Raw genomic sequence first — 127,902 nt, 5'->3', positions numbered from 1 at the left:
GGTTTTCTTCCCTCCATTCTTTCGTACCAGTGCCCACACCGAATGAAGGTGTAAATGTAAATCTATCTATTTTTTAAATTAATAAAATTCTTTGGCCTCGACATTTTATCGATAAAAAAAAAATATAAAATTATAAAATATATAAGTAATTAAAATATTAAAAGATATATAATTTCTGAAAATTCTCATAGATCTATAAAAGGGTATTTTAACATTTCAAAAAAAATATTATTTATAAGAGTGGGAGTTGTTAAAACATAGAGTTTTTTGTTTTTTTTTCAATTAGACCCAAAGGGGTATAAAATATACATTTAGTACACACTTCCAATTGGAAAGGTTGTGGTCCACATATAACTTAGCTATAATGAATCTATATAGACCGTATGTTTGACTAAAATTAATTAAATTCACTTGTGCTGATAAGTTAGCTTGAAACGTGACACAGTTTTGTGCTTTTACCCTTGGGTAGTTTATGTCCTCATTATTCCCTGGACCGCACCATTTGCACAACAAACTTCCTGCGTCACCCCCGTTTTGACATTCCTGCGCAAAGTGACCCCATTCATTGCACTTTCTACATTGAATCATGGATCGTCCCTTCGCACCGTATTGAATTCTGCTCCTTGGCGTGTTATTATTGGACTTGTTGTTACCTCGCCGATTGTTTCAGTATCCTCCAAGAGAGGCGTCAGAGTATGCTGCCGGCTTCAGAGGTGTCGCTGGTGGTGCGACTTGGTCGGGTTGGGCGTAGAGAACTTGTGTGCTCTATGTTTTCAAGTTGTACGGACATTCCTTAATGGAATGTCCCATTACTTGGCAGATGTCATAGAAGGCTTTGTGGGGACAACTCCCCTTAGTGCGTCCTTCCATCTTGCAGTTGGTGCACCATAGCTCCTTTCCTTCCCTACCACCTTCTTTGTCAGCCTTTAGTTCTTTCATCATTCTCATCATATCCCTTCAGAGTGCTTGCATGGTTTTGGACTCCCCACCACTGTCTTCATCTATACTATCACCATCGCTCACCCGACACTTCCCTCGAGATGTCTTATTTTCGCTTTCAATATCCATCGCATGGTTGTACACCTCATCATACGAGGGCGGGGGGACCACCTTCATCTTCTGTCCAAGGGATGGCACCAATCCTTCAACAAACCATCTCTTCTTGAGGCCATCAGCCAGCTGGTTCTCCATTTTATTGAGCAGTTCCCTCAGCTTTCTACTACATGCCCGCAAACTTTCACTTTTTCCCTACTTGGTATTATAAATCTCCGCCACAATTTCATTGCCGTCCCGTAGGAGTTTGGACTCCTCTTCGAAAGCCTTCTTCAGACTGTTCTAGGATGTTTTATATTGGGCATCCAGGTCTGTATACCAGTCAATGGCTATTCCTCGTAGAGTGGCTGGAAATGCCTTCAACCAGTAATCCTGGTCGTCCTGGCCATTTGCCTCCCAAATGGTCACGCATGTCTTACAATGTCATACGAGGTCCTCCGACCCGTCGCCCATGAATTTTGGAAGCTTTGTTTCTCCGGGGTGTGTGCCATTGTTCTTGCCTGGAGGGTTTTATTTAGTGCTTGGAAGTGACTATATGTCGGGAAGGTATTATGTGTCTGGGAGATACCGTACGCTCTTGGTCTGGTTGGGCCCCTGTCCGTAGGGCTTTGGTCACCCTCGCTCCTATAGTCCCTCCTTCCCGGGGTTTCTGGATCTGACCCTCCTATTTTGATGCCCTCTGACAAGGACAAATTTCTGATGCCAGATAATGTTGCTTCAAAAATAGTGGCGATCTCTTCATGCAGGTCCTGTACTGCCTCCTCTCTTTGTTCAGAATATTCCGACGGGTTGCTCTGTGACTCGGCTCCAAAGTCCTCTTCACTTGATGTCGAGTGTGGGGCCTGGTCGGTGAGATCTTCCTCCGCTATGTCTAGAAGTGACAGGTTCTTGGCGACCTCGACCAACTCCTTCCACATACATGACCTTTGCCTCTCCCGACTACGACTCCGACTCACACTCCGACTTCTGCTATGTTTCTCCGGGCTCTTTGAGTCAACAACCTCCCTTAGCCGCCGTCTCCTTTCGGCCTATTCTTTTATGCGGAGAGATCTTCGTACGGTTCCCTCATCTACTTCTTTGGTGGCAGTGGTACGTTTGTCTTTGTTTGGCCATAGGGGCATCGAGTGTTAGAGGTACGACATCAACTAGCCTCCCTCTCCTCTTCCTCCCTACAGCTCCGCTCCTTGTACCTTCAGAGTACTTGTTGCTGATGGAGATCTCGTGCAATTTCCTCCCTTCGGTCTTAAAGTGTAATCAAATTTCTGGCGAGTAACCTTGGAATACTTCCGAGCAGGTCAAAGATGGGAGTGCTGACGGTGAGTTCACCATGTACCGTACCTTCTGAGACGACTCTCTCCCGAGCCTCTCTCTACATGTACTACATGACCGACATGTCCCACAACTCTACCAAGTCTGTCGTCAACTGATCCTCTCATGCCTCTTCCACAGTACTCTCTTCATGCGTGTCGCTGCCCACGATAATTAATTGCTGGTTGAATGGCCGACCCATTAATTCCTTCCGCCTGCCACCATAGTTATCTCCAGGTTCGTTCAGGCAACAACGCCAAAATGTTTAGTCCTTAATGTAAGGTTGGTAAAACTGACAAATAGCACAATATTTTTCACACGTACCAATTATTCATGTACCAGTACATTCATATGTCACAACATAAGTAATGGTGATAAAAAACTTAGACCATAAGAGAGTTATATCTTTATTGATTGATCTAGAATATATCCATACATAATCTCCCCTGCCGAGGTTCCATCCAAACAATGCATAGACCTGACGGTTGGCCAAGTTGCCAACTGTCACCAACTCCCAACTACCCGACGGGAACCTCTTGGCGATGCAACATAACCATAAACACAATTATAATTATCATTCTTACTAACATCAGTTATTTACCCCTAACAGTTGGATTAGCCACACCTAATTTCAAAATATGCTATATGAGATGTAACTGGTTTATGCTCCATCGGAAAGATTCTGATTCTCAAATTTGTAAAGAATGAAGAGGTCACGAGGCTTACTGGGGTTTTATCTGACAAGAGGGCTCTTTAGATTAATAATATAATTGATCTTGGTGTGAGGTACATTGCTACGAGAATTCCATACAAAATGTACTTCAAAAATGGGGAGGGTTCTACCTCCTCTATAGTCTTGTACGTTTCCTATCAGATGGTGAAGGAGAACAATGACTATGATTTGTGTGAACTCTTGAGAATTAAACTAATGGAAAATCTACAAATGACAAAGGATGAGAAGTACCCCTTCTGGTATGGATCTCTTTTGTTTTTTTAGTGTTTTATTTCTTAAATGCCTTACTTGGAAAGAAAAATGTTGTATGGAGAAAAGATAAGATTGTTGACGTTCAGATTAAAGACTATTTGGATAATTTGAATGATTGAAGTGAAGCTTGTTGTAAGTTCTTTAAGGATCTTTGGAAGGAGATAATTGTCAGAATTAGAATTCCTCCAAAGGTAGTGTGTTTGTACAGGGAAGAGATTACTTTCATGGTAGATAAGGACAACTGTTTTTTGGGTCAACACTCTATATCTAGACTAGAAAGGAAGCCAACCTTCTCTAGAGATATAGTCTCCTTTGCAAGGTCTCACACCTTAAGATCATTTCTATTGTGTCATTGAAATGCTAGATTAGTTCCAACATGATGTAGTTTCATGTAACAACATATATGAAATGATGATTTGTTTCTCATGTGTATAGCCATCACAAATAAAAAATATATTTTATTTCATTTTTTTGTGAAATTATTGTTTAATTATCTTTAACAAAATTATTGCTTCATTAAAATAATGTTGTTTATATGTTGCAAGTCTAAATACTATAAATATATCTATCTTTAGAAAATCTACAATGGCAGCAAGGGTGGAGTGAAATGGTGTGGGCATGTTAATGTTATTAATGCGGGGGCATTCTACAATGACAACAAGGCGTGGAGTGAAATGGTGTGGGCGTGTTAATGTTAACTTTTATTTTTTAGCTTCATCAAAATTATAAGTTTTAGATAGATATTCTTTAAAAAAGATTTTTTTATAATTTTATTTTTAATCACTTTTTTGAACAATGATAAGAAGTTTAAAATTTAAATATAATAAACAAGATGTAAATAAAAATTGATATCTCCTCTTGGAATTTCTTTAGATAGATGTATTTAAGATATCTATACTAGCATTATAACAAATCTAAGGGTAAATGGAAAGCCCCTATGAAACGAAAAAAGAATTATCATTGAGGACAATTCTTTGTCTGAAGAATTTGAGGAAGAAAGCCCTTCCCTTGACACTGAAGGCAAAGGGAGGTCACGCAGGTTGGCGTCGAAAAGCTCCTCGAAGAAAAAGGCAAAATCTAAAGATGTCTTTGATCTCGATGAAGGCTTGATTGAGGACATGGCAGGGGGGGGGGGGGGGGGGACCTTAAAGATTTGGGTTGCTCTAGGCCCCTGAATGAGGCCGCTAATGCTAAGTCAGATATGGAACTTGCGGTGACTATCAACCTGGTGGACCCAGACAAAGTATGAAAATGGCGGAACCGAATGATTGGGGGCCCAGGGGACTAGAGCTCCTGTTGCTGATTTGGCTAAGACGGTTGAGATGGGAAAAGTGGACCCGACGGTGGAGACTGTGAACAAAGAGGGTGATGAGAACAAGAATGTGGCAAACCTGGAGGACTTGGGAGCCTAGGGGGTCAATGCTCTTGTTGTGGATTTGGCTAAGACGATGGAAATTGAAGAAGTTGAACTAGTGACAGAGACTGTCAACAGGGAGGGTGATGAGAAAAGGATTGATATCCCTTAGGGAATGCTGACTATGGAACAACTCGAAAATATCCGTTCTGATGTTTGGGATATTTTGCAGAGGATTGAAAACCTAGGGCCGTTGCTAGACATGAAGGTCATTCTTGAGGAGATCAAGGTTCTGAAACATAAGGTGGAGGCTAGGGACTCCTAGATTGCCTGTCTCAAAAATTTCTGCTTGCACGTCCTCCACAGTTCAGCCCTCATTCTCTCCCTCTCGAGAGAGCGCATTGCGGACAACGATGTTGACAAAGATGAAGCCAAGGAACTTTACAAGTTCTTGTTTGATGATTGGAAAAATGTCATTGCTAGGACTGGGGTTCGCAAGTTGATCCCTTAGATCTTGTGTTGTTTTTTTGTGTTTTGGGATGCTTTCCCTTGTTCCCCGTTGTTCTATTCTTTTTGTTGTTTCTGGTTCGGAAAGACTCTAGTTATGGATGTTTGCTATTATAGTGTTGTTTAAGTGCTGTTTATAGTTTAAACTATGTAAAGGGTCAGTACCCTAGTTTTCACTGCTTTTTCAATAAAAAACAAATATGTCAATTATGTTGCTTACATTTATAATAATAATTTTTTGTTATAATATTTAAATATATTTCATAATATAATATCAAATCATTATAATATTATGCATTATATTTTTTGATGTTCCTAATTACTATACTTATTAACAAAAATATAATTATAAATTAATATTAATATTAAAATTGAGTATGGAGTGAGAATATTAGAACTATCATTTTTAAATTTTTTTTGGGATAAGTAAATTGGGTGCACAAAGTGATTAAGAGTAATACTCAAATATATATTTCATTTTGGAAATGGAAAGTTATGACAAAATTATATGAATAGTCATAATAAATATTGTTCGATACCCAATGAAAATAACTCTTCTCAAACATCAAGATTTAGCAATATGAAATTTATGATCTTTAACACACAATTTAACTAAATAAACCAATTAACTTTTTATTTAATATACAAAGAATTTCTTTTCTCATAACATGATATCTTATTAATTAATATTTACTAATCTTCCCACTTAATACCTTAATATTTTAAGGTCACATATCTTAAGTTTTAAAACGATACATTGAATTTGACTAAACATTTAACACTCTGTGAGTATAGAGCTTATATCTATTTTTTTAGGGTTTTGAGTGTCAAACGATACATTGAATTTGACTAAACATTTAGCATTCTATGTGAATATAGAGCACTAAACATTTACCACTCTAAGTGAGAATAGAGCTTATATCTATTTTTAGGGTTTTGAGTGTCAACATCATAGACTCCCTAAATTTTAATTGAGTTGTTCAAAAAAATCTTAAAAAAGAAAGTATTTATTATCAATTATCTTACGTTTAATCATAAAAAAATATTTTAAATACAAACATGAAAACTTACTATACTTGAAATTACAAATAATAAATAGAAATACAATATAAAAAACACCATAACAATTATTTAAAAAAATCATGTATTTTTTTTTTCTTTTAATTATTATTAATTAAAACTATAATTTCAGACATGATAAATTTTTATATGATGATTTAATTTATTACAGTGTAATTTTTTTTATATTCTTTTCTTTTTATGTTGGTAAAATCAACGGCATTGACACTATGATGAGCAAAGATGTACGTCCCTCTAAAGCTAATTTCAACGGCAGAGGATATCATAGCTTGGCCAGGCTACCCGCGGATTCCCTAACACTCATTTAATTCTGACATAAAGGGATTTTCAGGTCCGCTTTAAGGTGAAAAATAAGAAAATCCTGTGGATTTCTACTCATCTGTGGGCAAAGCAATCTCAGCATGTGTTGGCTCAGATTTTTTATAGCTGCGAATCTTTAAACGGTAATAAATTTCTTATTGTTTGCAACTTATAATTACTCTGCTGTATTGTTTACGACACCATTTGGTTTTCTTGGTTTCACTCCATTTCAAAGCTGTGTTATACGGGAGTTTGGCTTACAAGTATTTCACAAATTGCTGTTCTTTTTTTTTTTTTTTCTTTTTTTCCAGATTTCTGCATAATTGAAAATTTTATTTCTTCAGACTGTTTATTCAATTTTTGAATTTATGAAGTAAAAATTCATTTTACGAAAGTGTTTTTTAAAGTATGTTTATAATGGGTTAAACAGTTGCACACTCAATCTGCTTTAGTGGGTGTCGTGCTCAGGATTAGCAGTAATACGTTACATTTCTTAAGGTGGATCGGGAGTGTTGTGTGGAGGAATAAGGTTAAATATTAATGTAATTTACAAGATTTGGAAATGCAAGAAAACAAAAAATTGTAGTTCAAATGGTTGCACTTAACAAATTATGGTTCTATACAACATATGAAATGTTTATCTTAAGCGCACCATTTGGGTCTGTTTGGAATTCCCTGAGGAGAGGGTAAGAAACTGGAGGAGAATTTCAGATTGGTTCAAGACAGAAATGTTAGCATGACCAGTACTGATTAAGCAATAGATTGAGAAACATGACTGTATTTCCTTTTGATTACTGCCTTTCTAACATAGATCTTTTAATGTGACAAAGTTATAAAAAATTAATCCTAGATGCTATAGGCCTTATACAATATGGGCAAGGCTAGGACAGGTTAACCGTTACATAGATACAACCTTTTTAACATGGATATTTTAGTGTGAAAGAGGTAGAAAAAATTAGGCCTTTTTAACCTGGATCTTTTAGTGTGAAAGAGGTAGAAAAAATTAGGCCTAGATACTATACAATACAGGTAAGAGTAGGACAGGTTAACCGGTTCATAGATACATCATTTTTGATATAGATCTCTTAATGTGAAAGAGGTAGAAAAAAGTTAGGCCTAGATACTATTGGCCTTATAGAATACAGGTAAGAGTAGGGCGGGTTAACCATTACATTGACTCAAGTTGATAATACCTTTCATGTCTAGTCGAAGGAGGTAATCCATTAAAATGTTAATGGAATACAATTATAGCTTATGATGGCCGTTCTAAGTCAATTCCAAAACACTTATGGCCACTTGGTAGAAATTTTGAGGAAAAAATTATTGCTGGGGTATTTTATTCCATTGGATAATTGGATCTTAGAGGATGCTATGTGGGAAGAAACAAATCCTACAATGTATAACTGGAGCACAGCAATTCAAGTAGTGGGCATTATTACAATAATCAAAAGATTATGATACATTTTCTTGCTTATAAGATCTGCTAATAATCATGCTTAACAACCAGGAAACGAATTAGGATCTCAGTTTTGTGTTAGAACTTAGGAGTAGCATATGATTTAGGAGTTAAAGGCTGTCCTACAGTCTTAGCGTAGGAGATTTTAGATATTTATTAAGGTAAATTTTTTTTGATGATTCAACATGTAAAACTGTTTATCTGACGTGCAGATGACAAACTGAAAATAGGAAAATAATGGCTTAAAGTAGGCATTTAAGCCTTAGAGATGGATATGCTTCTTGTAATGTTTATGTGTGCAATCCCTTAAAGACTAAATCCTCTGTTGAGTGCAGTATTCAGAAGTATGTCAGGCCTGGACAGCATTTGCATTGTTTCAACAAGGGTTTAAGTTTTTCGAATATCTATTTCTTATTCATTATTTGAAAATTTATATTATTTCTTGGCTAGAAACTCATCTTCTATTACAGCAAAAGCATGAGAGTCACATCAGCTGGGCTAGATCTATAAAATTGTCTTCTCGGGGCTTGCTTGAAAAGCTACTTTTTCATCTACTTGAAAGGGTGTTGTTTTGAGATTAGCATTCTTTGTCCTAGAAGTTCCAATTTCTGTTCAGCCAAATTTATAGCTTGGTTTCCAGAAATTCAGCTTTTAGATTCCAGAAATGAGAATGGACCTTGATTGTGCTAACCCCTGCTTAACCTGTGCCAAACTTAATGAAAGCAAATGGAAGGTTCAGGTATTTAGTTAGGTTGGTTGTTCTGTCCTCATCGAGAAGTGCTATTGGAATATAGTAGATGCTCTGTATTCAATGACAGTATAATATGATATATGTTGTGGTAGCATATTTAGTTTAGCATTGCTACAAACAAGATAATAATTAAGACTTTCAAAATGAGTGAATTGTTGAGCGCTTGCAAAGATACTAATCTGAAATTCTAAAATAATGTTTCTACTTGCCTATGATTATGCAATTATATAAATACTAGCGATGGCATTAATTTATAACTATATTTAAAACAAAATCCCACCTATAATATTTGGAAACAACTTTTAAAACAAATTTATCTCATTTCTAACTTCAGTTCAAGCGGTTCTTCTTTGGTAGCTATCAAACAAACTTTCAAACACCCATTTTGGAATGCTGCTGCTATTATGGATATCATGTGAATTTTGTAGTATGTGTTGCTCAACAAAAATGGTCATCTTGCATAACAGGTTAAATTTGGACAGCTCAACAGCTACCTTGCACAATAGATTTGTCTTAGGCAGCAATTGTTTGGCAAATTTGTCTTGCTTAGCAAAAGTGTGGACTTATGCAGCAAGGGTATTGCTTTGTACAACAAAGGCATTAGCTTCTGCAGTAAGGAAGACACCTTCCGTAGCAAAGAGACACTTTACACAACAAAGGAAACCCCTTGTGCCGCATAAAAATGACATTAATTAACTTTTCATGACTTACACAGCAGCTCCAAAACTTTGACAAACACATGCAAATCAACTGTGCAAAACATCTTGAACAAACTAGTATCAAATAATCAGTTTATTGATATTCTACCTTTTCCTACTAAAAAAACAAACACTATCTACAATAATCATAATATAAAACAAAAATCACTTTATAGGTGTAAATGCTAGAAATGAGTTTATCTAGAAGGTTTTTATAATAAAATACATGTTTCAGGGGTATAAAAAGGTTGCACACTAGTATACATTTTTGGGTCTGATGACTAGTTAGGAGTATGACCCCAAATATTTGATATTCTTTTTTTCCTGGGTTCAGATTTAAAGCTTTTCCAGAATGTTGGAAAGACAATTGGACTCCCTCCTGAATTCTGCACACCTGTAGATAGAGCCTTTTTTTAATTGTTTGTGGGCTGAAATGCTTATGGGTGATGGCATATATCAGCATTCTTATTCGGGTGACTTGTTTTGAATGGTGATAAAAAGGGCCATTTACATTGAAATAGTGAAGGAGTTTAGCAGCTTGGTTTGCATCCTGATTTATTAAATGAAATTCTGTTAATAGTAAACTCTCTTTACACTTTTGGTAGTCTAATAAATAACTAGTAATGGAAGCCTTATATAAACCTGTAAACATTAGCAGATTGGTCAACATCAACAATTTTCTTGTAAAATGTAATGCCCCCTACTAGGTTTAGGCCTGTTTTAACCATAATTAACCTATTCCAATGTACTTATAAACTAAATTGATTAGGAGACAATTCTATTTTAACATGAATCAAATCAGTGATATTCCATTAATTTATTAACAAGTAACTTGCTCATCTATCATACATCTATAATTCTTAATGCAAGTGTCAAACTCTGTTAGTACTTCAGTTTTAAGGAAGAAGAGGATGTGAATGTTACCCAAGCGCTTAGATACCAAATACAATAGGCTCCCTCAAAGTTTACAGATCCAAGCCCTTACCCTATCTTGGGACCCTGTCCCTCAAGGTTCTCGGGACGTTGATCCCTACCCTCTCTTGGGAATCACCCTATTGTCTGGATTTAGACTGCCCCTCTTGGAAACAACTCGATCCCATCTTCTTAAATACTGACAGTAATAGCATGATTTAGACTATAAGTATCCTAACTTCTCATGTATTATGAACATATATGAAATTAAGTATGACTGTCATACATATTGCAGTCCATATCCAGGTTGCCGGTTCGGGTTCGAGTTCGAAGAACCCGGTACGCCGGTATTGCAAAATTTTGAAAAGGGGTTTGGGTTCGTTAGTACAAAAACATGTAAATTTTATATATATATATATTTTGATATTTGTGAAGCCTATAAGCATGAATTAAAATTTGCATGTCACATAGCATCATATAAACAACAAAACAAACATAAACTTGTAATCATAGCATCATGATCATACCATAATAGCATCATATACATCAAGTTTAATATCAAAATGACAAAATATTCAAGTATCATTGTTTCAACTTTCAACAATATAAACTTAAAGTTTAATCATCAAATGGATCATCTAATTCATCCTCCTCCTCCTCCTCCTCCTCATTGACATTGACATTAGATGAGCCAATGCCACTTGCACTTGCACTATAAGTTGGCTCAATTTCCGAGTCATCAAGTGTCAATGCAAGAAGCTGAGAAGCAGGAGCATCCAAATCAGTATGCTCTGGCTCTATATCCCACATCTTTGTTTCCCCTTGTGTATAGTCATGTTGTTTGTGTGAAAGAAGACATAGGTTGGAATGCACATATACTAAATTCTCCGCTCTTTTTGATAGCAGCCTATTGCGCTTTATGGAGTGCATGAAAGAGTATGTGCTCCAATTTCTTTCTGAAGCAGATGCACTAGCAACCTATGAAGACAAAGTAAACAATTAAAGTTATACATTAATAAAAATAAAATTACTAGCAACCTATGAAGACAAAGTAAACTATAAATAAACTAAAACTTATAAATTTAAAATTTTAATTAATTAATCTTACTTGTGATAAAACTTTTATAGCGAGGGGTTGTAGGTGTTGGAAGCATGTGCCATGGAAGTACCACCAGCTATGAGCATCCTTCTTGGATCTATGGCGAAGTGCATCAACACTTAGACCATTCCCATTTGCGAATTCTATGAACTCATTTGTAACAACATCTCGCAAATCATCATCGGGATATAGTCTAAGAAATGCTGCCTTGTACCCATCAGATACTTCTAGATCTCTCCATGGTGGAATCCTTCCTGGTTTATCAAGAAACTGATTGCTATAGTACTTAGGTGTCAAGGCATAGGCAAGAAGGTGCAAAGGAGTGGTCATCTTATTCCACCTTTCTACAATAATTACTTCCAGTTCTTTGAAGAATTTCTCCTGAGGATCATTCTCTTTTTCATTTATAGTGACCTTTATTTTTTCAAGCATTGAGTCAATGCCATCATAAATCTCACCTATGCAAGGCCTATCCATTTCTGTATGGCGAATCATGCTCATGATGGGCTCAATGATACTTAGGAGATATGTAACAAGATCCCACCATTTCTCACTCAATATTCTATCCCTAATTTTTTCTGCCCTCAGTGCTACTTTGCTTCCATACAGTCCAATTGGTGCTGATCACCATATTGCATAGTGCCACTCTAACTTTCACAAGTCGTCTTAAGACAATTGTGTTTGATGCAAAATGCGTCTCAGCAACCTATAACACAAATTAATGCCAAATGATTAAAAAATAAAGCCAAACTTTAAAGAAGAATACACAATATAGCTTACACAATGATATTATGAACATTGAAAATTAAAAAAAATCAGAAAATGTAAAATTAAATTACTATTTCACTTACCTTCAATAGCTCCAAATTCGAATAGGTTCTAAAAATCCCTTGAGACATGTGGTGGTTTGTGATGAACATTTGGATGTCCTCAGCCTCTGCATACACATTTTGATCCATTTTATTTTTTGCCCAATCCTTTGTAGCATAAGATTGAGTGAATGTACCGCACAAGGTGTCCAAAAGATGTGATCATAGTGTTGCTCAACCAACAAACCAGCAGCTCTACAATTTTTTGCATTGTCCGTTATGACTTGGACAACATTGCGGGGTCCCACAGACTCAATGGCAGAGATGAAAATTTCTGCAATAAATTGGCCATCTTTTATTTGGCCCTCACAATCCACAACTCTCAAAAACATTGCCCCTTTAGGGGACACTGCTATGACATTGATCAAGGGACGGTTTTTAGCATCTTTCCACCCATCTGAAACAATTGTTACACCTGTCTCAACCCATGAATCTCTAATGGGTTTCAATGCATCTTCAACCCTCTTCACCTCTTTCTCCAATAATGTTCCACGTACCTTCTCATAACCGGGGCCCTTATACCCTCTTGGTGCCTCATTAACACTTTTTATCATTTGCTTCCAATATGGGAAGCGAACAACATTGAATGACAACCCATTTGCATAAATGCACCTTACTATATCTTGGTTAGCATTGTCTCTACTCTCATTTTGGAATGTGGTTTCTAATGGCCCCTTTGTTCTTTTACGTGTCAAGGGTGGTTCACTTTGAGGTTCATTTGTGGCAAAGAAGGGGTGGTCTTCTACTACAATACTGGGATTAGAAGGGCCTTGCATTCCCTTTGTTTTCTTTGATGCGGTTTGGTTCAATCGACGGGCTTCCTTCTCTTCTGCCGCCTCATGCTCCCTAATATATTTCATCACTGTCTCATCTGGTATAGGTTTACCATTTTTTCCAGGGCATTTTTTGATGCCTCTTCCTTTTATTCCACACAAATGGCCTACCACCCGATAATATGAACTATTACGTTCAATATCACATCCATGGCATTTCCAACGAAATCCCCCACCTCCCGAAAGTTGTTTTATAATGTCCACATATTTCCATAAGGGAGAATTTGGATCATTTCTTTGTTTTGCAATTATTTGTTCATTGTCAATGGAGGAAGATGTAGATGCCATTCTAGTTCCTATGGCAAGAAATAATATAAACATATTCAAAAACAAAAACTAAATAATGAAAAAAAATTCAAGTTTCATGTTTGACAATTTGTGAAACAAAAATAGTTGGAAAAAAATGTTTAAAAACCTACCTCTTGTAGCCAATGGAAGCTTGAAAATGTATGGAAATGATGCTGCAACACTTGTTGAAGCTCCAAAAATCAGTCTTCAACTCCTCCTCTTTGATCTTGGAAGCCAAATTTTGTTCACCCTTTCTTCAACCCGCTCTCATAAAACTTTTGTTTGCAACACAAATGAGGTGAAATGAGTCAATAAAATGTTTTAGAAGTCAATTTTAGGTTAAACTTTCACTTTTTACAAGGCGGAATTGAAAAAAAATAAAAATTTGCATTGTTTTTTGACTTTATGGGTCGCCCAGCCTCCCGGGTTTGACTGGGTCTGCTTGGGTTCGACCAGGGTTGAACCCACTCTGGGTTTTTCGAACCCAGTTCGAACCGGACCCGTACCATGGACCCGATCGAATCCGGACCCGTACCAGGGGGGCCCAGAGGCGAACCCGATAACCTAGATAATATATATCGGTCTTCTGTAGTTTTAAACTTATTATCTTTTGTGATGGATATCTCCCATAATCCTTAATGAGTATGCGATTCTTATTAAATATATATTCGAATGGTTGAATGGTTGCACCCTTTTGTTTGGTGATGGATGCAACCTTTCCTTGATCGCTCCTTTCCCTTTAGACAAATCGTGCCTCTTCATTAATGTGTTGACTAACAACTATTAGTTTCGACATTCACATTGCTGCATAAATTAGTGATCTATTTAATTGTTGCAAAGGCAGACAGATTGACATGCGTCAGATCTGGTCAGCCACTACTAATAGCTGTTTATTACTTTATGACAATTAATCCAATTTATCTTTCAAACGGTTGATTTAAAAGAAATGTTAAATACTACTGTTGTCATGTTTGCATATACATTATCACCTTAGGATGTGTATAGTTTTGTTTATTAATCTAATTTGTTAATACAAAATTGGGGCATGACTGTAAGAATAATATTTTATATTATTAGTGTTTATGGTCAATAATGCAACTAACTGTTAGAGATCTTAAATGTCTACAGTAACAGGTAGTTAGAAGTAGGTAACTTCTTTAATAGCTAAGATATTTTGTAACTCCTATAAATGTATCTCTTCCCTCAGTTAATAAACCAAGTTTTTACCAGTGAATCATCTCTGATTTTCACATGGTATCAGAGCAGGATTAAATTTTTTTGGAGCAATTTTATAATTCTAAAATTTTTAGTGAAGATTGCATCCAAATTTTTTTTGAATATTTTTCCTGCATCATGGGTCTGCCTTGGAAAATTTTTCCTACCCATGTCTGTTTTCGTCAAGGGTTTTTTTGAATTCGCGAGTTTGTTGGGCTGTTTTTTTCGGCAGGGTCACGTTTTTTCTGCCCTCATCCCGCACGATTTTTTCTGGAAAAATCGAGATTTATCCTGCGATTTTCGTGCCCTGTCTGTCGTTTTACCCATGCGATGGCATTCTACAATTTTTCTGAGCTTTAATGGCCGCCCAGGGTTTCTGAAAATTCGTCTAGGGTTTTAACCCTATGTTTCAACTCGATTTTTTTTTCCGATTATAGATTCTTGGTGGGTTTTTCGAGAGCTCAATTGGGTTGTCATCGGATTTTCCTGGGTGTATCGTTTTTCGTGCCTCATTTGTTGAGCCCGCGGATTTGACTCTTCATTTTTAGAAAAAATATTCTAATTGCAGATTCTTTTTGGGTTTTTCGCAAGGTTTTTTGGGTCTTCATTGGATTCTTCTAGGTCAGTCGAAAAGTTTACCTCGAAAACTGTGCTAGGGTTTTGAGATTATCTTCTTCGTTTCAAGTCAGGAAAAAATTTATTTGCAGAATCTTTGTGGGTTTTTCGAGATTTGAATTGGCTTGTCATCAGATTTTTCTGGGTCCCTCGAATTTTTTTGCCTCGAAATCGTCCTAGGGTTTCAATTTTTGCCTTAAAAATTTGACTTGCAGAATTTTTGGATAAAAACCCTCTGTTTTCATCTGCTAGTTTTCGTGCCTTCACCAGTTCAACCTCGGGGTACGTGATGGCATCTCTGACGAATATAATGCTTGAAAGCAGCCAGAAATTCACTAGTCGCAACTACAACACTTGGAAGTAGCGTATGCTGACCATTCTTGAGTACCAATGTCTTGATGCAGTTGTTTTGGGCACGTCTTAATGTCCAACCACTGTCGGAAAAGATTAGGACAAATGGGATGAGAGCAACCGAGAAGCTGTCATGCTCATTAAACTCTCTGTCACAGACGAGCAGCTACCTCAGGTATCGTCTGACAAAACAGCGAAGGAGATATGGGATCATTTGAAGAGTCTCCATTAAACCTCTGACAAGAGCAGAGCATTCTTTTTGAAGAATATGCTTTTTTCGATTATGATGGACGAGAGGACACTTCTGCAGGATCACTTGACCAAGATCAAGGACATCGGTGACCAACTTGAGGCGATTGGTCGCACAATGGAGGAAGAGGACATGGTCGTCATTACTTTGAAGAGTTTGCCCAAATCTTACGAGTATTTCATCGAAACGCTGAATATCACTTCCACTGACGTTGATTTGAAGTTTTCCGATCTTTGTAACAAGCTTTTACAGCAAGATTGGTGGCGCCAGTAGTTTGGAAGCAGTACTAGTTCCACCTCCACCGAGCAAGCGTTCTCTGCCAAATCTTCTCCTAAGAACAAAGGGAAGGCTCAATCTTCTCAGCCGAAAGGCTCTGGTACTTCTCAGGACAGCAAGAAGAATAAGAACGTTCAGTGCAATTATTGTCACAAGTTTGGTCACATGAAGGCCGAGTGTCGAATTTGATTGGCTTTTGAACAAAGAGGCAGGGAGGATCTCAACAGAAAGCAAATGTCATCGAACACTCTGAGCAGAAAGAATCTACTTTCTATCTTTTATGGCCAAGAGAATAGTAGATCCAGTCAAGCTTGAAAAACTCGGATTTTGCAATAACTCGACAAGGCCAAAATTTTTTAAAAACTCGGGACTCGCCAAAACTCGGCAAAACTCGGCAACTTTATCGAACATTTGAAAATACATTTTTTTTTTATATATAATTCAAAAACACACATTTACACCAAATTTGTATAACATATATGATTTCCGTGATATATAAATCAAATTTTTTTGGTAATACATAGCAACAAATGCAAGTATCATAGCATAAACCAAAAATCAAGTGCAACATATGAATAAGAGTTCAATACATATCAACGTATCATAGTGACAGTCTCATAGAGTTACAGAGTCATAGACCACAAAACAAGAACCTCTGAAATTCTGATTACATATCTGTTGACGTGTATTTTGTACACTATCAAACACAGAATAAAATACCTAAAGGTACCTTATCCTCTCTTGAGTAAAGCCTTTGATTGCTGAAGATATCGCGAAAAAGGATCAATCAGGATGACTTCAAGGTTCTTGTATGTAGGGTCTCTACGTGTGGATAAGCTCTTTGTGGTATGATGTGATTTGCTGGAATCACAAGGGGACTTACATTTGATGCCTGAACTTCTGATTTGCTTTGAATATTGCTGGACACAGGATTTTCACTAGCTTTGACTTGAAAAAAAGGAAAAAAGATGAGGGCGAAGAGAGGATCTAATCCTAATACTAAGAATGTAGGAGCAATGATTGATCTTTGATGAAACTCTAACTAGGTCTTGTTTTGACATCGCAGGACCATCTCCACAAGGCTAGTGCGATCTTCGAAGGAAAACTTTATGATGTTCAAATCATCACTGCAGGCATAGACACCATCAGGTTGATGCATATCAATGAAGAAGCGACAATTGAAGTTAGGCTTAAGCTGAATGATTCCAGTTGACTACGCAAGGCAAGTCTGCAATCAACAAACTGCTAGTAGTATGGATGTACGAATTCCACCATCAATCAAGCACATTTCTTCCACTCATCTAATAACATGAAATCAAATATGAGAAGTATAAAGACCATGCAAATTGTCGAATTGACCCATAAATTTCACCATTTCTTCAATGAAGTTACAAGTCTTTTACAACAACCTCTTGGCAACAATCTTTGCCTTCTCTCTCTACTCTACTCTAATTGCTATTCTAATCACCTTCTAACTACTTTCTATCTTCTAACTGCTTCAACTATTTACATACTATCTCTAACTATTGCTAATTCCCTTTACAAAATGAAATGCCAGGGCTTATATAGTGCCCTCAATACAATTCGATGGCTTAGATCAATTCGAGATCAATGGCCAAGATTTTACAATGAAAACCCTAATTAGGGTTTGTTACAACCATTACATAACATTTAATGCTTGACCAATGAAATAATTGTATTGCTTGGACACATGTCCTCTCTGGAAAAATTCCACCAATGAATAGCCGAGGTAGGTACATCGGAGTTTGTGCCACCTCCCATGAGTTAGGTACATCGAATCTGGACATGCTGAGGTGGATCAATCCGACTGGAGGAGTGATGACTGGGATGCCACCTCGTCTGACACTTGGTTGATGCTCAATTTGGTAACGTTGAGAAGTTAGCCTTAATTAATTCTTCTGGAACTATTTGCTTCTTCAACGAACCCTTTGCTTTGACTTCTTGTGTCCTTGATTTGCAGGATGATGATGTACCTCGCCTTGTAATACTGGATTGGAGAAGGTCGCCCTTGATGACGTTAGTCCAAAGAAGGCCGTCCTTGTCGATGCTAGGCTGGAGGAGGTCGCCCTTGTCCTTGCTTGACCGTCCTTGATTTGGCTTGATTTTCCTTGAGGAGAGTCTTCCGACTCGTAGATCTTTCGAGCTTGGAGTCGCCATCTTGATACCTACACAACATTTCAAAATTAGTAATATATCTTGAAATCTAAAAATTAAACTTTAAAAGGAATATTCAAGATTTTAATTAGGAAACTTCATGATAAATCTTGAGTTATCATTTCCTAAATTTACTAAGCCACTTGAGATTGAAAATTGAAAATTCAAAATTGAGACTAGGAGAATCTCGCCATACCTCCACTTGGGAATTAACTCTAAGAAAAGATGCAAAATTAAGCAAGTTTGCTAGGCAAAATGTGGATCAAAGTCTTCAAAATGTGCTTCTTCTATCAACTTCACCACTTCTAGCCTTCAACGTCTTGAGGAAAATTCGCTCCACCTCTAGCCTTCAACTCGCACTCCTTCTTGGACCAGATTTCGCACTCCTTTATTGCTCCTTCAAAATCGCACTTGGACAAATGATTGAAAGATGGATTAAAATGCTCAACACACCCCTCTTATATAGGCGCTCATCTTGATAATTGCCCCTAGGCGGACTTGGAAAATAGGCCCAAAAAACAAATAAAATTTAATAAAAGAGGGGGCCGACCTTGCAAAATAATACCCCAAGCGCTCCCTTTTTATTTTTAAAATAATAATAATTAATTTTAAATGCCTTTATAATTAAAAAATTCGATTTCTAGGCTCAAAATTAATTATTAAATGTTAGGCGCACTATTTTTAAATACCAATTTAATTAAATCTTTCACATTTTTATCGAATTTGGCATTTTAATGTAATTCGAAAATATTGGCGCCTAAGCATGGGAGAAATAAGGGACACTAACCATATCGCTCTGGTCCCTGGGAGAGGGACAGGAGCGCTCCTTCATTTTGGCCTTGTTTTTCTTGTTTTTCACGTTCAGAGTCATGTCTTAGACGTCCAAAATAGCATTTTAATTGGGAATCTTGAGCTTAATTCGTCCCTTTGGTGGAAGGAGTGCGCTTTAAAGTACTTTCGCCCTGGTCCCTTGGTGAGGGACAGGAGCGAACTTGCCTTTTTCCTTGGGTCTTTGTCTCTTTAATCACCAATTTATATCGCAAGGTAAGTAACAATGTTATCCATTCATTCCATGCATACTTTACTCGTCCTTTACAATGCAAATTTGATATTTGAGTGAATATCGCCCTGGTCCCTTGGTGAGGGACAGGAGCGAACCTTTGTTCCTTGTGCTCATCCTTGTTTATATCAACTTGCAACTGTCTTCACGGTGTAAAATGATGTTCCTTACTCCCTTTTGAACACTTGAAATGTGAGTGGCAACTTAAACTTGGACACACTTGAACATTTCGCTCTGGTCCCTGGCTGAGGGACAGGAGTGAACTTTCACTTGTAGGCTCAATCATGCTTTGCTAACTTTTAAAACCATCTTCAATGGATCCGCTATGCTTCCCTTCACTCATCCTTGACATGTAATTTGCTTCATCTTGGTGAGAGATTTGTCTAAGGAAGAAATCGCTTTGGTCCCTGGGAGAGGGACAGGAGCGCCTAGGACAATATGGGCTTCACTTGGCGTTTTTGCAATCTTCAAATTATCTTCAACGAACTCGTTACGCCTCCTTTGCTTGCCTCAAACTTAACACTTACTTGATCTTCGCCCAAAACCTGTCTTATAGGGAAAATCGCTCTGGTCCCTGAGAGAGGGACGAGAGCTATCACTTAAATTCGCCCTGGTCCCTGGCAGAGGGACAGGAGCGATTTTGCTTCTAGGGTCAATTTTCCTCATGATTGCGCTTTCAAGTTATATTCAACTGATAAAATGTATCTCCTTTGATCTACTTAATTCGCGAAATCGTTCAAATCTTTCAAGGACAAGGCAATTTTGGATTTCAAGCTCCGGTCCTTCAGTGAGGGACAGGAGCGAATTTTGCTCTCTAGGCCAAATCGTTACAATTTTCATCAAAAAAAGTCTTGGCTAAGGAAGATATCATCTTACTTCATGCTATGAATAAAAGTTAATGTCCAAAAAAGGTCTAAAATTGTGCATATAAAGAAAATCGCTCTGGTCCTTCAGTGAGGGACAGGAGCGAATTTGACCTTCTAGGCAAAAACTTCATCATTTCATCGTTTTTGATCAAGTCTGGATGCTCTATCACGTTCATTTTGTCCTCCATCATGCCTTTGATGTCTCAATTTGTCCAAACAAGGTCAGGAATGACTCCACTAAGCCTTTTCGCTTTGGACCCTGGGACAGGGACAGGAGCGATTCGCCTTGGACCCTTGGAGAGGGACAGGAGCGCTTTTCGCTCTGGACCCTTGGAGAAGGACAGGAGCGAAATTTGACTTTTTGAACTCTCTATCAGGATAATTTTTATGGAATATAACATTAAAGCATAAGTGACATTTCCTTCTATGTTTCTTCTTTCTTATACTTTAAGTTATATTCCATATATACTTTCAGGATGTTTGAGAGTGGTTTCAGACCTCCAAGAGTTATATTGCAAAATCTAGTTTTTTGAGGTTTTTCAGTTTCCAGACTCAGTCAAATTTCAGGATCAGGACATTCCAGACTTAGCCAAATTTCAGGATCAGGACATCACTCAAGCCGGACTTGCTATCCTATTGATCTTCCCGACAGCACTCAAAATGCAAAGGCTAACTAACAAAACCCTAAAAGACCTAGAAAACAAACCCTAAAAAGCAAAAAAAACATGGGTCCCCATTTGCAATGGGGCGATGTGTGAAAACATCACAACAATATCAAGTTCAAAGTTTGGTATCAATGAAAATAAGAAATCATAAATTGCATCTACGACTAAAGCTCAAAACAGATTGTGGCCGTTGGGTGGGTGGTGCTGAAGTAGTGGCAACATCCTCAACACTAACAGGTGCCTCTGCTGCATGATCAACCTCCTGCTCCTCCTCACGTGCTGCCACTTCCGCATCCCATTCCTCTCCTGCCCTCTCCAACTCACTCAGCTGCTCATTAGTAAGGAATGGATCCAAATCATTATCAACATCATCAGGAGAAGCAACCCATTCTGCTGCATATGGATCAATTTCATCCAAGTCAAGTGCTTCATGTGAATCTTGCCCTAGCACCTTCTTCTCATGTAATCGAATGTTGTACCGCACATAGACAAGATCATTCAAGCGTTGTTGAGTCAACCTATTGCGCTTTTTTGTGTGGATGTTCTCAAAAACACTCCAGTTGCGCTCACAACCAGAAGCACTACAAGGCTGTGATAATATGCGGATGGCAAGCTTTTGAAGATTAGGTATTGTGGCACCATAATCTTCCCACCACAAATCTACAAGGATACAAAATGTGATTTATAACTTGTAAAGATTTCAATAATCTTAAAGAGAGAAATAAATGGTAAAAATTAAACATATGTTTTTTTTTACCTGGTCGTAAGGTGGCTCTCCTACGTTTGCAATCAGGTGAAGAAAACAATTCCCCTAAGGCCTTCTTATAACTCTGCAACTCATCAAGTATCAGGTCTCGAAGGATCTCATCATCAACTAATCTCCGAATGCATGTGTCAAGGCCAATTCTAACCTCTGCATCTGCTCTGAAACTCGGAGAGTAAAAAAACTTGGGATTCAAGAAGTAGGCAGCAGCATGAATATGTTGGTGGAGTTGATGGTTCCACCTCCGATCAATTATGCGACATATGGGTTCATACTTGGTCTTGTTTGACCCATACAAGCGTTGAATCGCCTCTTTGGCCTTATCCATGGCCTCATATAGATACCCCATGGAGTTATGATCCCCATCCACTATTCGTAGCACCCCCACCAACAGTTCCGACACCTAGATATAAAAAATCTAACAAAATCAGCAGATTGAAATATTAGAAAATTAAATAATAAATCATCAATTAAAGTTTCAAAACTTACATTGATGATCTCCTCCACTATCTTGGCAAAATTAGTATCAAAAATGGCAATCACAACCTTCTCTGCTTCAGGCTTTGTAGCATAAGGACTCCCCAACCATCTTTCACTCACGAACATCCGCTTCAGGTTGGGCAATGTAGCAAGTATGCTCTGCAAGGTGAGGAAATTGGTAGCAAAGCGTGTGACCCCCGACCGCACAAGATCCTTACCTTCAGTGTGCTCTCTCATAAGATTCAGGACCCATGTGTGATTGTAGATGTATTTGGTGATATTCCTTCCATCTTCAACCACTTTCTTTACCCAACTTAGTTTCCCTATGTCCTCAAGGAGCAAGTCAAGACAATGGGGAGCACAAGGGCTCCAAAATAATGTCGGATGTCTAGCCATTAGAAGTTTGCCGGCTGCCACATATGCAGCTGCATTATTAGTCACAACTTGGATGACATTCTGCACTCTGTTGTGCGTTGCATACGCCCCCTGTCGCCGACAGGGTCCCCCTTTCCAGTTTTGAGTTTTTTGATCGTCATCCCGAGAATCGAATCAGAGTTTCTCGTGTCTCCTCGAGCGAGTTCGTGATCAGCCCGTAAGCTGATCAACGTTGGAGTAATGAACCAATGAGCCATTTTGACTGATCTGGCTTTCGGGCGTAAATACCGAGAGTTTGTTCCAAAATTTCAAAACTTAACATAATGCATCTCCTTTTCGGACCCCAGGTCCGAACTTGGCGAAAGTCAAGTTAAGGTAAAAAAACGTTATGCGCTCCTCTTTTTGGATTTAAGTGTCCGAAAGTGAAAATTCAAAATTTAAAAGCGTAAGGTGGAATACCATTTTCGGACCCCAGGTCCGAAATGTCCAAAATCAAGTTAAAACGTAATGCTGCGCGACCATTTCGGACCTTAGGTCCGAACTTCAACAAAGTGAAGTTTTAAAACATTGTGCAAACATCCATTTCGGACCTTAGGTCCGAACTCCAACAAAGTGAAGTTTTAAAACATTGTGCAAACATCGCATTTCGGACCCTAAATGACAAAGTTAAAGTTTTTTTTTTAAAAAAAAAAAGAAGCTGCATAAACACCGTTTTCGGACCCTAAGCCCCGAAAAGGCAAAGTGAAGTTTTAAAACATTGTTCAAAAAACCGCGTTTTCGGACCCCCGCGTCCGAATGAAAAGGGCGAAGTGTAAGTTTTAAAACACATCAAATAACATACTTCGGACCCTAAGCTCCGAAAAGGGCGAAGTAAGTTTTAAAAAACAAAACGCATACCATGCATACTTCGGACCCTAGGCTCCGAAAAGGGACAAAGTTAAAGTTTTTTTTTTAAAAACAACATAAGCAGCGTTTTCGGACCCCCGCGTCCGAATGAAAAGGGCGAAGTGTAAGTTTTAAAACACATCAAATAACATTCTTCGGACCCTAAGCTCCGAAAGGGAAAGTGTGGTGTTTCAAAAACAACATCGAGACGCACTTCGGACCCCCGCGTCCGAATGACCAAGGGCGAAGTAAGTTTTAAAGGCATTTCTCCAGCATCGAAATGCATACTTCGGGCCCTAAGCTCCGAATGAAAAGGGCGAACTGAGGTTTTAAAAATGCAGCGCATGGCACACTTCGAACCCCCGCGTCCGAACGAAAAAGGCGAAGTGTAAGTTTTAAAACATATCAAATAACATTCTTCGGACCCTAAGCTCCGAAAGGGAAAGTGTGGTGTTTCAAAAGCAACATCGAGACGCACTTCGGACCCCCGCGTTCGAGCTTCAACATCATCGGGCAAACAGCGTTTTCGGACCCTAAGCGTCCGAAATTCCAAGGTGAAAGTTTAAAAACGAAGTCCAAAAGCAAGCAAAACATTAAACGCAAAAGGCACAGTGTGTAACGCGGAGGTCAGGACGAGCAAACCCACGAAGGTTAGATTCGAACACCTCCAATTCAAAATTCGAAAGGAACTCTTAAATCCGAAAACAAGGAGGTAAGACACTGCATCATCCTCCCATCAACCATTTAAAATTCAGGTTGCTAGGCACAGAACCATGTGAAATTGATAAATCCTCTTTCATCCTCCAAACCGCGAAAATTTAAACAGGAAGGATAACCGTTGGGATTCAAATTTTGCAGGATCATCCGCTCGCCCCGCGCAACAAGGTCGGGCAATCACCCATCATTCGCTCCAATCAGGTAAGTACGCCTTATCGCGTACGGTCATTTAAAATGTGTGAATCAAATACGCAAATACGCAAAATTTGAAATGCTTAGAGTCTGCATCTCCATCATTCGAGCATCCAAAATTTAGGACTTATTCCCGGAGTTTGGCCGAAAACTGCATCTCTTTTCAAAATTCTCATGTTTTGCCTTTGTTAAAATTAATCCAAAAAATTCGAGAGTAAGAATGCTTAGTCATAAATCTTCAGGAATATGATGCTGTAGAAGTTAATCAGATTGTTAGCCCAGAGTGACATTTAAGCTAATCTCGGTCTGTTGAAACACTTCTGTTATTATCTAACCCGCATCGTCATTCTCGTGTCACCTTGTAATCCGTGTCTGGCTGTGCAGGATAAATGCCTAAATCAGCGGCAGAATCATCAAAAACACCCGCTGCAGCAGAAACCTCACGAGCATCCAAATCAGACATCCCACGGAAAGTTGAAAGAATGAAGTATCAGTATCAGAGGGGAGGGTTAAGAGAGTCAAAGGTCCAGAGTATCTGGGACAACATTGGTGACACCGACCTTGGCCACATTGATATTCAGGATTTCAGGGATCGGGTCTTCTCACCCAATGCATATGGCAGGCCTAGGCAAATGCTGGAAAGTGGCATCGCCCAAGCAGCAGGTTTTCCTCCAGCAATCCAGAACTATGAGTTAGTAGTGGAAGCTGCTCGGCATTACGAGCCAAAGTCCAGATTAGTGCTTCTGGAAGATATCACTATTGCCGACTTCTCCCCTGAGGCTATCGGCGATGCATTTGATATCCCCTTTCCAAATAATCCCATAGCTACAACAATGGACGAGGCACAGGGGGCGTATGATATGAACCCAGCTCGATGCAGGGCACTAATTAACGAAGAATGGTTCAAAGAAAAAAGGCCTTCAAGCACCAGGATTGTGAAAAAGACCCCCAGAAGTGACTTTCATAATGAACATGGTGATATGGTCACCTTACTTAGCCGAGTCATGGGACTCCCTAAGTCCAACTACTTTGAAGAATGGATGTTCTATTTTACAGAACAGGTCTTTGCCGGAAAGTCTAAGTTTGACTGGGCTCAGATCATAAGTGATAACATCCACGCTCAGCTGATTGATCTTGAGACAAAGAAGTATTTCACCATGACCTCCTATTTGGTCTATATGTTCGCAAAGAACCAGCCACTGCCAGGATTAATAATGAAAGGTGAGATCGGGAATGGGCCTGGTCAGGTAAAGGTTTATGATTGCTACCCGCAGCTGCACTACCAGGATATAGCTCAAAGGGAAAAGAGCAGCCCGGCTTACGCGGTTGGACAGTACGAACGTGTCAACGACGCCTTCACAATGCGCCTAGTCAGGCTAATGCAGGGAGGGTTACACATAAGGCTCTCGGAGCAAGCTACCATTTTAGTGCAGAGGTATGGGGCCTGGTTTATTCAGTTCCCAAGATTCTCCTACATCCGAATTGCTGGCTTCGAAGGTGCCCCCCTTCGACTTCCACGGTACCCAACCGATAAAGTAGTCCTCATGGAAGTGGCAAGGCAATCACGCCCTGCCGGCGTATTATTACGAGAAAGCAAGCAGGCTGGATTCGCATTTCCAATGATCATAGGCAACCATGATGTCCAATTGAGAACTCCCACCCTAGCAGAAGAGTCCCTTGCAGAGCTAGCCTCTTATGGCCTACAGGAACATTTCCCAAGAAAATGTTTCGATCATGACAATTTGGCAAAGAGAGCTTACGGTAGGCGCTACAGAGCAAAGGAGTCAATTGAAGATTACTGGAAAAATTGCTCCGATGACTACGAAGTCAGGCGACGGGAATATTCTAGATTGAGTGTGCAGCAAATGCGACTCTTTGAGTACCGTCGGGTCCCGGATCAGCTCACAGACTCGGGGAATTGTCTCCAAGTCCGGGAATTCGAAGCAGTGAGGCATCTCTTGCCAGGCGTTGATTGGTCTCAAGACCCAATCACGGATTTCGAAGCAGTCATGGCAGCCCCGGCAAGATACACAGATCAATGGTTACAGCACCAGATCGAGAGGCTAGTCCATGAAGGGGTCCAGTTTACTTACCATCTGATGGGCAATTTCGACTCTCAGTCTTCCGAAGATGAAAGGACATCAGCTGAAAAACCAGAGAAAAGGAAGAAAACTAAGGCTTGCAGAGGGACTCGGACGTCCAAGAGAACAAGGAGGGAGAAGATTCCCATAAGAAGGCCAGAGACCACTTCATCTTCAGACCCCAGTTCGCCCGATGGTGCCATAGATTTGGATTGCATACCTGCTCCGCCTTCCCAGAGCGACATAGAGGCATTCCAAGCCAATGATCCTCCTGCTCCAGATATGCCGGACACCGAGCAAAAGGGTCCCAATCCGACTAAGCCGGGTGCCCAGATAGAGGAAGGAGAAATCCCATCCACCTAGGGGATCGAAGTGCATGAACCTACCCAGCAGAGCCGCCATGAATTACTACTCCTCCATGCAGCCAAGGACGACTCAACTGTCGAAGGGGAACAAAGAACAGACGAGATCCATGAGCTCGAGGGAACCAAGGAGCCACCATCACAGGAAGATATCAGACAATTATTCAGTGAGATAGGGGAGAACTCAGATGCAAACAAAGAGCTTCCTCCTTCTTCCACCCCTCCGATGGCGGGACAGCTGTTAATTTGTGATCAGCCAGTTGAAAGTATGGGAGCACAAGGTGCTAACTTAACCCTATCCTCAACCCAGACAGTGCCTCAAGAGTGGCTGATCGCCAGAGCTCAGCGTAGGGCCGCCACCAAGGCGCCCATCGACCTTGAAGACATCTTCTCACGAATGGATCAAACAAAAGCAAAAGGGAAGAAGAAACCGAGAACATACTCTAAGATAACCAAGGATGGGCAAAGGAACCGCACTCTTCATATTGCTACCCCGCCCGTAAACAAGCTAGCAGATCAAATAACCCTGGCAGATTATAGCATTACGACTGTCCCCATCGGACGAGCTACAAAAGAGCAAGAAAAGGAGGAATTTAAGGACTCGGTGCAAAACATACTCAGACAGCTCGAGGAAATCACGGCTGAAAAGGACATGTATCGGGCCCGTGCTGAACAAGCCGAGGGATACATCGATAAGCTCCTACGGCCACTACACAACCCCTCTGAATCCCATATTCCCCCAATGACATTGGCGCAGAGGACCACAACTGAATTTGAAGGAATCCGGGATACCGCAAAGGCCGTTAAGGAATGGGTGCAAGACATCAAGAAAAAAGGAGAACAGATCCTCAAAGAAGTAAAGGAAATGGCTCTCCATCGAGAGCTCACTCTCGTCAGGTTGTTAGAAGTAAAGAGAGAATCCCTCCACATGCATGAAGTAGCGGCCTCTACCCTTCCCCTCCTAAGAGCTCTTTTCTGGACACATACACAAATTCCCACACTGCCTGACATCTTGAGTCCCCATAGCATCAGTGTTCTCAAGGAATGGTATTGGACCGTCACCATGAAGAACGATGCCCAGGAAATTATTGACAAAGAAAATGACGCGTGTGAGGCGATTCTGGGGAACATGCAAGAACTAGGCAAGACCATCCTCCGATCAATGGTTTCGGGGTGGATAAATGACCTGTCCGACAGTGTAATCCGGCCGGATTGGGAGGGAAGATTGGGAGCAGATAAGGCTTCTTATTCCATTGAAGACTTAAGTTTTGCTGGTCAGTTCCATTCAGACATATTATGCTTCGAGCGTAATCGCTCCGGCTGGAAGGACGGTTTAAGGCACGTGGACCAGTATCTCGAAGGCATGCAATACAAAATTCGCCACCCTCCCATGCCACCTTTTAATCCCCTCTTCCAATTATGCATCAAGTTTCAGGAATATGTCCGCGAGGAACGAGCAGCAGGTCGTGATTTATGGCGAGAATACCTGCATGGCGAAGACCAGTTTCTGCAAAAGGAATGTGAAACCAGAATAGAGAAAGCAGTTTCTCAAAAATGCTTTTTTCCCTCCAAGTCTTAAAAAGTGCACTTTTGTCCCAAAAGGGTGACCGTTGACTTTTGGTCAACATATTGTAAAGTTTTTTGTGCACCTCCCCTTTTTGGATTATTTCAAAGTTGTAATTATCCTTTGGTAGTTATTGCTCCTTTTGAGTAGTTGTAGATATTTATCTCCCTATTTATGAGCATGGGTCCCTCTTTTTGTAAGGATGAATCTGGGCCACTTGTTTAGATTAGATCTTGGCCATTCATCCATTTTTGGAAACCTATTTAAGGGGACTGGTTTTCCCTCATTTAGGAGGAAGTTCTTGAATTGTTGCGAAAGCTCTGAAGAAATTTTGCAGGAATTAATACAATGGATTGAAATTACCTTCAAATTTCCTTGTGAGTGCATGGTCTCCTTCTTCATTTAAATTAGAAAGCTTTTAATTATGTCTGTTCATTTTACACAGCAGTTCTTACCAAGCATCTGATAGAATCTCCACAGTCCATACCATTAGAGGATAGCTGATTGCTTTTTTTCCTTTCTGCATGGTTAATCTGGGCTATTTTATGATTCAGTTCGATTATCAAAAGTACATGTATCATGAATATAGAAGTTCTAATATTGTATTTGGTAATATGAAAATCTGGTTTCTCCTTTGAAGATTGCACTAAGTTTATGCAAACATTGTGTCTGAATGACTGATGATGCTTAACCTGGTTTCCTGGAGGTGTCTGTCTGCTTGGGTAAATCTGTTGTCCTAGTTAATATTTACTGTTCTCTCTCGCTACCCTTCCTTTCTTTCCTCCCAATTTTATCCTTTTTTAGAAATCCAGTCTTGCTAAATCAGCTTCAAATAAATCAACATCACCTGAAAGAAAACCAAAAGAGGTCCCTGGGAATTCGCATATGAAATTACTAATCAAACGTAAGCCCCCTTTGTGTTTCCAGCATAAACACATCAAGCCACTGAGAGATCCCGCAGTCAAGACCTGACAAAAGAAACCTTGAGGTAGTCTCCTTTGATCAAACTTAGAAAACAGCATTAGAGACTTCCTTATCTCAAGAGAGAGTAGGATAATCAGTCGGCTATTCTATTCTGCGTTGGCCGTATGGAGTTTGCAGCAATGCGATTTCAGACACGTCAACACACTCCCACATCCATCACCACCTCATCCAACATGTTGCATAAGGTCTCCGCATTCTTCACTTCATTGGAGGCATCAATTGATTTTAAAAATACTAACTGTCCTCCTGAAGCAACTAGAAAGTTGATGAGTGCCCTATTCCTACCATCTGTCCATCCATCAGAAAGAATGGTGTAGCCATTCTTTTCCCAAATAGTCCTTTGCTCTTCCACTAATGCATGAGTGTTTTGGACCTCATCCTGCAATAACGGTCCACTTACCTCGTAACGGCTTGGGGATTTGAACCCCTTACCTGCCACAGTCAACACGGTGACCAATTGGTCCCAAGATGGACTAGAAATAGCATTGAACGGAACATCGTTGTAGATAAAAAATCTAGCACACGCCACCTTGGCTTGTTGGTGAGCCTCTTTATTCCATGCAGTGCCAAGCAATCCAGGTTGTGCACCAGGAGTGTTACGTGGAATAAAGAAGTTTTCCATGTTGCTGTCCAAAGTTCCCTTTGCTCGTATCCGTGGCCCAAGGGAAGAACCAGATGTCGCCACATCTGTATGTGACCCTATGGAACTCAAATCTGCCCTTGGGGCTGCCATTGCCTCTGCTGTTCTCTTTTTTGTTGCCTTCCTTTGATCATATGCTTCAAGCGTTGCTATTGCATCTCTCGTAGCCTCTTCAGTACATTCCGTACAGCTTGTGGTATCTCGGCATTGAATTTTTGCAAGGTGATATTTGAACCTATTAATGCCACCTTTTACAATTTTTTTGCAATGGTTGCAAAAAACATCTCCTCGTTTTGGACCTGGTCTCCCATGTTTCCAACAAGGGTATCTCTTTTTGCCACCAACTTTAACTGTAGAAGCTGAATCCATTTTCTTTCAAAAAGATGTGGAAAAGAACCTAGCAAAAGAGAGACAACATTTAGAGATAAATAACATTGTTACCAAAAAAAATCACGAACATCCAAAAATTACAATGACTGTATAACTATATTTTATTTACAGTCATCTATTAATAGATGACTATCTAAAATTAAAATTTTTAATTGGTTGTGTATTTTTTTAAGTTTTTAACTTCAAATTTAAATTTAAATGAAATACTTTAATACACATTGACATTACACAGTTGACAGTCATTTCAAATGACTATGAGTATGTATTACACAATCATTTCACAATTGACTGTGTAATACACAGTCATTAATTACAATGTACATTAATGATTAATGTATTACACAGTCATCAGTCATTTGAAAATGACTATGTATTACACAGTCATTTCAAATGACCGTGTATTACACAGTCATCAGTCATTTGAAAATGACTGTGTATTACACAGTCATCAGTCATTTGAAAATTTGAAATGACTGTAATGATTGTGTATTACACAGTCATTTGAAAATGACTGTGTAATACACAGTCATTTCTCATTTGAAATGACTGTAATGACTGTGTATTACACAGTCATTTCAAATGACTGATGACTATGTAATACACAGTCATTTGAAAATGACTGTATATTACACAGTCATTTGAAATGACTGTGACTGTGTAATGATGATTGTGTAATACACAGTCATTTGAAATGACTGTGACTGTGTAATACACAGTCATTTGAAAATTTGAAATGACTATGTATTACACAGTCATTTGAAAATTGAAATGACTGTGACTGTGTAATGATGACTGTGTAATACACAGTCATTTGAAAATTTGAAATGACTGTGTATTACACAGTCATTTGAAAATTGAAATGACTGTGACTGTGTAATACACAGTCATTTGAAAATTGAAATGACTATGACTATGTAATACACAGTCATTTGAAAATTGAAATGACTGTGACTGTGTAGTACACAGTCATTTGAAAATTTGAAATGACTGTGTATTACACAGTCATTTCAAATGACTATGACTGTGTAATACACTGTCATTTTCAAATGACTGTGTATTACACAGTCATTTCAAATGACTGATGACTGTAATTACTAATGATTGTGTATTACACAGTCATTTGAAATGACTGTGATTGTGTAATACACAGTCATTTTCAAATGACTGTGACTGTGTAATGATGACTGTGTAATACACAGTCATTTGAAATGACTGTGTATTACACAGTCAAATGAAATGACTGTGTATTACACAGTCATTCGATTAAAATTTAAAATGACTGTGAATTCGAAATAAAACAATACAAAAAGATACCTGGTCGCGCGTGCAAATGCAAACAATACACAATCATTTTGACTGTGTAATACACAGTCATTTCAAATGACTGTGTATTACACAGTCATTCGATTAAAATTTAAAATGACTGTGAATTCGAAATAAAACAATACAAAAAGATCACGAATAAACAAGTAAAAACTTGGTCGCGCGTGCAAATGCAAACCCTACTGGAAATCGCGTGGCGTTTTTTGCCTTCCGGAGTCGCGCGAAATGGAATAAAGACTTAGGTTTTTTTTTTCCTGCGACTTAAGTCGCATTTTTCTCGCGTTTTGTGCCGCGTTTTCGGGCGGGTTTTGGCGATTAACGGCGAGTATTTGTCAAAAAAATCGCAGTGACTATGAAAAAATCGCGCCGAGTATTTCCGCGATTAACTCGCGTGCCATTATGGATCGCGATTACTCGCGAGTTTTTTAATGGCTCGCCGAGTTTTGCAAGCCTGGATCCAGTACACTCTTCTGCCTAGTATATTGATTCAGGAGCTTCGCGGCATTTTACTCATTGTCAGGATTGGTTCACGAAATTTGAACCATTTTCGGATTCAGTAATCTTCGGAGGAGGAGAAGAGTACACAGTTGCTGGTAAGGGCACTGTCCAGATTCACTTAGGAGGTAGAAATTTAATTTTTCTTGATGTCTACTATGTTCTAGGCATGGAACATGTTCTCCTCTCCGTCAGTCAGATCATGAGGCATTCTCCTCAATTAGATGTTGTCTTCAGTTCGTCCATCTGCATCATCGTTGATAGGGAGACTTGTACTACAATCACTATGGGACTTGAAGATCATGGTTTGTATAGACTTGCTGATTCCGATGATTCTCAAGAGCATGCTTTGGTTGCTAGGAGTACATCCATCAAAACACTTTGGCATCAGTGTTATGGGCACTTAAACGTGCACCATCTCTCTCAGTTATATTCGAAGGGTTTGGTTGCTGGTCTACCTGAGATCCAACCTCAAAATTATGGAGTTTGTGCAGCCTGTCTAGCTGGGAAGCAGTATCGGACACCATTCTTGGATGGTGATTCTTGGCGAGCCTTCAAGGTCCTTCAATTGGTTCACGCTGATGCATGTGGGTCAATGAACATGTCATGTCCCCTCCTTGATCGTTATTTACTTCTTAAATGAAATAATTATCATTTAATATAATATTTATCAAGAAATGACTATTTCAAATTTATTATTTAATTAATATTTATTAATATTCTTTATTAATAATATTCCTGAAATATTCTAATAAAAATAAATTAATATTATATTGAAAACATTCATATTAAATTGCAACTTGAATAATTCTGAACAATGACAACTAAGAAGAGTCCGAGCAAACTAATACTTATTGGAAGGGAGCTTGACATAGCATCCATATTCTAAAAACCGTCTTCACATCATCAAATTAATGTCTGATTGCTTATGACTAAGTATTGCGGCATATGAAGGCCGATAAGGAAGATATTTATCGAATATGCTCCAGATTGGTAGAGGTGGGACTATCATTAGATAACAATTGGTGTGAAGAACAATTGCATTGGAGATGCGATTTGAATTGTGATGCATAGGAGAAGACAATAATCAAGTATTTGGCTATCCATGATGACCTATTGATTTGACCAACCAATGACTTGTAACAACAGGATGGGCAGCAATTATCAGAATCTATAACGAAAACAACGATTGTGTTAAACAACTTGTGGAGCATTGTCGAACATGAGAAGGCACGCATCAGCCGTTAAGGAGATTGATCGATAATCATGAGATAACAACTGATTGGATGAAGTTAAGCATCAGACATCAATTATGTATAAGCCGATTTGATAGTGAGAAGGTTTATGAAGATAGCGATTAGCAATGAGGACTAATCGATAACAAACAGTTGTTGTGAAGGAGTTCAATCTAAAAGAGATGTGACGCATTACTCCAAAGGTTGCCTCCCTTTTAAGTTGGAGTTATAAGTGCTAGTGCAATCTCATTGAAGGGGAGGGGGGATAGATACGTAATATGATATTCAGATTTAGGAACGGAGACAAGCGAGAACAACACCAGTAACGAACAGAGAAATAGGGGAGATGGTGAAGGGAATCCGAAGGTTATAGCCGACCGATCAGATGAAAATCAGAACTGCTATCATATGACAGACAGTAAATACCCTGGTTATGTGCTCGGTATGACTGCTTAATATATGAAGCCTAGTAACGTTCTTATGCAAAATTTGATACTGATATTAATATAGTTAATAATAATAATATATTAATATATATAACAAATAATATTTATATATAATAATCTGAGAACAAATATCCGAGAACATATATATCTGAGAATAAGTATCAGAGAATAAAATATCTGAGAATAATAATCTGAGAATAAATATTTGAAAATAAAGTTAATCTGAGAATCTGCAGTAATATAATATCTGAGAATAAATAACGTAAATAAATATATGTATGTATGTATAAATAACGCATATGTATGTATACAATAAATGTTAGAATATAAATCAGAAAGAATCTTTAAGTTAATATCCCCGATTGGATTCACGTTAAGATAGTTTTGTCTCCTAATCAATCTAGTTTTGGTTAAGCCTGGCCAAATCCTAGTAGGGGACATTACAAAACACTCCATCTGTTACTGGTTGCAGGTACTTCTTGTTATTTGTTGACGATTTCAGTTGTAAAATGTGGGTGTATTTTCTGAAAAATAAATCAGATGTGTTCAGTACATTTCAGCAGTTTAAGGCCTTAGTTGAGAAAGAATCCAGTTCTCAGATTGTCACTCTAAGGTCAGATAGTGGGGGGGAGTTTTGTTCCAATGACTTCTCTACATTTTGTGCTACACATGGCATTAAACGCCAACTCACCACACCATACACCCCTCAGTAGAATGGTGTAGTTGAACGTAGAAATCGCACCACTACTGAAATGGCTCGTTCTATGATAGAACATAGAAATAGTCCTAAGAAATACTGGGCTGAAGTAGTTTACACTGCAGTCTATCTGCAAAATCGGTCACCTACACATGTTGTTAAGAAGATGACTCCTGAAGAAGCCTGGTTAGGATGCAAGCCTAAAGTGGGCCGTTTGAAAGTCTTCGGTTCTACGGCTCATGTATGGATTCCAGACGCTAAGCTTGCTAAGTTGGATTCAAAGAGCCAAACACTTATGTTTACTGGTTACAGCGACAACCACAAGGCCTACAGGTTGATTGATGTAGAGACAGATCGTCTCATTTTCAGTCGTGATTTTGTGGTTGATGAGACTACCGGTTCATTTATGCCTTCTACTACTCCTAGTCCTGCGACTCAGTCTGTGAAGACTCCTGATGTTGGTATTCGTCTTCCTCTTGGTTCCGATGATGGGAGGGCTTCAGAGCATTCTGACTCTGAAGATGAGGAATCTATTGATCCAGCACCACCTAATTTTCCACAAGATTTGCATCCAGATGACTTTGTTCCAGAAACTCTAGGGGATGTTGTTCCTCCAATGCTAGATGTTGGTACTTCTACCCTTAGGCCTAAGTGGTGGGCCAAGACTATCGGAGATCTTCATGATGATGAGCTTATTGAGGGCAGATCCGCTCGCAGAAAGAGAAAGCAACATATTACAGTCAACTTTACACTTATGGCCAACATTCACAGCATCCATGAGCCCCAGACATATTCCGAGGCTAAAGGCATTCTTGAGTGGGAAAAGGCTATGGAGATCGAATACCATAGTCTTCTGAAGAATCACACTTGGGTTCTTTCTGATTTGCCTCCTGGAAAGAAACCTATTAGCTGTAAATGGGTTTACAAAGTCAAGTATCATGCAGATGGTACTTTAGATAAGTACAAGGCCAAATTGGTTGCTCGGGGTTTTACACAGTGGGAGGGTATTGACTACGAGGAGACTTTTGCTCCTACTGCCAAGATGAGTACAATTCGTCGTCTTCTCACCATTGCACCTCAGTTTGGATGGAAACTTCACCAGATGGATGTTAACAGTGCATTCCTCAATGGTGAGTTGCAAGAAGAAGTTTATATGACTCAACCTCTTGGCTTCAAGGTTCTTGGTAAGGAACATCAGGTTTGTAGATTGGTAAAAGCCCTCTATGGCCTGAAGCTAGCCCCTCGGGCTTGGTACTTCAAGATTGATTAGTATTTGGTTGAACATGGTTTTCAGCGCAGTCCCTCTGACACTAATCTGTATGTCAAACTCTCCGGTGATGATATCCTTTTTCTTGTTGTCTACGTGGATGACCTGATCATTACTGGCAATTCAACACATTTGATTACAACCATCAAACATGACTTGTGCCAAGCTTTTGACATGACAGATTTGGGGCTTCTCCATTATTGCTTAGGTGTCAAAGTGTGGTAGACTAGTGACAGTATCTTTATTTCACAGTCCAAGTATGCCCACAATTTGCTTGACAAGTTTCGAATGCAAGATTATAAACCTGCTTCCGCACCTATGGAGAAAGGGCTGAAGTTATCAGCCAAGTTTGATTTACCTGTCGTATATGAGACCGAATTTAGGCAACTCGTAGGCAGCCTCATCTATTTCACTGCCACTAGACCTGACATCAGTTTTGTTGTCAGCTACATCTCTCGCTTCATGACAACCCCAAAAACTGATCATTGGATTGCAGCGAAGCGAGTGCTACGATATGTGAAGGGCACTTCCGACTATGGCATTCTGTATAGCAGGTGCAGCAATCCAAAGCTGATAGGTTATACTGACTCAGATTGGGCAGGATCAGTGGATGACAGAAAATCCACTTTTGGGTACTATTCAGTTTGGGTATTGGTGCCGTCACTTGGAGCAGCAAGAAGCAACAAGCCGTGGCTCTTTCCTCGACCGAAGCCGAATACTGGGGAACAGTCAAGGCCACATGTGAGGCAGTTTGGCTCCAAAGGATGCTTTCTGACATGTAGATGCCGCAAGCAGGTCCTTCTCCCTTGTATACTGATAATCAAGGGGTGTTCAAACTGGCCAAAAACCTAGTCTTCCATGAACGTACCAAGCATGTCGAACTTCATTGTCACTACATCCGCCAGCTGGTAGAAGACGGATCAGTTCAATTGCAGTATGTTCCAACAGTGGATCAGACTGCAGATATTCTCACTAAGTCTCTGAGCCCGGATAAGTTTGTAAAATTCAGGGGGCAACTTGGTGTTTTTGATAGATTGACCATTAAGGGAGGGTGTTAGAATAATATTTTATATTATTAGTGTTAATGGTCAATAATGCAACTGACTGTTAGACATCTTCAATGTCAACATTAACAAGTAGTTAGAAGTAGGTAACTTCTCTAATAGATAAGATATTTTGTAATTCCTAAAAATGTATCTCTTCCCTCAGTTAATAAACCAAGTTTTTACCAGTGAATCATCTCTGATTTTCACGATGACACCTTAAGTTGTTGGGTAGCAATCTAGTCATTTTGTTTATACCATTTAGTAGAACTGCAATTTAATCATTTTTTTAAAGATTCTTATTGACTGAAAAGGTTTATGAATATAATCTCTTATTTGTTGTGAAATGTCAGCAAAGACATCAATTTTCTTGCAGGAGGTTCTCTATCAGCATACCAACCTAACACTCATCATAAATAGTCACCTATTTATCTATATCTTGTCTGATACTCTTCCAGTGTAAATATTGGTTTTCCTTCCGTCACTGCAAGCTAGTCTTATAGTTTGAGAGGATGGATATTGGGTATATTTGCAATATTTTTAATACAGAATGTTCGCTAAGTGAAGTACAGGATCAATGATTTGTAAACCTGGAATTGCATGTGCTACAATATACTCTGCATGAGTTTATGAATATAATCTCTTATTTGTTGTGAAATGTCAGCAAAGACATCAATTTTCTTGCAGGAGGTTCTCTATCAGCATACCAACCTAACACTCATCATAAATAGTCACCTATTTATCTATATCTTGTCTGATACTCTTCCAGTGTAAATATTGGTTTTCCTTCCGTCACTGCAAGCTAGTCTTATAGTTTGAGAGGATGGATATTGGGTATATTTGCAATATTTTTAATACAGAATGTTCGCTAAGTGAAGTACAGGATCAATGATTTGTAAACCTGGAATTGCATGTGCTACAATATACTGTGCATGAGTGGAATATAAGTCTACTACATAATTATGCCATTTGACAAGGTTTGGTTGGTGGGTTTAGGTAAATTGCTGGTAAAATTCTAGACGAGAAGAAGAATGTGACCAAATGTGAAGTATCTCAGATGCTTGATAGGTTCCGTGTCAAGAGGACTCCTCCTTATCCTTTCTTCTGACCAAAGGGTTCGAGGTTAATGACATGGGGTTTGCTGATGTTTTAATTTTTTCCTGGTTGGTTGTGTTGTTGGAGTTTAAGGAATGATAAAACTGCTTAATTTGTGCTAGGTAAAGAATTCCTGCTGTATTTGCTTATAGCATGGCCTGCCCACCTTTCTTTTACTTTATTTGCTTTTGTACAAAATATTTTGATAGTTTTGCAAATTGAATAATGTTGAATTTTTTTAATCAACTTTACAATTCTAACTGAATGGGAACTGGAAAAGAAAAAATGGGATGCAATTCAAATTTCAGAGTATATCTGACAGTGAGAATATGTTTTCTATCGTTAAAATTTAAAACTACATAAAAATGAAGGCGAACGTTGTCATTTATTTACTACTAAGATAAATCACTTTAAATAGTGTTGCATAATAGAACATTGAATGCTTTAAATAGTGAACTAACCAGCTACATTACTCGAGCTTTGAGAGAGCTAGGTCACAGTCATCTCTTACACAATGCTAGAATCTAAGTTTCACTTCGTGAAATCAACTTTGAAGATGTTTGTTCATCAATTCCTCAATTTGTCTGTGTTTATAAGGCTTTTCTTAATTTTTTTGGTTATATGACTACATAATAAATTTGGTATTTGTTTGATCTCCCCTTGTTCTTTATGTAGTACAGTAAAGTAAATGCTCTGCTATATATAATTTATTTTCCTCTTGCCAATGTGTTTATTAATGTTAGTGAGTGATTTATTTTATTTTCTATTTTGTGAGTGATTTTTGATTTGAATGGGGAGAGTACAACTTATGTAGGTTTAATTTTCTGGTTGAAGGAGATGGAATGATAGTGCCGGCCACAAATGTCGAGGTCATGAAGTTGGAACATTTCTTGGAGGACCAGGATAAATATATTGCAAAAAATGCTGGGGGATGCTCTTCTTTGACTGACCAGACAAAGTTTTCAGCTATGGAAGATCTGCCAAGTAGTGACAGTGATCATGAAGAGGAAGATGTTACAGGTGATTTCATAAGTGGGATACCAATATTCTAGTTATAATTTGCATTCAACATGCTGGTGTTCTATTAAGTTGTATGTGCATGAATCCTAGTTAAAAAGACAAGATATGTTGAAATGTTATATAGAACTTTTAAAAGTTAGCCACTGTTGCATTTGACATACATGTGATTACTATGTAAATTTTATGATGGATATCATGGAAGTTCTCTACTTGTAACTATATTATTTGGATTGTTCTAAAGTTTCCAGTCCTTGCTTTATGTGTACTGAAACATGTCTATGAGATCTTTCTTTAGATGGTTAAATGGAATGGATTCCACCAGTTAAAGTAAAAGTCTTTCGTGTCGAATGGCACTCATTTTTTCTATGGAACATGGAAGTATTACTGTAATGGATTGTGTAATTGAAATATCAAGTATGGGATTTGACTTTATTATTGAACTACCTTGGAAGGTATGGATGAGGTGGAGTATGTGAGTGATTAATTTACTTATTCACAATGCTCAAGAGGCTTATGCAATGAAGTAGATCCTTCATTTTCTTCCTCGTAAGATAGAAGTTTAGATCACTTAACTCAAAATTGGGGGTTAGGCCTAGCCTACCTACCCTATAAAAGTCTACTTAGTAAGGGGAAAGACACAAGGAATAGTTAATCTGTGATGTTGCTTGAATTCTATCTACAATCATGATTTTTCTAGAGACTCGAAGGCAACATTTGGAAAAACTTAGGTATCGTCCTGGGGAAATCAGTGGAAGGTTTTGAGTGGTGACATCTTTCGCCTTGTCCCCTCTTTATAATTGGCATCTCTTGTAAAAAGGATAGATAAAAGAAAGCTTTTCATAGCTCCTTCCCACCACTAGTGATCTGTAAACTATGATGGGGATTCCACACAATTGTTCATCAACAAAAATCTTAGTGAAGAACATGAAAGATTGGGTTTCTCAAGTCCCACTGACCTACTTTTGGTCATATGTTGACATTAATATAATTGTTGGAAATGTTGTTATTTATGTAAAGGGTATAGAGTCTAGACGGACGAGATTATTAGATTGAGTGTCATCAATGTTAAAGGAAAATGAGGTATATCTCATTAAGGCCAAAGGCCACTAAATTGTGGAATAAGTCTACTTACCATCAGATGAAGCAATCAAGATAAGGCATATTGATGTCTACTTACCATGTTAAAGCAATTTGAAGTTTAGACTGATATTAAGGATAGATTGCTAATATGAGTTAATCTCCATGTTAAGGGACAGATTGCTAATATGAAGAAGACAATTAATAAAAGTGGTGATTAAAGGATACAAGGCAACAATTAATGATTATTAGAAGCAGCGGTTAAGAGTATGAAAGTAAAGAAATTATGATTGAATATAGAAGTGATTTAATACATGTTAAGGAGCAGAGTTAATTGTCATTAAGAAGCAGAAATTTATTCATGATAATATATTTAGTACATACTAGTTTACATTGTTAAGGACAGTGATTCTGTACAAGACTAAGACAAGGATTGAGATACATGTCTGTTGACGTGTATTTTGTACACAATCATACACAGAATAAAATACCCAAGGGTACCTTATCCTCTCTTGAATAAAGCCTCTGATTGCTGAAGATGTCGCAAAAAAAAGGATCAATCAGGGTGACTCCAATGTTCTTTTATGTAGGGTCTCTACGTGTGGATAAGCACCAGTGGTCGTTGTGAATGCTGTTTCATCAAGGGGCCTTACGTCCTCCGAGCTGTAGGAACAAGATTTCCCTAAACTAATAAGTTCTCAAAAGATCAAAAGGTAGGGTTTGCAAGGGGTAAATTCTAATCTAATCCTAAGAATGACCCAATGTAGGCTAGACTTGGTAAGATTCTACCAATTTCAATATTGCCATGAAATAACAACCCAACTGAAATTGATGCGATCTTCTAAGGTAACAAATGATTTTTCAATTCATCAAGGATCATAGACACTACCACAAAGGCACATATCCAAAGCTCAATGACGATTGAAGGTTTAAGTAATTCAAGTCTCTCCAGTTGACCACACAAGGCGTTCCTACAATCAGTAAGAAGCTAGTGGTTTGGAATGTGAATCTCACCAAAGATCAAGCTCAACACTTAGTCCTTCAAATTTAAACACTACTTCGACTGAGAATGATTCAAGAAAGTAAACAACCATGAAGATAACCACGAGAATTGCAATAAAACACCATAACTTCAATATTTTATTGATCTCAAAGTCAATATAGACAACAATTGCTTGAAATTCTTTCTTCAATGCTCAATCTTACTACAAAATAACTTTCTTCTTTCCAAAAGCTCTAATTCTACTATGCTATTCTCTATCTATCTCTATATTTCTAATCACAAAATGAAAATGAATGAGGGTATATATAGCATCCTCAATTACAATGAACGGCCCAGATCAAAAGAAGATCAACGGCTGAGATTCTGACACCTAAACCCTAATTAGGGTTTTATTACAAAAGTTCCCTTTTTATTGAACAATATTAAATGCATAGCCAAATATTTAATTTGGCACAAAAATCTAGGAAACATAGACCAATGACAATTAAGGTGCCATGTCATCTATAACAACCTCTCCTCTAGAACCTTATTCCCTTTCCAATGCTCCTTTTTAGCATATGCAATGAATCTGGACACGATTCCTTCAATCTCAGCAATAGGAATCTCGGGAAGATTCCTCATTCGTTCCTCTAAGTGAATAATCTGATCAAAGGCCTTGAGAAGAGCTGCGTCCCATTCAGGTTCGAGTTCCTTGATTTTCTCAATCAGGAGCATAGTAGCAAACATTTGATCTCTTTGCTCATCTGTAATAACATTCTCATCTTTGCAAAACATGACCTTGACCCTTTCTTCCAACTCTTGAAGATCCACATCTGTCTCAACTTCGATCCTTCTGCCAAGAATAGTACATAACACCCCAAACACCTTGTCCTGGATTGGATGGATGACCTCCTCCACTTGATTGCATTTGGCGCTGGTGTCCTCGAAAAGAACTTCCTTCATCTGGAGTAAAGTAGACCACTGGAGTAAATTATGAGCTCCTCCATCCATTATTTTTTCTTGTGCTAAGATCTTCCTTGGTGTTTGCCTGATTACTTGAAGAACAGGAATGATAACATCTTTAGTATGAGCAAAGGCGGCTACTGTTATCATTAGGTTGTGGATGATCTCAAGGACCTGGATAGCCGATGGATGGTCTACATCATTCTTGTTGCAAACTCAACGACAACTGTATGGGATTTGTCAATCCAAGAGCTCATAAGCTGGACCAAGCTCTTAACTCTCTCTGCCTCACCAACTGATTCTAGGGGAAGTGCTTGCACAGGAGATACTGCTGGATCCTGACGTCCCAAAGGCTGACTGAGGTGGCTAAAGTAGCCTCTCCAAGCACCGACCTCTCTTTCAAGTTTTCTATTCTTTTCCATTTCTTCCTTAAGTTTATCTTTAAGTGCTTCAAATGAATCAGTTGCCTCATCCATTGCCTGCTCGGTGGTGAGTGGACCAAGCTCAACAGTTTCTACATCATATTCTTCTGCAAGGATTTCACCTTCGTACTTGTCCACTGCTGGTGTAGCTATCTGTAACTTCTTGGACCCTGTCTCATCTCTGATCATCTTGGACATTTTGGTGGCCTTCTTCTTTTCTGTTACTCCCTGAGAATTTCCAACAAGGCTATCTAAATCAATCACATTATCTTCGTCTTCGATCACAATCACTCTTGTTAGTCTCTCCTTCAACCAATCTGGAATGGCGGACCTTGTCTCCCTAACTTGTATTTCTTTAGGTAATGGCTCTTCTTTCCGGAGAGGAGATGTCGCTTCATCATCATTCTTGTCTTCATGTAGCTCATTGACCTGGGGAGATTGACTTGATGAACGTTGAGATGCTTGTCCTTCTTCATGTTTATCATTCTGAACCATTGATTCCATAGATTCCTCTACTTCAAGTGTCCTTTTCTCTTGTCGAGAAGATGTGCCGGATGAGCAATCTCGATTGGCCTCTTGCTTCTTCTTGGAAGATTCTCTTTTCTCAGGTCTTTCTTTCCTCTTCGCACCTCTAGGATGAGGATTGCCTTCACTTACGCTTCTGGGGTGAGGATTGCCTTCGCTTGTGCTTCAAGGATGAGGATGGCCTTCACTTGCGCTTGCTCCTCCTTCTGCCGATCTTTCCTCCAAAGTAAAAGTCATAGGTATGCTCTGCTCTCTCAACTTTTGATGTTGCACATCAACCCATCTGCGAGTACAGGACAAAATTGGGGCCATCAAAGCTTTTAAGTCTACAACCTCAGGTTCATTCCAATCTATCTTTACTGCCTTGTCCTCTCTATCATAGGATGACTGGAGGTGCCTGCCACTGTCCTGAGCTTGATCGGCCACTCTGTAAACTTTGCATTTCCTGATAAAATCTAAAGGCAATCTGGAATGCATCTTTCTTTTCACTTCTAAATCATCTGAGAGATTCATCCAAAAGTCCTCTACCTGACATTCATGCTTGTACATTCTACCAACTGTCTCCTCTATATACCCATTAGGATCAAAATTCTCCCTCAATGAAAAGAATGAAAATGAATATAAGGCCAACTCTCTTTCTGCATCATCTAAAGCTGGAGCATTAGGACATACCTCTACTGAATTTCCTAGTATGATAGGTACAGGAATTCCATTTCCATGCCTATGTTTGAATGCCTTCGCATAAGCTGCCAACTGCCTAGTCACCTCAAGTAGTACTATCCGGTCTGTCGGATATCTTGGCAACATATATGGAGGTGAAGGACACCCATGAACTCTAATATATGTAAACTTTTGGAATTGGATAAACCAAGCACCATACCTCTTAACAAGCTCTTGTGCCTCTTGAGATAGCCGATTGTGAATCCCACCTTGCAATGTCCTGGTGATGTTCATCGTGAAGGTATCATTAACTAACTTGTAGTTACTTCCAGGTGGATGATGCAAATGAACATAAGATTCACAAACTCTGACTTCTCCAGGTCCTCTTCCAATCACTCCTCTGTGAGGTAGTCCTGCATATTCAAAACTCCTGATCAAGGCGTACATGATGTACGAGCTCATGTGGAAGGATTTAGTAGCCTTCAGTCTTCTCAACTGCACGTCCAAGCAATGGCTAATGATTCTAGCCCAATGAATTGTTCCTTTTCCTTGAACTATCACTTGGATGAAGAAGAACATCCACTTCTCGAAGTAGAAGGCCTGAGGAGCTCCTGTAACTCGATTGAGTAAGGTTATCAAATCTCTGTACTCCTCCTGGAAGTCGATCCTATGTGGTGTGTTGGGAATCTTGCTCAGGCGAGGACGACTTTTGAGTAACCAATTCTTGTTGATGATGCTCAAGCAAGTATCTGGATCATCTTCGTACATGGATCTAGCTCCTTCCAAGCTTTTGTAAATCATATCTTTATGTTCTGGTAGATGAAGAGCTTCACTGATAGCCTCCTTTGAAAGATAAGCCAAAGTGTTTCCTTCCTTGGACACGATCGATCTTGACTGTGGGTCATAATGGCGGGCACACTCGATCATCAGCTCATGGCACTGGACTGCTGGAGGGAAGCCGACCGCCTTGATAATGCCACTTTCAATTATTCTCCTTGCGACAGATGATGGCTTTCCAATATAAGGGACCTCTCGAAACTTCTTCACATTGAAGTTTCCCAAGTTGGTATCTCCAATGTTGCTCCACTTTGACACGATCTTGGTCTCCAATTCTTCATTCCTTTGATCTTCCTTCATGAGGGCTGGACGACTGGTGGATGCTCCTGCCTTTGGGGTCGCCATCTTGACACCTACACAACATTTCATAATGAGCAATATATTTTGCAATTTAAATATTTAGGAAACTTCATGATAAATCTTTGAATTATCATTTCCTAAATATAACTACGCCATTGGAAATTCAAAATTCAAAATTTCGACATTAACCAAGGAAGTCTCGCCATACCTCCACTTGAGAACTAAATCTAAGAAATAATGCAAAATGAAGCAAGTTCGCTAGGCAAAATGTGGATCGAAGTCTTCAAAATGTGCTTTCTTCAACAAAATGGTCTTCCTCTAGACTTCGCAAGCATTAACTTTCGCTCCACATCTAGCCTCCAACGAAATTCGCTCCTCTTAAATCAAACTTCGCACTCCTTCTTGGATGAGATTTCGCTCCTTTATCACTTCTTCAAAATCGCATTTGAACAAATGATTGAATGATGGATTAACATGCTTCAAAATACCTCTCTTATATAGGCGCTCATCCTTGCAATTCCCAATAGGCCGACTTGGAAAATAGGCCAAAAAATAAATAAAATTTAATAAAAGAGGAGGCCGATCTTGCAAAAAAAACATTAAAATAATACCCCAAGCGCTCTCTTCTTTATTTAATTTAATAATAATTAATTTAAATGCCTTTGCAATAAAAAAATTTGATTTTTTAAAGGCTTAAATTAATTATTAAATGCCCATGCCCATTTATTAAATGCCAATTTAATTAAAATATTTCAAAGTTTTAGCAAATTTAGCATTTAATGCAATTTGAAAAATATTGGCGCCTAAGTATGGGAAGAATAAGGGATATCAACAACATCGCTCTGGTCCCTTGGAGAGGGACAGGAGCGCTCATGCATTTTAGCCTTGTGTTTCTCGCTTTTCACGTCCAAAGCCTCTTCCTGGATGTCCAAAAATATCATTATTGGGAACCTTGAGTTTAATTTGTGCGACCTTTGGAAGGAGCTTGTTTTAAAACATTTTTCGCCCTGGTCCTCCAGTGAAGGACAGGAGCGATCTTAACTTTTTGTCCTTGGACTTCATTTTCCAAATTGCCAATTCATGTTGTGAGGTAGGCAATGATCATTTTTGTTCGTCCCACGTATGCCTAACTCGTTTTCTTCAAGGCAAAATTGACCCTCTTAAGATTTTCGCCCTGGTCCTCCAGTGAAGGACAGGAGCGATTTTTTGCTTTTGGGCTTAAAATTGTCGATTCTTGAGGTTAATTCCTTGTTCATCGTCCTTCGAAAAACATTTTTGACTTTGCATAACCTTGCCTTGACGTGGTTTTGGAAGGGAATGGTTGTTTTTATGAAAATCGCCTTGGTCCTTAAGTGAAGGACAAGAGCACCTTTTAGTTCTTGGTACAAACCCTTGATCGTGTCGTCTTTAAATCACTTACTAAACGTAGAATATCACTTCGCCTTCCATCTTGAGTCTTTGAATCGAAAGTGGTACTCCAAAATTAGGCATACTTGAAGATTTCGCTTTGGTCCCTTGGTGAGGGACAGGAGCGCCTTTAACCAATTTCATCAAGTTTTTGTGGTCTTTGCAACTTTGTTCTTCCTTGAAGCATTCCAAAAATCATCGCCATCTTGTGCCTTGGCCTGGATTCATCTAAACTTGGAGGGAAAGACTTGATGATATGTTTTTTGCCCTGGTCCCTGGGAGAGGGACAGGAGCGCCTAGGCAATTTTGAGCTCACTTACGTTTTGCTATCTTTCCGAAATTATCTTCAATGGATTGATCACGCCTTCCTTCATTCATGTCAAACTTGAAACGCGCTTTACCTTGGCCATAAACTTGTCTTGAGGGAAAATCGCTCTGGTCCCTTGGAGAGGGACAGGAGCTTCCTTTAAAAATCGCTCTAGTCCGTGGGTGAGGGACAGGAGTGCCTATTGCAACTTGGGTTGATTTTCTCCTTCGTAAGCCACTCAAGTTATATTCAACGAATAAAACATACTTCTCTTGACCTCCTCAAATCGCAAAATTACTTAAATTTTGTGAGGACAATGCAAATTAGGAACTCAAGCTCCGGTCCTTCAGTGAGGGACAGGAGTGCCCTTTGTAAATCCAAGCTTATCTGTCCTTTGTTAGGCTTCCGAACTATCTTCAACGGGCTAAAAATGCCTTCTTTCATTCGTTTCAATCACAAAACTTGCTTCGTCCTTGTAAGAAAATTGCACCTTTTAGAAAATCGCTTTGGACCTTCAGCAAGGGACAGGAGCGCCTTTTGTCCTCAAGGTCAAATCTTTACAATTTTCATCTCAAATTTCCTTTGCTGGGGAAGATACCATCATTTTGCAAGCTATGAACAAGAGCCCAAATCCAAAAAATGTCCAGGAAAGTGTGTTTGAAGAAAATCGCTCTGGTCCCTGGGTGAGGGACAGGAGCGATTTTGTCTTGCTAAGCCAAGAGTTCAACCTTTCATTGCTAACGACTAAGTCTGGATACTCCTTTATGCTCATTTCATCCTTCGTTGCGTCCTTGATGCTTCAGTTCGATCAAATGAGGCCCAAAACGATCTAAGTGAGCCATTTCGCCTTGGTCCTTCAGTGAAGGACAGGAGCGATTTGGTCTTAAACTTTAAAAACTTGTCATTTTCGAGTCTTCAAAATCTTCAAAATCTTCAATTTACGTCCAATTGCATCCCTTGGCGGCCCTGCACAAAACAATTAAAACAAGTCAATAACCAAGATGCACCAAATATCATTTTCGCCCTGGTCCCTGAGAGAGGGACAGGAGCGATTTTGCCCTTATAAGCCAAAATATAAAAAATTTAGGTCTTCAGATCACTCCATCATGCAGGGTTAGGTCGTCTTCAAGGCCAGGAATTGGTTACCTTGCTTCCAAAAATTTGGTTAAAGTTTGCCCAGACAAAATGTATAATTTAATCATTAAAATGCTAACACTTAGACCTAACTTGAATTTGCCCTCAAAATCCTGACTGGACCCATCCCGAGACATTCCTAACTTCCTGGCAGGCTCATCCTATTTCAAAATTGCGATCTTCGTGAGGATGCTTAATAATCTTTCAAAATTTGACTGGACTTCGGCTTGAAAGTATCAAAAGGAAACTCCTAAGGCTTAACCCTAGTCTAGACGACTCACTCACTTACTCAAAACCCTAAAAGCAGAGAGAAGAACAGGCAAAACAAAAGCAAAAAGAGGGGGGTCCCCATTTTAATGGGGCGATGTGTGAAGTGGTCACAACAATGTCATCATAATGCAGTGACTAATTTAAGCAATGAACTATTAAGTTAAGGCAGCAAACTTCTGTGTAGAAGGAAACAGCTGACTTCATCCTTGTTGATTGATTAGTAATGAGAAGTTTATCATATGTGATTCATTACAATGCAATATGAGGTGATGGACCAATTAGTAAAAAGTGGTAATCTGTTTAGCAATCAAAACAGCAATTAATTAATTATTAATAGCAGCAGTGACTTACGTTAATAAACGTTATTAATGAGCAGTGACTACATCTTGTAAAGATATAAATAAATAAAGTCAAAATATTTGTTAAGAGTAAGCAAAGTTTTATGCAACAAAAGCAGTGATCACAAGGATTTACATAATGAAGAGGTGCAATTACAAAGAATGATATTTATGTTAACAGCAATTCACATAATGAAGAAATAGCGAGAAGTACAATTCGTTTTTCACATAAAACAATAATTAAGCAGCAATTATAATAGAGAGGTGGGATTTGTTTACTTAAGAGTTATGATTATGAAAAGAGATGTCCCTAAGAAATGTCCTGGTAAAGGTATATAAAGAGATTTATGATGTGTGATTGAGGTGTGAGTGTGGAATAAAAGAAACAGATTAGATATACACCAGCAGTTCTATACGAGGAAAACATATAGATGATCAAAGCAGATTTATGATGATTTTGTGAAGCAAATTTGAAGTATTCATAAAGAATCAGGTTTGATGACAAAAAGTGTAGTATATTGTGGAAGACATATATCATGAAGAGCAAAGTTTAAAGAATATTATTTGCTGATGTGATTAAGACAGATTTGTTCGTAAAAGACATATAATAGCATCCTTTCATAAAGGTATTTGTAACATACCACTAAATCTATACTTAAAGAAAATAGATAACTATCTATTTTAAGATAAAAACTTTGAGCTATTCAAAATAAAACATAACTACTTCAGCTAAAAATGAAAACTACCTAACTAACTGCTCTTCAGCTTAATAAGAATCTAACTAATTCATCTAAAAGGAAGTTGATCTTTTAATGAACAATAACATGGAGCATATATCATTATGCTATTCAATATGAAAAAGAATTCATTATGATAACTTTCATTTTTAAAGGAAGAGATACAAGTTTAGAGATTACAATCATTAAGCTTTCCTACTGAATTCTTCTATAATAAGCCTTGGCATAGTCTGGAAGAGGGAGAGCATCATCAAGGGCTTTCCCTCCCAACCCCAGACCTGGCAGTCCCACGCACTCCTTCCAACTGGAAGTGGCTCTACCCTTCACAAGGGTGCAGACTAAGGACTGGATCTAGTTGCCATCTTGCCATCTAAGCCTGGTGCTTAGAATCTAAACACATCTTGTCAGTAACACTCTATAGCTACCCCTAACTAGTATGACCATTTGACTAGTAGGTGTATCTGGCTCATGTGAACTGATGGTTGCATGCATAGAGCAGTGCCACCTTGGCCAAGGTTTCAATTAAGCAAGTACGTTATATGCGCTGTCAGTATTCACCACCCTTACTTGACTTGTATAGACACAGGTTCAATGGAGTCTCTGGTTACAAACTACTAAGAGTTTTCAACTGTATGATGTCTACTGACATATAACGGCCATTAACGACCTTTGAGGGAATGTGGCAATACCAGAAACCAACTGTTTAATAACCTTCTGACACTAACAGCTTTATCCGGCCTCCTAGGCAATCTTCACGAATGGTTTCAGTTTTCTTATTTAGCTGAACAGAGATATTATTATGACTCAATAACCTTCACAGTTTCAGTTATTCATTCCTGTTTTATAAATGTATATATTCATGTCAATGTTTGCTTCTATTAATGCATTTAATAAAGAAAATATACTTTCTTTCAGATCTTGCTGTTATGAAAACAGTCTACACTCTGTTTTTATCCCTGATATGCATTGACTCAGATTTGAACCTTTTCTGGTCCGGCTTAGAGTAATTATTTATTTTGATAAGGCACATATGTCTGACTCGCATGCTTACTCTGCCACATCAGCTAACTTCTTTACAGATAAGTGGCTCATTCGTTTCTTTATTTATTTTCAGTATTTAAATACTTAATGCATGTAGATTCTTTATCTCTAGATTCCGTTATTTTTTATCTATGATTTGCAGCTCAACACAACAACTGTTATAAGACATCATTATGAAAGCCGAATTGAGACTTAGCAATGCTATTTCATGATTCGAAATCATAATCAATCTAAAAAGCTGACCGATACTCGATAGCTTGAAAGAAACAGAAAAGATTCTACTATAAATTCTTTAAAGATTAGAACAAGAACATGCCTATGATTGATGATGAGCAAGTAAGAATGTCACTTCCACTGAATAACCCTCTTGAACCCACTGGCGATCTTTCCAATATTTACAATGCAATGATTCTTTAACACCAATGATGTAATGCGATGATACTTATGATCGCTGTCTGAAGGCAATGAATGCTTATGTTCTCAGAATGCAAGAATCTCTTTATGAACTCAGACCGGAAGTATAATGCTATGGTCACAAAATGCAATGATCTCTTAATGATCACAGACAGAATGAATAATGATGATGATCACAGAATGCATATATCTCTAAATGATCACAAACAGAATGAATAATGCATATGATTGCAGATGCAATAATCTCTTATTGATCTTCAACATAATTTCCATTGTTATTGACAAGAGCTAATGTCTTCAATAATGCGGGTGGCCATATTTATAAAATGATGCTCGATAACTTAAGTCTTGTTCTTGAAAGTTACGAGAGGGTGGTGGGGAGTAATGCCCCCATCTTTCTCCAAGATATGCTCAATATGCATCAGCCGTAACATCCAAGAGGAATCCGATCTTGAAGTCATATTCCTTTCTTTAAAATACATATTTATATAAATTTATAAGTGTTCATAAGCTGTATATCATATATTTGTATATGTACACATATACACATGTATATATGCATACATCGTTCTGTAATTTTGAATGTATACATACATATATATTTGAAAGTTACTCTTAATTTAAGCCTTGCATAATTCTTGCTCAAGTGGCTTACTTAAAATAATAAGATGTTAGTGAACGTAAAATTAACAAGGGTGACAAAAGAAATAAGCTGACCACCTAACTGACCTGTTGATGGGTGTTTTGTGACCACACCAACACAGAATAAGGTTCCCAACGGTCACTCTATCCTCTCTTGATCAAAATCTCATGTATGCTAAGATTGCAGGAAGATTATACATTGATTCCAAGGTTCCAATTGTGTACTAGCGACTTTATGATGGATATAGACTTGTTTGGTTTGATGATGCTAGTAATCCAAGGGGACTTATGTACAGTGAAGAAGACTTAAACAAATTTTGAAACTTCAAGGAGACTTTTGCGAATGATTTGGCAGTAAATAACTCTTTTTTTGGGACTTTTCTTGATGAATAATGCAGAAATTAAAATAGGAAAAGGGTTTAGAAAGGCTAATCTAAATCTAGGAATTCAATAGATAGCAAAGACTTAGGTGAGATCAACCACACTTTGCTTCGCCACTTTCAGACATTTTCACATTTTTCAGGGCCCGATTTAGTGCGGGTTTCAAGATTGCAGAGGCATTTTCAGACCTGAGGATGTCATTTCTAGATTTGTGATGAGATGTTTAAGGCATGGGAAGGGAGTTAAGACTTCTTGGTTTATCACAAATCTCTCTTATTCTCAGTTTTATTGCATCTACGTATGGATTTCATTCATCAATATGAATCTTTTTTTGTTCTTTTTTCAGGTTTGAGACTAGCAATGAAGTGCATGGAGCAAAAGGATAAAGGAGAAACAACAAAGACATGTTCCACACATTCAAGCCAAGGAATTTTCTACATTCCAAGGCGAGTCAACATTATCACAACTTCAAGGAAGACAAATTCAAGACATTCAAGAAGGAGGATGCAAAAAGTTTCAAAGGATAACAAGAGGAATCTAAGCTCAAAACAAAGGTTTTCAGTTTTCACAACTACACCAAGGAATTCAAGTCCAAGACAAGCAATTTCAAGATCAAATAATAAAATATCATCAAGGAGAGAACAAGATGAATTCCCTAACATGAGGATGAGATACAAACCATCACAAAGGATTCCAAACATCACAAGGAATGTCCAAGGAAGGAATCAAGATGTCCAGGATCAATGCAAGATATCATAAGGAATTCCCAAAGTTTAGAAGTGAAATGCGAGTGTGATCGAGGAAAATTCATAAGTTAATCAAAGCTAGAAAGTTGATCAACGATGATACAAATTGGGAATATGATCTATCCCATCATCAAGCAATCGGAAATTGTGAATATCAAGAGATATTGCTGAATCTCAAACACTTTGTGATGATGTAGCTGATGGGGCGTCCTATTCATCACTCCACCAATCAAGAAGTTCTACATCAACATGTCCAGATGCAATGTACATGATTCATCCATGGAGGCACAAACTTTGAGATACCTACCCTCATATTTCATTGGTTCGCATTCAATATCGAACCTAAGTGTAATTTTCATATTGGTCAGAAGGAGTTTGGTTTGCATTCAATATCGAACCTAAGTGTAATTTTCATATTGGTCAGAAGGAGTTTGGTTCGCATTCAATATCGAACCTAAGTGTAATTTTCATATTGGTCAGAAGGAGTTTGTTGTAACAAACCCTAATTAGGGTTTTCATCTTGTAATCTTGGCCATTGATGTGGATTTGATCTTGGCCACTCATTGTAAAGAGAGCATTATATGAGGCTCACTCTCTTCATTTGTAAAGGTTAATAGTAGGTCAACAATAATAGAAGAATAGCAAATAGTTAGCAATTAAAATAGAAATTAGATTAGGAGAAGGCAAAGATTGTTGCCAAGACTTTGTTGTAAAGAGCATATGATTTCATTGAAGCTATGGTGAATTTGATTTGTTATTTCAACAAGTTGCATGGTCTCTATTTCTCAATTCAGTTTCATGATTGTTTAGAAGAATGAAAGAACTTTGTGCATGATCAATGGTGAAAGTCATATATTCATACCACTAGCAATTTGCTGATTGTAAGTTTGCCTTTTGCGGTCAACTGGAATCCTTAAATAAGCTTAACTTCAATTGCTATTCACACTTTGATATGCATTTCTTTGATGGTATCATTGTTGTTGATAGTGATTTGAACATCACGTGCCTACCTTAGGAGATCGCCCTAGCTTTGTAGAGTTGCTTGTTGATGGCGAAGCGAAGCTTAGTTGAATTTCACCTAATTGTTCATTGTCTCTTGCATTCTTAGAAGTAGCGTAGTCTTCCTAAACCCTTCTCTTTTGCCATTTTATTTTCCAAGCAAATAGTTAGAATCTAAGTTCCAGCAACATCCAAACGTTCAACATTCGAGTATTCAACGTGAGTCCCCTTGGATTACCAGCAATCACGTCAACCATTGAGCTTATCCACGAGTCAAAACTTGACAGTAGAAACCTTGAAGTTGTCTCATCTGATCGCAAAGCATAGCATTTGAGAGACTTTATTCAAGAGAGGATAAGATACCTTGGTATTTTATTCTGTGTTTGAAGTGCATAAAAAACACATCAACACACTTGAAGCCCGACTTGTATACAATGGATTGCTTATGGACATGTTGGTTATATTATTTACATCATACAAAGTTATATATTTATATGGATCCACCTAGATCATATATCTTATCATGTCAAGGATCTTAGGTTGCAGTATTTTTTTTGTTAGGGTGCTATTTTCAATTTTGTTATTTTTTGGGGGTATGTATCAATTTTGTTACTCGGTATTTTGATTCATTAATATCATATTATTATATTACTATATGGCATGCCTTGGCTTTAGTTGTAATTTTTAAACATAAGGTCTTTGTCTTTCAATAGATATATGATATATATAATATATATCCCCCATATATTGTATATTTATATATATTATAGCTCAATTCTTTAATTTGTTTGTTCAAGTTTTTTTTGAATCTTTTTGTGTACTGCATATAAGTTTGTCATTAGGGGAGTTGAACTTTAGCACGATGGCTTGAAGAAATTTATGCATTTGCATTTACTTAGATCTTTGTTATATGGTTGAACACTAATATTGTCTAGTAGAAATCTTATCCATAATTTGTTACTTGTGTAATTTTAAACATAAGGTCTCTCTCTCTCTCTCTCTTTCTATATATATAATTTATGTCCATATACGATTTAATCTATAGCTCAATTCTCTTTAATTCATTTGCTCAAGGTTTTTCTTGAATCTTATATCAAGGCAGCTTAATTTATGCATGTGCATTTACTTTGACCTTTGGTATTTGGTTGAACACTACAAATGTCTACTAGAAATCGTATTTATAATTTATTACTTTGTAGGAACGTCAGATTCAGAGGAACCAGAAGTTGAGAGACGAAAGTTGAATGCTAAGCTTGAGGTATGCTATGTTCTAGTTTTAGTAATTTGTTTTTCATGGTTTCTAGTTTTAGTCAACTTGATTTTGAGCTTTCTGCAGATATTGAACTTTGTTTTTATATGATATGATTAATTTTAAAGTTAGCATTTAATTCATCTGAGCTTGAGGCTTTGTCTTTTCTCATGTTGAAAACCACCATATTTAGTTCTGCCATTGTCACTATCTTGTAATACCCACTATTATGATCATGAGAGTTAAGATGAGGAATGTTCTCAAGGAGTTTGCTTAGCTTGTTTTCTTGGTCCTTGTTCTCTTTTGATAAGAGTCATCTGAAGTGAAAGAAAATATGTTCTTCAATATCTTTCACTTGTAAAGTTATATCAATTTCAATTAAAGAACAAGTTATGAACTATGTATGCTATAAATGGATATGAGGAATTATGTCAATGTCTGATAATTCTGATTTTATCTGCAGGTCTGAAGGAGAGAGATCATTTTATATTTTCTATGTCTACTCCAAATGAATTCAATTGGCATATATATCATTTAGGCAACCGGTCAATTGGTGTATTGACCGGTCATGCTTTTTAGGCATGACCGATCAATGCACCCATTGATTGGTGCCTTTGTAATTATACCATTAACACAATGCTGATTATCGATTCAAAACACCCGATAGCATATTGTAATATCATAATATAATGACTGATCAATGTAATGAATCGGTTCATATAAACACCGATGATTCAAAGTGCACGATGTATGTAATCCAACCGGTGCAGTTGTTAACTAATGTTAATTCCAAATGAAGCGGTGTATTCATTAAACCCGATAACAAATATGCCCGATATAATTACGCCTGATAACAGATGTGAACCGGTGCCAATGGTTATGCACCTGATAGCAAGTATGTATCGGCTAATAACCCGATGACTTATAGCATTTAATATGCTATCGGGTTAATACCCCGATAGCATATTAATGCCAATTAATAATTGACATTAATATGCTATCGGGTTGTTAGCCCGATAGCATAATGATAAGTGATGTTTGTACAATCCGATAATCATATGCAATATAAATCTGACATGAAGCATGTAAATAACAGAACAAGGAAGGTTTAGGAAGATCTTATCTTGCATAAGCTACCATGCATTAACATCACTGACACTAAATTTTGACAGCCAGCTGATTGAAGTTTTATTATAGTGTTGGCATTTCTTCTTTGTTGGGTTTTCTTGAAGAAATATTTGGTATTATGGTCTCCTTCTGTGAGCAAGCATAGTTTGCAAATTTGGACTTGGAGAGTACTTGACAAGCCCGCATTTTTTGACTTTGCAAAAACTTGACAACTTAAAAAATGCTAAAATTTCTTTAAAAAACACATTTTTTTTTTGCAAAATTCAATTACAAAATGTATCAAATGTTTTGGTGTTTCCAACTGATTGCCTGATTATCTCTACAAAGTAGCTATCTTTAATGTTCAAGACTCTCAGATTATTGGCCAACAAACAAGAAACTAAATATTGTTCTCCTGTACAATTTAGGTTTTGCTAGACCTAGGGGGTAGCCTTTATTACAATATCTGAAATGATAACCTGTATGTATAGAGTCATTGACTAAAGCAGAAATATTCTCACACTTTTCACTAAGATCTATATGATTATTACAAGATTAGCTAGATCCTTACTAAGTTCTCATTACAACACCTTGAGAATATGGATAAACTCAAATAACTAAAATAAATTGAAGTATTGAAATGATTTTCTATTTTTTAATTTTTAAGGGTTTTGAATCTAGGTTTTGGGCCAAGAATAATCCCTGATCGGTGCTTATTCCAAGGATATAGAGTCAAATTATACCTTGCAAATGCATCTTTCTGACATCCATACTTCAAGTTCAGAGGATTTAAGGTATCCTTGTCTTGCAATGACACATCCAAGATAGGGTATTATCTACAACTATTCTTAACAATCCCTCAACACAACATAGAACCCTCCATATCTTATTGGAAGCATATTTAATCCATAGCTTGAATAGAAGCAATAAATAAGATACAATATATAGCAAATGTATATAGGTAAACTTATAAATCCTTGATTTCTTTGCTTAAAAGGAAAATGCATGCATTCAAGGAGACAATTGTAGAGAACACACAAAAAAAGTGTTTTTCATATTACTTCAATCTGAACTGAAAACATCTCATGCAGAGATTTCCACACATGCAAAATTCTTCCTGTAACTTTTTCTCAATTGATTATCTTCAAGATCCCAAAATTTTGAACTAGATCCAATATATGACCCCTTTTACAATATTACAAGTTCCATATATGGAAAAGCAAAACATGTCGGCCTAAGAACCTAATAATAATTTGTTACATTTTGACTTTTCATAAACAAAAGTTGCTTGGGGACCTGTACCCATTACAATATAAGATTCACATTTGAAAACACAATAATAGACCACATATTGCTGATGAAGATAGCCAATCTTGACACTTGAACTGCTTGTAGAAGCCAAAAATGTTCACCGCTTCAAAACTCTGTCAAAATTAGGTCATTTGCTGATTTGGATTCAACTGTTATGGATTGATGACCGATTGAAATGCAAATATGCCTTAATCAATATATTTCTCTACTCAAGACACGTACATCTTCTTGGCAGGCCATTGGAAGTCTTGAATTCTAAATTCTTTTCATTGTGTGCTGCATATTTTGCATCCAAAATTGCCCTAGTTTCTTTAGTGAAACTGTCAAAAATAATCTCTAGGACAAACAATTCACGCATTGTAGTGTTGAGCATTTTCATATTCAATTTTTCATTAACACATACAAAAGATACAAGATTAGGGCCTATTATAGCAAAGTCATTTTTCCATTGATCTAGGGTTTTGGCCTAACACTGTTCATCCTTGATATCTGGCATAACCTTCTTTTCAACTGCTTCAATTGATTCCAAATTTTCCTTTAATTGTTTATCAAGCTTCAACATGTAGGCAACAACTTCTTCAAGAATCACCATCCTTTCATTGGTTGCCTTTCCCTCTGCAAGAGCTTCATGATCAAATCTAGCATATTTAACAATCTTCCTTATTGCTGCAGTCTTTGGCATCCACCTATCTTTTATTTCTTTGATATTTTCAGTATCCAATTCATGCTTGGCTAAGGCAAACTTCAAATCTGCACATGCCTTCCATGTATAATCAACCTTGCCTATTATTTTGGATAGTCTATATTCAATCAGATCTGTCACCAATTTACAGATTATCTGCATTTTGTCCTCCTTGGATCCCTTCATTTGCTCTTTCAATTCCTTAATCTTAGTGAGAAAAGCTTCCCTATTTGATGGAAAAGCTTCAGCTGAACTTGAAGGGGTAGAAATTATTAGTATAGGTGCACTTGTAGATGCCAGTTGTTAAGATCTCAATTGGTTATTCTCCAGAATTACCTTAATATACTTTTCTTTCTGTGCATCATGCTCTGCTTGCAACTTTTTCACTGTAGCTTCATTGAATAGGGCAATATGGACTGCTAATGATGCAGTTTGTAGAGCAGGAGTATCTGCTCTTATCTCCTGATTATCACTGACTACATTTGGCTTATTTGTATTTGGGGCTAGAGCCCAAATTGCCAAGGTTTTAAATTTAGGGCTAAACCCTGATTGTGAGAAAGCTTGTTTTCCTTCTTCTTTAGTGTTGAAGACTTCTTGCTCCTGTCTTCTTATTGTATCAAGAGCTAGTGCAGTGGTAATATCCCAATTAGGGAGCAGCAACAGTCTACTATCTTGCACTAACTTCCTACCTTTCTTAGGTGTCATCATCAATGCTAAAATTTACCTGCTTCAACACTTGTCTTGCTATCTCATCCCACTGGGAGGGATCTGCATTATTTATTGCCTCAGCTACTCTTTTATGATATTCATCCTTTTTAATTCTCATAACAAAATCCTTGAACTCTTGGGTCTTCACAAAACTATCATCTGCCAAAAAATTTAAATTGCTGATATGCCAAATCTCTTATATCATTAGTGTTGTCAGTGGCATATTTCAAATTTTCATCCATTCTGCTGACAGGCATGATGGGCATCAAAACTCTTGTTGGTGAAGTCATTGGTTGCATGTAATGTCCCCTTTTAAAATGACCTAGATTGCCCTAGACTATAATTCTTTGCTGTTAAAGATAGGTTAGAAAGGGAGTACCTTTTATCTCTTTCATAGGGAAACCTGCAACCACAAACAACTGTAAATGAAAAGATCAGGATCCTAGATCATAACCATAGGAATCCCAATCATAGCAAGCTAGGATGGATAACTTGATAGGGTGCCTTAATAACCGTTCTCCCTTAATCAAGCCCCACTTGTGAGGGTGTCTAAACTGTTCTCCCTCTATCGACCATACATGTGGGGGTGTCTTTATCAACCGTTCTCCCTCATACTAGAGGGGGTGTCTAAACCGTTCTCCCTCATATGCTAGTCTTCATAACCATGGCTGTTTACATTAATCAGACATAATACGTATATCGTTATATGCATAAAACATCATATTACATCATATTAACCATAATAGATCACACAGTATGAGTAAAAAATGAGCAGATTGGAGAATACATGCAGTGAATGATCATAACAACGATCTGCTATCAATAATAGTATGCAGAAAATATTATCACAAATTTGCACAGAACTTCATACCAGAATATCGGCTTGTCTTAACAATAGTTGCAGATTCGATCTCTTTATTATGTTCACCTCTTCCAGCATTGTTCGATGCCTTTCCTTTGAGTGGTTGTTATGCTGTATATAAACCCTCGATTTGCATGGAAAGTTGTGTCTTTCCAAACGGTCACTATCCTTGCAAAGGTGGTGACTCCTCATATCATGTCTTTTGCCTTAACTAATTAATCTGCTGCTGATTGTTGCACCTAATCAAGGATTATTAATAATACTTGTTAATGTAAACACAATTCTTATCGTGTCCTTGATCCATTTGCTAACATGCTAATGCTGCATTGACGTATAATAAGATCTCTGCCTGGATTGGTATTGCTGCTCTGCAATAATTAAATGTGCGTTTTTGTATAGTGCTTGTTGTTTTTAGATCATCCTATGCATTGGCCTTATATATGCCTTTGTTTGAGTATGGAGACAGTCTGTAACTTCATAGCAGTTCTGATCTGATCTGATCGATGGTGTTCTCCCTAGATGCTTTGATTCCTTTCCTTTATATCTCTCAATGAGAGGGAGGGGTCACACCTCTTCATCGTGTATGCCCTTTGGCAAGAGACACTCCCTTTCATCATTAGCACCCTTCGAAAGAGTGCAACTCTTAATTATTTCTGCCCTTTGAAAGGGACACAACTTTCCACAATCAGATCTGCACTTTTATTTAAATCAGATCTGCACATCTGATTCTCCCAAATTCCCCCTAAAATGAGGTTCTCTTCTCCCTTTTATATCTCATGTTTGAGGGAGTCACAAACTTTCATTTCATGTCTTTTGACCATTCATTAACTTAATTAAAATTTAATTATATTCTTTTATATTTTAATTTTATTATTATTATTTACCCTTAAATTCTATTCCAAAGTGGGGACATTACATTTCAGGACTTCTTGCTCTACAACATTTTCCGCAACATCTTCAATTTCTACAATCTTAATGGCCTTGCCCTTCTCCTCAAGGTCAATGACCTTTTACCTTTAAGTAGGTTGTTCCTCAAGGACAACAACAACTTGAGATTGCTCTTTGATGTTAGGGGTCAATAACACATGTTAGTTTGTAGTTGGGATGGGTGTTTATGTTTGCTTATGTTTGAGTCGCTGAGAGGTTCCCGTGGGGTAGTTGGTAGTTAGTGACGGTTGGCCAAGTGGCCAACCGTCGAGTCTATATATGATTCGGATGGAACCTCGGCAAGGATGGTATTGTACTGGCATATTCTTGTGAATTCAATAAAGATATCATTCTTCTGGTATAGCTGTTTGTTATTGTTACTTATGCTTTGATATATGAATGTTCTGTTACATGAATAGTTGGTATGTGTGGGAAATCCTTGTTTTATCCGTGAGTTTACCAACCTCACATTAAGGACTAAACACTCTTGAGGCCCCTCTTCACTTTCTGCCCTGACATATGGTCTAACAGAAGCAATAGGATCTCTTCTATATACAGGTCTATCTTCCTCAGGAGGAGTCAATGTTTCTGCATGAGCAAGTATCCTCTGAATCCTCAAAATTGGATCTCTCTTCTGCAAAGGAATTGTTGAAAATATATAGCTTCGGTTGGATAATCATTTAATTAGTCAAATGTCTAATTGGCCTATCGGCCTTAGACATTTGTATAATTAACTATTATCTCTATCCTTAATTATTCTCATACTGCAGACCAGTAATTAAATTGACTAAATCATTATGTTAATTATTATTGTTTTATATAAACATTTGAATCGGTTAAATATGTGTTACCGATTCTATGTGTAATTAATAATAATATTTTATTATTAATTAATTACACATAGAACGGTATCATGCTACATCGATCAATTGTTATTTAGTACATTGCTGATCGCTGTTATTAAATAAAACCGAGTCGTGCCTCATAGGATTACGACTCTATGTGGAACCATGCTGATTGCTGTTATTAAATAAAACCGAGTCGTGCCTCATAGGGTTACGACTCTATGTGGAACCATGTCGGTTCCACATAGAGTCGCAACCCTATGCAACCGACCTTAGCTCAAATCTGAAAGTATTCGTTCTGCTGATATGTGATCTCTTCTTGGGGTTTCAAGTGCAGAATTTGAACAATTAACCTGCTGGGAAAGGAAGTCAAGGAGAAAAGTTGATGTAGGACTATACTGCAGCAGAGAAAAGACAAGACGGAAGGAAGAATTGGAAGGGATGTCTCTATAAACCAGTGTTCCATGGCCGACGGGGGGACGTGGGAACAGGTTTCGAGGATGGGGGTTCAAAGGGCCTAAGTTTGGGGACGGTGGGGGGGCGGCGGCGGGGTGGTGGTGTTGATATAGTTATATGTATACTTATAGTACTTGAAAAACTAGTTTTGAAAAGATGTATAACTGTATACAGTATAATAGTATAAGAATTACATTTCAAATGAAACTATAGGGAATTCAAATTAGCAATACTAATTGCTAAATAAAATTTGACAAATGAAATTGTCAAATTGGAGATTTCTATTATATCGAAAATATGAATATTTGATGTCATATAAGATATCACAAAGTCTATAAAGATGATTACATGATTCATCATTACAATGAGTAGCAAATGCCAAATACAAATACTAATAGCAATAGCATTACAAAAGACAAAATGCCAAAATGTCAAAACTCAAAATGTAGCGAAGGGAGGCCTCTAATCATCTGCGAACTCCTCATCATTGGAATTGTTGGACTCCTGAAGGTCAAGATCCCTCAAGCTCACATCAACCAGCCTTGCATCTAAAGTGGTAGGATCATCCTCATCAATCTGTGAAGGCTCCTTTGGCTCTACATCCCATCGTGCCACTGGAGTCCTGGACTCTCCTTGTACACAAGTGTCTTGCGGTCTATGAGACGCAAAGCACTATGTATGGCCACAACCTTCTTTGCCCTCTTAGAGGTAAGTTTGTTCCTCTTAAGAGAGTGGATGAAGCTATATGTAGACCAATTCCTCTCAGTAGCTGAAGAACTGGAAACCTAGGATAGCAGACAGATAGCTAGAGTGGTGGTTAAAGATTTTGGACCATGACAATTCCACCACAAAAGTGGGTATCCATCTTTGGCGCATCTGAATAGCCTCTAGAATCAAACATCTTCTTTATGCACCTAAAGAAACTCGCCTTCACCTCGTCATCCTGAATCGGTGTCACTCTACTCGGTCTAGCCTTGTACCACTCAGGATTCAAGGCAAAGGCAACCATATGCAAAGGAGTGTTCAACTTGTTCCATCTGCGTTGAATGATTGGCCAGATGTGCTCATTGTAGAATGCTAGAGAGGGGTCCTTTACTCGTACAACAGTCCTCATCTGGTCAAGCACAGAGTCAATGCACTCATACACCTCTCCAAGGTTAGGTGCATCGCCATCCCCATATCTGATGACCTGAAATACTAGAGAAATGGTGGAGACAATGTATTTTGCATTAGTCCAAAACACATCTCTCTTCACTATCTCCTTCACCCTTCTCTCCTGCTCTGTCTTGGCCTCAACCCACCTATTCCACTCATTAGTCATAACCACGAGTTGCAATTTGCCTCTTGCAACTCAATCATTCTCTGCAAGAGAATGAAATAGGATGCATATCTAGTCTCAACTGGTTTTAAGAACTCCTTTGCGAAGGTCCTGAAGGGTGCATGTGAAGTGTGGTGGTTGCAGATAAACATCTGCACATCTCTCGCATCGCTGACCACTCCTCTAATCCAGTCAATCTTCCCCATGTCCTTGAGTGCATAGTTCATGGCATGCACACAACATGGAGTCCACCAAATATGTCTATAGGCTGCCTCAATGAGTTTCCCTGCAGCTCTACACACATGGCCTGCATCTGTCACTACTTGGACCACATTTTGTGGCCCAACCTCCTCAATAGCTCCCTGAGGACATGAAATTGAAAATCAACATCTTTGCGATACCCTGCACAATCAACTGCTCTAAGGAAGTATGGGCCCTCTGCACATGTGACCATGATGTTGATGAGTGGACAATGGCTAATGTCCGTCCACCCATCCATAACTATGCTGCACCCAGATGCCACTCAACATGTCTTCATCTTCTCCATCAAAATATTGATCTTGGAATAACACTTATCCAAGATCGAGTTCCTCATTTTCGTCTCACCTGGTGGCACATATGATGTTCCTTCCTTCCCCACCATAGCCATCATCTCTTTATAATAAGGAGACTGTGTAACATGAAATGGGATGCCATTGGCAAATAAGAACTTGCCAACAAATTCATCTATCTCATCTCTCAGATGGACATTAAACATATCAGCTATGGGGTTACTCTGCGATGTTTGCAACTTGCATTTCCTTGCCCCCCTAGCCTCTCGTGATTGGGGAATGGCACTAGAAGTGGAAGTGGATGGAGATCCAAACATCATTCCTCTCGTTTGCGAAGCATGAGGAGAAGAATGTGGCACTTGTTGGCTCTGCTGAAGGGCTGCCTAGCAGACAAAGTAGTAGGGATTGAAATATTTGTGTCATCTGGAACGCCCCAAAGCTTTTTAAACTCAATTGTGTACTATATATTTTTAGTTTTCTTCAAAAACTTACAATGATTCACACCTTTTCCTATCCAAAAAAGAAAGTGTGCATTCGCTCTAGTTATGCTACCAAACCATTCAACCCCACAAATGTTGCACTTCCAGTTCCTTGTTCCCCCACTTGAACGTGATGTGCCTTTTACTCTTGAAGCAAACTGTCTGAGAGGAGATTTAGGATTAGAAGCACCTTTAGCAAATTGTGCCAACAACTCTGAAGGGCAACCTGTACTAGCTGGTGCACTCGCCATGGAACTAGATTGGGCTTCAAGATCAGCCCCATGGTCACCCCCCTCATCCTCAGGTTCAAATTCTGAATCATGTTCACTATGAGAATGGATTTCCATCTCATCCTCACTCATGTCTTGTAATATTCCCCTTAATTTTTTTTTTGATTTTCAATGAGAATTACAAAGCAAACACTATAACCCGTTAAGGTTAGAGAAATAATCCAAACAATTGAAAGGGAACCCTTCCACCTTTTGTTCACCGAGAGCCCAATCTGGGAGGGTGAGAGCATATGGTGTTCCAGGGATCGTTAGCACCATAAACCAAACTGAAATTACAATGCACGGGCGGCAAGTCAGCCCCTTCTGCTTATCCAGTAGGATAGAAACTAAACTTCTTGGCGGTAAATGAGCCAAGGAAAACAACAAGAAACTTAAGCTCAATCACTCTACTGCGTGTTTTAGCGGGAGGCCATTACATAAAGCTATCACTCTACCGCATATTTCAGCGGGAGGACAATACATAAAACTTATCACTCGACCACTTATTCAGTGGGAGGACTAAGTTACAAATACCAGAAAATAGGCGGCAAGTCTGCCTCTTCCACTTGTTTAGTGGGTATGCTTACAGTCCAGAATTGGTTGATAGTACTGCTATTCAACCTTACACCATAATGAGATAGAATATTAGAATAGAGGAGTAATGCCGTCCAATGCTGATAAATATCTCCAACCAATCACTAACTCCCAAAAGCTCATTTAACATGTAAATATGAAATTCTGGAAATCAATAACACACAGACCAGCAACTTCAAGAATTTCTAAAATGCTCATATCTCACTCAAAACTCACTCAAATCACCCCAAATCACACCCAAACCAACACTATGCATTAGGTGACCAAGTACAAACAGAGAGATAACATCAACATGAGCTCCAACTAACATCACGCTTCCCAATGCACACCCCAAAAAAGTACACCCAGGCAAAAAGGTACGATTTGCAATTAGAATTTGAATACTCAAAACCAAGGGTTAAAAACTTACAAATCTCTCCGTCAACAACATAGGAAAGTAAAGAGCCGATACCCAGAATGACACGTCGCACAGGGAGGGACGTAGGATCGAAACTTCGCTTCAGCCACACAGAAACCAGCAACACTGAAAATTACAGCAGCAAACCAACTCCCTCAAAACCACACACGCAATCCACAAGAACACCACGAAATCCACACAAAAGAGCCTCAGCTAGGAGTGATGTCTCACACTTGAAACTGCAATTGAAAAGTCTAGGAGGTTTTCACCCTCGAAGAAGTCTGGAATCAATCCGACATCATAACATTATATTTTCTCTGGATAACCAAATGAGGAGCCAAACACCTATATATATAGATTTTCAAGTCTAAAATTCAAATTCAACTCCCACCAAATTCACCTCTCCAATTTGCATTTCATTTCCAATGGTGGACCCAATTATGGCGTCCCCCCCTAAGTCAAACCCACGCCTAGCAAAGGGGACTACGATTTTTGGCATAACATAAACTGTCACATAAAATAAAGTCTCCTTATTCATTTTGGCGTCCCCCTTCATGGCACAAATAATTCACCTAGCAGACTTAGGATAACTCATATTATGCACAATTCCCAATATCATTAATCAGTGATAAAATAATTAAATATTAAACCTTAGGAAGGAAATAATATTTAATTGATTAATTTATAACTCCAATACTGATTATCAACAAAATCCAGGATGAAGTTGAGCAATGAAGACCACTGAACTGCGCTGGATCAGGACCATATCCAAGACTGCCAAAAATAGAAATGCCCAAACTGCCACTTACTAAAAATAGTAAGTCATGAAATACTGCACTGAAAATCATGATCTTCACACCCAGAGAAAGAGCTCGGAAAGCACAGTAAAACTGCATCATCCAGACAACCAAACCCTAACTTACTAAAAATAGTAAGTTCACATTTCACCAAAGAGTCAATTGCATGTTATGCCACACTGGAGTCCATGGAAAACCTAGAAGGAAACCACAAGAAGGACTGAAGAATTCCCTCCTAACTAACCCTGACAAGCTTGAGCAGAACTCCACAGAAGATGGAAACCCTAATTCTCCTTTCCACATAGCCTATGGGTCTTTGGAATAGGCCAATGGACCACTGAATGCATCATCACTAAGAAGGAGACATTACATGTCTTGGGAGCTCATTGTGAAAGTGACACTGCATTTCACAAAATAAAAATAAAAATAAAATCAGCCTAGTTTAACAAATTGAAATACAAATTTGAAATTTCAATTTTGAAAACAAAATTTACAATTTATATTTTTATATTATTTAAAAATTAAAATAAAAATAATAAAATTTGATGTTGAATCTTGAGGGCAAAATGATGAATGATTCATTCATCATTTTGCTTTCAAGATTCAACATCAAATTTGATTTTGAGATGAACAAGAAGAAAAAAACAAGTTTAAACGAACAAAGAATTGAAAATCAGAAAATAAAACAAAAAAACAAGAAAAACCCTACCTTGTGCTTGAAAAATCTCTCCAAAATGCAGTAGAATCCTCTTCCTCCTCTTCTTCTTGCTCCTTCTCACTCCTATCACACTTGCAATCACTCTTTTCACTCCTTCAATCAGACTTCTACAAGTTTTTCCTCCTCTTCAGCTTGCTGGAAAAAAAATTAGTCTTTCAAAATGTGAGTGAAATCATCAAATATGATGGTTTTGTGTTGTTTTGGGGGAAGGGGTGGGGCCCACGTCAAATTAGGATTACCCCCATCCCCCAAAAATCAAAATTATTTTTAAATTTAATTTTTTTTGGCATTTGATGTTTGGGCGATGGGAGACGTTTGGACATCTCCTCGCCCCCCAAGAAACACCTAGGTGTCTCCCAAGGAGACGTAAACACGCCGAGATGTCTCCCAAGGAGACTTGGGGACGTCTCCACGTCTCCTTGGTAGACGCGGGGACGTTTCCCCGTCTCCGGCGGAGCACCGGTGGTGGTTGCGGGGCGATGAGAGACGTCACGTCCCCGTTTCCCTGTCCCGAAAATGTCCCAGTCTCCGAAACGTGGCCCAAAAGGGGGGGAAACACGTTTCCGTGGAACACTACTATAAACCTTTGAAATACGCTGGTGAGCTGAAAAACCTTCATCTTTAGTGCTGAAAACCATCTTCAGACCTGCAAAAGCATGAATTTCTAGCCTCATTTCTGCTGTGAACACCAAAGGCAAGTTTGTTTATTGAGTTTGATCAATGAATTGCCTTCATATAGGTATTTGACCTTCCTTTACATGCTTTAAAACTCTGTTTTTTGCTTCAATGGCTGATTGGAAATTGGGAAGAGAAATTGAGTGGCGAAACTACCCAAAAGATGCGCCTCATATTTGACTTTGTATTACTTCTTGGCTAGGCGCACACAAAAGCAACTGCCATGTTTTGGGATGGCAGGCAGAAAAAGTGGATGACAAAGCCGATGGAAAGTGTGTCCTTGGCTTTTAAGTGTAGATTCCCCTCTTGTGTACCCACTTGGGTTTAGCTTCTATTATCACTTTTTTGATGAGGTGCAGCCACTCTAGGCATGTGTCTTGGGTAAGTTTGCCATGGCAAACACATGCTAAGTGCAATGCATATAACTTATTATCAATTTTGCTTGTCCTAGGCAGAAAGAAACAGTGGTAAACCTGCTTAAAGATTTTCTTTATTCTTATGGAATTACTCTTTCATGTGAGATGTGTTTCACATATGCAATTGCTTTCTTGTCTTTATTTAGGTGGGAATTTCCGATGATAATGCTAACCTAAAAGTGTGCCTACTTTTTGAATGATTTCTTCGACTTGAGCATGCTTTTACCTAACAGATTACCATCTTTCAATCTGGATAGTTAACACTAATTAATTTCATTATACTTGAAACTTGGGTGCTGATTTTAGATGGCATAGCTACTAAATTTGTGCACCTCGTTATGGTTTATTTCCTCTTGTTTACTTTAACAGATTTCACTTAAAAAGGTTTGGCAATTTTTTGCTGATTTTGGGCAGAAGAAAAAGGGTGGCTTGGCCAGATGGAAAGTGCACTCGGTTTTTTGTGTCATGTCTTCTTTCCAAAACTAAAGAATTAATAATATCGTAAAGTAGGTCTGATCACTTTTGGTTGCTTGAATATTATTTAGGTCCTATGTAATGTTAAAAAAGTGCTTTTTACACATTATTCAAAATGTGATTCAAAAAGAGACTTTTGGAGGGAAAAGTAAATTGCAATAAAAAGAAAATAAAACATAGGACCCAAAAAAGGAAACTATAAAAGAGAGGTCAAGGCAAAGCAAATCAGTTGATTTTGTCATATTCTTATTTTTTCCATTTTTGAGATTGAAGTATTCAAGTATGAAAGCTCTTGGTGTTGGATATGTGGAGGATGAAAACCCTCTTGGCTTTCCATAGTTGGATTTGAGGATGAAAACACTCATCTCCATTTGAGGCAATTCTATTGTGTTGTGTTGACGTGCATTTTGTGACTACACGCACAACATAGAATAAAGTTTTCCATCGGTTACTTTATCCTCTCTTGATCAAAGTTCAATTGTATGCTAAGATTGCGACAAGTTCAAACAATTGACTCCAAGGTTCCTATTATGCAATGGACGTGACTCAGTTGGTTTGATGTGATATGCCTGTAATCCAAAGGGACTTACGCACACTTAAGAAGATTTTAGCAACTTTATAACTTCAAGGATATTCTTATATGATATGGCAATAAATGGTTCAATTTTTAGGACTTTTTCGATTGAAATATGCGGAAAATTAAAACGAGGAAGGGTTCAGGAACACTACTCTAAACATAAGAACTTAGTAGTTGGCAATGTCTAGGATAGTATCAACCAATCTTCACTTCGCCACATTGAGACAGCTACGTGAAGCCGGTGAAATCTTCAAAGGTTGTGTTTAAAAGATTCTAAATCATTAATGAATACCATCAAAGAATAATACTCATTCAATAACTCAGATTTAAGCGCACACATCAAAAGCTCAGTCCAACCTTGCACTGTAACAATCAGTTATCAACAAAAAGTATGAGCAAGCGATCTTCTCCTCCTTAACACACTACAATCAACCTCATTCATCTAAGTACTTGAAATAAATCTATGCTAAGTGAGGAAAGCAAGACCATGCAAGCTATGAAACAAGACAAGTGTACACCATCAGAGAACAATGCAACACAATTTATTATTCCAATAGCTTATCACAACAATCTTAGACAATCTCCCTTTTACAAATGAAGGGATCACCCCCTTATATAGGCCTCCAGCCTTGATTACATGCAAACCCTAATTAGGGTTTGACCCAAAAGATTCCACACACATGAAGCAACAAGGTGGGAATAAACATTAATGACCCATTATGCCTATTATCAATTAATTATAATCTTGCCAAAAATAGCATCCATTGTGCATTAAATGCACCACTTCTTTCAAATTCTCCCAATGTGTAATAAATGCCCCATCAAGCTAGAAACACCCATTGTGCAATAAATGCACCACCACCTTCAAATTCGTGCAACCACCACCTTCAAATTCGTGCAATGTGCATTGAATGCACCATCACTTCCTGGAATATGGTAGCTGCCATGCATTAAGTATGCCACTACTCGGTCAGGATGTCCACTAGCAATAAATGTGCCATCATGCACTCAATAGATTCTCGCCATGCAAATGGACCCCGCCGTCATAGGAACTTTTATACTTTTCCGGGCTGTGCTTCATTAATACTGAATAGTCTCTTTGCATGTCGCCAACTCATCCTTTACAAGAATCTTTCATTCAAGGCTCACAAAAGATATTTTGGAAGATTTTCCTGCCTTGGAAGAATTTTAACAATCTTTTCCACTTCTGAAGGATTCCTGAATGCTTGGAAATTTTGGGAAGAAAATCTTTCCAGAGAGATATTTGTCCTGAAGGATTTTTTTTGCGTTCTAGTTCACATCTTGTTCTGAAGGAGATTTTTGATCAATCAATCACTTTTCCTATTTTTTAGGATTTTTTTCCATTCCGAGCTTTGGAGTTTGGGAGAGAGAAAATTCTCACTTGGTCAATTTTCCTTGTGCCTTGGAAATTCTTTGGAATTCTTCAACTTGGGCGAATTTCTTCTTTGGGGAAGGAATTTTGAATTTTTTTTTCCTAGCCATGAATTCTTCTCTCAATTCTATCTTTGGGCGCTATTTCCATCTCTGATGAAGGTTGCACCCACTTCCAAGTTTGGGTGGAATTTACACATGGAGGAGGATTTTGACTTTTGAAAGGCATTCCTTCCTGACCTTGATTTGGCGCCTTGATCTCAACTTGGGCGGAATTTCGACCTTGTGGAGGAATTTGTTGCATGGAGGAAAATTCCCCCACTACCTTGTTTTGGCGCCCTCCATTAGTCTTGGGCGGAATTTCCACTAGGAGGATTTCTTGCCTTGGAGGAAAATCCCTCCTCTATGCCATTTTGGCTCTCTCTTCCTAGTTTGGGCGGGATTCCACCTTGGTGAAGGAATTTTTGCTAGACTTGGAATTTCCTGCATGACCCTCATTTGGCACCCATCCCCAGACTTGGGCTCTATTTTGCCTTGATGGAGGGATTTCACACTTTTTTATTTTTCCTCTTTGCCTTGGATTTGGCGCCCATTCCTTTCCTAGAGCACATTTTCTCCATGGTGAACGAATTTTTGATGTGGAGGAAAAATTCCCCATTAACCTCATTTTGGTGCCCAACTTTGACCTTGATTCTACTTTGCCCTTGAGGAAGGGACTTCTTCATGCATTAGCCAAATTTCACATTTTCCAAGAAATTTGTCCTGAAGGAAGGAATTTCCAACACTTCGTCAATTTTTCACTCTCACAAAATTCTGTCTTGAAGGAAGAAATTTCCAACACTTAGTCAATTGTTCACTTTCTCCAAGAATTTTGTCTTGAAGGAAGGAATTTCCAACACTTAATCAATTTTTCACTTTCCTGGAATTCTGTCTTGAAGGAAGGAATTTCATTGAGGAAAAAATCCTCCATGGCATGAAATCCACGTTCTTAACTTGTCCTTGGGTGCAAATTTGCCATAGTGGAGGAATTTGTGAAAACTGGAAATTTCCTTGGAGAGGAAAATTCCTCCCTAACTTGGTTTTGGCGCCCTGGAGTCCTCCTTGAGCGCATCCTTGGGGTGGAGGAGGAATTTCCTCCTTGAGGAAAATTCCTTCATGACTTGATATTTGCGCTCTCCTTCTATCCTTGGGCACAATTTGGAGGAGGTGGAGGAATTTCCTTGGAGAGGAATATTCCTCCTTGTCTCGATTTTAGTGCCCATCGACCTTCCTTGAGTGCTAATTTGAGGAGGTGGAGGAATTTTGAAGATTTTGAAAAATCCTCCATGCTAGGTGATATGTGCCCACCTTCTTGTCTTGAACTACATTTTTGGGTGGAGGAATTCTTCCATGCCTTAGAATAGATTTCCATGCCTTTGCCACTTAAGGAAAGAATTCCAGACAACCATTTTTAGACCAACTGCCTGTTTTTTCGACTTTCCGGATTTAGACTTGGATTTTCAGGAATACTCTGCCTTCATTGTCATGACCACTGCTTGAGATGGATCTGCCAAAAATAGACTTACTAAAAATACTAAGTACTTCCAAACATCATATTAGGGCAAATTGGGATAGGTGACACTAAAAATAGACTTACTAAAATAGACATTGCTAAAAATGGTAAGTTTGTTTAAATGCAAAATTAGGCCAATCCAGGACACAGTGAAACTTACTAAAAATAGAAACTGCTAAAAATAGTAAGTGCTCAAATTTCACTGGTAGCTTCCTTGAAGGGCTCTAACTTCATTGCAATGTTCAGATTTTCCAAAACCCTAAGGAAAAGACCTCAAATCTAAGTCTGAAAGGCAAAAACCCTAAAATAGACAAAACAAGTTCCAAACTTAGTCAAATTTGGTCAAAACACTCGCAAACTCGATCAAAATTCATCAAAAACACTTGAAAACCGGGGAGATTGAAGGGATTGCTGCGAAAAGACCCAAAGAACCAAAACCAAAAGACCAAGAGTACCAAAAAGGTAGGGGGTCCCCATTTGGAATGGGTGATGTGTGAAAGTGTTACAACATGTTGGTGTTTCCATATTTTTTGCTGCTGTCATAATTCATCTAGCAACTCATTATCCAATTTTACTTTCATATTTGGTTGATTTCAGTATATAAGGGTTTCATATAAACATTGGTGAATGATAGTATCACTGTCCATTAGAAGGTAGTCATAAATCAGATATTTGATTTATTTGACACATACAATTCAGATCTGCTGTTTATGCTACATTTGAGGATGTATATGAGCATTATGAGGGTTCGAATTTGTTGTTTGGAAGTGTAAGTTTGATTTACAAGGGTTTGTGATATTGCATTATTGCTAATTAGTTAGGGTTTGGCATCTACATGAGTAATTTGATTATTGTTTCAGATTGCACATCTTTGATAAACCATCGATTTCCTAGAGTTGTATGATTAGGGAGATTACATTCTGGGTAGATATTATTCTCACTTGTGTCGCTTTTCATAGCTCAGAAAAAATAGATGGAGTCATACAAAAAGTGTGCCTAGGAGGATATATTTATGCATTGAGCCAGAAAAAAAGGAACTTTGGGAGGAGTTTCTCAACTACTTAACCCAAAAGTGGAACTTTAAGATGGTTTGGCCATGCCATGAAAAGCGTGTACTAGAAGTGTTTTTGCTAAGTGAGAAGCATGCCAACTTTGTAATTGAATTCTAGAAGATTTGGGCAAAGAAGCCATTGATTTAGCCATCCAAAAGGTGTGTCTACAAAAATTACTTATTATTTTACTATCAAAAGCATGTGCCAACTTCACTTAGGCCACATTTTCCTTCTTGGCAGAGAATCGGGCAGAAGTTTACATCACTATTGCCATTATCCTTCAAAGCTTCATGCCTTAGCCATTTTTGTACTTTACCTTTGCCACAACTTGTCAATCTCTAAGCTCAGCATTATTTCATCTTTAGAACTTTTGCCACCACAATCATCTTACAAAATTGTTAGTCAAAAAACAAGACCATGACATGACAACCTTGCAAATTGAGAAACTATAATTAATTTGGAAGGACACACAAGTGATGATTAAATGACAAAAATAGACATGAAGTAATATGAACATTGAGTTTTGTAAAGTTACATGTTTATAATTTCATGTATTGAATTGAATGTAGTTTATAACATCAAGCTTTGTATTGGCAATATCATCTACCTAGTTTTTGGTTTTGTATGCAACTCAACCATAAAATTCTTGAAATTGCCCGTTTCCAATATATGTGGTGTAATTGCACCGAATAGTTGGTCTTTATTTTAGCCAGCTAGAAGTTGTTTTTGCATGTTTAGATTAGTTGTTTCATTCATTAATTTGAAAATCTCATTTGAGAGACACTATTGTTAATAGTGTGGTACCTATATTTGAAGCAAAAACAAACATAGTTATTTCCATTGATGCAAACCCCCCTTCCTCCAGATAATGTTGTAAAGTGTGAATATATGTATATCTTGTTTTTAATTTTTAGTTTAGGGTTAATTGAAGTTTGTTTAGATCTCACGGAGCTTCTCCTTTGAATTTGAAGAGAGTTTTTGACTCATATTATTCTATTTTGCATTGTCTTGTAGAACACAAATTAAAGGGCTAGCATGGTGATGAGTTCCCTGTTATGGTAAATTGATGTATTAAACAAAGGAGACAAATGCTCCTTAAATAGATTTACAAAGACAATGTTTCTAAATGAAACAATCGTGAACAAAAGACAAAAAAAGAATCTTCTTAAAGCAACGAAGATGATCCTTAAAGAAACATTACAATATTTTAATACCCTTCCTTAATGGTCATCGTTCTAACTACCCTACAAAAGACATAGGTCTTTTGGTCACAAATGCATAGAGAAAGCTGCCCCCTTCTCTTTAGAACGCTCTACAAAATGAGCCTGCTGCTAAGATCCCGATTCTGCAAAACTTATAGAAATGACCAAGACAACCAAAACAAACTGAGATTCGTCCAACCTAATGCTGGGAAACAAAATTGGCCCTCCTTGTAGCCAGAGATACCAAGAGCAGCTTCTCAAACTGAAACCACGATTTGGAGGAGAAAATTGGCAAACCTGAATTGGCAAACCTGAATTGGCAAACCCTTGTGCAGATTGTTGCCCTAGCAACTCTAGGTGTGATCCAAAACAGCTGCAAGAAACCACGATTTTTGAGGAGAAAAATCGGTCAAAACCCATAAACGATTTTTAAAGAGCATCGCACAAAATCCAAAAACTGAAACATCAGAGAGTAGCTGGCACAAAATCCGAGACATGGATTAGCATACAAAACTTTGTTTTTGAGGAAAAAACGGTAAAACCCTTCCAAAATTTTTGAAGGAGAAAAATAATAAAAACCCACCACTAATTTTTATGCAGAAAAATTAGAAAAACCAACACTAATTTTTTATGGACAAAAATTAGACAACCCAATCAACTAGAGAGCCCTCCCGACTTGTTGAAACCCTAACCGGGGCATATAGGAGTAAACACAGAGCCAAAAAGAACTCGAAGGACTTCGTGCGGGTTGCAAGTTCTAAGAAAAAACTATGAACATAAGAGCCTAAAAATCCATATTGCAGGCAATAAAGAGGCACCTAAACATAGGTAAGGGCGCCTTGACGCGTTTGTAAAACGTGGTCTTCGCCAAAAAAACGGCACGGGATTCTAGAGAATGGCTCACAAAACCTTCGCTTGACTAGAAAAAAAACTCGAAGAAAGAAACTATGTAACAAAAAAACCCATCGCGAGCAGAGAAAAGGAGGGCCGTCGTGCACAACATGAAAACCCATTGCAAAAAATAGAGGTAAAAAAACCGGTTGCGAAAATTAGAAGAGTTGATACAAGATCTGGTTAGTCCAAAAAACTGCTCGATTTGGTGAAAATGACACCTAGAAATGGAAGAAAACTAGATGAAATCGTGGATGCAAATTGTGTGCAAGCTGTACAGAGAAAAACCGACGCCTCAAATGCTTGCGAAAAACCCTTGCCTCTGAGCCACAAACCAACAGACATGGGTTTGCAAACATAAGTCCACAAACACAAAAAAACGGCGCTTAAATAAACTCCAATGGATATTTTATTTTCATAAAAAATTGAAGAACAAATTTCTTGAAAGAATTCCAGATTAGAAGAGGCTCGAATTTTTCGCAAAATTTTATGAAATCCCACTAACCCGCTCTGGTACCATGTTATGGTAAATCAATGTATTAAACAAAGGAGACAAAGTCTCCTTAAATAGATTTACAAAGATGATGTTTCTAAATGAAACAATCGTGAACAGAAAATAGAAAGGAAACTTCTTAAAGCAACTAAGATGATCATTAAAAAACATTACAATATTTTAATATTCCCTACAACAAAAGAATGATAAACCAAGTTAAAGCATGACTCCCGTGGCTTTAATTTTCGCAAGATAAATTTGTTATTATTCACTAAGAGGATGCAAATTTCAATATACCTTTAGTTGAGCTAATCGTTTTTTCCAATACGTGAATATTGATTATGATAAGTTGATAATTTATTTCAATATTTGTCCAACATCTTTCTTATTCTTGGTTGAATTTTATTCCCATGCAATATTTTACTTTTAGTCTTCTCCAAGTTTGTCTGGTAATAGTAATAATATTTTTGCTTTAATTTTTCTCTCCAAATCTTATCCTTTTGATCTTCTAAAAATATTTTTATTCTAACTCCAATGTCTCCAACTAAAGATGAAGACAATTTTAATTATTGAATAACCATTACATCTTTATTTTCTATAAATAGATTTTCGTTCATCTTTCATTTATTCTTCTTTTAAAAAGAATTGCTTTTGTATTCCTTTTTCTGATAAATAGAATTGTTTTATACTTCAATTAATATTCTTTTAAATTCCTATATATAGAATTGCTTTGTTTATTTATCGTCTTATTCTATTTTATTTATTTATTTAATGCCAGCGCTATCATTCATCTCAATCTTTATTATTTGGAATATTTAATCACACATATAATAATTAAATTAAAGTTAAAGAGATAGTGATATTATTTCATGAAGTAGGAACAAGTCTATGCCACTTCATAAACCAAGCCTAGTTCCAACTAGCCCCTACATAATTTGTTCCTGAAACATAATATTCAAGTATACCATTAAAAGCATTTGCATCACATGATAAGCCATGCATATTAAAATAATAAGTCATGCCCCCGCCATGAAAGAAGATTTAATTTGCCAATAATCAGAAAATCGTCTTATTGATAATACTTAATGATTTTCTGTAATCCTAAGATCAAGGCATTAACCATTGCCATAAAGCGGAAGACAGCGATTCTACTCCATTGAAGATCAGCATCAATGCATGAAGTCAATGATAACAGTGATTCATCGATGCAAATAATAATCTTATATATAATAGCGATCCATATATGCATCGATGCAAATAATCTTAAGTGAGACCAATGCTTTCCTTAATAATCACTAAACAAGAAGCGATAATGACAGACGGTTATTAGTTAAGAACAGAAAACAAATTATGAAGGGTCGCCACCCTTGCAATAATGATATTTGTTTGGAGGGACACAACCTTCCACTTACATTGAGGGGTATTGATGCAAGCAGATCGACCATTCCAAGGGCATTGAAGAAGACAAGGAAGTCAATCAATTAAGAGAGAAATATCTGATTTCAGAATTAATAAGAGAGAAAGTCTGTAGACTTTGATATTTACAAGGTGCTTGGCATGATGCATAATACATAGAAATACTTGTCTTGTTGATTTGTTTATCATGTCTTCAATTTAATAATACTTGGTAATGATAAGTAATTAATATATTGCTTCTAATATATATTTTCATTTTGGCTATTATTCTTAATAAATGCATAAGTAACTGTACAACCTGAGTTGGCCTAGTGGTGGAGAACTTGTGCTCTTGAAATAGAGGTCACAAGTTCAAATCCCACAAAGGGGGTAGGGTATGTACACCTTATTGGCTTCGGCCTATTACCTATCAAAAAAAATATATGCATAAGTAATTATATTAATAAGGATCCCTTTAATGCTTTATCCAACCGACCATTGTGGAGCAAAGGATGAAATACATGATAAGGAGGCAGCATCACTGAGTCCCCCTTCATTATTGTTATATTTTCATATCATGCATTGCGTTTGTAAAATAAATTGAAAGAACTCTTCTAAGTTTTGGTTGTTGCATTACTTAAAGAGTACAAATATGAAAATGTTATTCTGACAAAAGATTTGGAATGCAGTTTCTTGATGTGATGTTACAGAGAATAAGAGAAGAAGAACGCCTACGACGAGCTTCAGGCCCTCCTGGAAACACTTCCAGTTATCTTATGAGAGAGCATCAATGGAATCAATTTGATGGGGATTATTACAAAAATCTTCCAAATCCTGTGTCAAATATCCCTCCCTCAGATGCTTGTTTGGAGGAGGACACTCCCTTGTTAGACAGCACAGAAGTCAAAAAACGTATTTTTGCAGACAGGAAGATTGATGTTTCATGGACAAGGATAGAAAATAACTCTGCAAAAGATGCTGGTGGGTCAGCACCCTCATTGACAGAAGTTGTTTCAAAGCCAGATCTGGACGGTGCAGAAGATCGCATTTTACTGGACAAACTTAGCATTAGAGAACTTCAGGATACCTTCAAGGCGACATTTGGACGAGAAACCTCAGTTAAAGATAAGCAGTGGCTTAAGCGCCGCATTTCAATAGCACTGAAAAATTCGAATAAGAAAAATGGACAGGAATATATGACATCACGGCATGGAAAGAGTCCATCTGAAAAATTTCCAACTGATTCTTCTGATGTACAGGCAACCAAGAGTAAAATGATCATTGATAATACTGATATAGGAGTGCCCATAAGCCCTATTGGCAACAAATCTTCCACCACATCTTTTACAGATGTATTTATAAAAAGAGAGTTTGGAATGTCTAATGGTGATGTTCCCCTTAGAGAGGAGATTAGAAGAAAGAGAACACGAAAACCAACCAGAAGGTATATTGAAGAGTTGTCAAAAACAGATGCTAGGCCAAACAGTGGAAGGCTGTTAAATAGCCTTAGAGATTCAGATCAAGCCATGAAGTCTTGTGCTAAACCTGACTGGAATGGTTTTGACAGAATGACATTGGTGTGTAGGGAGGATTCTCTTGGTGGCTGTGGAATCCAAATTCCATTTGTCCTTCGAGTTCGAAGAGGACGCCCGAGGAAGAACTGCGGTGCACTTGTGGTATGTGCATGGTTCTCTTTTTGCTTTTGTTATTTATAATAAATATTAAACATCCAAATTAATTACAAGGGAATCATAACCTCATAATGTTGTAGGTAAAGCAAGGAATTGCAGGAATGCTTACATGTTGCTGCCATATGATTCTTCCAGCTTTGTATTTACAAATATTTTAGTGTGATCAATTTGGAGTGTTGTTATGCCAGGTCAACATTAGTGTGTTTTTCAATCTGTATGTGTATAGATTCATAGAGCCGTTTTTTCAACATGGTTAAATTATTGTGTTGAACTTAATGTTGTATATACATCGGTGTCAGGGTTTTTGGGTGCAGATTAAGTACAGGGACACGATATTCAAAATCAGTAGCAAACTTTAGGGAGGCTAGATTCTTCACATTTAAACGAGAAATAAAGCCACATACATGCCTGCATGCAAATGTACATACATGAAACATGCTATATGGTTCTTCCAGTGTTGTATTCAGTATTCACAAATGATTTAGCATGATCAATCTGGACTGTTGTTAAACCATGCCAACATTAGTGTGCTTTTCAATCTGTAATTGTAGAGTCATAGAGTCAGTATTTCAACATGGTTAAATTCTTGTTTTGAACTTAATATTGTATATACATTTGGCAGGGTTTTTGGTTACAGATTAGGTACAGGGACATGATATTCAAAATCAGAAGTGAACGTTAGGGAAGCTAGATTCTTTACAATTAAACGAGAAATAAAGCCACATCCATGTCTACATGCAAATATGCATACATTAAACATATTGAAATTCATCTATATTTGGTTAGTGCTCTAAGCAAGGAATTTAGCAAGCAAGAGATGTTCACATCGATATTAAAATTCAAATCTCAAAATTAGTATATTCCAATGTCATGCTAAGTTTATTCTCATTGTTTTCATGTTCCAAGTTTATAGTCAAGTTGCTTTCTAGGGATTGGTCATCTTTGGCTTCTCTTTACATTTTTTTTTTCTGAACCAAAACCCTTATCTTTTTGAAAAATTCTAGGAAAATTTTGCAATTCTTTTTTTAACCTATAACTTGTTCTCTGCTTGCATTATTTTTTCATTCTGTATTTTTAGTTAGTCAATCAGGATTTGAGTGGGACAGGTAGGATTATAAGTTTTTTGTTTTCTCGTTTTCAGTGGTGACTGTAGTATCTCTTGTCAGGTCCAGCTCAAGATATGCTCAATTATATTCAGGTGTACCCCCCATGCACAAGGTATGTCCAACAGCACAGGTGGAGCCAGACACTACTAGGCATCCTTACTTCTGTAGATTTCTCCACTTCCTAGGTATTCTTTCTCTGTTTTAGAGATCATAGAAAATGAAATTACTAGTCTTTCATCAGTTCAAAACATACTCATCACTGCATTTACATTGAAGGAACTGCTTAGGTGTCTTTTAAGGGTTTAATGCTGTTAGATAGACTTTATTAAGAACTTGTTGTCAGGTCTAAGGAATCAATATTGACAAGTAAGGTTGGAAGCATTAAGCATGAAAGCAGGATGGTGCCATATGTCTTAGATGCAATGGCTTTATAAATGCAATGCAATGCTACTTTAAATTCAGGAGTACATCAGAATTATCTGTGCTTGTTTGCTTTTGTTTGGATTAAAATTGATAACATTTAAATCAAATTACTATAAATAAATGTCACATTCAACTTTATTTTAATTAAGACTGATGTGGATACTTAATTATACATAGATCTGTATACTAAAAGAATAAATGCCACATTGAGTAAAGTGTTGTAAACATGCTAGAAGGGGTCTAATTAAACCATTCTACATGGGTGGTTCCAATGGGTTGGACTCCAACTATTTCACCGGTTCTTGTTCCTCCTAAGCCTTATTAATGTACATTGCTCCTAGAGAATAATGAGGTCATTATTCATATCACTGGTGTCATCTTGGTATGATATTACTATAGGGATCATTCTATGTTAGGTACTTAAGCGGCTGCTATAAATACAATGATACTTCAGCATTTATGTTTCATGTATACCTGATGATAAATTTTACCTTCTGTGTTCCTTTGTTGTTTTCTATAATACAATGTATAATGTGCAGCATTCATACAGGAGGTAAATTACTCATGTCAGAAATCCTTCCTGGATTTCTGATGCTGTTGCTGAAGTGTTGGAGCAAATCCCTCCTACACTAGAAAAATATGTTAAAATGGAAAAAATTCAAAACTGATGGGAAGGGAGTTTCATTTTAGAAAGTTAACAGAAAGAAGGAAGATTTAGCCATGGACTTGAGTATGGGCTAGATTGTGGTTGTGGTGTTCTTCACTTGAAGGGAGTTTGTGGACAAGAAGATACCTTCCGATATACATTTGTCAGCACTACTTGGGACTAAAACGGAGTTTTGAAGAAAATATAGAGGTTGAGGGAAAAAATCGGAAAATGAGAATGGTGATGTTTTCAAGGAGATTCATGAATTACAATTTCCATGCCCATAAGAACCAGTTGCTACCGACTACCAGTTGCATGTGAATTTTGAATTTTTTGTTCATTTAAATTTGTGTGCATACTCTGCAACTCTTGCTATACTCCCAGCTTGAGCCATTAAGGGGATAGTGTCCTTGATCTAGATAGCTAAATCCTATAAAGGTTCATTTGACTTATTATTGATTTGATTGTTGATGAAGACTTCAAACTCATGCATGACTGCTTGCTATGGGATATTCACCAGCCGATCTTTATATCTTGTAAACTCATTGTAGAAAATGGTAAGTTATTATTGTAGTTGGGTGTTGGTCAACTTTTCTGCTGGCTCCATTTACTATACTTTAAAAAATGAATATCTTTTTCCCCTTTACTCCAAATAATATTATTTTCTTCATAATTATTTATTTATTTTTTAATCCTCATTTCCTTTTGTTTAGTTTAAAGACTTTTAAAAACTTTTTTGTTGCATTTAAATATATATTTTTCCATTATTTCTTTTAAATATTTTTATTATGCATTTTAATTTAAGAACTTCCAACAACAAACTTTTAATACAGTTTTTGTGAGCCTTTTTCTATCAATGTTAATCTTATTGTAAGTTTATATACCCTATTCATGAAGATCCAATTCTCTTCACAACTGCAACTTCCCTTCATATTTCGACTTTCTATAGCTTACATGACCATTCTTCTATATGATTTTTGCAGCAAAATAACTCAGAACCTTGCAGATAACCCATAGGTTGTTTGTTGTTCCTACAAGCTTTTTTAGGGATCTTTGCAACTTGGGAGAAAATACAAATCTGGTTTGAAGCAGAAGCCTTTAGGATTAATTTTGCACTTACTATATTGGTATTGGGAAAGGAAGAGGGTATTAAAAATATATGACATTAAAAAATTAGCCATGTAGAGAATGATGTTACAACAATACATAGGGCACACTTTTATAGATGTCAAAGAGGTATAATTCTGATTTGTTGATCCGAAAATGGTAAGTGTTTTGGATCTGTTTGGACAGTTAGATCATTGGATCACATCCTAGGGATGCAGGGTATTGATGAAGGGCAGAGTTCTCACAAAGATAAGATTCACTACCCTTCCTAATGAGTATGTCATTTGGCTCTGGAAGTTGGTTGGACTTTCTGCCAAAGTCATGATAGTGTTGACGAAGTTGTTGGGCAAGCTGTAGAAATGAACACATGGCTGCTGAAAAGCACTCTTCAGTGATAAAGTCATGGTAGTTGGCCTCTGAAGTGAGCATGAGGCTGTGGAAGTGAGTGAGATATTTGAACATAGGTTGAAGCTGCTGGAGTCAATGGCAGTTTGGTGAATTGAATATTTTGGTCCTTGGTGGCTATTTGACCTAGGAAGGCCGTGACATTGGTCTATCCACATAGATAGAGTGACTGTGGCAATATGCAGTGTGTTGCTAGTCATAACTATCAGTTTCCAAGAAGCATTATGGGTAGAACAGGTGGCAATCATCTGCATGGGCCATTAGGGTTGGCAAGTGGGTGGTTAGGGTGTATAGAGTGGCAATAACATGGATCACTATTGCAAGCAACCATCCATATTTCCAGGGTCATTTGATGTTTGCCTTGCAGCAGAAAGGTAGAGACATAAAAGGGATTGAATATTCAGTTGTAAGGTTTGGTCAGGATGTAAAGAATATTTGAAATTGCTATGTTGCTAGATGGACAGTAGGTTGCAGTGTGTCAGAGAGTGTGACTGTTAGGGGAATAAGGTAGTTGTATATGTATGTACAGACCCAAAAAACTACAGATTTGGTAGTGTTTTCATGTGAATAGCATTGAATAGTGAACGAGAAGCTAAGAGCATTGTCTTGTTGGAGTTTTTCACCCTGTTGGGTTTTATCTAGGGAAAGCTGTGGTGTTATGTGTATGATTCTTGCATGTGCTCTATTTTACGTGTTTTAGTTTCTGTTGTTTCAGTTATTGCTTAAAGTTTTAAGCAATTTTAATACTGTCATAGGTTACATGAAGGCCATTAGGGCTGGGTATTAAGACTATAGAGCCTGTCAATAGTATAATCTATAGTCGACAGTATTAGTCTGGATGCTTAACTAGATATTGATTAGGTTCATTACAATGTGACACTTGCAAGAGAACAGGTAAACCCATAGTTTGCAGACTTGGACTTGGGGAGTACTTGGCAAGCCCAAATTTTTTGTCTCCGCAAAATACATGGCAACTTATAAAGTACTAAAAATTAAAATTTCATAAAAAAAGCTTATTTTTTGGCAAATTCATTTTAAAATGTATTAAATTAAAAATTGATGTCTCCAAAGAGAAAATACATGGTTTTAAAGCAGAAATAGAGTGTGCAAAACGTGTTTTAACCAGTGTTTACCTGCATTGGCATTTTTACTCCCATTTTTCCTGCGTCTGTAAAAGCTCACGTAGTAAAAAAAAACATAGAGTACTGGGCAACTCGGTGAGTACTTGTCAAGGAGAAACTCATGCCTCTATATCGTATACAACTAGAAAAATTGTGAGGGATAGGCACCAAATTCTCTGGACCATTAAAGGAGATCAGTTGATAACATTTAACCAAATGGCTGGAAGAAAGAGTGTTATTGGATACCTCTATGGTAAGCATAACCAAGTTTTTGTGTGAGCAGATCATAATGGGATTTGTGCACCTAATGAGCAACCATGAAAGACACTTCAATTAAATTATATAGTACCTATGGAATTGTAGATGTTTCATTCTCTATCGAACCCATATTATTTGAGAGGGAATGGACAAGTATAGGTCACAAAAAGTAACTTGTTCTTTTTGATACAATAATTCTATGAAATATGATGTGATGATTGGAAGGAGTGAATTCTAGGAGTGTTGTGGGCCTATTGAACATGTTCCAAAGTTACAACAAGAGATATTACTATCCAATTAATGTATGAATAGGAAGTGGTGGCTCCAACTGAATTAAGGGTACAAGTCTAAGAATCATCTTGGGTAATCTGTTAGGCAATGGGGAGAAGCTTAATCGCATGACTAATCAAATACAACCGATTGGATGAAAGAGGATGAATGTGCAATGGGCTATTGAGTTAGCTAAGAGATGAAATGCTAGATTGAGAAACACTTGAAATGAATGATCCTAAAGTTGAGAACTTTGGTATTAAGTTTTACTAGTGGAAGAGAGATTAAGCTGCGAAGATTCAAACTGTAGGAATGATCCCAACACAATGGTAGTTGTGAAAGAGATTGCTAATGAGACACAAGAGGGGAGAACTAAGAATGTGGGCAAAGATATACAAGTGTAACTATTAATATTATCATAGAGGTATTGAATGAAGTGGTGGTGGAGGAAGGATGGTGTGCAACGTGCAAGGACAAGGGAGTCAAATTGCTATGCTTGGAAGGTTATGATATGCAAATAGTTGAAGAGCGGAGTAGTTGCAATAATTGGGGAGAGATTTATAAAAATAGTCTCATAGGAAATAGACACATTGACTACCGTCTTCTAATCATAGAAATTAGGTCCTAGCAAAGTAGATTGAAACATGACTAAGGGGGCATCATACCAAATGAAAAATGAATAAGTATTGAAGAAATTTTGAATATTTTGAAAATTAATGTAAAAAATGACTCAAGAGCCATTACAAATGGTGGAGTAAAACACAAGTATTAAAAATCTACCAAGTTTGGGAACAAATTAGTAATCAAGGATGCACTCTGACATTAAAACCAATCTCAACAAGTACAAGTAGCCAGAGGTTAGTGAACTACCTTGGTCAAGTAAAATAAATTATCCTCTTAGGGTTCCTTCATTCCCAAGTCCAAACAATTAAAAAAAAAGCAATCCTTGTCTAGCCTACACTATGTCCTTGTGCTCCGTCTTTCTAATTGGAATTAGTGTTTGAACCGCTACCCCCCTGTCAGAGCATGCCTCCATCACCCCTCTCACCTTCCAAGTCCAAAACAAAAAAGTAGATAAAGAAAAAGTTGAGGGCTTTGAAATAAAAAAGAGGCATGTTTCAAAGAAAGAATCAGATATGTTGAAGGGATAGGAGAGTCCGTCAAGGAAGAAAGTGAACCCTTCCAACACAAACTGTCTAAAAGGTAAGGAGACAAGTATGGACCGTGTAAATCTTGCATTAGAGTTATGCAATTGTTTACTTTGGCAACCATTTATTTTCCAGTACCATGCATTTTTTAGAGTAAATCCTAAAAATGTGATAAATGTTAGCGAGATTAAATTTTGCCTTCTCATTCCCTAAGCTTTCACATATTAGTGCTAAGCAATGCAAGAAGTTTGTTCCGGTGAAAAAATTCTGACCAAAATATAAGAAAGTTATCAAGCCAATGCCGCACATGCTTAAAACACAAATAACAAGAAGTACTAGAGGATATAAGGATCTTTTCTTGTCTTCAGTTGGTGCGCCTCAAATTTTGTATGGTAAAAGATAATATTGTTATGATTGTAGCACTACCTCTTCCTAATGCATCACCATACAAGATCAAACGAAAATTCATAAAATTTAGATAAAGAACTGATTAGGCTCAGCTTATTCCTTGTGACGGCACACTTAGGCTCATGCGAAAGAAGGATGACATACTGTTGACGTGTATTTTGTACACTATCAAACACAGAATAAAATACCTAAAGGTACCTTATCCTCTCTTGAATAAAGCCTCTGATTGCTGAAGATATCGCGAAAAAGGATCAATCAGGATGACTCCAAGGTTCTTGTATGTAGGGTCTCTACGTGTGGATAAGCTCTCTGTGGTATGATGTGATTTGCTGGAATCACAAGGGGACTTACATTTGATGCCTAAACTTCTGATTTGCTTTGAATATTGCTGGACACAGGATTTTACTAGCTTTGACTTGAAAAAAGGAAAAAAGATGAGGGCGAAGAGAGGATCTAATCCTAATACTAAGAATGTAGGAGCAATGATTGATCTTTGATGAAACTCTAACTAGGTCTTGTTTTGACATCGCAGGACCATCTCCACAAGGCTAGTGCGATCTTCGAAGGGAAGCTTTATGATGTTCAAATCATCACTGCAGGCATAGACACCATCAGGTTGATGCATATCAATGAAGAAGCAACAATTGAAGTTAAGCTTAAGCTGAACGATTCCAGTTGACTACACAAGGCAAGTCTGCAATCAACAAACTGCTAGTAGTATGGATATGTGAATTTCACCATCAATCAAGCATATTTCTTCCACTCATCTAATAACATGAAATCAAATATGAGAAGTATAAAGACCATGCAAATTGTCGAATTAACCCATAAATTTCACCATTTCTTCAATGAAGTTACAAGTCTTTTACAACAACATCTTGGCAACAATCTTTGCCTTCTCTCTCTACTCTACTCTAATTGCTTCCAACTATTCTCTAACTATCCTAACTATTTTCAACTCTCTAACTATTATCTAACTATTGCTAATTACCTTTACAAATGAAATGCCAGGGCTTATATAGTGCCGACAATACAATTCGATGGCTTAGATCGATTTGAGATCAATGGCCAAGATTCAACAATGAAAACCCTAATTAGGGTTTGGTACAACCATTACATAACATTTAATGCTTGACCAATGATAAAATTGTATTGCTTGGACACATGTCCTCTCTAGAAAATTCCACCAATGGATAGCTAGGGTAGGTACATCGGAGTTTGTGCCACCTTCCATGAGTTAGGTACATTGAATCTGGAAATGCTGAGGTGGACCACACTGACTGGAGAAGTGATGACTGGGATGCCACCTCATCTGACACTTGTAACTTGGTAGACTTTCAACTTGATGTTGTTGAGAAGCTATCTTTAATTAACTCTTCTGAAATTATTTGCTTCTTCAACGAACCCTTTGCTTTGACTTCTTGTGTCCTTGATGTGCAGGACGATTGATGTACCTTGCCTTGGAATACTGGATTGGAGAAGTCGCCCTTGATGACGTTAGTCCAAAGAATGTCGTCCTTGTCGGTGCTAGGCTGGAGGAGGTCGCCCTTGTCCTTGCTAGGCTGGATCGAAGGAGGTCGTCCTTGTCCTTGCTTGATCGTCCTTGATCTGGCTTGATTTTCCTACTTCGGGATCTCCATTTGATGCCTACACAACATTTCAAAATTAGTAATATATCTTGAAATCTAAAAATTAAACTTTAAAAGGAAGATTCAAGATTTTAATTAGGAAACTTCATGATAAATCTTGAGTTATCATTTCCTAATTTAGGATTTTCAAAGCAAAATTTAAATCTTCAAAAATGGTGCCAAGGTGATTACGCCATACCTCCACTTGGGAATTAGTTCTAAAAATGATGTAAAAATAGATGAATTTTGCTAGGCAAAAATGTAGATCAAAGCTCTCCCTTGGATAAAATTGCGCCTCCATTAGCTAGCTTCTTCAAGATCTGGAAATTCGCCTTCAAATGTAGCAAGAAATTCGCCTCTCCCATAGCCTTCAATGTGAATTTCGCCCTTCTTAGTCTCCACTCCTGGTAGAAATTCGCTCCTTCAAATTGCTCTTCCAAATCGCACTTGAAATGATGAGTGAATGATTTGAATAATGAAAAACATGCCTCAAATATATAGAACGCTCACCATTTTATTTCCATGGGCCGACTTGGAAAAAATAGGCCAAAAGATAAATAAAAATTAATAAAAGAAGAGGCCGACTTGATAAAAAGTAAAAACATTAAATAATACCCCAAGCGCTCCAATTTTATTTTATTTTTTTAAAATAATAATAATTAATTTTAAATGCCTTTATAATTAAAAAATTCGATTTTTTTAGGCTCAAAATTAATTATTAAATACCATGCGCTTTTATTAAATGCCAAAAATATTTCAAAGTTTTATCGAATCTGGCTTTTAATGTAATTTGAAGGATATTTGGCGCCCAATCATGAAAAATAATGGCTATTAACAAGATCGCTCTGGTCCCTTGGTGAGGGACAGGAGCGATTTCACCTTTTGCCCTTGGTTTTTGTCTTTCAAATCGCCACTTCAAGTTTGGAGGCAAACAATGATCTTCGTTCGTCCTTTAATGCATGTTCAACCCGCTTCTTCAAGGCAAAAACGTGCTCTCCCAAGATTTTCGCCCTGGTCCTTGAGTGAAGGACAGGAGCGCCTTTTGCCAATTGTCATCAAAATTCGTGGTCCTTGTAACTCCTTTCCACCTCGAGGCATTTTAAACATCATTTCAAATTCGCGCCTTGGCTTAGATTTGTCCAAACTTGGCGAGAAGGACTGGATATTAAGTTTTTCGCCCTGGTCCCTTGGAGAGGGACAGGAGCTATTTTGCAAATCCAAGCTTATCCGTCCTTTGTTAGCCTTCCAAATTATATTCAATGGATAAATCATGTTTTCCTTGGTCTCTTCAAATCATAAAATTGTCTTGATCCTGCAAGAACAATGCAAATTTGAAATTCAAGCTTCGGTCCTTCAGTGAGGGACGGGAGCACTTTTGCAATTACAAGCCAATTCGTCCTTTGCTAGCTTCGAAAATTATCTTCAACGGATCGATTGTGTCTTCCTCCATCCACCTCAAACGCGAAACTTGCTTTCCTTTTGCCCAAAACATGCCTTGAGGGAAAATCGCTCTGGTCCCTTGGAGAGGGACATGAGCGCCCTTTGAAAATAGCCCTGGTCCCTGGGTGAGGGACAGGAGCGAACTTGTCATTTAGGTTGGTTTTCTCCTTTGTGGCCCACTTAAATTATATTCAACGGACAGAGCACACTCCCCTTGGCCTCTTCCAATCGCAAAATTATTTAAGTCTTGTGAGGATAATGCAAATTTGGGATTCAAGCTCCGGTCCTTCAGTGAGGGACAGGAGCGAATTTTGCTCTCTAGGCCAAATCGTTACAATTTTCATCAAAAAATGTCTTGGCTAAGGAAGATATCATCTTACTTCATGCTATGAATAAAAGTTAATGTCCAAAAAAGGTCTAAAAATGTGTATATGAATAAAATCGCTCTGGTCCTTCAGTGAGGGACAGGAGCGAATTTGACCTTCTAGGCAAAAACTTCATCATTTCATTGTTTTTGATCAAGTCTGGATGCTCTATCACGTTCATTTTGTCCTCCATCATGCCTTTGATGTCTCAATTTGTCCAAACAAGGTCAGGAATGACTCCACTAAGCTTTTTCGCTCTAGACCCTTGGTGAGGGACATGAGCGATTCGCCTTGGACCCTTGGAGAGGGACAGGAGCGCTTTTCGCTCTGGACCCTTGGAGAAGGACAGGAGCGAAATTTGACTTTTTGAACTCTCTATCAGGATAATTTTTATGGAATATAACACTTTCTTATACTTTAAGTTATATTCCATATATACTTTCAGGATGTTTGAGAGTGGTTTCAGACCTCCAGGAGTTATATTGCAAAATCTAGTTTTTTGAGGTTTTTCAGTTTCCAGACTTAGTCAAATTTCAGAATCAGGACATTCCAGACTTAGCCAAATTTCAGGATCAGGACATTCAGACTTAGCCAAATTTGCTATCCTATTGATCTCCCCGACAGCACTCAAAATGCAAAGGCTAACTAACAAAACCCTAAAAGACCAAAAAAACAAACCCTAAAAAGCCAAAAAAAAAAAAAAAAAAAAGAAAAAAAAAGGAAGGGTCCCCATTTGCAATGGGGCGATGTGTGAAATGGTCACAACACATACATGGAGGTTGTGCATCGATTTGAAAGCCTCTTACTAGATAATTTTGAAGAACTACCATCCTCCTCCTAGGATAGAGGACTTATTTGAGCAGCTATATGATGCAAAGTTTTTAACAAAGATCTTAAATCAAGGTACCATCATATTCTTGTTGAAGCCTCACATGTTTGGAGGACAACCTTCAATGTGATAGAGGGTTTGTTTGGACTTTGAATAATTGATTGTACCCTTTGGCCTGATTAATGATCCTACCACTACACATGAGGATGAGTGACATCCTTGAGCCATATATAACTTCACTGTTATTTCCTCTACAGATGACATGTTTAGTTTCAATGGAACATGGGTAGAGCATCTGAATCACATTCAGCAAGTGCTTAATAATTTGTGGCAACACAAGTTGTATGCAAAGTAGATTGAAACATGACTAAGGGGCATCATACCAAATGAAAAATGAATAAGTATCAAAGAAATTTTGAATATTTTAAAAATTAATTTAAAAAATGACTCCAAGGACGGACCTTGGTAAAGTCATAGCAAATGATGGAGTAAAAGACAAGTATAAAAAATCTACCAAGTTTGGGAACAAATTAGTTATCAAGGATGCACTTTGACATGAAAATCAATCCCAACAAGTACAAGTAGCTGTTGATGATAGAATAGTTACGGTTGGACTCCATTAGGGCCGACAGAGACAACGCAATTGTCTAATTGGCCTATCGGCCTTAGACAATTACGTATGCCAGCTATTAATGAAAACGCTATTAAATGTTCATATGTGACGTTTAATAAATATGCAATTAGTTAATGATTACTATCGATTTTACATAACCGATTCTATTGTTATTGGGTTGGTTAATATCGGTTATGTTGTGTTTGTTATTTGTTGCACATAACCAATGGTATTTGAATCGGTTTGGTTTATTATCGGGTTATACCATATAATCGATTTGTTTTATTATCGGTTCTACATAACCGATTGTTTTTGTAAATCGGTTTGTTTATAAAATCAATCATATGTGTGAATCGGTTTGTAACCGATGATGGAGAGCCATTGGGTGTGATAGGATAGAGTCACGACTTTGTGTAGAACTCTTGATGGTTGCATATTAGTAGTCTGCGTTTTTTCCTTGGAGGTATGATAACAGTGATAAAAATAAGAAATCAATATACAGCAGTCGGTGATCACATAGTTCGTGGTATATAGAAATAGTTAACAGTTCGTAATTATCTTCAACTGGAAGGAAGTCAATAACCTACAGCAATCGGTGATCAGTAAGATCGAATTACACACATACACTGCAGATTGGATTACATATATGTTGGATTGCCTACAACCTGTGGCACTCAGCAATTCATGATATTCACTCATAGTGAATTCAACATATATTCTGCAGATTAAATTTGTAACTTTCATAGTTCAAATTAATATCAGACTGAGATTAAGTTCAAATAGAATTTAAAATTACCTTCTATTCAAATCTGATTGAAACTCAACATGGTATCAGAGCAGGCTTAAGGAAAGATCAGATCAGATTTATAGAAGCAAGCTTATCTTCCACTACTGTCTTCAAGTTCGACTACTCCTATCAAACATCAAGATGGTGGATGGAATTAGAGTTGAAGACAGACTTGAGGGAGCATCAAACTTCGTATCTTGGAAGTTTAGAATTATGCTTGCCTTGGGTGAAAATGAATTAGCCGAATTCGTGAAGAAAGCGATACCGGAACCAACCGAAGATTAGAAACTTCAATGGAAGAGAAAGAACCACAAAGCAATGAAAATGTTGGTTGACTCCGTGAAAGATCACACTGTGCCAATCATCTCCAAGATGACGAAGGCATGTGACATGTTCAAAACATTAGAGGAGATGTATGAGATCAACAACACGAGTCGAGCTCTCGCATTGAAACAACAACTTCACCACATCAAGATGATGAAAGGAGAATCCATCATGTCTTTCTTCATGAGGATTACCGAATTAAGAGATCAACTCTCTACCATTGGACACACTATAGATAGAAAAGAATTAACCATGTTGGCTCTAAATTGTCTTTCTTCATCATGCGAGTCATTTATTCAAGGGATAAGTGCAAGATCAAAACTCCCTAAGTTTGATCGATTGAAGACAGACTGCATTCAAGAAGAGTCAAGATTGGCTACAAGAGGCATTGGCCAAAGCTCCACAAATGAAGATATTCATGCTCTTGCCTCACACTCCTCAAAGAAGAAAGGTAAGAAAGGACATTTCAAAAGGAAGAAAGATAAGATATCCAATGACGCTCTTACATTCAAAAGAAGGAAGGATATTTCAGAAATCCAATGCTTTAGATGTGACAAATATGGTCACTACGCAATGAAATGTCCAACCAGGACTATGCCTCAAGCTTCCATTATGGATGTTGGTGAGACTCTTCCACAAAAGGATTCAGGTGGATTCATATTCTGATTTGAAAAAGGTGATGATAGCATCTAGGGTTACAAAGCAAGTTGAGACAAGAAGGCTCTTCCAGTGAGAGGGAGCATACTGCAAGGAGATTTTGTTCTAAATCTCAGGATGGTCATATTCTTGCCTAGGGCTCGATCTTATGATAGTAGATCCACGGTGGTTTTTTGATCTAGCACTTCCAACCGTATGAGGATCATACCAGATGATGAGAGTCTCCTGAAGCAAGATATCTTCCATGTTTGGGACCATGTGAGTAGGGGATGCTTCCGTGACAAAGGGAGCGGCTAAGAGGATGTGCCTCGATTGATAGCCGAGGATCTTGGTCATATTGGTTTAGAGGGAGTGGACCATGTCAAGATGGTTTCTCTAGTGATCAGTCAAAGGACAATGATTCATGGGATGAAGCCCTATGTATGTAGGTTGGAAGGCCTTTATGTTGACTCCCAAGTCATGATATTCCTGAACAGATGAATACTTGGTGAGCTTGAAATACACCAAGAGTGATGCAGACTGCAACCTTGTATTTCATGAAAGGTTAAAGCATGTGGAGATCAAGTATCACTATGTTAGAGACATGGTGGAAAGGTATGTTATTCAGTTAAGATACATTAGTACTAATGAGGAAACGACAAACATTCTCACCAAGCCTCTCTTCAGAATAAAGTTTGTGTACTTTCGAGGTAAACTTGGTATGGTGGAAAATGAAGCCCTAGCTGAGATTGAGTCTCAGCATCATTGATTTGTTTATATTTTTTGTACTAATGTATTCTTCTCTTTATAAGATGTTTAAAGTGTAAACTCTTGTTATTGCATTTCTCTTTGAGAGAGACTTAAGGTGAAAGCCCTTATCTACACCCTTTGATATGGTTCATGGTGGATGTCATGTGTGTGATGCCATGACAAACATCACGTGAGAGAGTCCGTGATGATTTTATTGTACTTGTGTGTCGGCGCATTTTTCTTTTCACGTGCCATCACCATCGTTTATCCCTGCCGTGCCGTGGTATTTTTCCTTTCACCCTTTTTTTTAAACTGCCACTGCCGTTGTCGTGCTCCTTCAGGCCTACGGTGGTATTCCACCGCCGGTGACCTCCGTCGACGGTGGTTCCACCGCACGGTGGCCCCCCCCCTGACGGTGGTCCCACTGCACGACGGTTCCACCGTGGCCACCGATTATTTATTTATTTATTTATTGTTCTGTTAATTTAATTTTCTAATCTAATTGTCTAGAGAGTCTTCGGCTCGGGTCCCGTGACTCTGGGATCGCCCTTCATCCTTCTTGGTTTGCCTCGCCCGAGAGTCTACCGCTTTGGTCCTGTGCCTCTCGAGTCGCCTGCCCGGCCTCTCGGGTCCCCTTCCATCCTCTCGGGTCCCCCTCCGGACTCTCGGGTGTCCTTTCGGCCTCTCGGGTCCCCTGTGCGCTTCTCGTGGTAGGGTTTCAATTTGGACCCGTTGATGGCAAGTCTAAAGATTTTGAAGGTTGCGGCCATCCACACAGGGTTCCAATCGTTGCCGACACGAATGATCTTGGGATTATCTACGTCACCGAGGTTTGTCTCCTTCAATTTTACCTCTTGATACTTGATGGGTTCTTCCTTCGGGAACTGGTGTGCGGTGGTGTCACTCACATGGGCGTCTCCCTTCCAATATTCTCTGTATTCCAACAGGTACACCTCCTCTGTTACTTGCTCTGGTTCCTCTACTTCGAGCCTGTAGCTCTGGAACATTTCGTAATCCTCCATCTGCCAGTGGAAGAGCCTGTTCAATGACCCCGTCTCATCCTTGGAGCACTCTCCTAGTTTGAGAATCCCTTGGTCGTTGGGCTCCATGCAGCCCCATCCTTCGTCCCTCAGGTCGCCTTCTCCTTCACCCTCTGATTCCGGAGATGATGCCAGTTCCTCACTAACCAACTGCATCCCAAGGTCTATGATAAACTTCCTTCCTCCATTCTCCATAGACAGAGTGTTCTTCTTCTAGTTGTGGGTGGCCTTGGCTGCCACCAACCACCCTCTCCCTAAGATCGCATCATACCCTTTTTTCTTTAGTGGGATTACCATGAAGTCCAGTATGAAGGGTTGCGCCTCGATGGTAACTTGCTGGCCCATCAGTGTCCTGATGGGTTTGATTCCATGCTGATCTGCTCCTAGCAGATTGAATGTAGATGGCCACGGCGTCGGCTTCCCTAGCTTCCGCCAGGTTTCTTCTGGAAGAACATTCACTCCCGATCCACCATCGACGATGGTATTGGTTAGAATGGTGCCAAGGATACCCATCTCCACAATGGCCGGGTTCCTTCCAGTGTTAACTGCCAGCAGCCTGGTTTCTATTGCAGACCCCCCAGGAAAATCCGTGCAGTGGTTGGTATTGGTGCGTGGTTGGGAGAGATTATTCAGCAACGTCGTTCGTAATTGAGGCATCGTCTGGAGGAGATTGTGTACCTTCACAGGCACCTCCAGTTTTAAAATTTGATTTAGTATAGCCTCCTTCGCCTCCGGTCGGTTGGAAGTATCCGCCGTACCCTTCGCCTTCGCCCTCTCTCGTATCTCTTTCTCAATTTCTTCCCGTGCTTCCCGTACCCTTCGCTTCGCCGTCTCCGGGTCTGGGCACGTTGCTTGTCTGGCTTGGGCGCGAGTTACGACCAACACTTCCTCTTCTTTGGTTTCCTCGATATTGAGCAAGTTGATGCCGGACTTCGGGCAGGTGGCGTCTTCGTGGTCTCCCGGTCCGCACCATTTGCACAATATTGTGTGGCCTCTCCCTTCGAGCAGTCTCGGGCGAAGTGCCCCCACTGGCTGCACGCTCTGCATTGTATCATCGGTTGGCCTTTGGAGTCATATTGGATCCGAATCCTTGTATTGTTATTGTTGTTTCGTCCTCCCCACCGGTTATCTCGGTAGCCTCCCGATGTTGCATTGTTGTTCGCCTGGGAGCTTCCGGTACCGCCCGATGTAGTTGGTTGTTTTTGCGTAAGCAATACTTGTTGGTTTTGTGTTTTCATGTTGTAGGGGCATTCCATGGTGGGATGCCCCATCAACTAGCATATATCACAATAGGCCTTCTTTGGGCAGGAGCCTTTCGTGTGGCCGTCCGTCTTACATTTCGTGCACCAAAGCTCCCCTTCGTCGGTCTGGCTCGGACCTCCCTTCATAACCTTTAGCTCTTTCATCATCCTCAACATGTCCTTCTGCAGGGCTTGCGCCTTTTTGCCGGACTCGCCATCGCTGCTGCTTCCCTCCGAAGAGTCATCATCCTCGGACGAGCTATCCTTCTTTTTCTTCTTGGATGTCTTGGTCTCGCTTTCGAGATCCATCGCTCTATTATATGCATCTTTGTACGAGGTTGGTGGAACAATTTTCATCTTCTTCCGGAGGGAATGTTTCAGTCCCTCCACGAACCATCTCTTTTTCAACCCATCCGCTGGTTGACTCTCCATTTTCCCCAACAGTTCCTTGAGCCGCCGACTATAGGCTCGGATCGTCTCGTTCTTGTTCTTCTTTGTGCCATAGATTTCAGCTACTATTTCATTGTTGTCTCTGAGGAGGCGGAACTCTATCTCGAACTCCTTCTTCAGGTTGGGCCATGTGCCGGCTTTGGCCTTATTCGTATCGGAGTACCAGTTGATGGCCACTCCCCTTTAGGTTGTTGGAAATTGTGTTACCCATTCGTCCTGGTCGATAACACCGTTCGCTGACCATATGGTTTCGCAAGTGCGGCAATGGCGGATGGGATCTTTCTTCCCGTCACTGTTGAACTTCGGCAGCTTCTGCTTACTTGCCATCCCACCGCTGGGTCTCGCTCCTCCGGTGCCTTTTGTGCTTGTACCTGGTGATCCTCCGCCTCCGCCTCCGCCTCCTGCACCTGACCCTTGACTCGTGGGTCCTCCGGAGAAGGTTGCTGACCCCGAACCGGACAAATTGCCTCCCATACGATACCCTTGTGCTCCCCCGGCACCTTCGGCCGTATCGTCACCTTCAGTCGTCTCCCTCCGGTTGTCCTCCGAAATGGACAAGTTCTTTAGTAGGTCTCTGGTAGCGTCGATCAGGTTTAGAGTTCGCCTTGATTGTTCCACCAACTCTTCGCGACCTCTTACCCTACAGTGGTATTCTGGCGAATTGTAGAGTTCTCCTTCGGCACCCTCCGTGACTCCTTCTAGGTTCCCTTCGGGCAACCCTACGAGAGTGTACTTCTCTCCGTCTATCTTTGCCTCCGCAACTTTCGTGACACCTCCTGGGTTTCCTTCGAGCAACCCCTCAGTCGGTCGTCCTTCGGCAAGCTGCCTTAGCCTATGCCTTCATTCTATCTGTTGTCTGAGATTCAACGCTCTTTGTGCCACTTCCCATTCGTCACTTTGTATCTTTTTCTTTTTGTCCTTATTTAGTATATTGGGCATAAATCACTTCCGTACATGGCAAGCACACACCATGTACACAAAACAAAAAAAAAAAAACTTTTATTATTTTCCCTTTCGGCCACAATTTATGTAAACATTGTGCCGGGATTGTTACATTATTGCTTTATTCCTCCAGGAGGTTCAGGATTCAATTTCCCCTTTGCCCCTTGCCATCACGCTCTGCTTCCCAACGACGATTGTTTTCTTCGTACTGTCGAAGGAGTTGTTGGCATCGCTCCTCACGGGCAATCTCCTCCAGGTGGGTTCTCTGTGCTAGTGATGCCTGTGCAAGCAATTGGGGGAGGTGGTTCATCAACCGATTCGCTGCGGGGTTAACTTCTAGTGCGGTCCACATGGCACTTGTTGGGACTTTAGCCTCTGTGGCCTCTCTTCGGACGTAGGACTCGATGGCCGCCTGAAGCAGGATTGAGAATTCCCTCGTTGCAGTGTCCTCTCCGTCGTAGAGTTCCGTTTGTGCGTCGTCGGCCTCTGGGTTAATCTCACCGACGGTTAGGCCCATTGTGTCCGTACGCCATCCGCTACTTCCTTTCGCGAGTATGTCTAGGCAATGGCGCCAAATGTTTCGCCTATGGAAACTATTTTAGAGACATAGGAAGTAAATGCACAGTATAAAATAAGAGATGCTAGTATGCCATAAGATAAGTGTTATATCTACAAAGAACAAGTATATTTTCCTTCATATAGTCTCCAGTTACAATGATGATTTCCCGAGGGAACAAGATACAATATATAATACCTGAGGGGGTGTGACCTGTTAAAATAATATTAATATCTTCTATAATGGTTTTCTATTTTTAGTAGTCATCTTAGTTGTCGACTTATTTAGCTATTTATCTTTTTAGTCGACTCATTTATCTTGTTAAGTTAGCTTTTTATTATTTACCCTTTTAAGCTATATTTAGCTTTTTAAGCTTTTTAGCTTATTTGATTTCACTTCAACGACTAGTTCTATTTATAAAACATCGTCTTGTAACCTCTATATATGCGTGTGTATATCGTTCAATGTAATTATCTGATTATTGAATCATTCATTCAATTTATTTTTCATGATATCAGAGCATGGAAATTAAAAATTTCGAAAGTTTTTGTTTTAAAATTTTTCGAAGTTTTTATTGAAGAGATTTTTTTTATAACTGTTTTTTTTTTTTGAAAAAAAAAAGAGCAGGTTCTTTTTCTCTTCCTGGGCGGATTTTTTTTGCAGGTTGAAAATTTTCCTAGGGTTTTATTGATGTGTATTTTGTACACAACCAAACACAGAATAAAATACCCAAATGGTACCTTATCCTCTCTTGAATAAAGCCTTTGAATGCTGAAGATATCGCGAAAAAGGATCAATCAGGATGACTTCAAGGTTCTTCGTTGTAGGATCTCTACGTGTGGATAAGCACCAGTGGTCGTTGTATATGCTGTTTCTTCAAGGGGCCTTACGTACTTTCTGAGAAAGCTTGTCCGTGTTACTCTCTTTTGACTGCAGGAACAAGATTTTCCTAATACTAACAAATTTTCAAAAAATAGAAAAAGATAAGGGTTTCAAGGGATGAATGTTAATCTAATCCTAAGAATGACTCAATGTAGGCTAGACTTGGTAAGATTCTACCAATTTCAGTATCGCCAAGGAATTACAACTCTATTGGAATTGATGTGATCTTCTAAGGTGATTCAATAATTTTCAAATCATCAAGGATATAGATACTATCTTAGAGATACATATCAATATTTCAACAATGATTGAATTTTCAAGCAATCTCAATATCTCCAGTTGACCACACAAGGCGTCCTTACAATCAGTAAGAAGCTAGTGGTTTGGAACATGAATCTCACCAAAGATCAAGCACAACACTTAGTCCTTCAAACTTAAACTTAAATACTACTTCGACTGAGAATGATTCAAGAAGATAAACAATCATGAAGATAGCCACAAGTATTGCAATAAAACACCATAACTTCAATATTTATCTCAAAGCCAAATAGACAACAATTGTTCAAAATTCTTTCTTCATTACTCAATCTTGCTACACAATAACTTTCTTCTCTCTAAGCTCTTTCTCTTCTCTAACTTCTAACTATTATCAAAATGAAAATGAGTGAGGGTATATATAGCATCCTCAAATACAATGAACAGTCCAGATCGAAAGAAGATCAATGGCCAAGATTTTGACACCTAAACCCTAATTAGGGTTTGTTACAAAAAAGGTCCCCATTTAGATAAACATCATTAAATGCATAGCCAATATTTAATTGGCACAAATATCGAGGAAACATAGACCAATAGGAATTAAGCTGCCACATCATCCTATAACAACTTTTCATCTAGAATTTTGTTCCCTTTCCTATGCTCTTTTTTAGCATATCCAACGAATCTGGACACAATTCCCTCAATCTCAGCAATGGGATTCTCAGGAAGTTTCTTCATTCGTTCTTCCAAGTGAAGGATTTGATCAAAAGCAGTGAGAAGAGCTGTCTCCCATCCAGGTTCAAGTTCTTTGATCTCCTCAATCAGGAACATAGTAGTGAACATCAGATCTCGTTGCTCATCTGTGATGACGTTCTCCTCTTTGCAAAAGATGACCTTGACTCTCTCCTCCAACTCTTGGATGTCCACATCTGTCTCAATCTCTATCCGCCTGCCAAGAATGGTACACAACACTTCAAACACCTTGTCTTGAATCGGATGGATGACACCTTCAACTTGACTGCATTTGGTGTTGATGTCTTCAAAAAGGACTTCTTTCATCTAGAGCAGAGCTGACCACTATAGGAGGTTATGAGTTCCTCCATCCATTATCTTTTCTTGTGCCAGGATCCGTCTTGGTGTTTGCCTTATTACTTGTAGGACAGGAATGATAACATCTCTAGTGTGAGTGAAAGCGGCTACAGTTATCATTAGATTATGGATAACTTCAAGGACCTGGATAGCTCGATGAATTGTCTTCATCATTCTTGTTGCAAATTCAACGGCCACCGTGTGAGATTTATCAATCCAAGAGCTCATAAGCTGAACCAAGCTCTTGACCCTTTTTGCTTCGCCAACTGATTCAAGAGGAAGTGCTTGTAAAGGAGATACTGCTGGATCCTGACGTCTCAAGGGCTGATTGAGATGACTAAAATAGCCTCTCCAAGCACCGACCTCTCTCCCAAGCATCTTATTCTTTTCCATTTCTTCTTTAAGTTTGTCTTTAAGTGCTTCAAATGAATCAGTTGCCTCTTCCATCGCTTGTTCGGTAGTAAGTGGACCAAGCTCAAATGTTTCTAAGTCATACTCATCTGCAAGAATCTGACCCTCATACTTGTCCACTACTGGTGTAGCTATTTGCAATTTCCTGGATCCTGTCTCAGCCCTTATTACCTTGGACATCTTTGTGGCCTTCATCTTTTCCATTACCACTTGAGAATTTCCTATAAGGCTTTCTAAATCAAATACATCTTCTTCCTCTTCAACCACAACTACTCTTGTCAGTCTCTCTTTTAACCAATCTGGGATGGCGGATCTTGTTTCTCTTACTTGTATTTCTTCAAGCAGTGGTCCATCCTCTCGGAGAGGAGATGTCACCTCATCATCATTTTTCTCTTCATGTAGCTCATTAGCATCAACTTGGGGAGATTGACTTGATGAATGTTGGGGCGTCTGTCCCTTTTCTGGCTTGTCATTTTGTACCATGGATTCCATGGATTCATCAACTTCAGGTACTATCTTCCCTTGACCTTCTCCTTGGCTTGCCTTCTTTTCATGTCGAGAAGATGTGCTTGATGGGTGACCAAGATTGGCTTCTTGTTTCTTCTTGGAAGGTTCCCTTTTCTCAGGTCTTTCTTTCCTCTTTGCACCTCTAGGATGAGAAGTGTTCTCACTCACGCTTGCTTCTCCTTCTTCTTGTCTTGCCTCCAAAGTAAAAGTCATTGATACATTCTGCTCCCTCAATTTCTGATGCTGTACATCCACCCATCTGCGAGTACATGATAAAACAAGAGCCATCAAAACTCTCAAGTCTAAAACCTTGGGCTCATTCCAATCTATCTTCACTCCTTTGTCTTCTTTCTCATAGGACGACTGGAGGTATCTACCATTATCCTGGGCTTGATCAGCTACTCTATAAACCTTGCATTTCCTGATGAAATCTAGGGGTAGCCTGGAATGCATCTTTCTTTTAACCTCTAAATCACTTGGGAGATTCATCCAAAAGTACTCCACCTGAAACTCATGTTTGTACTTCCTACCGATTGTCTCCTCCATATAACCATGAGGATCAAAATTCTCCCGCGAGGCAAAGGATGTGAATGAGTATAAAGATAATTCCTTCTCTCCATCCTCCGAGGCTTGAGTGTTAGGACATACTTCAAGTGAATTCCCTAGTATGATGGGCACGAGAATCCCATTTCCATGCTTGTGTCTGGATGCCTTCGCATAAGCTGCCAACTGTCTAGTCACCTCAAGTAGCACTATCCCGTCTGTCGGATACCTCGGCAACATGTAGGGAGATGAAGGACACCCATGAACTCTGATGTATGTAAACTTTGGAAACTGGATGAACCATGCACCATACTTCTTCACAAGCTCTTGTGCATCCAGAGATAGTCGATTATGAATCCCACCTTGCAATATCCTAGTAATGTTCATCGTGAAGGTGTCATTGACTAACTTGTAGTCACTTCTAGGCGGATGATGCAGATGAACATAAGAATCACAAACTCTCATTTCCCCGGGTCCTCTTCCGATCACTCCTCTGTGAGGTAGCCCTGCATACTCGAAACTCCTGATTAAGGCATACATAACATATGAGTTCATGTGGAACGATTTGGTGGGTCTTAGCCTTCTCAACTGCACATCCAGACAATTGCTAATAATTCTGGCCCAATGAAGCATTCCTTTTCCTTGGACTATCACCTGAATGAAGAAGAACATCCACTTTTCGAAGAAGAAGGCTTGAGGGGCCCCTGTAACTCGATTGAGCAAAGTTATCAAATCTCTATACTCCTCCTGGAAGTCGATCCTATGCGGTGTATTGGGAATCTTGTTCAGGCGAGGCCGACTTTTGAGCAACCAATTCTTATTGATGAGATTCAGACAAGTATCGGGATCATTTTCATAGATTGACCTGGCTCCTTCTAAGCTTTTGTAAATCATATCTTTATGTTTTGGAAGATGAAGAGCTTCACTTATAGCTTCTTCTGAAAGGTAAGCTAAGATGTTCCCTTCCTTGGATACGATCGTCCTTGATTGTGAGTCATAATGGCGGGCACACTCGATCATCAGCTCATGACACTTGACTGCGGGAGGGAAACCTGCCGCCTTGATGATGCCACTTTCAATTATCTTCTTCGCAACAGGTGATGGCTTGCCAATGTAGGGGACTTCTCGAAACTTCTTCACATTGAAGTTTCCTAAGTTGGTGTCTCCGATATTACTCCATTTGGACACGATCCTGGTCTCCAATTCGTCATTCTTCTGATCCTCTTTGATGAGAGCCAGGCGACTAGTAGATACTCCTGCCTTTGGAGTCGCCATCTTGATACCTACACAACATTTCAAAATTAGTCCTTGAGCATTAAAGGGTAGAAAATAAGACTCAAAAGGAGGATTTAAGATATTAATTAGGAAATTTCATGATAAATCTAGAATTATCATTTCCTAATTAACTAATCAAAAATTCTCAAGCTTTAGACCCTTTAAAAAAATGCTATTAAAACAAGCCTTGAATAAGGATATTAAGATAATTATGCCATACCTCCTCTTGAGTACTCAAAAAAGACTTGACAATGATGAAAGAAAACTAGACTTTGATGGACAAGGCCTAGATTATAGTCCTCCCTTGGATGGATTGCACCTCCTCTAGCTTCAAAAGAATAAATTCCACCCTCCTTAGCCTTCAACACTTAGCAAAATTTTGCCTCCAATCTACTGGATTTCGCTCCTCAATTTACTCTTCAATTTCGCACTTTAGAGGAATGAATGAATGATTTGAAATGTGAAACAACACTCCTCCATTATATAGAGCGCTCACCCTACTCCCTTCAAGGCCGACTTGGCAAAAAAGGGGTAAAAAATAAATAAAATCTCTAAAAAAGGGTGGCCGACTTGCCTATAAAGGCAAAACAATTCCCTTGAGCGCTCATTTTAAATTTTAAAAAATTAATTTTAATCCTCCAAGGTAAAATTTCGATTATTTCAAGGCTTAAAATTAATTTATTAAATGCAAAATGCTTTTAAATTAATGCGAATTTAAATTTAATTTTCCAAATGTCTCAAATTTAGCAATTTTGGTGATTTAGTGCAAACTGGAGAATATCAATTTTTTGATCAAGGTCTCAATGAAGCTTGCTAATGATCTGGCCCTGGACCCTCTCCAAGGGTCAGGAGCGATTTTCCAAATTTAGCCTTGAATATTTCATACCTTGACTCTAAAATCTCTTGGAGGGTGAATTCATATCCAGTCAAGGTCTTGCATTTCAAATTTTGGTATTCTGCATGAGGAATTTAGGTGGAAATGTGGATTTCGCCCTAGACCCTCTGGAAGGGTCAGGAGCAATTTTCTCATTTCAGGTTATAATCCACCTTAGCTTGATTGTTGAACTCTCAATGCAATTTCCAAGATCCATTTCCTTGCACCACCGAGTTACTTCATTAGAAATCTTGAAAGAAATAATGCTTTTAGAGGAATTTCGCCTTGGACCTCCTGAGAGGCTCAGGAGCGAATTTTGCAATTTTAACCAAAATGTTTCACTTTTCACCTTGAAACCTCTTTGCCAAGTAAGATTTCATCTCGTACTATGCTATGAATAGGATTTTATGTCCAAGAAAGGTAAATAATGTGCTTGAAAGGAATTTCGCCCTGGGCCCTCAGCAAGGGTCAGGGGCGAATTTACCTTTGTTGCCCAAAATTCATCAATTTTCATGCTTTCAAACCCTCAATTGCATCAAGTGATGTCCAATCTTCCTTCCGGGAGACCCTACACAAAACAAGTTAGCCATAATTAGTGACAAACAAGCTTAAACAATATTTACGCCTTGGACTCTCAGCAAGGGTCAGGAGCGAATTCCTCATTTCAGGCTAAACTGCTCAAATTTTAAGTTTCAAACCACTTCACAAGGCAAAGTCAGGTCATTTTCAAGGCCATGAACCAGTTAGCAAGTCTACTCAAAACAAGAAATTGTGTTCAGAATGAAGTTCGCCCTGGACCCTCAGCAAGGGTCAGGAGCGAATTTTCTATTTCAGGCATCATCTTGCTCCCCCAAAATTGATCAAAACGTCTCCAGGCAAGAACACACAAATCCACCTTCAAACATGTCAAAACTTAGTCAAAATTGTGAAGGAAATCCAGTCTACAAAGAATTTCGCCTTGGACCCTCGGCAAGGGTCAGGAGCGAATTTGACATTTTCAGGCTCTTGATCCATTTCATTCCCTATTTAACTTGGCCGACTAGATTCCCTTTCTTCACTGACCATGCTTAGCTAACTCAGACTTAGAAACAAACTGGACCTTACCCAAAAAACCCCTATTCAATCTAGACCTGACCTGAGACTTGTCCTATCCCTGACCTAACCAACTTGACTCTCCCGAAAGGTATACCTTATTCTGACAATCTTGAATCCTCAGGTGCACTAACAATTTTGCAAAATTTGGTTAGACTCAACTTGAATGAAACTCTAAAACTAAGCTTCCAAGGTTCAACCTTAATCCAGCTAGCTCAGACAGACCACTCACTCAGCTAAAATCCTAAAAGCAGAGAGAAAAACAAGCAGAGAGAAGGCAAAACCAAAAACAAAAGAGGGGGTTCCCGTTCTAATGGGGCGATGTGTGAAATGGTCACAATAGGTTTCTGCAATTTTCGACTAGGGTTTTGACCATTCAGTTCAAGTCGAAATTTTTCTCTGGTTGCAGATTCTTGGTGGGTTTTTCGAGACCTCAACTGGGTCGTCGTTAGATTTTTTTGGGTGCTTCGTTTTCTGTGCCTCGAATTTTATGCCAGCAAATTTGCCTTGGAATTTAAAAATAGTTTGCAATTTTTGCTAATTCTATGGACGTTGGGAATTTTGTTGTCTTCTGGGCACCGTTTATGCTGTTTTAAGTTTGCAGAAAATTTTAATTTCTAGGTTTCTTCCAAACCTCAAAATTCATGCCATAATTCTTCTCCAGGGTTTCAGTTTTTTCAGCAGTTGCTTCTATTCTTATTTTTGAATCAGATTCTTCTGTCTCATGCTTTCACTAGGTTGACCTCGTTCAACCTCCATTTTCGTGATGGCATCTTTGACCAAAATCATGTTGGAACACAGTCAAAAGTTCAACAACTGCCACAACACCTGGAAACAGTGCATGTTCACGATATTTGAATATCGTTACCTTTATCAAATTGATTTAGGCCAGACCTCGTCTTACAGGTCCCAGGGTTTTCACGATTGTTTCCTGAAAAATTGTCCGTCGGTTTTCTGATTTTTTCTACAAAAAATTATGGGAGGGTTTTCACAATTTTTTCCTCAAAAGTTGTTCGTAGGGTTTATAATTTTCCCTTAAAAATTATCTCATTTGTAATCCGCAATATTCGCGTAAGATTTTAGTTATCTAGGTTTTACCGTTTTTTTCCACAAAAACAATGATTTGTAACCTCAGATTTCTTGGTTTTTCGATTTTCTCCTCAAAATCGTAAATTCTCATTTCAAGGGTTCCTATTTCAGGGTTTGATGGTTTTTCTTCAAAAATCGTGCTTTGTTGCAGTCAGTTTGGGTTGCACCTGTCAAGGCGAACATCTGCAACCGTGGTATCTTGCAGTCTGTTTAGGAGTTGCTGGAGCAAATAGTGCTCAGTACTCTTTTGCAAAAAGGTTTGTTGATTTTTTCCTCAAAATCATGGTTTCAAGCTTCAGTAATTCGTGTGTCAGATCTCTAATTCACGTGTGAAGGCTACATTAGCTTCGATGTTTTTTGGTACTCTTGGTCATTTACATTCTGCAGATCTTGGGAGGGTCTCCATAGCAGCAGATGGTCTTTGCATTTGTGATCATAACACCTGCAGAGTCTTCTGTAGGGTATTGAGTAGGATGACCATTAGGGAGGGTGTTAAAATAATATTAATATCTTCTATAATGGTCATCTTCTATTTTTAGCAGTCATCTTAGTTGTCGACTTATTTAGCTATTTATCTTTTTAGTCGACTTATTTATCTTGTTAAGTTAGCTTTTTATTATTTACCCTTTTAAGCTATATTCAGCTTTTTAGCTTATTTGATTTCACTTCAACGACTAGTTCTATTTATAGAACATCGTCTTGTAACCTCTATATATGCGTGTGTATATTCTTTCAATGTAATTATTCGATTATTGAATCATTCATTCAATTTATTTTTCACGACCAATCGTCGCGTCCAACTGCCCTTCGAGTGAACTAACTGACTCCCATAACACACAGTCATGGATGATGTCACAACATAATGAAGACAATATAACATAATTGATTATTCCCGGCTACAATCTTTCCTTTCCACATATGGATGTAGCCATTGTGGTCAATCATCATGATGAGGTGATGTGACTCATAAAATTAAGAAGGATTCCTCTCTAGCTAAGAGGGAGTGTTGATGATAGAATAGCTACGGCCGGACTCCATTAGGGTCGACAGAGTCAACGTAATTGTCTAATTGGCCTATCGGCCTTAGACAATTACGTATGCCGGCTATTAATGAAAATGCTATTAAATGTTCATATGTGATGTTTAATAAATATGCAATTAGTTAATGATTACTATCGATTTTACATAACCGATTCTATTGTTATTGGGTTGGTTAATATCGGTTATGTTGTGTTTGTTATTGGTTGCACATAACCAATGGTATTTGAATCGGTTTGGTTTATTATCGGGTTATACCATATAATCGATTTGTTTTATTATCGGTTCTACATAACAGATTGTTTTTGTAAATCGGTTTGTTTATAAAATCAATCATATGTGTGAATCGGTTTGTAACCGATGATGGATAGCAATCGGGTGTGATAGTATAGAGTCACGACTTTATGTAGAACTCTCGATGGCTGTATATTAGTAGTCTGCGTTTTTCTGTTAAATTTAGTCTCAGTCGTAACTCTAAAATCGTAATCTGTTTTAGTGCCCAGAAATTCGATTTTATACTTGCGATTTAATTTAGTATTAAACTAACATACTAGTTTGTTATTGTTATGTTTGGTTTAAGTAATCCCGCCGGTGTAGAAGGATCGTGGCTCCACACAGGGGTCATGACCCTATGTGGACCCCTGTGTGGAGCCACGATCCTTCTACACCGGCGGGATTACTTAAACCAAACATAACAATAACAAACTAGTATGTTAGTTTAATAGATCGCGACCCCCTGTGGAGGCACGATCCAATGAAGACAAATGATATATATCCGCCACCCTTGTTGAATAAAAGGATATATGATACATGTGGTGAACGTAGAAGATATAATTGCTTTGTCTTCGTATTTGCAGAGGCAAACTGATAAGACATAAATAAAATCAGTCTTATATTTCTTTAAATCAAATACTAACAGTATAAATTCATTGTCTCAAAATTCTGATTGTTCTGAAAGTCATCACAGTCTATTTACATTTACATGGTATCAGAGCCTAACTACTTAAGATCCGAATAGACTAAAAGTGAAGTTGACATATCAAATCGAAGATTTCTAAAATGGCGAACACAATCAGATTCGAGGACAGACTCGAAGGAGCAGCAAATTTTGTGGCTTGGAAAGTTAGAAGTATGATAGTATTAAAAGAGAACAAAGTAATCAAATTCATAAAAGAAGACAAGCCCGAACCTGCAGACGAACCTGAGAAAACTGTGTGGAATGAAGGAAATGATAAAGCTGTAAAAATCGTGATAGATGCAGTAAGGGATCACATAATACTACTTATATTAAAATATGACAACGCTTATGAAATGTTCAAAACCCTTGAAAGGATGTATGAGATAAACAATCCGAGCAAAACCCTAGCTCTAAAAAGACAGTTGAACCACATAAGTATAAATAAAGGTGAAACAATAAACTCATACTTCATGAGGATAGGTTCACTCAGAGATCAACTGCAAAAACTTGATTATCATGTCGAGAAGCAAGAACTATCAATGATTACTCTAGATGGATTACCTGAATCCTGGGAATCATTCAAACAAGGCATAAATGCAAGGGATAAATTTACAGAATTTGATCGACTAAGGGATGACTGCCTCCTTGAAGAGTCAAGGCAAATGAAAGGGGGAAATCACAAAACTAAAGATGAGGACCTCCACATTCTGAATACCGACTCCAGTAAGAAAGGCAAGAAGAGAAACTTAAAGAAGAGAAAATCCCATCATGGGAAAAGCTTTCATAAGAAAGACATGTCAAAAATCCAATGTCATAGATGTGATCAGTACGGACACATGTCATTTAATTGTCCTGATAAAGTAAAACAGCAGGCATCATTCGCCAAAGTAGAGAGGAACACAGAACTTGAATCTGAGAAGTTTGTATTATATTCAGCACTATCAAGTCAAGCTTCAAACAAGTCTAACACTTGGGTGATAGATAGTGCATCGTCAAGACATGTCATCGGATTTAGAGAATTACTAGACTCAATTGAAGAGGGATCAAATGAAGAGGTAACAATAGGGGATGACTCTGCACATCCTGTAAAAGGTGTCGGGACATGTACAATCAAATTGAAGTCTGGAATCTCAATCCAACTCACCGGGGTACTATTTGTACCAGGCATCAAAAGGAACTTAGTCTCTATCTCTGCACTTGAGGATGATGGATATAGAGTCTCATTCATAGAAGGAAAGGTAATGGCATGGTCAAAAACATCCACATTCAAAAGAGTACAAGTGATTGGTTACAGACAAGGACACCTATATGAATTGTGTAATGAGCCAAATCAAACCTTACTTCATGAAGTCATAGACCAAGCGGAAATTTGGCATAGAAGACTAGGGCACTTACATTTTCGTGCTCTACCCTCTATGGAGAAATTAGTCACAGGACTACCTAAACTAAAGCAAATTCATTTAGAGGTTTGTAAAGGATGTGCATTAGGGAAAAACACTAAAAGCTCTTTTCCCTGCAGTTCTAGGAAAACTAAAGGAGTACTAGAACTAGTTCACTCTGACTTATGTGGGCCTATGTCTGAACCATCACTAGGAAACACATTATACTATGTAATCTTTGTAGACGATTTTTCTAGGAAAACTTGGATTTATTTCCTTAAAAGTAAAGAATCTGAAGATATTCTTAGGAAATTTAAAGAGTTCAAATCTATTACAGAAAATCACTCTGGTAGAAAAATCAAAACTCTTAGGACTGACAATGGTAGGGAATACACATCAGAACTATTTAAAGAGTTTTGCAAAGATGCTGGGATTAAGAGGGAGTTCACTGTACCCTACAATCCTCAACAAAACAGGGTTGCTGAAAGAAAAAATAGAACAATAGTAGAAGCGGCAAGGGCTATGTTGTTAGATCAAAACCTAGAAACTGCACTTTGGGGAGAAGCCACTAATACCGCTGTATACATTCAAAACAGATGTCCTCACTCTCATATTGGTGACAAAACTCCTGAAGAAGTCTTTACTGGAATTAAACCTGATATTAGCCATCTCAAAATATTTGGATGTCCTGTTTGTATTCATGTACCTAAGGAGAAAAGAACTAAATTAGAACCTACTGGACAGAAAGGGATTTTTGTAGGATATAGTGAAACATCTAAAGCCTACCGAATATTCATCCCTGGTCAAAGACAAATAGAATTAAGCAGAGATGTCATATTTGAGGAAGATATAGCTATTAACAAAACAAGGAGTTCCATCACACCTGAAATCCCAACTAATTCCATTAATTTGCAAGAAGATTCTCTTTCTGAAACTCGGAGGGAGCATCCCGAGGATAACACCTTGGAACTTGAGAACACTACAACAGAGAATCCCAGGAAGAGACCACTATGGGCCACTAAAACAGTACAGGAAGTAGAATCCTTTGCAGCACCTAGAGGAACATTTAGAGAAAGCATAAGACCTTCAAAGTTCTCTAGCTATGTTACTCTAATGACAGACCTCATAAATGTTGAACCTTCAAGTATGGAAGGATGCCATGATAGAGGAATATCAATCTATCTTAAAGAATGATGTGTGGAAAATTGTGCCTAGACCTAAATGAAAATCAGTTGTATCTTCTAAATGGCTCTTTAAAATTAAGCATGCTGCTGATGGCAGTATAGAAAAACATAAGGCAAGATTTGTTGCTCGAGGCTTCTCACAGAAGGAAGGAATTGACTATGAAGAAACATTTTCACCTGTTGCACGATACACTTCTGTCAGAACAATCCTGGCTATAGCAGCATCTAAAGGATGGAAAGTTCAACAAATGGATGTAAAAATTGCATTTTTGAATGGAACAATTGAAGAAGAAGTATATCTAGAGCAACCTGAGGGATTTCAGGTAAATAATGCTAAAGCATATATTGAGATATCTACAAGGTACTTTGGACTATGGACTGCATTATGAATACACTGCATTGAACCTACATGGATACTTTGATTCAGACTGGGCTGGAAGTGTGATAGACAGGAAGACCACTTTAGGATGCTGTTTCAGCTTGGGATCAGCTATGGTATCTTGTATCTGTAGAAAACAATCATCCGTAGCTAAGAGCTCCACAAAAGCTGAATATATAGCTGCATCCATGGCAGCTAAGGAAGCCATATGGTTGAGGAAATTGATAGTAGGACTGTTTGGTGAAAGTCTGAAGCCTACTATCATTCATTGTGACAATCAGAGCTGCATTAAACTTTCAGTGAATCCAGTTTTCCATGATAGATCCAAACACATTGAGATCCCATATCACTATGTAAGAGACATGACAGAGAGAAAGGTAATAAGACTGGAATATGTCAATACAGGAGATCAGACAACTGACATTCTCACCAAACCCCTAGCAAGAGTGATAATTGATCACTTCAGGAGGTATCTTGGTATGGTTAAAATGTAATTGATGTCTAAAATTATGTAAACTTCTTGGTCATATACTTGAGTATATGAATTATGTAACCTTTCCCTGTGTTCATTCCTAAAGGATGACGATTCTTTAGTTAATGAACACTTGTATTTTAACATTGTAAGGTGACGATCTTATAAATGTTTGGAAGATCATATAAACTGAAAATCAGACAATTTGAATATCAGTAATATGATAAGTTATAGTAGACATTATGTAAGTGGATTAATGTCAGTGCACATACTATAACAGGGATATCAAAGTGAGTATATCCTTAGTATTACAGGCTGATACTTATAATAGGGATATCAAAGTGAGTATATCCTTGGTATCACAGGCTGATACTTATAATAGGGATATCAAAGTGAGTATATCCTTGGTATCACAGGCTGATACTTAAAACAGGGATATCAAAGTGAGTATATCCTTAGAATCACAGGCTGATTCTTCACACCTAGGTGATGTAATTATCATGAGATTAGTGTTGAGCTAAATTAAGTTTTAGGTCTATACTCCTAAGACTAAGAGGGAGTGTTAAATTTAGTCTCAGTCGTAACTCTAAAATCGTAATCTGTTTTAGCGCCCAGAAATTCGATTTTATACGTGCGATTTAATTTAGTATTAAACTAACATACTAGTTTGTTATTGTTATGTTTGGTTTAAGTAATCCCGCTGGTGTAGAAGGATCGTGGCTCCACACAGGGGTCATGACCCTATGTGGAACCACGTGGTTCCACATAGGATCGCGACCCCCTGTGGAGGCACGATCCAATGAAGACAAATGATATATATCCACCACCCTTGTTGAATAAAAGGATATACGATACATGTGGTGAACGTAGAAGATATAATTGCTTTGTCTTCGTATCTGCAGAGGCAAACTGATAAGACATAAATAAAATCAGATTTATATTTCTTTAAATCAAATACTAACAGTATAAATTCATTGTCTCAGAATTCTGATTGTTCTGAAAGTCATCACAGTCTATTTACATTTACATTTTCCTTGGAGGTATGATAACAGCAATAAAAATAAGAAACAATATACAGCAGTACGTGATCACATAGTTTGTGGCATATAGAAATAGTTAATAGTTCGTAATTATCTTCAACTGGAAGGAAGTCAATAACCTACAGCAATCGGTGATCAGTAAGATCGAATTACACACATACACTGCAGATCGGATTACATATATGTTGGATTAGCTATAACCTGTGGCACTCAGCAATTCATGATATTCACTCACAGTGAATTCAACATATTCTGTTTGTAACTTTCATAGTTCAAATTAATATCAGACTGAGATTAAGTTCAAATAAAATTAAAAAATATCTTCTATTCAAATCTGATTGAAACTCAACAGTAGCCAGATGTTAGCGAATTACCTTGGTCAAATAAAATAAATTATCCTCTCAGGGTTCCCTCCTTCCTAAGTCCAAACAATTTAAAAAAATAAGCAATCCTTGTCTAGCCTACACTATGTCTTTGTGCTCCATCTTTCTAATTGGAATTAGCGTGTGAACTGCTACCCCCCCGTCAGGGCATGCCTCCATCACCCCCCTCCCCTAACCTTCCAAGTCCAAAACAAAAAAATTGATAAAGTCAAAGTTGAGGGCCTTGAAATAAAAAAGAGGCATGTGTCCAAGGAAGAATCAGACATGTTGAAGGAATATGAGAGTCTGTCAAGGAACAAAGGGAACCCATCTAACACAGACTGTCTAAAAGGTAAGGAGACTAGGATGGATCGTGTAAAGCTTGCATTAGAGTTATGCAGTTGTTTACTTTGGCAACCATTTATTTTCCAGTACCATGCATTTTTTAGAGTAAACCCTATAAATGTGATAAAAGTTGGTGAGATTAAACTCTGGCTTCTCAGTCCCTAAGCTTTCACATATTAGTGCTAAGCAATGCAAGAATTTTGTTCTGGTGAAAAAATTATGACCAAAATATAAGAAAGTTATCAAGTCAATGGTGCACATGCTTAAAACACAAATAACAAGAAGTACTGGAGGATATAAGGATCTTTACTAGTCTTCAGTTGGTGTTCCTCAAATTTTGTATGGTAAAAGATAATATTTTTATAATTGTAGCACTACCACTTCCTAATGCATCACTAAACAAGATCAAACAAAAGTTCATAAAATCTAGATAAAGAACTGATTAGGCTGAAGTATTCCGAGCCAAATTTTTTCGTTTGTACAAATTACAAATTACATTCAATGCACCCGTTAAGGTTAGAAGATAAACCAAAACGTGCTGAAGCAACTCTAACCAGAATGTACACCAGGATCCCGTTGTGGGCAAGGTGTGAGCATTGGTCAGAGGATCTAAAACAAATTGCTTATGCAGTAACTCTAACCAAGATTGGCGCCGATGATGGCGAGCATATGGTCAGAGGATCTTCTACCCTAAATGCTGAAAGGGAACTCTACACCAAGTATGTGCTACCCAATCCAGAATGGAGTGAGGGGCGACCATATGGCGGAGTGATTACAAAACAATGCTTGAAAAGAAATGCGGAAGCTGGAAATACTCAACACCCAGAATGTGCTTGCTAACCCAGAATGGGAAAGTAGCTACCATAGGGCGGAGGTCAATTAAATACAATATCAAATGCTGAAAGTAAGAAGAGCATTACAATTTGATAAAGCAAGATTATACTCTGCTGTCAGTACTACTGCCAGCTTACACTATGAAAGATGAAATCTTGCAAACAATACGTATCAGCATATAAATAGAGAGGTACAATATTAATGAATTCCTTTGCTGAGAAGTAAGATTAACGGAAATGGCAATAAACAGATCCAACCTTTTCTCCAGACTTGAATAAATCTTCAATGAAGCATTCCCATCGCTTTCAAAGAACTCTCACCACCATCGAATAAAGATATTGCAGATTTCTCCAAACTGATTTAACAGACCTGCACCTTTCAACAAATATCCAGCAACATAGGATTCTTTGAAATGCTCGGAACTCACTCTTTACTCATTCAAAATGCTTGATATCAATTGCAAAACTCTAATAGAAAGGAGGCGCTCAGACTAAGAACAGAAAACAGACTTTAAAAGCATCTAACACTCAATGCACAATTCCCAAGACAGCAAAGGTACGACCCAGCTGGAAAGGGCGATTTCTCTCTTAAAAATCTGATGCTTCACAAATAAATCGACAAATTGGCACACATGGGCGCATTCCCTATATGGAAGGGAATATGCAATACCCACAACGAATTTCTTTGTCTTTTTGATTTATGAATTAAACATCCAATCTGCTGAAGCTAACATGCAAAAACCAGGAACTTCTAATACGCAAAAATCAGAAACTAAGAACTACAATGTTGATTACAATGCACAAATTTCAAGGAACTCACAAACTAAACTAAAATCACCACTAGTTGTTGTCTTACAAACAAGAAGCGATGCCCAAGCTAGGAGGCCTTCATTCCTCGAAGCAAACCCAGAGCCAAACCGGCAACATAACAGTACTGTAGACCAAAGATGTGAAATGATGCTCAAAGTCTTCCTTTTATAACTTCCTGTTGACTTCACGAAACCCTAAAATCCACTTCAATATCCAAACCTTAATCCTTTCTCCAAGATGGCGTCCTTTTCCTTTCAAGCTTAATATTGATATTTTAATTAAATTCAATACCTTGATAAATGCGCCCACATTAAGCTTGCTTTGACTTTGGAAATTAATAAAATAATCTTTAATGAAGGCGCCACCCTCAAAAAGCCCACTTTTCAAAACAACATAAAGTCAATAGACTAGGCCAAGGGGTCAACGTTCGAATATAATATTAAAACGTGACCTTTTAATTAAATATATCAACTTAACTCTTCAATCATGCCCTGAAGCCAATAATGACCAAGTCAAAGATCAGGTCTGAGAAGGGGACATTACGGGCCCAGCTCATTTCCTTGTGACAGCACAATTAGGCTCATGCGAAAGAAGGATGACACACATGGAGGTTGTGCATCGATTTGAAAGCCTTAAATTAGATAATTGTGAAGAACCACCACCCTCCTCCAAGGATGGAGGACTTATTTGAGCAGCTCTGTGGTGTGAAGTTTTTAACAAAGATAGATCTTAAATCAAGGAACCATCATATTCTTGTTGAAGCCTCACATGTTTGGAGGACAACCCTCAATGTGATAGAGGGTTTGTTTGGACTTTGAATGAATGATTATGCCTTTTGGCCTGAGTAATGATCCTACGAAATTCATGAGGATGAGTGACATCCTTGAGTCATATACAACTTCACTGTTATTTCCTCTCCAGATGGCATACTTAACTTCAACAGAACATGGGTAGAGCACCTGAGTCGCATTCAGCAAGTGCTTAACAATTTGTGGCAACACAAGTTGTATAAATCTAGAGGAATGTTCTTTTGCCAATGGAGGAGATGCAGCATCTTGGGTATATGTTGATACACATGGAGTAGACGAGGATTCAATCTAATCTCTGTCATTTGAGAATGACTTGTACCAAAGACCTACACAAAAATTTGTAGTTTCCTAGGATTGGAAAATTTATACGTGAGGTTTAAATTCATTCCTCAGACATTGCTTTACTCTTGATTCAAGTGACCAAGTGGGGCATGAAGGCAAATTATAACTGGCCAACAATGCAATAAAAAGCATTTGAAGAGTTGAAATGCAAACTCTGTTGCATGCCAGTATTGCATTACCTGTTCTTCTACAACCATTTGAGACAGAAATTGCTGCATCTAAGCTGTCCTCACTTGGTTTGTCACTTAATTGTTTACTGCAGTGGAACAACCATTGGCATGGTAATAAATTATCCAACATGTTACTAAGATATTTATTTCATTATCTAGGACTGTAAGCACTACATATTGGGAAAGGAAATCATCCATACAAATGCAGTTCTTCTAGTTGTAGAGCAAGTTGCAACAAGAGCAGCATGAGAGTTGAAGCATATTATTAAGAATGAGAATAAGAATATCATCTACACATCCAATAGCATAGCATTGAGAATAAGAAGAGAAGTGCCAATCCAATATTACATTGTTTGCATCACTCTTTGTTCGTTCTTTCCATTCTTGATGCATATGGAAATGAGACTAACACCAAATAGTTTTATTTTGTTGGTGTTCATCTACAATGAATACAGAGGAATACAATTTTTGCCCTCTACATGTTATCTGGTTGACCATAAAACTGTCTGTTTTATTCTTATTGCAGTGTCTTTGTTTTTTTTTCATTTTAATATTATTATTTTCTGATTCTTTTGTATGGAGCTTATCCAGTATGAGCTTTTCCCAATTCTATTTATTTGATTCTTGAAAATACAGCTTTTAGGCTGGAAATTCTTATCATTGAAATTCCTCCAGGGTGCTTAAATTGCAATTAAGGTTTACATTGATCTTGTTATTTTGTACAGAAGCAGAAGACCAGTGAGAGTCCTACCAGCTTTTTGAAGAAAGCTCATGTTCAAGAAGAACAGTGTAGTAGTGACAATGGGGATATGAAACAGATTGTTCCTTTTGGATCAACTCAAAACTTTGTAAGACATAATATCTTTTGATACTCTTCAAGGTGCAAGCATAAAAATAGAACCTAGATCTATCATTTTAATGTGGTGTTAAGGGCAGCATATCTTTTGTTTTTTTAATAATTATTCTGGGACACACTCTTTATGATTTACGATTTCAAATTCAAGTGTGATGGATATGATGTTATGAAAGTAATTTATAGTTTAAGCTGCTTGTTAAAAATGACAGGTGTATGATGATAAAGAAAATAACGAGCAGATGCTAATTTCAGTTCCAACAGACGGGAAATGTGTTGCAGAGCCCTTCAACTCTGACTCAGTAGATGATGTCTCTGACAATTATGTCTCAACAATTCGAACAGCCAAAGGAGGGATTCGCAGGAAACATCACCGCTCTTGGACACTGCAAGAGGTGATGAAACTAGTAGATGGTGTTTCACGTTTTGGTGTTGGAAGGTGGTCTGATATTAGGAAGCTTGTATTTTCCTCATCTGGTTATCGTACCTCAGTTGATCTAAAGGTCAGCAATGATTTTTTTCATAATATAATCAATTTTCATATTGATCTACTTTTTTGGTTGGTTTTGATTCAATATTGTAATTGCTATGTTGTTTATTCACATGATTATAATAAATTACATCTTTATCAGGATAAATGGCGAAATCTACTAAGGGCTAGCAATGCACAATTACAGACAAAGAAAGAGGTCTGGTTGCTATATTTTTTCTGTTCAATCCCTTATTTATCATGTTTATCATCTTGCTCTGCCCTGCACGGTACTAAATAGTTTTTTGATCTTCAAAATATTTACTTTTGGTCTCTTGATTTTGAGAAAGGGTTCTTTCAAAGTTCTAACAATGCAGGTGTTCATGCTCGATACGAGGTGGTATTTATCTCCATTTAGATGTTTAGGAGCTTTTCATTGCTTCAACTCTTGCATCTGAATTGTTTGTTTTCATAATTTGATATGAGAATTCAAAAAAAGTTATTAGTGTTATACAGTTCATTATTTCCTTTTAAAATGTTTCAAAGTTCACATATTATTTTACTGGAATGTAAAACAGTGTACAATAGTTTTCCAGTACAAGGGTTTGGTTTGAACATTTAAATTTCGTTTGATGTATTTTACATAATAATTTGATTCTGTTTATCAACATTGTTCATCATAATTCCTAGGGATTTGCCATTTATTTGGTTTGAGACACAGTTTTTTTTGAGTTTCCATCTGTTGCAAAACAAAATTTGATTGGGTTTTTGCCAAATTTTATTGTTTTTTCTAGTCTGTCATTGAGCTCTCTATTGTGGCACTCGTTGGAGGTCATGGAGGGATTTTCAGAATATTTTGAATTGATGCTTTATAAAAGATGTTTTATAAAAAGCGTTCTGAGCATTAAATTGCTTTGGTTGTTTGAATCCAAAAGTGGACATTTTCCTTGCTACTGAGGCCTTTACTTTCCTTTGAATAGATATCCTGCAATCCAAGCTCATGCATTTAGTCTATGAATTAAATTAAATATCAAAATGGATGATAGCATACCCCTAGGGCTTCCATTCCCTGCCATTTATTCTCTTACTATTTTTATGAGCAACCCTGCCATCTGTCATTGATTCTCTTACCATTATTTTGAGTGAGTGCCTCGTTGTCTTCCTTAGAATAAATATCCATTAATCTCTAGAAATCAATCTTTGAATCAAATATTGGATATTGGAGGTACATCCCTCTATCTTCCGTCATCAATCCTTCAAAATTAGTTCTTCAGTTTGAGTTTTTATTTGTCTATAGAGTTAAGAACTAAAGAGTGATTAAATACCTCTTTATGGGTTTTGTTTATTTTGATCCTATTAAGATGTGGATAATGTAAAACCTACCTCTCCTTTATCTTGATGTTTTCCCATCTCTATGAATATTATGCTAATACAAGTAAATTGTTTGCTAAAGTAAACTAATAAAGATTGGAAGTATCTTAAATTAGCAGTGGGATCTTTCTTTCTCAGCAACCTGACAGTACTTTTTAATACCTATTCACTGCAGGCTGGGAACAGGAAAAAGCATAGTTCATCTCCTATTCCAGCACCAATTCTAGCTCGGGTTAGAGAATTGTCAGCAATGCAGTCACAGGCACTGTGTTTGCCAAGCTCAAGTAATCCTGTCATTCGAAGTGGAAGGATTTTACATAAAAGGAACCCAATTCAAATAAAAGTGGAATGTACATAACAAGTAGTATCTTCTTTGGATCTCTATGTACAGGTTTTCAGTAAGTTAAACTAATTTTAATGTTCTAATTGTCATTTTAAATGAATGGGTTTATGGAGTATGGCTTTGTTTGCTAAAGATCTATGCTACAAGATGGTTGTATGCATGTTAGAGAAAGCCAGATTAAACTTAGAGCAAGGTTCTTCATTTGGTCTTCAGGTCCAGATTATGGACCAAAGCAAGAAAGTGATATGTAAATGTTCTAGTTGGGTGAACCCGTTTGAATATATATCTGAGTCTCACCAAGTTTTTGCATTTAAATATTCATATTTGCAGGCTTGAACATTCAATATGTTGCAGTCATCCACTGGGATGTGTAATCGTCTGTCTTTGTGACATCCAAGATATGCTGGAGTTTGGGCAATAGGGATGGAAACAAGACCTTCCCTGTTTTTAAGCATTAGGCAACCTGTGCCATTTGGTGCATAAAATTAAATAATAAGTTAAAAAATAAAAATAAAAAGGCCAAAAATCTGAAAGAGGGAGGGAGGATTGTTTTTGCAAATTCAGCACACTTTATTTACTTTTTAAATTTCAGTTCTTTTATAATAGACATACCACCCTCATCCCTAAAATAAAGGAAAATTCATTCGATCACCAAAACTTATATCCACATCCCCTTGTCCTTCAATCACCAAAATGTTAAATATTTGTGATGAGCATATTGGACATTGTGTAAAAACTTAATGTCTCGGCTTATTTTGTTTGCATTAGCCATAACCATAATGCCATTGAACCAAAAGAACAATTGTAACATTAGTGAATGAATGATTGAAAGATTTTAATGACCTCAACAAGACTAAACAGTCTATGGGACCAAGATGAACACCCTTAAAATTATCTTCAGGTTCTTTTCGATGTGTGATCTCCTACCATTGATTTTGACTAGGAGGCTGGCTGTCTGGTTGTTGGGGACAACCCTCAAATAGCTACATACAATTTGCTTGTGATGGATCACACTCACACACCCAGACCATGATTTCAAACAACAATAATAATCTACAGACTTCCTGACAAAACAGTGACAGGAACTTGCCCAACCAATCAATAGTTTTCAGATAACCAATGCACAATAAAAATTTTGTCAACAAGAATTCCTGTGAATCAACAGAGTAAATAATAACCAAGAAATTGATAACGAAATCCACTTGAATAATAATCAATGAACATCTATTCATTTATTTAATCTTCCACAAGGATGGCACCATTACATAACATATTATTTATTCAACAAAGTAAATCCGAGCCTGGTCTTTGACATGCTCCCATTGCTTCCGTCGCTCTTCATTCAACTTCCTTGTTCGATCTGCTCCCTATCTTATTCCCTTGGCCCGCTTGGTTCTCATTCGTCCTTCCCCCGATGTGTGCTTCCTTACTGCTTCTTCCCATTCCTTACTTCCATCTATCTCCGTCCTTTTCCTTTTCTATTGGTTCTCTGGCGTTCCACCAACCGGCTAATAATTCTATCACCTATCTTCTGTTTCCCCTCTTATCACACAACTCTGGCTTTAAGACATTTCAACACTGCCCTTACGGGCCTCGACCTTTCTTCTACGTTGCAATCCTACTGTATTGGTTTCACTCGGTTCTCAGACTGCTCAACTCTCTCTATAGTCAACTGGAGGGCTTTCCTTTTTTTCCATTCAAGACCTTTTCATTTGTTTGGCTTGTGTGGCCTCTTCCAACCCCTCTACCGTCAACTATGATTCCACCTCTTCTGATACTATCCGGTCATTACTTCCCAATTGCTTGACCACTCCTGACCATTTCATTACCATTCGTAACTAGTTTTTGTAAGATGCTCATTAATCATTCATCTCCATTTTTGCCAAAGGTAACTAACTCATTCTTTCCAACTTTTGGCCCATGTGGCGACAAGATCTGTGACTACCAAATTGAATCCTGGCTACACAAAGCCAAACAAGCACTTAACAAATATATTAATACAATGCTCCTGCATCAGACTCACAAGGCACAAAAGAAAGCATGTGCTCTTGCACATGGGAGTAACAATTCAAAACTACCTTCTTCCATTCGTTTTCTTCCGCTTCTTCCAACATCTCTCTAGCTCAACTGTCATGTTCCTCCAACTTTGTTGTTTACTGCCTTGCTCTTCTCTCATGAGGTTATCTTGACTGTTTACCATCCTCCACCAATCTCTCCTCACCCATTCATCAACATAAATGATTATATGGAAATATAAGATCACAATATCTTCAAATTCACACACGCTATACATTGACATTCCAATATTCACAATATCTATTACACTTGCACTTACTACCTCAACTTCATCTTCCACAACCTCATTCATTACCCTTTCCAGCTTCGCTTCCATGATGGCCACTATCCAATCATCTTCCACTTCTTCAAAATCAGGCTTCACAATATTAGTGCTAATATTTGCATACATTATTCCACATTCCATTTAAGTTGCAACAACTTCTTTATTCTTAATTACAATCTTCATCTTTGCATCTTTCGCAACCCCATCTATCTTCATACTTTCAAGCTTGTCTTTCCACTCTTGGTCTATTGCTGTAAATTGTGCCCATAGGTTATCTATACAGTTATTGTTTTCTTCTCCCCTTTGCAATTCCATCTCTGCACCTGCTTTGTTATGCATTTGTTTGCCCTCATCCTTAAACACCGCTGCTACAACATCTTTTGCTTCATTTTCCACTGCACCTTCTTTTTCTTCTTACTCTTGGTGCCTTTATCAACCCAAGCTTTTGCTGTCCACTTTTGGTTCCCATTTTTCTTCTCCAACTCATTCTTCTTATGCATTCCACACTTATATTTATTTATTCCAAGCTTTCCAATTTGTCTTCTTTTTCTTTCCTTTTTCCTCTTATATCTTTCCCTTCTCAAGTCTTTTTCATCCACGAGTCTCCACAACTCCAGTTCACATTCATACAGGTCATCATCTTCAGTCACTTCCTCATCAATTTCATCTCCATTAACAATTCTATTCAAAATTTCAAAAGCATCATTATTGAAATATTTTACTTTCACTCGTATACTTCTCACCTTGTACATGGTCTCCTCAAGCTTCTGCCAACTTGATGTTGCAGCTATCTCAATTTTTTCCTTCGGTATTTCATCTGGCAATACTCCAGTTGTTCCATCTTCATCTACTTCAATTTCAGTCACTGTTACCCTTGTCTTCTCATCTTCATTTGTTCCTTTCATGCCCTTTGCAAGACATGTTCCCGCTGCAAATCCTTTCTCTTCTTCACCCACAAACTTAATCTTCTCTTCACATCTTCCATTCACTTGAAGTGTTTTTCGAATAACATATCCTGCAACACCACTTTCAACTATCACACGCTTGGCCACCCACATTTTGTTTTCCTTAGTTCTGGGCTGATGTCTTTTTATCTCCACACTCGTTCTCCATAACCCATGGTCTACTTTTTGCCTTGTAATATCTTCTTTATGTTTCCTTTCTTCACAATTTGCCTTATGTTCTTGCTTCCCCTTAAACTCTATCATGCCTGACATCTTATGGGCATGTTGGCTAGCACTGACATTATTGAAAACACCTCCTTCTTTACACTTTAACCGTTGCCTCTCACTAATTGGTTTCCTCTGCCAATGTGGTATCCTATAACCGTGATCCCAACCAAGATTTGGAAACTCCTGTCTTCTTTTCTCCTCATTAGCTAGGATATCTACACACTTTGTTCCACATTTATGACCAAAATCAACACTCTCACTTCTATTTACCTCTGCAAAAGGTTGTTGTCCTGATTCTCTTTCATTCCTGTCTTCGCTTATCAATTTCTCCACTCTAAGGATTTCTTCATCTACAACATCTTTTGAAGCATCATAAAACTCTAGGGCCTCTTCAAATCCTTCATTATAATATTGGAAACTATCAATGTCATCCTCCTCATTTTTAGATACTTTATGATGTACCTCTAATGTGTATGGTTTTCCCATGGCTTCTTGGTAGGCTGCTGCAACTTGTCTTCTCTCATTCTCATTCTCAACACTTTGTACGGTTGGTTTACTTTCTCTTTCTCTCACCATCTTCAAGGTCTTATTCTTGACCTTCCTTTTTAGGTTTCTCATACTTGCAAACACATACTTAAACACAACATTAGCAAATAAAACAAGAGACCAACATGTCTCCTTGAGTGCCTCCATGGACACCAACCTTTTTTCGTTGCTTCCTCTATTGAGTGCTTCTTCTTGCACTACTCTGCATTCTTTCTTACTTTCTTTCGTGTTCTCCACAATGAGAACTTCTTTCACCTCTTCCTTGACATGATTCTTACTCAACAACTTTTTGTTGTCCAAACCTTTTCTTTCTTCTCTCTTCATGGCAGCCATCTTCTGCCTTATTCTTTCTTTGACAATCTCCTTTATAAGACACTTTACCTTCTTTCTCATTGGGCAAACCCAAACATATTCTTGGCTTCTCTCCTCAAATTTGCCATTTCCTTTTCAAACTCTGCATCTTGTCTTGACATATTGACTTTCATCTTATCTTTTCCTTTGAAGCTTTCTTTCTTCGTATGCCGCTGCATATTTCTTTCTCTAGTCCTTGTCTTTGTGAGACCTCACCTAGAGCTTCTCTCCTTTTACTCTGCCCAGTCTTTTGGTACCTAATCTGCAACACACAAAACTTTCCAGGAATATATGAACATCAAACTATAATTCTCATATTTCTCCAAAGTTCAATAATCATGCCCAATTTTCTTGCCCAGATGTTTCGGGCTCTGATACCAAATGATGGGGACAACCCTCAAATATCTACATACAACTTGCTCGTGATGGTCCACACTCACACACCTAGACTATGATTTGAAACAATAATAACATTCTACAGACTTCCTGACAAAACAATGACATGAACTTGCCCAACCAATTGATAGTTTTTAGATAACCAATACACAATCATAAATTTGTCAACAAGAATTCCCGTGAATCAATAGAGCAAATAATAATCAAGAAATTGATAACCAAACCCACTTGAATAACAAACAATGAACATCTATTCATTTATTCAATCTTCCACAAGGATGACACCATTACATAACAGATTATTTATTCAACAAAGTAAACTCGAGCCTAGTCTTTGACATGCTCCCATAGCTTCAGTTGCTCTTCCTTCAACATTCAACACTCTTTTGATTTGCTCGCTATCTTATCTCTTTGGCCCGCTTGGTTCTCGTTCGTCCTTCCCTCGATGTTATGCTTCCTTGCTGCTTCTTCCCATTCCTTACTTCCATCTATCTCTGTCCTTTTCTATTGGTTCTCTGTCATTCCACCAATCGGCTAATAATTTTGTTGCCTATCTCTTGTTTCCCCTCTTATCACACAACTCTGGCTTTAAGACATTTCAACATTGCCCTTACGGGCCTCAACCTTTCTTCTACACTGCAACCATACTATATTGGTTTCACCCGGTTCTCAGACTGCTCGACTCTCTCTACATTCAACTCGAGGGCTTTCCTTTTTTTTCATTCAAGAACTTTTCATCTGTTTGGCCTATCTGGCCTCTTCCGACCTCTCTACCGTCAACTATGATCCACCTCTCCTTGTTTGGCCAATTTTGGCTCCTTCTGATAGTCCTTGGTCATTACTTCTCAACTGCTCGACCACTCCTGACCGTTTCATTATCATTTGTAACTAATTTTTGTAAGATGCTCATTAGTCATTCATCTCCATGTTTGCCAAAGGTAACTAACTCATTCTTTCCAACTTCCTACCCATGTGGCAACAAGGTTTGTGACTACCAAAATGAATCTTGGCCACACAAAGCCAACCAAGCACTTAACAAATAGATTAATACAATGCTCCTGCATCACCGGTTAATCTTGTCTTCCTCAAATAATTGGTGTATGTTGTCAAATTTTAAGCCTTTCTTGTACTGGGTATGAATATCCGCATAGGTTGAGCATTCCATTTTGAAGTGTCATTTTGTTTCCACCACCCCCTTGTTGCAGAAACTGCAAACTCTTTCCTCTCAAGTTTCTTTGGGTGTTTTCCACCTACTGGTCTCACACCTAAGATGATGTGATCCTATCCTCAATTGTGCAACTAACAAGTTTGCTTCCCTTTGATAGCTGCCCCTAAATATGTTTTTTTCACCATGGTCCTTTGTTGGGTTACACTCTTTGATGTAATATGCTTTTTTTCGTCCAATATGTTTTGTCCACATGGCAGTCTGAAATTTTTCAATCATTCAAACTTTTTTATTTCACCATTGTTGTTAGAACATTCATGAAAACCGATGTCGCACTCGTTCATCCAGTTGTTTTGCTTCATCCACATTTTTTCCTACGGTCTAGCATCTCCTCTGCAACCAGTTTAGGCCAACATTGATTATCCATGTTTTCAACCTTCGTTAAGTAACTTATTAGCTAGATTATTGCTAATGCTTCCAATGAAAAAGTTCCTACTTTAGCTAGAAGAATTTCGTATGGGACTGTGGTTTTAACTTTGAGATTACTTGTTATTAGATGTTTTTGGATTCTTTCTATTTGTCTCCAGCTATAGTTTGATATGTTGCTTCCCCACACTCACAACCATAAAGGACCACTAGTGTGACTAGTAAACCACAAAGGGTTTTCCAATCCCAAAGTTCAACTTTTTTGTACCTATTTTGAAGCAAGTGTGAAGCTTGCCAAACTCTCTGTATCCTTTTTGTTTTACAAGTCTCCCAATTGAACTTATAGTGGAAGTCGATCCCAAGATACTTGTATTCTTTCACTATTGCTAGTGGGCTGTCTTCAAAGATAAAGGCAATCTTCTTATCTTTTCTATTTAATAAGAAAATCATGATTTTGGTCTTGGTGATGTTCACTTGCATCCCAACTTCCTAACAAAAGTGTTCTAAGGCCTTCAAATGTTTTCTTAACCCATTAGCTGATTTTGAAATTAGGATGAGATCATCAACATATAAAAGTAGTTTCACCACATAACCTGCCAACTAAATACCATCCTTGTCTGTCTTTCTTAACCATGCCCCCAACTTATCAATGTATAGACCAAAAAGCGTGGGAGATACAGGGTAACCCTGCTTAACTCCAATGTCACTACCAAAACACTTTGAGATACCTTCACTTGTTTTGATTTTAGCTCTTACTTTCTCATAAAGTCTATGTACGATAACTCTACACACATCTAAAATGCCCAATTCTTCCAGTTTGTTCCATTGTTTGTCTCTAGGTACCATGTCAAAAGCTTTCTTAAAGTCCTCAAAACAACAATATGCTTCCTCACCTTGGGTGTCCTAGTTTTTTTCTATCAAGTGTCTAAGGGTGATGTAGTGATCAATGGTAGAGTGTCTTGACCTAAAGTCTACTTGTCCTTTTGCCTTTTTAAACTCCTTTTTTGCCCAAGTGTCGATCCTTCACTCTATCATCCTCCCAAAGAGCTTGCCAAAGAAATGATTGATCATAATCATGCGGTAGTTAGACGGGCTATTGATATCACCACTTTTAAAGAGAGCGATGACCACACTTGTTGTCCACTCCATTGGGAATCCTTCTTGATTGAAATTATTGAAAATTCTTTTATGCGAGGAGCAAGAGTCTCAAATCCCCATTTTAAAAATTTCACTTGTAACTCATCTATGTCGTATGCTTTGCCACTCGCTAAATTCTTTATTCCTTGTTTAATGTCAACTATTTTGAAAAGTTCCATTGAAGTGTTAACAATAGGTGGATAATCTTTCTCATGGACTTGCTCATAAAGGAGCCTAGCATATTTTAACCATTGAACATCTGTCCTAAGATCCTTATTTGTAGCTAGTCTAGTCCCATGTAAACTAAGCATCAGATTAAAACATGCATACACGCAATTAGAATATAAATTTTTTTGTACCCTAAGAATTCAAATTATGGATTCAAGTGATATTTTCTTTCTTATAGAACATAAATGGAAATTTACAATTATCTAAGTTCGTACACCCAAAATCCAATTGCATATAAATTTTTTCCACTTAATAATTCAAGCTATAAATTCAAGTTATTTGCAATTTATAGGATAACATTGCTATTCACATATCAATTGTTAATTATCAGTTATGGTTGATTAGGTAGTAGTTACATGATAAAGTTTTTAACCAACTTGTATAAATGGATTTTCATCAATGGTCAACAAGTAGGAGTTTTGTAATGTCCAAACTACATTGTTTATGTATGTATTGATTGATTTTGCAATTGATTTATACCTTCAATTGGTATCAATGTCAAGGAAGAGGAGAAAAGTTGTTTTGTAATTGAAAGATTATTTTCTAAGTTGTTTGGAGTGTGATGACAAATAATCAAGATAATCGATTCCTATTTTTTATGGGACAAATTTTACTAATTGGAGTATTTTGCATGTATAATTTGTTAAACTCTAACAATTTATAGGAAATTGTTAGTAGGGGATATTTGATGGTAATAATTCATTAAGTAATTAATATAAACAAGAACTTAAGCAAAATAAACAAAAGAACAATGAAACTTTGTTTCTAATTCAAAGTGTATTAAATCAATCTTAATCTTTTCTAGAATAAGTGGTGTTGTACATTCAAACTAAGTTGGAAATATTCTTATAAATGCTTATCAAGGTATTCATACAATTAAACTGCAAACACTAAGAAAGAGTTTTGAAAATGTTAAAATGAATCAAAATAAACCAATTATAATTTTCTCACAACAATTGAAGGGATGATAGTTCAAATGCGAATTGTAAGAGATGATTTGAGTAATCAACATGTGATTGAGAAATTTAAAGAAGTTTGCGTCCACAATTTAACTGTTGTTTTCATAATACAAATTTCAAAATAGCTTAAATATATGGAAATTGATGGATTGAGTTGCATACTATTAATTGTAAAAGATCAAATTAAAAATAGTGAAGAAATTTTAAAACGAGCTTTTGCATCTAAGGCATACATAAAAGGTAGAAAGCATACTTTTTATAAGGGTTATCATAAACTTAAAAATGGCAATGACTTGTCCCAGAATTGAGCATAAAGGTGAGTCTAGTCACAACTATAGAGGCGAGGGTAATGATTGAGAAATAGGTTTTGGTTTTTAGGGAAGAAGTAACATTTACAAAGGTAGAGGTTGAGGTAGAAGCAAGTATACTAATAGAGACAAAACACATTCAATGTTTTCATTGTAATAAATTTGGCCATTACAAGTCTGAATGAAACCATAAGCAATTTGCTCATAATATTATAGAAGATACACACATGTTTTTTTTTTGTTTGAATACAAGTTCTAATAAAGATAATTTGTCGTATATTGATTTTGGCTACCCCTCACATGACTTCTAGTGAAAAATTATTTATTGATATGTATGAAAAGATAATAGCATTGTAGGTCGGGAGATAATATATCACATGAGTCTAAAGGAAAAGGACAATCGACTTAATTATTGAGCAAAATTATAATAAGCATATTTTTGATACTTTGTTAGTTCTTGCTTAAAAAAAAGAATTTGTTATTAGTTGATTAGATGCTTGAACAAAATTATCAAGATATTTATGATAGGAATGAATGTGTAATCAAAGATAACTAATTAAAAAAATGGAGTGGTTTGAATGAAAATAGATGATAGGGATCAAATGTTTTTTTTTTTTTTCAAGTAACTAGGTCTTGAGTATTACAAAATTGCATGATACTTATATCTATACGACACAGAGTTCCCAGACTCATTGCGAGTCAGGCGAGTTCACCGAGTTGGCTAGTCGAGCCAAGCTCGGCGAGTTTTGCTGACTCGGGGCTTAGACTCGGCGGGTTTTGGGCATAACTTGCCTGACTCGATACTTATCTATACGGCACAGAGTTCCCAGACTAGCTGCGAGTCAGGTGAGTTCGCCGAGTTGGCGAGTCGAGCCAAGCTCGGCGAGTTTTGTTGACTCGGGGCTCAGACTCGGCGGGTTTTGG

The 127,902-nt window shown here is 38.0% G+C and overlaps 1 protein-coding gene across 4 annotated transcripts; it reads left to right on the top strand.

Moving 5' to 3' along the window:
* The first annotated feature begins 6,536 nt into the window (after window positions 1-6,536).
* Window positions 6,537-118,258, top strand: LOC131063223 (uncharacterized). Of its 4 annotated transcripts, XM_057997021.2 has the most exons (9): window positions 6,537-6,730; window positions 38,835-39,020; window positions 54,402-54,460; window positions 77,281-78,035; window positions 78,177-78,267; window positions 115,639-115,761; window positions 115,979-116,269; window positions 116,399-116,455; window positions 117,782-118,258. In XM_057997021.2, the coding sequence occupies exons 2-9, from the start codon at window positions 38,843-38,845 to the stop codon at window positions 117,962-117,964; spliced, it is 1,737 nt and encodes a 578-aa protein (XP_057853004.2). In that variant the 5' UTR covers window positions 6,537-6,730; window positions 38,835-38,842; the 3' UTR covers window positions 117,965-118,258. The 4 variants fall into 4 exon arrangements, with proteins under 4 accessions (XP_057853004.2, XP_057853002.2, XP_057853003.2 ...); XM_057997019.2 differs by having other exon boundaries at window positions 77,281-78,267; XM_057997020.2 differs by having other exon boundaries at window positions 38,815-39,020; window positions 77,281-78,267.
* The last annotated feature ends 9,644 nt before the right edge of the window (window positions 118,259-127,902 follow it).

Source organism: Cryptomeria japonica, chromosome 1 (genome assembly GCF_030272615.1).
Source record: "Cryptomeria japonica chromosome 1, Sugi_1.0, whole genome shotgun sequence".
In the NCBI taxonomy this organism is placed as follows: domain Eukaryota; kingdom Viridiplantae; phylum Streptophyta; class Pinopsida; order Cupressales; family Cupressaceae; genus Cryptomeria; species Cryptomeria japonica.
Note: the sequence above shows the minus strand (reverse complement) of the source record. Positions and strands in the feature narration are given on the sequence as shown.

Excerpts from the sequence above, each read along its gene's own strand:
- LOC131063223 (XM_057997019.2), top strand. The coding sequence starts at position 38,843 with ATGATAGTGCCGGCCACAAATGTCGAGGTCATGAAGTTGGAACATTTC. Across the intron at positions 78,268-115,638 it reads AGAACTGCGGTGCACTTGTG|AAGCAGAAGACCAGTGAGAG; the intron begins GTATGTGCATGG and ends TATTTTGTACAG. Across the intron at positions 115,762-115,978 it reads TTGGATCAACTCAAAACTTT|GTGTATGATGATAAAGAAAA; the intron begins GTAAGACATAAT and ends TAAAAATGACAG.